The sequence below is a fragment of the Triturus cristatus genome, chromosome 3_2 (assembly GCF_964204655.1).
Source record: "Triturus cristatus chromosome 3_2, aTriCri1.1, whole genome shotgun sequence".
NCBI lineage: Eukaryota > Metazoa > Chordata > Amphibia > Caudata > Salamandridae > Triturus > Triturus cristatus.
In genome coordinates, this window is record NC_140584.1 from 301428716 (window position 1) to 301572894 (window position 144179).

At 46.2% G+C, this 144179-nt stretch overlaps 1 protein-coding gene and 1 pseudogene across 1 annotated transcript; one reads left to right on the plus strand and one right to left on the minus strand.

The window, feature by feature from the left end:
* Window positions 1-25012: 25012 nt before the first annotated feature.
* On the minus strand, window positions 25013-94541 carry TMEM222 (transmembrane protein 222). The gene is made up of 6 exons (XM_085647692.1): window positions 94173-94541; window positions 61637-61721; window positions 36270-36301; window positions 35574-35670; window positions 26247-26377; window positions 25013-25807 (listed from the first exon to the last, which is right to left on the minus strand). The coding sequence occupies exons 1-6, from the start codon at window positions 94313-94315 to the stop codon at window positions 25720-25722; spliced, it is 576 nt and encodes a 191-aa protein (XP_085503818.1). The 5' UTR covers window positions 94316-94541; the 3' UTR covers window positions 25013-25719.
* Window positions 94542-104141: 9600 nt separating this feature from the next.
* On the plus strand, window positions 104142-104345 carry LOC146857212 (small integral membrane protein 20 pseudogene; annotated as a pseudogene).
* Window positions 104346-144179: the final 39834 nt, after the last annotated feature.

The following is a 144179-nucleotide window of genomic DNA, read 5'->3' on the forward strand; positions in this document are numbered from 1 at the left end:
GCGTGCTGCTGCCTGGGCATCCGTCAAGATCTCTTTAAAACCAACCCTATCCTCCTCAGATAGTTTTGGTGCCAGTTTCTAAGCAGAGTCCATGAACGCATGAACATAGCGTCCCAAAAAGCAAGTGGCATTTGTTGATTTTAGTGCCATGCTGGCCGATGAAAAGACCTTTTTGGCCGACTGGTCTAACTTTTTAGCCTCTCTGTCCCCTGGAACCTGAGGAAAAGCACCCTTGGATTTTCCTGAACAATCCGCCTGAATCACCAGGCTCTCAGGCAAGGGATGTGATGTCAAGAACTCAGGGTCCCCTGGAGCTGCCCTATACCTGCTAGCAACCGTCTTAGAGACTGAGGGAGCAGAAAAAGGCTTACGCCACACCTCCAACACAGGGTCAATAATGGCCTCATTAAAAGGCAACAACGGCTCCGAAACTGCAGTAGGAGAATGCAACACTTCAGTCAAAATGTTTGATTTGAACTCAGTAGTTGGCAACTGGAGATCCAGCAGTTCTGCAGCCTTCCTGATGACTGCATGATATGGAGCCACATCCTTCGAGGGTTCATCGGATGGTGGAGTAATTTCCCACTCAGGAGACAAATCCAGTCCACTAGCCTCTTTAAGCTCCTCAAACACCTCGTCAGACTCCACCAGCTCTCCTTCTTCTGCTTCTTCCAGAAGGTACCTTCTCTCATCAACCACTCTCTGAGCCTCCCTTCTGGACCGAATCCGTACAAGCGGCGTCGGCAGCACCGTGTTCGAATCCGACGGCGCAGAACGTGGATCCGCAGGAGCAGCCGGCATCGCACGAGGTCGAGCCGGAGCCAGTGAAGAAGGAAGCGGCGTCGACGTCCTCGGCGCCGGTAGATGCCAAGACGGCGTCGCCGGAAAAAGTGGCATGAAAGGGGCCTGCGGATAGACTTGCGGCACCCCCAAATTGAATGCCATTGGACCCATCGGACCCGCAGGTGCACTAGTGGTGTACATGGCTCTCAAAAACACCCCGTACATAGCATTTAAGTAATGCGAGGGGTCCTGACCTGGTCCAGGGAACGCAGGGTACTGGTCAGGCATCACCAGACTCGGGCCAACCGGCGCCGACGGTGGAATAAGCGGCGTCGCAGGCTGACCCGGTACTTGAAGTTCCCCAACCCGGGCCGGAGACGGAGCTGAAACCGGCATCGGAGATGGAACCGGAGCCGGAGAAGTAGCCGGAGCCGGTGAAGCCACTGGAGAAGAAGGACCAGGAGGCGAATTCGGAACGGGTGAAGGAGACACAGAGTCCTTTCGGCAACGAGTTGGTGACTTCGACTTCGGAGCCGAACTCTTGTCAGAGTGATGTCGAGAAGAATGCCTCCTCTTCTTCTTGTGCTTCTTGGATCGTGAAGCATGCCCCGAAGTCGACTTCGACGCCGACCTCGATCGTGACCTCTACTTCCTTCTTCCTCTCTTCTCCTTTTTCATCCTAGCGATGAAGAGTTTCGCCTCCATTTCTTTTAAAGCCTTGGAGCTCATCTTGTGACAGCAAGAACAACCATCCACATCGTGGTCAGATGACAAGCACCACACACAGTCGTCATGTGGATCCGTGATCGACATGTGTTTGCCACATTCACAACAGGGCTTGAAGCCCGACTTCTTTGTCGACATCTTTCTCGAAAGAGAAACAGAGAAACCCAGAAAAACACACAACGTAACAGTAAAGCTACCAACAGCGATTCCCGAAATCCGTTGGCGTCGACAGCGCGGAAAAAAGGGAACTGACGTCATCACGCCGACGAGGTCTTCTTATGGAGCCGGTGACGTCAGCGGAGTCGCGAGCGGAGCCGTGTCTCTGTGAAGTCGTCTTTGACCTCATCGGCGTGGACTGCTACAAAAGTTTTCGAATGTTGCTGGCACAGGGGATATTCACAAGGTGAGGAATCCACTGGCAGATGTATCCATCAGAATGCAGACGCAGCACTGAAAAATAAGTTACATACACTGAGAATACTGACTTTACAAGAAAAGGTGGTAGAATTCTGGTTGATATTCCTGCGGTCACTAACAGTGGCATTAGCAAAAATAAATTTTTTCCAACACGCTTCTATGTTTTTCAGAGCTGCAGGACTGTTTTCAGAGGAGAGGTGTGTGCCAGAATAGCTAAACGTCTACGGAGACCAGTGTTGTGTGTGTGTGGGTGAGTGAGTGAGTGGTCAGGAGAGCGAGCCTTGCTGTACTACAAAGGAAAATGGAGATGGGTGGAATGCACCTCCTATAAATGGAGAGCTATTATACAGCATCCTAACAGCAATATATTGTGTCAAGCAGCATGGAAAAAGGAAACTGTACAACTTGCTCTTGGGTATATTGTAGAAGAATGACTTGCATTGATGTCTGATTGATGCCAAAACAGTGGATGAAAGCACAATCGTACAAGCTAAATTTGCTAGAAACACTAGAAACAAAGATGCAACCAAATATGGATTACAAATCCATACAGACTGAAGCGTCTAAAAGGGAACTTAATGAGTTACAAAAGGCACTGGTAGATATGAACTTCACGCCGAAAGGGGGGGCAAGGGGGTTGTTAGTCCTCAGAGTCGAAATACTCACATTTGGGGAGATGACATGGAGCTCTAAAGACTCACTTATACTTAAAGTTGTGAAAAACTGGTGAAACACGTGCATTTCCCAGGAGAACCCATAATTATTCTAACATACTGAAGCCGAAATTACTAAAAAGTGGATTATACAGATGTATCGTGCTATTAAGGATAATGTACTAAGCACACAGCAATATGTGAAAGCGAAATGGGAGAGTGACTGTGATGAAATGAAAGATTGGAGCACTGCAAATAGAGGTTTCTAGTAACACCAATTTTAAATTGAGGCAACTCAATATTTTACAAAGGACATACACTACCCTAATGCCGATAACAATTAGATGATACCAACAGGATGAGTGTCCTACATTTCTGCCACATTTTGAGGGATTGCAATAACATTCCTACACTGTAAAAAGATTTATGTTAGAGGTGGGAGACACTATCAGCAGTAAAAAAAACAAAAAACAATGCACACTTAACCCCTTCAGTGCCCATGACGAGATGGTCTCGTCATGGGCCGCGGTTGCGCTGTGCCCATGACGAGACCATCTCGTCATGAACCCCGCCCGCTAATAGAAAGCCCGGCACAGGGCGGGGAAAGGGCGGGGCACGCAAGAGGTTAAATAGTTTGTGTGAGATCTGAAAGTTTTTAAAATTGAAAACAAATGGTTAGCAGGGCAACTACATTGGCCACTGTACTGGTGTAAAACTGGGATTAAATAACAAGTTACTTACCTTCGGTAATGCCTTATCTGGTAAAGACTATCTAGCCACAGACCTTTCAACGCCAGAAGCACAGAGCCACAAAGTATACTGATAAACTGGTATGCACCACTAGGTGCCTCATAAGGATGACCCTATGTAAAAATCTGTTTGCAGAGCGGGGAGGACTGGTAAGGAATCTGTGGCTACATAAGAGTTTCTACGAGATAAAGGGTTACTGAAGGCAAGTAACTTGTTCATCTGATAGAGACTTCTAGCCACAGATTCTTTACCTTAGAATACTCAAGCAATACCTATCCAGAGGTGAGATTGCAAACAGATTAGACCAAAATGTCCTGCAGGACCAAACGGGCATAATGCCTGTCACGACAGACCTGACCATCCAGGGAGTAGTGCTTGTTGAACGTGTACAAATACACCCACGTTACGGCCTGATAGATGTCCAGGACTGCACTCGGTCAGCTAATGCAGTGGTTGCAACCTTAACTCTGGAGCATACAAAAGCCTCCTCCTACTGCTATGACCTAAAAATAAAATTAAAAAATCATTCTCTATTCTATCCCTTCACTATCCTTTTCAATCAAAATACCAGACTAACATGTTCCCTTCTCAAATTCCATATTCCACTAAACTAACTCACCATTAATCCTTTTTGGGTTCCAGAGTAGCGTGCTACTCACCAATAAAACATTTCAACACCCCATCAGGGTTACAAGCGCTATATAAATGCAAACCTTTTTTTCCCTTTTCTACCCCTCCCCAACCCTTCTCAATCCAAATAACTGACTAACATATCCACCACTCAAATTAATTTCATGTTTCACCATACTAATTCAACACTAATCCTTATGGGCTCCAGAGTAGTGTGCTACTCGCCAAAAAAGTGCTTCAAAACCCCATCAGGGGTAGCAAGCGCTATATAAATACAAACTTTTTTCCCTCTTCTATCCTGCTACCTATCCTTATCTATCCAACTAACATATCCACCACTCAAATTACTTCATATTTCCCTATACTCATTTTCAACACTAATCCTTTATGGGTTCTGGAGTAGCGTGCTACTTGCCAGAAAAGCGCTTCAACACCCATCAGGGGTAACAGGTGCTATATGAATGCACACCTTTCTTCCCCTTCTATCCCTCTGCTATCCTTCTCACTCCAAATAACTGACTAATATTAACCACTCAAATTACTTTCATATTTCACCATACTAATTCACCACTAATCCTTTATGGGTTTCCGGGGTAGCGTGCTTCAACACCCCATCAGGGGTAACAAGCGCTATATGAATACAAACCTTTTTTCCTCTTCTATCCTTCTGCTATCCTTCCGAATCCAAATAAGTGACTAACCTATCCACCACTTAAAATTTACTTGCAAGTTTCACTATACTAATTCAACACTAATCCTCTATGGGTCCCGGAGTAGTGTGCTACTCGCCGAAAAAAGCAATTCAACGCCTAGTCAGGGGTAGTAAGCGCTATACAAATTCAATTACAATACAATACAATGAGCACGCAAACCCTCTGGGTTATTTTTATCTACATGGAAAGGTGTCACTAAGTTCGGGCGGACGGACGCACGGATCTTAGAAACAATGTGTTTGGATAGAATGTCATGTAGGGAGGGTTCACAGAGAGTGCTTGCAGTCTGCTGGCCACCAGAGAATCGTTTTTATGGTCAGTAACCGGAGTGGACAATTTTGTATTAGCTTGAAGGGCACACACATGAGAATCGTTGAGACCAGATTGAGGTACCATGGGGGCATTAGAGGAAAAGGTGTCGTAGTCCCTTGAGGAAACAAGTCACAACAGGTGACTTGAATAAAGAAGGTTGGCCCGGCAAACACAAGAAAGAAGATATGGCTGGCAACTAACCCTTAAAAGTGCCCAGGAGCGGACCCCTACTGGGCCAAAGAAAGAACAAATAAACTTGGGATAAGTGTGCAGAAAGAGAAACAATATTCTTGGATGTACATCATGTCACAAATTTGCAAACGGCAGTCGTATACCGTATTGCTGGAGGACACCTGGCTGTCAAAATAATATCACAGATTTCAGGGGGAAGGTCGAAAGCGGTCACCTACTGCCACTCGATCTCGATGCATTAAGGTGGAGGCTGCGCATGTTTTGTTGCAAGAGCCCGCCCAGCTGCTAGGAGAGAAGAGCCTCCCGAAGGGCAGCTTGAACAAAGGCCTGATGGTCATTCTCATAAGTTCTGTATACCAAACTCTCCATTCCCAATCCAGAGCCATAAGAATGACTAGGGCCTGGCCGTTCCAGATCTTCTTGAGAACGTGGTATCGGTGGAAAGACGTACAGGAGGCCTGAGCGCCACTCAAGACAAAAAGTGTCCCAGATTGAGATCCGCCTTGGAAACTCCAGTACACAAAACTGCCGACATTGCGTGTACTCGGGGATGGCGAACAGATCTAACCAATGTTCTCCCCAGTCCGTGCACCACTTCCGGATGGAGACGGTATTTGTGATCCGCTAGACATCAATGGCTGAGTTTGTCTGTTTTGACGTTCACAAATCCCGCCAGATGTTGAACCACCAGGGAAATTCCTAGACATGTCCAGAGACGCAGGGCCTCTTGACACAGAGTCCACGACCCAACCCGGCCCTGTTAGTTGCAGAACTACATGGTGGTGTTTTCCGTGAACACCTAAAATAGCCTTCTCTTGATCAAAGGAAGAAAGGCTTTTAATGGTAGTCCGATCGCCCGCAGCTCCAGTTGGTTGATATGAATCTGGGACTGCGCCAGAGACCAGAGTCCTCTCATCGCAACCTCTCCCAGATGGCCGCTCACATCCTGTGAGCAACGCATCTGGGACTACAGTCATCTCTGGGTGTAGAAGGGAAAGGGGTCTGCCACTGACCCAATCACGGCTCGTCAGCCACCGCTGCAGGTCTTTTGCAGTTCCCTCTGGGATCTGGACCATGTCGGAGAGATTCCCCTGATGCTGTGCCGACTGGGACTTCAGGTTCCACTGTAGAGCTAGCATATGCCGATGAGCATGTATTGCCCGCAGGATGCAGGAGGCCATGAGGCCAAACTGCCTCAGAGTCAATCTCACAGAAATTCAGAATTTAGGCCAAACCATCAGAATCATAGCCTGACTTGACTCTCTATTCAGGAGGATAAGCCTCAAACTGTACTGTGTCCAGAACAGCTCAGATGAAAGGAAGTGTCCGAGAGTGAGTCAGGTGTGAGTTTGGCATGTTGATAATTAACTCTAGTGAGTGCAGAAGGTCTTCCATAGCCATCCTTTTTTGGGTGCTAGGAAAGAGCAGGAATAGCAACCACGACCCAATTCTGATGCCAGCACCTTTTTAATGGCTCTTTTGGTCAAAACAGAGAAGGTGGCTTGAGTGGGGGGCTCCAGAAAGAGGAAAGAGTAGTATCTCTGGATGATTTGCAGAACACACTTGCCTGATGGTATGGACTGCCAGTGGGGCAAGTGATGTGAATCCTGCCTCCCCCACTGGATGCCCCTGGTGGTATGAGAGCAAACTAAAGGGGACTTGGTGGGCGACAGCCGGGAGGGGGAAGGCGGTTGACTTGTCTAACCTCTGGCAGTTGCTCCCACGTGCTTTGTGGGAACTGCGTTCATGGCCAGAAAAAGCCTTGGTGGCTGGGCAGGAAAGGACACGGTTGGTAGCTCATACTGTAGCCAATGGGGCAAACTGGGGTTGGTGGAGAGAGGCCCAAAGACCTTAGCTCTTCTGCTTATGGCACTCCAACGTGGAGGCTGCCTTTTCACCAAAGAGGTAAGAGCCATGAAAAGGCATGTCCATGAGGGAAACCTGGACATTCCCTGAAAAGGCAGTGGTTCAGAAGTAGGAGGCGAGACCAAGCCAGTGTCTGGTGGGGTGTCTAACCCACTCACATCTGCCACTTCCTCATACCAGTTTTCCTCTGGATCAACAAGAGGGTGGTGGGATGCATAAGATCACTCCAGATCGTCCCCTTCTCCAGTTCATCAAAAAAAGGCACTGCCTCTGACTCAGAGGTATGGTAAGAGCCAGCACCGATATGGCTCCATATCGAAGTTGAGAATGACAATGAGGGTTGGGGCCACTGGGAACAACGCCACTGGAGGGAGCTCTATGGAAGGTAGCGGTCTAGTGGGCAGAGTCGCTCCAGCTTAATGGGGCCAGACTGGCTCAGAAAGCAAAACCACCGGCAGGAATCTAGTAGGGGCACCTTCGGACCCATGGGGTCTGCAGTTGCTCCGAGGGGTCAGGCTTTCCTTTGAGTTGGGTGGAAGCCGCTCCAGCTCAGGGAGACTCTGGGAGGCGTGGATCAGACCCAGGCACATGCTCTGCGATGGAGTGAGGCCTCGAGTGGTGGTGGTGTTCCTTTGCCTTGCCTGAAGACTTGGAACGGCGCAGTGAAGTCAAAGAACACTTCGACTTCTTATGCTTGTGGGACCTTCCGTGCAACCTGGTTTGAGAGTGTCACAGGGCCATCGGACGTTGGGCAGCGATCAGCTTCACAGATCGTTCCTGCAGCACCTTCAGATTTATAGTGTGGCAGTCCTCGCAGGTCTTGGAGTTGTGATTCTGCCCTAAGCACCACAAACAAACCAGGTTTAGGCCTGTCACAGACATCTGCATGCGACACGCACCACAGGGTTTGAATCCCTCTGTTTTTATGGGACATCCCTAGCACACTAGGAGAAAAATTCTCAAAAAATTTCAAAAAAGAGTCAGCTAAATGTAGACTGGGGGCACCTCTATCCGGATCTGCGTTGACTGCAGCAGAAAGAAAAGAACGGATGTCAGCGTGCTGGGGTGGCGTCTATATAGGCACAGAGCACGTCACTAACAGAACAGACGATGCCGAGACGGACAATGGAACAATATCACCTACGGGCATGCAGAGTTACTGCTCAAGAATTTTGGGATACAGTTTGACAACTAAGGCTAACTCTAAGGTAAGGAATCTCCGGCTAGAAGCCTCTATCAGATTGGATGGGCGCAGATAGCCCCCACTATAATCAAATGTCTGAGGTAGTTTAGTAGAGTGGTCTACAGTGGAGGAATTAAGACTAATATCAGTTTTGTGGCACAGAAAAATGCCAAAAGAGATTATAGTGTGGAAGATATTTTCAAATAATTTACTATTCCACAAGGTGATAGACCACACTCAGGTGAACAAACATACAACAGTCTAACTTTATTGATAATGCTATATCACAATAACTTCTAACACTGACCAATCTGCAGAAAATTTTAAAGGAAGAACTTGTGATGATAATGCTATGGTATGTTATATGAAATTTGTACAGCACAGTATACACCTGCAGGCCTCTTGGACTGAAAACAATATGAAACACAAGCGAGTCCCAGTTACTGTGAAAAAAATGTTTTAGATTTTTCCTGACTACCATATAATAAAGGGAAACTTTCAAATGCAAAGGGATGCTATTCCTAAGTCAAATAGTCAAAAAAAAGCTGCCCACATACGATTTCTTGAACCGAGATACAGTAAGAAGCTTGGCAGCAGAAAGCGTGAGCGAGCCCATAGTCGAAGGCCCTGACCTCAAGAACAGTGGTAAAGGTCCATTTAGATATTTATAAACAATGAGTGAATTATTTTCGGTCAGAAAACACTTGTAGCTTGTGAAGAATGTGCTTCACTGATGAGGAGAGGGTGGCAGAACCAACCTCGTAGCTGCTTGTTGCTGGGTGACTTGTGGCCTATGAATTAGATACATTGAAATTCCAAGACAGAGCCCACAGCGGCTGAAATGGCAGATCATTTACCTTCTTCAGAAAGAAGAGGAAAGAGAAGTCTAAGTTATGATAATGTAAGGCATGTGAGGACACTACTTCTGAAATGTGAGTAGCCATTTTCAGTTTAGGGTCCAATATGACACAGAGACTTTACTACCGATTTCGGGGTGGGGCAGGGACCCAAGGATTCAGGCCAGATGGAAGTGGACCGCGAAGGAGGACAATCGACAACTACAAGGACCTTCATTTTGTCAATATTTATATCAAACAACTAAGGTCCATCTACGTTTAATGTCACGCTGGCATTTTGTCAAGGCCTCCTGTTGGAGATCTGCCTCACTAAGATAAAATAAGCTGCGTATTGTCCGCAAGTGTATGGCAAACAAAGCCACATTTCTTGATTAAATGTACCAGCAGACGTAAATATATGTTAAACAGGAGTGGCAAATGTATGGAGCCTATTGAGACTCCAGTACAGGCTCAAGAAGTGCAGAAACTCAACCGTTAATTAGCACAGTTTTTGGTCTTTTTGCACAGGAAAAAAAGAGGTACCATTAAAGTACTGTTCCTTTGACACTCCATTGTCTTAGCCCAGTTATCAAAATATTATGCTTTACAGTGTCAAAAGGGGCAGACAGTTCTGGTAATATTAGGGAACATGTATAATTATAGTCTGGTGCGATTTTCAAGTTGCCCAATACCGTTAATAAAGCTGACATTGGGCTTCGGTAGTGTCTAAAGAGTAATAACCCTGGGAAGGAGCCCTACGAGGGTCACTAAGTCTAATGAGGAAGAAGTGGGAATTCAATGAATTACAGAGCAGCCCCTTGGTGCTCTGTAATGCATTGCTGAATTACTGAGCGAGTTAGTGGCCTCTTGCCTTGGGCAGATTGTGGACAGATTGGTGAAAAAGCGATAAAGTAGTTAGCAAATAAAAAAATACATTTATAATGAACTAACCACCTCAACCATAAACGCTCATGATTGAGAAACCAGGCGACGTAACCACTCTAACGGAGGAAAAAAGATCTTGAGTGCCATGTAAATGCAATACCAATGCACACCAACCAATTATCAAAGGAAATCGAATGAAAACAAAAACAAACCACACACGGAGCACAAGTCAAAAATAGGCTTTGAATATAAATGTCGTGTTTTGGAGATCTTTCTTAAAAACAGAATAAAACGAGTTTACTGACCAATAATGCATATATCATGATAGGATAGTGCAGCTTCGGGACTTCTTAGAGATACAGTCAGATTTACACTCCGTGTCCATTTTCCTTTTTGCTTAAGAGTAAAAAAAATAAAATCTTTCAAGCAATTTTATTTCTGGTATAATTTACTTTCTGTGTGAGGTGGCTTATTGGCTGCATTACATAATGATAACTAGAAAATGGTGTCTGTTATTGATGCCTTTTCCTTACTTTACCGTACCTTTCATGCTAAAAATATTTTGCAAAAGTGTTTTAAAATGTTGCATGCAGAGAGAATCCCATGACGAAGCATATGCATGTATATTATTGTGTCATGTTCTGGAACATCTCATGTAAGTGGCACTCCTTATGGTTCATCAAGATTAGTGAAGATTTCACCAAGAAGATGTACTGACAATTTTCTTTAACCAGCTCACATTCGTTGTTCAGAGATACGTGTATTTATCACTGGACACCAATCATCACTCGGCGTGAGAATGGGAAATTACAGACCCTCTTTTCCAAATGGCTCCATTCCTTATTTACTACCATTCCTTATTTACTACCAACAATGAATGGGATTTTTCAGATTGCTTTTTTTCTTCTGTAAGGAGGTGGCAAAGAATTAACTAAAGCGTATAAAAAAATGCAACAAATAAAAATGATGTGTCTCCAACCATACTTTTTTGGAAGAACGATTTAAACGTGAATGGAAATCACACAATTTTACACTAACTACAAGTAGCTTCAAGCATCTATAAAATAAACTGAACACATTACCAGGCAGGTCGAAGGGGTCAAAGGCTGGATATTCTGAGAATACTATTGTAGGAATGGAATGTTGGACAATGCATTATTTAAAGCCACTTAAAACTACATGATGCCGCAACTGATTATGCTATGACGTTCTTTTAAATAAAAGTTTTATTGTGCATTAACCAGGTTGTGAAAACTTTGTCAACATAAAACTAGATATTAAAAAAACAATTATTCCATATATAACAAAACCTTTAGGTTTATGAATTACACTCACCAGCATGTCACTGAATATAAAAATATGTAGATGAGTGTCTGCATAAAGGTAAATAAAATAATAATGATTAAATAATTCCCTTTAACCTATGTCTCATCTCTCCACCTCATCCTCAACCTTTCTGACTATGAACTCCCAACCACCTTTTTCAAATTTCCGCCTCCAATTCACCCAACTAACTGGCATGCATGTCCCCTACTCCCAATAATAACTCACAACTTCCCTTTCCTAATCCACGTCCATTTGCTATCCCTATTCAGAACAGTACTAAACGCATGAGAACGCAAGAATAAACTTAGCAAACCTAACACAACTAATCCACAAGGAAGACAAGAACACGGTACTCAATGTCTGTACCTGTAATGTCCAGAATTGTGCCATGTCCGCCACATATTTGTTCAGTCATCAATATAGAAAGTCCGCGCTCTAAGACAGCATTGGAACTGTGTTCCTTTTCCTTTCTTTTTAAGAGTGGATGGTTAATGACATGCAACTCTCTTGGTGGACGGGTATCTATGATTAGTAGGGGACCCTTCACGCTCTATTTCTATGATCAATAAGGTGCTGTTTGTGAGTATTTAGCAAGCTTCTACAGCATCATACGGAACTCAAGCAGCCTGCTCGGCTATGTCCTAGTTGTGACCAATGCCTATTGTTGCCCCAGCATGTACATTTCTGTATCTACAGACTTTTACGTTTCCTTGGAGAAACATTCTCTGAGCCGGAGTCGGTAATGTGATTACCCACGAAGAGACTATACATTTGGGCAATCCTACAGTGGTTCTCGGCCATTTTTCCCTTTTGGACTTAGAAACAGTGACATATTTATTGCTGCCTTTCATGCTGTCCATGGTCACTGTCCAATTGCTTTTTGTGTGGTCTATAGCGAGCAAGTCACACATTTGTATTAAAGTGATTTCTATAGCACGTCTAGCTACGACACTACAAGAAACTTGATGGACAGACAGAAGAAAAGAGAAGTACAAGGGGAGGTGGGGCCCTTTCTTCCTATTATGCGTTTTTATGGTCAGTAGGAGGCTCCTCTAATGCTAAATAAGATAAGTGTGAACATAGCAAACACAACAAGATGATGGACGGAGTGCTGAAATTTTTAAAAACTCGTCCCCAGTCAAGAGATCTGGGTTTAATCAATTGTTTTTTTGCTCACTATGACGCCCCAGTCCTCCCTGGACCGTAAACAAGCATCCTAGGGCAAGATTTGGGGTTTCACCCCTCATTAGCCAAGCTAGCTTGAATCCAGTGGCACAGTGAGCAAGAGACATGGGCTCCCTTGCTCACTTCGTCACTGGATTCAAGGAAGCCTGGCAGATGATGGGTGTTACCCCGAAAACGGTCCCAGGATGCTTTTTTTTCGGTCCAGGGAAGCCCTGGCTTGGCAGTTCAGGCTGGGCTGTTCCCCTGAGGAACAGGGTGGAGACTGATTTGCATATGGCTGGGTCTGAACTGGGGTGGCGAAGTGAGCAAAAGAACGATGATGGATTACACCCAGATCGAATAGTGACTGGGGGTGAGTGTCTGAAAAGTTTCAGTGCTTCATCCATCATCTTATTGTGTTTGCTTTAAGATAAGTGTGAAGCAGTTTTCTTGCTGGTTATGTTTATTAAGAAACTCCTTTTTTGCCTGCAGGTGTTTTATCCGAGGCACGCAGCTCTCGCTCTTGTTTTCTGCCCTTTAGACAAAACATCCTTTTCGTGCACTAAGGCTCCATGGTTAGCAAAAGCTTCCTCCTGCTCTCCATTACTTGTGTTGAAATGTATATGTAATGGGAGTCTAGAAAGCATGTGGGTTAGGAAGAGCCCCCGCCACCCCTCTCGCTTTGCTGCTATACAGGACTCTAATGTCAGTATGAGTTGCCATTTTGACTAGGTCTTTGAATGGTTACACACTGTACTAAACATGCATTTTTCAGTACGTTTAATAAAAAGGCATTGAACGCTGTATCCTTTGGGTTTTATTGCGGGACTAACACTGCATTCACTGGATTTTGGTCGGCAGTTCATCTCTGCAGTGAAAGACCTCACTCTTGCAAACTGCCTTCAGGAAAAGCATACCCTCTTGTGGTCCGAGTGAGTAGGTCAGTTGAAGGACCCTTGCTTTCCAATGGGTGGGTTTATGGTCAGAGAGATGGCAATTCGTGTCCATTTGTATCAGTAGATAAACTCTGGTCCTTTGGGTGTCCATAGTCATTCAGAAGGCCACGCTAGTGATCTGTGTATGTGGTCAGTAAAAGGATCTTTTATCAGCGTTCCCCAAACTGTGGGTCGCGAGCCGATTTGTGGTGCATCGAGAAAAGTCCAAGCAATAAATAAAGATGCTTTCAAATTCTGTATTTATCTGGTCACATTTACCATGCTTTAAAGACAGGGGTTAAATGTCAGGATATGTCTTCTGACAAGTTAGCGCGTATTCTTTTAACATGGAATTGGAGTTTGGTATGAGGACTTTTTAAAGTGAACTATATGACGAACTTGCTGAATGGAGTACAAGGTATGTGAAAGGAAAGGCTGTAGGATGTCGTTTATTTTGGTTTAGCAACACACAGCGAACTGTAAATACCTGTAAATGAACTGTATGCATTCAGCATTTAAAAAGCAAAAATTCAGCACCTTTTTTGTAATTCTGAAGTGTGCTGGAAACCGAGATGTTAATAGGATCAAAACAATTCAAGCCACTTCACTTGGTGATGCACAAATGATAAATAGTCAAAGAAATCAGATTCCCACACAATATAATTTGAGAGCTATGTAGTTTTATCATTAAAACTGTATGTCTGTGAAAAGGTAGGGGTCATTTCAATGGAAAATGTGATGTCTGTAAACGACAATGTGCTCCCACACTGTTACATTAAAACAAATCGCCTGCTCCCTGCCCCCATGGCAGTAGCACTGCTCTTTACGTCTACAGTTCTGTGGCTGGTGAGAGGAGCCCTTCTTGATGCATAGCAATAATATACATTTATATAACAGTTAACAACACCGCAGGTATTGCAGTTTCTTAGTACTGTAAATAATTAGGGATACTACTACCCTCAAGTTAATGGCACTCAATTTTTAAACATCATAAGGAATGAAATGCTATCTAGCCACTACCAGTATCGAGTTTGCGACTTATATTTTATGTTTCGCCTAGACAGTGCATGCACTGTCTCTGTGAGACATTTTGTTTACATATAGTGGGCTTACAGCCTGCTCATAGCTTACCATTTGCTAGCTTCAGCGTCGCTCTCATTTCCTTCATTCCCATATTTCTTGGCATATCTGTGTTATTTCCTCTTCTTGTGTTTGGCCCTCCACTGGAGCAAGTATTTCTGTCCTTCTTTTGCTTCTATTTTTGGACCTACTTTTTTTTTTTGGGGGGGGGGGGGGGGGGAAATCAAGCACTCCATATGAGTGCTTGTGCTTTCAGTCTGTCTACCATATACCCGCTCATCTTGTATTCCCTCCTAACCTTTCCCCCTTTGATTTGACTTTTTGTGCCTCCCACCCCCTACCCACCAACGTAAGCAAATCAGCCCAATGACAGCGACTAGGTAGGTCATTGTGGCACAGAATACGCACAATATGCATATCGTTGTTCTGTAAAGTGTGACTGTGATTCTCCGTGCCTTCCAAATAAAGAACGTCACAACATTATTTCATGCCCCCTAATATAATTTGCTGAGTTAAACATTGCTTCTGCTGCATCCTTCTACTTTGTCCAAAATACAGTGCAAACCAGTGCAGTACCTCTGTGAAACATTAACAAAATCCATGAGAGTGGCTTCTTCTCAGAGATTAAGGACCTCATTGAACTTGCACTTAGGCTCTGACGTAGGCCACTGCATCCTACGCCCCTTTCCTCTACACCACTCCACTCTGCGGCACTCAATTCTAACAATGCACTCTACTCTGCACCACTCCACTCTATGCCACTGCATTCTACTCCAGACTGTGCCCCTGCAATCTACGCCACTCTACTCGGCACAACTCTACAGCCATTCTACACCACTACACTCTATGCCACTCTACTCTGTACAATTGTACGCCACTGAACTCACATCACTGCACTCTACTCTATGCCACTGCAATCTAATCGGCTCCACTGTACGTCACTCCACTCTGTGCCACTCCACTGTGCCAATCTACCTCACTCCACACAATGCCATTCTATGCCAATCCAAGCTACTGTACTCCACCCTAAGCAACTCTACTCCACTCTACACCAGGCCATTCCAATCTGCTCCACTATGTCACTCCACACAACTCCAATCTACCCCCACTCCACCCAACTCAACTGCAGTCCACTCTATGCCACTCCACTCTACGCTACTCCACTGCACGTCATTCTATGCCACTTAACTCTACACCACTGTGCTCAACCCCACTTTATTCCACTGCCCGCTACTCTACTCTCCACTCTACTTTGCTGTGCAACATGGCTAAAAGGCACTGACAAAGCTGATAGCTCTTGCATTGACTAAACCTAGTGGGTTTGCCAACACTTGTTAAAGACTGGAAGTATACACGTCATGGACACATACAGCTCGCACTGCAATGCAGCATCGGCTGACAGTTGCAAGAATCTGCATACAGCTGCTTGACAGAGAACAAATGTGAATGCAGCAGCTTGACAATGAAGTTCCTGCTTCTCTCAGGCTCCTCCTGATCATTAACAAAATGGTAAGTCTTTAGAGTCAAGGGTTACATGCAAAAGTAGGAGATAAGAAGAAATGGTGGGCAGCAAAAATACAGAATGCTAAGCAGCCATTCAAATATATGAGGGGGACAGCCCCCACTAAGCTCCCTATTAGGTAGGGTCTCTATGTTCAAAATACGTGGAGAAACAGGCAGAAGGTAATGCTATTGAGATTTTAAGCCTTCATTGTCTAGACCTATGAAATGGAATAGGTGAAAGCAGAGCCCTACTGTCTGCTCAAGGAGTGGGTAGGTGGAAAGGGGACAAATGGAACAAGAAGGAATAAGCACCATCTGGTTTGTAACCTTGACACGGTCACTCACCTCCCTGCCACCCTTTCCTTACCAGAGTACCTTAATCCTCTGTCACAACCAGATCTGGGCAGCACCTAGGTCTGCCAGAGTTCCTGCGGAGATCTGGGGAGCTGTCCACAGTGGTCTCTAACTGGACAGCAGGAGGTAGTTGTATGGAGGCGTTGTACTTGCACAATGGGGCTCGAGTTATGTAGACTGTCATGCAGAACATGAAAATAACAAACATTGGATATTATCTTGTAAGTGCTTTTAAAGCAGGGGTCTCCAACCTTTTGCGTAGTGAGAGATACTTCTGGTCAGTGAAAATCGTCATGAGCTACTAAACCCCAAGCAACTCAAACATTTTTCCGAGAGACCCCCCCACTCCCAATTTCATTGATTTTAAGCCTAATTTCTTCAGAGCCCATCCTGTGGTTTGAACAAAATACTAAACAGTTGAGTGTCAGATCAAGTGGTCGTGATAGGAACATTCACCTTGTTTCAATAACCTTCAAATAATCTGCGACGGCGCTGATATTTGTAGACCTCCGGACTAATCGCCAGCCTGACAATGTTCCAAAAAACGATCCACATCTTCCACTGCTCTAAATATATGCATCTTGTTGTTCCACATGACTTTCAGAAACGCCGGAAATTTTAACTGAACCGTAGCTCCCAATTTTCTCAAGGCTTCAATCCTTTTGCCTAACTCCCATTGTCTATTCGTAGTTACCACCGAAAGATCTGACCTGACTTCAATCCTAGCTTCACCGACAGTTATAAGACCCTTCTTTAGCGCGGTTGCCAACATTTTTTCTTTTAGCCCATACGTTAGAAAATTAACCAAGATCTTCCTAGGTTTCAAACGAGACGGGTTCAATCTAAAAGGGTCACGATGTATCCTCTGTATATCTTGCGAGATTTCATCCTCCGTTTCCTGCAATTGCAGCTCCGTTTTTAATAAGTGGACAATAAAGCCCTTTAGATCATCCCCTTCCTTTCCTTCTGGAAGCCTCAAAATGTTTACATTATTTCTCCGCTGCATGTTTTCCAACCTTTCTAGGCGCTCCTCGTAGGCTTTTTCTCTAATTTTAACCTGCGCCAGTTCCTCGCAATTTTCATCAAGTCTACCATGCATCACCATTACCTCCTTTTCAAGAGAAACTGTACGGAGATTCAAATCGTCAAATTTGGCTTCCAACAGACCGACTGCCTCCCTAATTCCATCCTGTTTTGCCTTGGACTCTTCAAAACCCTTATGCATATCTAGATCAAGCTTCTTTAATAAAGCAATTACAACCGTGTCTGTATGGGCCTCAGCCAGCATGCCATCAGATTTCAAAGTATTGTCCTGTAATCCACATTTATCCACCACAACCGGGGGGTCAGACTGTCCCAAACTCTCAACTGGGGCATCCAAATTACCTACTAGTCCCGTAGCCTGATTTTCCGTTTCCATCTCTAAAAGTTTATACCGATTAGGAGACAGATATTCGGCCCAATCCTCTGAACTACTTTTGGATTCCACTAGGTCAATTTCACCCCTGAATTTTCAAGTGGCGGCAGAATCCACCAAGCTCCTACCCCCAGAAAGTACAAGTGTTTTAGGAACCGGCTTAAAATATGTATTCAGGGAAGGGTTGAAGGTGATTTTCTTTCCTAGCGTCCCTAATTTATGAGATTGCCTGATATGTTTCTTAGCTGTGCTGGAAATTTTACTAGCTAACTGTGTAACCCCGCCTTCCCCTACCTCTTCCTTACCTACACTCCTAAGCGCTTAACTTTTTTTTATTTTCTGGGAAGCTTTCGTTTTCAATTTGGGGCGAGTGCCTATCTCCCTACCCTCAGTTTCTAAACTACTAGTGAGAGACTTGGAAGTCTTCGCTGTTTGTATATCGCCATTGCCATTGCAAACAGTAATCGGGGGAGAAAACCAAGCTTGCTCACTAGCAGCTCCCCTTCCGTGTGCCCCTCCCGCAGAAAACTGAATTCTGGAAACCGCCCGCCTCCCTCTACCTCGCTCGATCACAGCGCGGCTCCAGCGCCCGGTCGCTGTTCCAGCTAGTCCGTTACCGCTTGCTACAGTACTCGATTCCCCCGTCGAGCTCTCAGGGAGAGGGAGAGGCTTCTCAACGAGCCCCGCCTCAGCTACCTCCGGGGCCGGCTCCTCAGGTGAGATTTGCTCGACAACAGCGTTCGCCATACAGCGATGTTTTTTTAGCTTTGGCTAAATTATTAGTTGTTGCAGAAAGTATATTCGGATACTGAAAAAAAAAAAAACGCTGGAAGGCACTACAATTAAATCACCGCCGTTCACGGTTCACTCGCTCGTTCCGCACGCCACTCTCCGCACTCCCGACCAGTCTCCCTAGCTGGCCGCCATGTTTCCCCTACCTTTCCGCACGCCACTCTCCGCACTCCCGACCAGTCTCTCTAGCAGGCCTAGGTTGGGCCTAAGGATATTAGTTGGGTTTTCCCGGGTGGGGGGTCTGGGGTTGGGGGGCAGGAAGCTGGGAGGGTTAGGGTTGGGGTTAGGGGTAGCGGGGGGTTGGGAGAGGGCATTAAAAATTAAAATAGTTCTCATGTGCTGCGTACGCATTCGGGTGGTGCTGGTGGTGATAGCAAACACGGGTGAAAATAACTATGGGTAGGACAGATCAAATTAATTGGATGTCATGGAATGTAAACGGCCTAAGGGTTAGATCCAGGAGAGATAGGATTTTGAGTTATTTGAAAGATTCCCCAGCAAATATTATTATTCTCCAAGAGTCTCACTTAACTGAGGGTGAGAGTAAAAAATGTATTGGTGCACTTCGGTGGTTAGATTATGTGTTTTACATGCCACAGACATTTGTAACAAGAGGTATCTTATTGTTGGTTAGGAAGGGACTAGATTGCCAAATTGAAGATAGGAAAGCAGACATCAAGGGTAGGTGGCTTATAGTAAATATTAGGATTGCTGGCCTATTATACCATGTAATTGGGTATTATGGCCCAAATCAAGATGATGTTAGCCCATTAGATGAGTTAGCTACAGAGATGCTGAGTTTTACGGGTTTTGTAGTTTTTGCTGGAGATTTTAACACAGTATTAGATTCTAAGTTGGATCGATCGGAGAGTAGTAGAGCCCTTGTAAATAGTAAAATGGCAACTAAATTAAGAGGTTTGATGGAGCAATTTGGTTTGTGTGACGTATGGCGATTGAGGGCAGGTCAGAATGCTGGGTATACTTTTTTTAATAAAAAATATCGCCATAAATCTAGAATTGATTACTTCTTAATTGATGTAAGATTATTGGGGAAAGTAAAAAAAAGTATGCATGTGGGGGCGCATCTATCCGACCATTCGGCAGTTATTTTGGAGCTTGTGATTGGAACTTGCGATTTTGAGTCTGTATGGAGGTTGGATCGTACAGTGTTATATGATCAGGAAGCCATACAGTCTCTTCAGCAGGAACTTGACACGTTTATAGAACAAAATTTGGGCACGACAAGTCTGGATATTGTATGGGAAACAACTAAAGCTTTTTTGCGAGGCAGATTAGGTGCTATTGGGGCTAGCAGAAGAAGAAAATATTTTTCTGAGGTTGAAAATTTGGAAATGGCAATGCTGATTGGTCCTCTCCCGATGTCGTCATCCGAGCCGCACCTCCATCCTCAGCGATCCAGTCCACGTTAAAGGGGCCGTCAGTGCCCTGCAGGGGAGGTGTAAAAGTCCCGTCAGTTGTGTCCTGTACGTGGGTCTCCTCAGGTCCCTCGACCAGGCGACAGGCAATTAGGCAGGGTGAAGAAGCTATTGTAAACTGTGAAACTGCACAAAAGGATGAGATCATTCAAAACTTGGTGGATTTGAAAGAGAAATTAATTTCCGTTTTTAATAGGCGGGTAAAAGAGAAATGGGAGGCTAGCAGATTAGCTCATTTTGAATACGGGGAGGGTACTAGTAAATTACTAGCCTGGAAAGCTAGGATTGACAGGGTTAGAAATATAATTAAAGAAGTCAAAGTAGAACGATCAGGCCTTATAGTCACGGATACTAAGGATATTGTGGATGCCTTTTTTAATTACTTTGCAGAGGTATATAGGGAAGATCTGATCCCTGATATGAAGTTGATAGAAGACTGGTTAATTGCTCTAAAACTCTTGTCTGATGACTTACAAAATATGCTGGATCAAGAGATTGTTCAGGGGGAATTAGATTTGGTTCTCAAACAAGCTAAAAAGGGTAAGGCACCTGGCCCAGATGGTCTACCCGTGGAGGTGTACAAGATTCTATCTGGTAGTTTGTCACCATTATTATTAAAAGTATTTAATGGGGTTCTCTCAGGCAATGTAAAGCTTCCCGCTTCCTGGAATCAGGCCAATATAATTGTTATCTCCAAACCTGGGAAATCGCCAAGATACATGGATTCATACAGACCAATTTCACTTCTGAATAGTGATTATAAATTATATGCGAAGATTTTGGCAGACAGGTTGGCCAGGGTTATTCCCGGAATAGTCCATGAAGATCAAAAGGGGTTTATCAAGGGCAGATATCTTAAAGAATTAACATTTTCTTTAATAACAAGCATTGACATTGCTACTGATAAGAAGCTCCCCTTGGCGATTATTGCTCTAGATGCCGCTAAGGCTTTTGATCGTGTTAATTGGATTTATTTGAAGGCTGTGATTAGCCATCTTCGACTGGGGAAAAACTTTGGCCAATCTTTAATATCTCTCTATCAAGCTCCTACCTCAAGAGTGCTAGTTAATGGGGTCTTAACTAAAAGTATAAAGGTAATGAGGGGTACGAGGCAGGGCTGTCCTCTATCCCCTCTTTTGTTTGATTTATATATTGAACCTTTAGCTTGTAGAATTAGGGAGCTAGATAACATCCCCCCCTTTAGATTTCAGGGTTGGAGCAGAAAGATTGGCCTCTATGCTGACGATATAGTTATTTTAACATCAGATTTGAATCAAGCTTTGATTGCAATAGGAACAATTACGAACAACTTTGGATTAGTTTCAGGATATTGCTTGAATGCAGATAAAACGGAAATTATGACTTGGAATCAAGCAACTGAGAATGTAATTTCAAAAAGACAGATTAGATATCTCGGGGTACAAATAACTCAGGACATCATACAAATTGCTACAACCAACCTGGCTAAAACCAGGAAGGATATTTCTAGTTTAATGAAGGGCTGGAGTCATCTTCCTCTTACTATTTTTGGTCGAGTTAACTTGATTAAGATGATTGTGTTGCCAAAGTTAACTTTTTTGTTCGACTCTATCCCTCTCATGTTTGAGAAAAAGGCGTTGGCTAAGCTGCAAAGTGAGATAGGGTCCTTTATATGGTCTTCTAAGGGGTCTAGACTATCATGGAAAAAGATAAGGAGGAAACATATTAAGGGAGGTCTGGCAGCCCCGGATTTTCAAATATACTCCTGGGCTTTTTTGCTTAAAAATTTTAGAATTCTCTTGGGGAGTCCAGGGAAATCAGCGACTGGGGAACTACTATCTATTTTGTTAAATATTGAAGGGGTCAAACATGTCGGGTTTATGTACAAATTTTCAGACCCAAAATTTTTCAAAAAAGTAAGATTGAAGATCTTAAGAGACCTGGCTATGCTCTGGTATCGGGTCAGAAGGACTACAAAAATTCCTTACTTTAGTGCAAACGCACCAATTTGGGAAACACCGGGCGCCCCAAGCTGGAGAGAGGACTCATTGGCAAAGTCTTTAAAGGCAGAAGGTCCCCAGAAATGGGGGGAATTATTCATGAATGGCATCCTGTTACCATGGTCTGAATGTAATCAATGTTGGGGTTCAAAGTTCTCCAAATTTAAATATTATCAGATTCAAAGCTGGGCTGTGGGGAAAAACCATCTTATTGGTTGCTATAACGAGTTTGAGGAAAAACTAGCTTTGGAAGTTTGTTTTAAAAAAGAGGTGGCAACGTGGTACTGGGCTATCATCGAGTTGGAAGATGGCCCGTTTCGACTTCCGGAAATTCTTTGGGGAGAGAGCTTGCCGAGGATCGCGACAGAAGATCAATGGCAAGTAACTATGTTGATGCTTTACAAGTTGGTGAAACCAGCAAACCTAAGAAGAAATCACCTGTTCACTCTCCACAGGGCATATTGGACTCCAAAGCGGCTGGCAAAATTTAAAGATGGTGGTAATGTAAGATGCCTTAAATGTAACAGCTTAAATGAGGACGACATACACATGTTTGTAACGTGTCCGGCGATCAAGATCTATTGGGACGCTGTAAGCAACTGTCTGTCAGTTATTCTAAAACAGAAGATTGAGGTAAGCTCTGAAAGTATTATTACAGGTAGACTGGATCTACAAGGTAAGGGCTTAGATGACAGAACCAAATTGGTGTTTTATGCTATACTGTAGGCCCGCAGGGAAATTTGTAAATTATGGGTCTCTCCCGATCCCCCTACTGATTTGATGTGGATTAGAGCTATGAGAGCTACTGGTAAACTCGACATGACAGTACCCCTGAAAAAGAAGCATAGATTTTGGTTGTTATTTTATGAATATTATGGGTGAGGGGATGGATTAGGACTTCGAAGAATTTGGTTTTATGTTGGAAAATGTGGTCCTATGATTAAGTCGCTGGTAATCTCTTGGGGCTGTTGCTTTGGAGAGTTTAGGTGAAAGGGTCATATCTTTTCCCTTCTGCTTTCTAGCGAGCAATGTTTCCTCAGATATGAGATGATTTACACCCTAGGGCGCTTTAAGGAAAGAATGGGTGGATGCGGCACATGAGGACAAAAAAAAAAAAATACTAAACAGTTCCCGTCTAGATTGGTCCAGTGGGGCCTTCTAAGGTCTAGCAAGGGAATGTGCTCCCTCAGTAGAGTGGTCTGGTGGACAGGTCATGAAGGCTGAACCCGGTTCCCCAGTTCCAAATTCGACAGCTCTGGCCATAGTGCCACATCCTCTCCCCCACTGAACACCATACTTCCCCACTGAGAGAAACTCGCACTGCCTTCAGCTATAACCGAATTGTGCCAGCTATAAACACTTGGATGTGGCTCAATTCAAATTATGCACTTGATAAGAGTAATATGCTGCCTAAAACTCACTATTCAGAAATCACCGAGTGGTTTTACCTGCAAAGTTAAGGACATGACTAGAGGGCCCTGAAGGGAACTGTTTCAATGTCCATTGCTTATATCCTATCCTTACCAGAGGCGCAACTAGAGCCAAATTACGGGGGGGGGGGGGGGGGGGGGGCGGGGGGTGGGTTGACTGAATGTTTTAAGCCATAGGCAGAGTGGAACTGCAGGGGCTCTTAGAAGGGGTGAAACAACAGCGAGGCCTCATTAACATGCAAATGGTCTTTTAAAGACCTGTGAAGTGCTCGGGTGCGGCTGTGTGTGCGCCGGGAAGCTGTCTCATCCCGGGCGCCACACACGAAGGGGGGGGGGGGGGGGGGGGGGGAGGGGGGGTCTGAAGCCCTTTGAGTCCAATGGGTGTTGCGCGCCTGATCCTTACAAAACGTAAGCAGTATGGTTTAAAGACCACATCCATAAACACAGACCCATGGTACACATTGTGTTTTCCAATCCACCCATCAACCAGGTATTGCAGTACCTCCAGGAATGGTACACGTTCCCACCTGGGGACAACAATGCTGTTCAAAGACGAGAAAACAAAAGTAGCGCTTCACTGGCAAACTCTGTAAAGTGATGCTGATGTATTTGGATGTAAATAAAACCAATCTGGCCACTTTGCAACCCCTCTGTCTTGCTTTATTTTGTTGTGTATTTATTTTTCATATTTAAAACCTTCTATTTCCCTCCATCCCGCTGCACTTTGGAATAGAAAAATGTCAGAAAAAGGGCATTTTTCGCAAGAGTGTTTTTCTTTTTTGGATCCATTGCACAGGGCAGCAACTAAATGAAAGAAGGAAAGAGAGGTTGTGAACAGTTTCTTCAAGTCACGGTTGTCAGTAAGTGAGACGCAAGACAGAAAGAGGGAATAATAGGAAGAGAGGGGGGGGGGGGGGACAGCTGCCAGCACAAAAAAGAAGAGGACATTGCCCGAGTCCTATTCCTTCTCTGCCCGTCCCCGAACGTCCATGAAAGCAAGCCGAGCCTTATCTGAATGCCTTTGTCCGCCCCCAAAATTGTGCCGCCTGGGGTGGACCGCCCCCACCGCTCCACCCTAGCTACGCCACTGAATATCGGCCCAGCCCCAGTCAGTGCCTGAAAGGACTTTTTAATTTTAAACGTTGCCTGCCACTGCACTTTTTCACTGAAGGCAGATCTAAAGTGCAGTGGCAGACAACGCTAAAATCAAAAGGCCTTGCAAGCACTGAGTGCTTTTACCCCTCTTACGTCAGAGCTGCTCCGGGAGGCCCAAGTGAAGTCAGTGGAGTGGAAGATGATAGGAAGCGTGGTGCCAGCCTGGAAAAGGCATGTGGCGCGTTAGTAGGAGGAAAAACGTCACAGTCTTCAGCCCGACCCGCCCCAGCTAAGCTCACTACAGCCAATCAGAGCAGCTGGTTTGTGTGAAGGCAGGCAAGGGCTGTTTAGTTGTGGAAAAGGGCTGAAAGTTGTGAAAGAAAATGACGGGATACAAAATTAAATAGCAGCGCGAGGTACTCTCAGAGGGTCGGCGAGCTACTGGTAGCTCGCGATCGACCTGTTGAGAGACCCCTGTTTTAAAGATTTCAAAAAGAAAACTGGCAATAGGTTACTTTTAAGCTGTAAAACATATGGGCCAAACCTAAACAAGAATTACAATTTCAGTTGAGTCCTTTATTAGTGACCTCCTGTCTGTAAATTACATAGCAAAATAAAAAAAACTTGATGTGAAGTTAAATATTTCATTAGTCTCGTGCTGTCTGTTGACACAAGAAGTATCTAAAAGTTGAGGGCTGTCAACCACTCTGAAATCAGACTGGGCTGGCTGCATCCAAAAATCAACAAACATGAACTGGCAGCATTCAGACTCTAAATGACATCAACGGAGATCAGCAGCACCGAAAAAGGAACAGGACTAGCAGTACACAACACCTGAAGTACTGTCAGCACCCTAAAACATAACCAAAGTTCAATCGGACTAGCAGCACCCAGAAACCAGACTGGACTGACAGTACCCCAAACCGGACTGGCAAAATCACGCTTGATTACTAGAAATACACATAGAAGACACTTTGTGATGGCACTCAATGTTCTGAGAGGTGCTTCTTGGCCGTGCACCCAAGCCTCATGTTCCCTGCACCAGGATTGCTGGGTCCCGCATGGCGCTCTGTAATGACCAGTGAGGGGCCTGGATGGAAAAGCAGAGTCGATATTCCAGCCTGTGCGCAGGGAGATGAAAATGCAGAGCACGTACACAGGAGAAGCACAATATACATATGGAAGCGGTCCTTCTCGGTCTCAGCCATGTGCCCACAGGCTGTTTCAATCAGCTGCACTAGTAGGAACAAGTGCCTGTGCCATCACCGAAGATGAAGGGCCAGCCAAACCGTGATTCCGATGCCCAACACCAGGAGAAACGGAAGCCACGTCTTGAGGAAACCACCAAAGCTGAGGGAGAAACAGACAAGAGCTTCAGAAATTTTGGGGAAAACTACAACTGCAAAGCCACCCATAATTTCCCACTGCTCATCTCCACCTCAAGACCAATGGTTCTCGGGGCAGAGCACAGGAGACAGAACTAACTTCTACTGTAAGTCTCGAGCATGACAAGCCTTTTAGAATCACCATGTGCAAGCATATCATTTGACATTGGGAATCCTAAAGAAGCGGATTCTTAAATAGATTGTCAATGTCAGCAGATTGGCTATGCCGGGACAGCTGAGCAATTAATGCATGGTTTTGGGGCCAAAGCTCCCTCCTGCTGGAGCTGCAAGAAAGGGAAGACCGTTTTCATGTGAAAATGTTCTCCCTATAACTGGGGATGTCAGGGTCCTATTAAGGATTGGAATGTGGGACTTATAGCCAAATCCCAGTATGCACATCATACCTGATATACTTGCCGTGGAGAAGCATCAAGAAGCAAAGCTTTATCATATTCCAGGAGGAGCTGCCATTGTATTTCATAAGGTTCAGTGCCATGGCTACGTGAGAGTGGCAGTTGTCACAGCAAAGGTTGTGCTAGCCAGAGAGGGGAGAAAAAGTACAAATTACTCAAGAATTTGTCCCTTACTCTGCAATCCCCAAGCCCTCCTTTCCTCAAAGTTCACGGGGTATCTTGCTCAAGACCGAAGAACAGAATCAGTTCAGTTCATTTTGCTTTATTTCGATAACTGGTATCATAAAAGCATCAAGAAGCATTTTAACAACAAGTTACAAAAGTACAAAATGACAAGCGATACAGAGATAGACCGGAAAATGTGCACGGCCAGAGCGTAAAAGTACAGTGTTGCACCGCAAAAGATAAAACAGTTGTCAGAGACTACACAATAAAATATAATAAACATTCATTAGTAGAACTGTAGATAAATACAATACTAACAGTTAAAGAGTACAATCATAACAGTCCTATCTAATAAGGACATCACAAAAAAGCAGTGTGTGGAGACCGCCGTGCGAACCGAACAAATGAACAAGTTTGGGCCCTCTTTCGGGGAGGCAGGTGAGCTAATATAAAGTGCAAATGCATAAGGTGAAGCTTTAATAGTGGATTGAACATTCATCTTGAGCTAGAATGGTTTCTCCACAGCTCCTTAGATATGATGTTAGACCACCCCACGCAAGGTTTTTTGCCTAACTATTCAGGCGTGGCTGAGGAACTTAGCCACACCACATGCAAAGAGGGCTCTTGCATCAGACTTCAGAATGCGCAGAGCAACCTGGTGGTCGGTCGTGCCCAGTTGTCGGCAGATTGGTTTAAGCCATTTAGACCTTGCTTTTTTATACGCCGGATAAACAAACAGAACATGGGCAACACACTCCAGCAGGACACTGCAGCAGGGGCAATCTTCTGTTGTCTGTTTGGAAGGGTGCCACTTTGTAGTCAATGCGCAAACAGGAAGCGTACCTAACCTAAAATGAATATACAGCATCCTGTCTCTTGGTACCTGAATTATATCTAGATATGGCTCAAGGACTCTGCTTGTGGCAATAGAATTCTTCAGTTAGTCTGCCCACATTTGGATCTCTAACCATTCCCAGTACGATCGTTTCAGCTCCACTTTGCTAGGGGGATTTTGCCTATCCCAGGATTCTTTGAAACCCAGAGCTATCAATTTTTTCCTGACGCTTGATATCCATCTGATTATGTGGCTAAAGTCTAAGCTTATCACCTCAGTTAGTGCTTTGGCGTATTTGGAAAGTTCAGGGGTCCGCCTTATACGGGCCCAAAAAAGCAGTGGGCGCAACTTAGCAATATCTCTGTACGACCGCCTGCCCATGTCGAGCAATAAGGGTGTTAAAGGGACATTACGGGGCAGCATCACCAAATCCCTCAGAAACTTATGCTCAGATCTACAGATGTCATCCACATTATCAAACCCCCTAACTCGGCTCCTTAAAGGGCTGAGCTAACTGCTTAGCGTCAAACCGTGAGGCCTGGGCCAACTGGCCTACTTTGTGAGGAACGATTTTCTTTACCTAGTACCCCGACCACACGTTTATGGCTCATGAGCATCTTAGCTAAATGGGGCCTCTATGACATTTTATCGGAGAGTCGGATACCAAGGTAGTCAAAAGGTACTGACTCTCCAGAGGAGTCCCATCCGACGTAAGGTTGTTTCTAAATGGTTTGTGGGGGCTGAAAATGTCATGAACTTGTTTTTTGAGGTATTGATGACCAGCCCCCGAAAGTCACAAAATTATTGGAATCTATTCAGCAGTCTTAGTAACCCTTTTGAAGTTTTAGACACCAGCAGGGTGTCATCAGCAAACAGGAGAGTTGGTACCTTGTCACCCACCAGGGTTGGAGCGTCAGTTGGATCGTCTTGCAAAAAGCTGACCACCCCGTTCACATATAAGGAGAACAGGGTGGGTGCCATAACACAGCCCGGGCAGACTCCCCTGTTGACGGGGATCTGCTCTGTCAGCTGGCCTTGTGTCCCCATCTCACCTGTGCATAATTGCCCTCATGGAGCTGGACCAGCAGGTTAAGGATTAAGGGAGGGTCGCCCATATCTCCAAGTATCTGCCACAGCTTATTCCTGCGTACCAGGTCAAAGGCGGTCTTTGAATCGATAAATGCAAGATAAAGACTGCCCTTGCCGATTACCACGACTTTCCAATATATGAGAAGCAGCCTAAATACCTGGTCGACCGTTCCAGTGCTGGCCCTGAAGCCCGCTTGATATTGGGAAAGGACATCTTCGTCCTCTGCAGCAAGAATCTACCAAAAACCTTCTGCATTGCATCTATCAGACTGATTGGTCTGTAGTTTGAGGGGTCTTCTCTGGCACCCTTTTTGTAGATCGGGACCACCTCTGCGCCCTTCCAAGACTCTGGTACTGGGCAGCCACTGGCAATGGCATTGATAAGTATAAGAATATAACGTGCCCAATTTGTAGTGACTGCGGGAAATAAATCTCCAGGTAGACCGTCCGTCCAGCTGCTTTGGCAGGTACTATCTTCCTTAGCGCGGCTTCAATTTCAGCCAAAGAAAAAAGTTCACTAACATTGCCAATATCAGAGGAGTCTAAGGGGTCACATAGCCCCTCCAGATGTGTGGGCTCTGGTGCAGACTAAAGCTTCCCAAAATGATCATGCCAGTCCTGGCTTGAGATGTGATTGGGGAGTGAGCAAGAATCCTTCTTCCTGCCCAGGGTGACTAGGGTCCAGAATAGATTAGTGTCCTTAGCTAGGCTAGCATCCTTCAGTTCATGCCAGTGAGATTCATCCCACTTAATCTCTGCCTGGTGCAAAGCTGCTCTGAAATCCTTCCTAGCAGTCTTGATCACCGGGCAGTTCTTGTTTGGAATTGCTACAGCTAGGAACTGTCTTTTATGCCTACAGTCTTTCGTGTACCACGAGTGTGGCCCTTTAAGAGGCACTCTCGACTTGCTGCTCTTACCGGATGCTAGAAAATATGCACTCAGTTGTTCCATTGTGCGTGAGTGGATAATGGGGACGTCTAACAGCCCCCCTGAATCGTTGGCTGCAGCCTGATGCTCTGATGTGTTCGGGGTCAGGACTTACAGAATGCCAGCTATTTTTGATTTTTGCAATGAGACCTTACACCATTTAAAAAATATTTTACAGTTTGAAGGAACAACCTCTCTAGTAGAGGTTAGCGTTCAAGTGCTCTCGTGATGGCAAGGGACAGCCCACGGAGACTTCATATTAGCACAAAGAGGGTTGTGATCACTGTCGATGGTAGTACCCGCAAACATGTCGATCATATCTCCTCAGAGCCTTACATCTAGTAAGATGTGGTCAATGCGTGACGGGCAACTAACTCTTTTGTAGGTGTTTGCCCCCTGGCTATCTGATGGAGTTCTACCGTTAGTTGCCCTCAGACCAAACTCTGTAGTAAGTGCATTAAGTTGGATTGCTAGCTGTGTCCATCTTTTAACAGGGGGTAAATTTAGGGGGGGGGGGGAGGGGGAGAACAGCCCATTTCCTGTCGTCATCCTTGATCCCCAGCATATCCTCTGTGTCCAGGGGCTCAAAAGTGCAGCTGAAATCTCCTGCAACCACGACTCTAGAGTCAGGCGGGCAGCTAGCTAGCAATTTCTTCCAGAGTTGTGACAATGGGTGAAGGTCTGCCACCTTTGGTGTCCCTTATGTAGACATTGAACAAATCAAGAGTACACCCCCCCCCCCGATGGTCAGCCTCAAAATATCGGGGATTGAACTTGTTTGTAAGGTAGTTCGACAGCCCAGGGCAATATTCACCTAGAAGATCAGACCCCCTGATGGGCGCCCTCTCCCCATAGTGATTGCTGATGAATAGAAACAAGTGTAGCCTGATTTATACAATGGAACCACACTCCAGGTCTCCTGAAAGATGCAAATATCAAAACCCTCAATCAGTTCGTTCTAGTGGGGAATGACAGTTTGCTGCTTAGCCCTGCCACATTCCAAGAGATTATCTTCAGCTGATGGTATGAGGCTGAGTCAGGTACATTGTTTCTACTTGGAGTGTGTCGGCTAAGCGAGGCTGGGGCATAGGGCAATATCTGCGGGTCTACGGGTGTGAGGAATTTCGCATCCTGGGCCCTCTGAATATCAGTAGGGGGACTACTTTGACCCTTCGATCCCCCCCCCCCCCCCCCCCCCCCCCAAGCTGTCTGCCAGTGGCTCAGGGTCAGTGCGAGGGACCGAGATGCTATGGGAGTCATGCTTGATATTTAGAGGGATGAAATATGGTTACTGGTGCGGTTGACACATGCCCTGTAGTCAGTCAATGGCTTCCAGAGAGGTCCCTCCCACTGAGGTGGTGGATAATTGCATGGCGGGTGACCTACTCCCAGTAACAGGCGGAAACCAACTGAACTGTATAGATGAAGTGGCCGAGGGGCAGGTGCGATACTCCAGGTCAAGACGGTTTTCAGCCAGATCAGCCCTGGTCATAGTGAGCTCGATACAGTCCAATGATTGAGCGAGGGACGTACATCTCCGGGCCCTAGTGATGTCATCGCGTATCACTGAGCGGCAGCCCCTGATATGACGGATCCAGTGAGAGGCTTTATTGGTTAGGGAATCTTCATTTTAAAGCATGGGGCAGGAGGGGGGATAACTGGATGGTTCTGCTTCTGTTGGGTTTTCTCAAGGGGGCGCTGTGCCAGTGATGGGATGAAAGGTCTGACGTGGTTTATGGAGACCTGGGAATCAGCTAAGCTACAAAGATCTTTATGGGTACTGGTTTTAAGATTATTTGAATAATTGATCTTAAGGTTGATGGAGTATGCTTATCGGTTAGTATATTAGAAGGGGGCAAGAGGGACCCACAGCCTATTATACCCCTGTCCTTAGTTGTCGACACGCATGCCGTATGAGGTTGTGGACAAAAGTTCTAACAAAGGGTTTGCACGCTGCCGACATGGAGGGTCCTTTTGAAGTATGGATTTGACCAGAGTAGTGAGTTCTTCAATCATGGACCTCATGGTTCCTATCTCGGACCTGAACATATTAATAAGCTGGGGTGTCTCCTGTGATGCGGAGTTGTGCTCTTCATTAGGCCCGGTTGTGGGCATACAGGGTAACTGGGGCGTGTCTTCCCTTTGGTTATCAGGCAAGTCCGCCAGTGGTGACAACCGGTTTGCACAGGGGATAGGAGGGCCGGACTGGCACTCATCAGTGCAAGTAGGGGAGGTTAGGGAATGGGTGTCCCTCACCTGTACTGCCAATGGCTCTAAAGATGTATCTTTACTAAGTGTAGAGGCCCCCTTTTGGGGGGGCTTATGGAACATTGCTGGAATGGTGGTTGTGCGGGGTGGGCTGATGACTTTAGGAGGGGACTGGCCGTTGGTATGGGGCATTATTGTTTCGGCTTCTAATATGCCTTCGCATTCACAAATGAGGTTATCTATTCTATCCAACACGCAGTTACTGCCTGAGTGTTTGTGTGATTTCCTTGCCTTTTTCCCCTTACCAGCCCCACCATTGGCACCGTTTCCTCCTCCCGTTCCCTCCATAGTTTTCCTTTTACCCATAATTTAGCCTGAGAAAAGTGTTTTTAACTAGAAACTGGCAGTAACCCACAAAGTGGCTAGAGCTCAAGGCGCTGTCAAATGTTGGAGCCACGCTGTCTGTTTGCGAGAATTTTTGCATACATTTTCGTGTCACTATTAATCAGCGTAATAGGTCTGTATGACCCGGGTTCATTTACAGGTTTACCTTTTTTCAATAATACCACGATATTAGCTGAATTCCAGGTTTCGGACGGTACCTCACCGGCTTGGACACTGCAAAAGATCTCGATCATCATAGCCATTAGTTAAGCCCTAAATCTTTTATACAATTCCCCTGGTATAAAGTCCGTCCCTACAGCTTTACCCCATGGCAGGGACTCAATCGCCACTCTCACTTCCTCAAGTTTGATTGGTGACTCTAACATATCTTTCTCCCCAAGGGAGAGCTGTTCCGGCTTTATTTCGTTAAGGTATTCCTCAATCTCGTCCTCTACCCCCCGAATATCCTCTGTATATAATTCTTGATAACATTTCTAAAACGTCGATAAAATAGCTTCAGGGTCGTTAACCGGGCCAGCGTCGGGATCAATAATTTCTGTGATACGAGTTTGGACTTCTTTTTCTCTGGACCGGACTGCAAGCATATGACCCACCCTTTCATTGCTATCATAGAGCCTGCTCTGCCAGGCCATATATCTACCGGCTGATTTCTTAAGTGAAATTTCTGTGATTGCGGACCTGGCAAATAATATCCTTGCTTGAGCAATCCCTGGGTCACCACCCTCAGAGAGAACCTTTATCAGGTGGGCTTCGCCTTTTCTAGTACGTCATACAGTATATTTAACTTATTCCTCTCCTCCTTTTGTGTCTCCCATCCATACTTAGAAGTCTCTCCCCTAATGCCCGCCTTTAGGGTGTCCCAAACAATTTGTATATTAGTACTACCCAGATTTTCGCCAATGAACCTAGGGATCCATCTCTCAATATGTTGTATATAGCCGCAATCACTTAAAGCTCTATTGAATGTCCAACGAGCTACTTGTGGTTTTTTCTGAATATTGATTTCGAGAACCAAAGGATTGTGATCTGACATGACTCAGGGATATTTAGTTATTTTACTACCATGTGCCAGTTCCTGTGATACAAAAAAATAATCTAATCTAACATGAGTTTTAGGAGGGCGGAGAAATACGTATATCCCGGATCATTCTTATCTTGTTTTGCCCAGATATCTAGCAACCCATGCAATACTCTTAGTTGAAGCAGAGATTTAAATACTTTAGGCTTCCGCCCTTGATATATTATCCCAGGATAATTGGAAATCGAACAGCTCATATTTATATTAAAGTCCCCGCAGATAATAAAAGGATGGGGCCACCCCACTAATTCGATATTCAGCCAATCAAACAGTGCTGGATCATCTAACACTGATCCATAGACCGAGCAAAGTGTAACCAAACTATTGCCTACACAACACTGTATAATTACCCATCTTCCTATTTTATCCGCAGTGCACCATGAAAAACTAGCCAGGCCCCTCCGGGCGAATATTGCCACCCCTTTAGTCCTTGTATCCTGCCTAGTCGAAGAAATCAGTTGATACCCATCCAATTCCATGACCTTCCTTCTGCAAGCCTCAATATGCGTTTCTTGAAGGCAAATGATATCCGCCCTCATATGTCCTGCTCTAAATGTGAAGGCAGACAGGGGTTTTGTAAATAAGTGAGAATGATATGGCAATTTAGGCCTGGGACCATCTCAGTGACAAAGCTTAGTTCATTTTGAAATATTTATTATGAATTTTATATATCGCTGGCTAGACCCAGAGGTATCAGAGCGCTTTACATAAGGCAGAGCAAGCTGCAAGTTACGAGTATTAAATAGGTTACATAATGACAAAAGTACAGTCAAGGTGCAGTAAATAAAAGACAGTTGCACGGAAATTAACAAGGTTAGTGGGAAAATCAAAAGGGAGGAGAGAAGGTAGGGGGGACAAAAGTAGTGATATGAGAGAGGGAGAGGGGATAAGAGGGGATGGAAAAACAGCAGACCAAAGAGGGAGAAGCGTTTGAGGATCGTCAGGGGGGGGGGGGGGGGTGGGGACGAGGGGAAAGAGCTAGGAGAGGACATAGGATCGACAAGATGGCGGGTCCGGAGGAATCGGCGAAGATCAGCGGCAAAATGGCAGGCAGGGCAGACGACAAAAAGTCATTAAGTCCAAGGATGTGACCTAGGGCACATGAATTAAAGTGCAAAAGAGAAGTCAAAGGGGGGTACGCGGTTCAAAAGTCAAAGGTAGGGAGAAGAGGCGTGCAGGCTCGGACCTCTGGGGCATCGGTGTAGGCAATCTACCGGTCATGGTCCCGCACCCCCATACCTGGAAAAGGTTTCTTGGGTCTTAGAAGTCGGGGACGAGGCGGAGCATATCCAGGTAGACAGCCAGCATGGGGAGGCAGCGAGGACTGGCAGGCAGGCAGCCGATGGAGACAACGCTGCGCCATGGCTGGCCCCGTTATTCATCAGCGACCACTTATTCTGAGGCAGTGAGCAGAGGGAGAGAACAGCAACAGCAGCGGGATGAGAAAAGTCTTTCCCCGCTGTCCAGCTGAGTAGGTGGCGGCCGCGGTAGAACCCAGGCCGGATTCCTCGATAGCCGAACCAAGTGGCTTCTCTGGGTATCAGCCAAGACGTCTCGATGTCCCGGGAAGAGTGGAAATCACTCCTTAGAGCAATCCAACACCATCCGGAGCCATCCGAAGGAGCCAGAACTGCGCCAAGGCTGGATAATCACCAGGTGGACGGTAAGCTCAGAGTGAGGCGGACGAGTCGGAAAGAGAGGCATCAGTGGTAAGGTAATCCATGCTCCGATGTCCGGCTGGGTAGGAGACGGCCTAGTGAGAAACCCAGGCCAGACTCCCCTATAGCCGAACCAAGCGGCTCCACCGGGCATCGGCCAAGGCTTCTCTGTGTCCGCTGTCCGGATATCGGAGAAAAATCCAGGGAAAAAGGGGTTTTAAGGGGTTTTAGGTCCAGAGCGGCAAACACTGACCGGCAGCTCCCGGCCGGAGCTCCTCACCGGGTGGCCATCTTGGCAATGATATGAAATATCTAGACAGTATATTGCACTTTACAATCTGGTCACCTAAAGTGCTGACAAAAATCCTGTATGATGAAGAGAGACTGAAAGAACTACAGACCACACAGAGGAAACAATGGCAAAGTTAATCACAAGAAGAAAGGCACCCAGGAGAGATCTAGTAATATGTTAGGTGAACAAAGGCCCCAATATACAAATAGCAAAGGAAGACTGAGAATTATTACGATCTCTGAAGGACAGAGCCACAGAGATGCCGAAATAGGAGAAGGTTACAAGGACTCACATAGATAGTAGCACAGGACACACACACACATCATAGAGAAGAAGGTGGTAGCATACTTGCTGGACAGAAGTATAGATACGCAACTGTGTGACAGCTCAGTTAGCCCAAGGACTTAAGGCTAGTGGGTTACAGATGCACAAACACAGAACAGAGAAGAGAGGGTAACACAAACTCGAAATGATAGAGAGTTAAAGGAACAAGAACTCCCCCAGATGGACAGAATGGACACAGCAGAACACAGAAAAGATCAGCCCAAATGTAAGAAGATTTCTGCACACACAGACATTGGATCGGGAATTTTGGTAAAAATCTAGAAATGGATGTGTTTAAGGTTCAAGTACAGACAGTATGACAGGTTAGAGCCCTTACCATCCTGTGCTTGTATTCCTCGGATGCTTCATTGACAGCGGTGTCCCAGGCGTTGGGGCCGCTAGCATACACCTTGTTTGGATCCAGTTTCCAGTACCTTTAAGTGAAATAAAAAAATTGGTTATACAAGATGTAGGCTCACTGTTTGACTGGAAAGCAAAAGAACAGTACAAGATGCAGGAATCGTTCAACTTCTATATTTCTACTGGAGTGCTGCCTAAGTAAGACATACAGACTAAGGGGAAGCACATCCACAAATGGAGGGAACGCGAGAGGCAGAAAGTGAGGGGGGAAAGATCGAGATAGAGGGATAAAAAGAGGTGGACAGATGGAAAAAGAGGAAACTGGAGGGAGCAGGCATGGAGAAGCACACAAAGGCCATGTCTGATAGTGCTAATTAAATAAAGGTCTCTACGAGCAAAGCCTGCTGAACATTGCAGATAGATTACACTGCTGCTCTCAAAAGCCCCAGTTCATCTCAGTTTATCCAGGCCATCTATCCAATCCTTCCTCATTTGGATGCGCAGTTTCTAATGTTCAAGCAGCACAAACCAGTGGATTAGAAGAAGCCAACATTGTTTTCTTCCTAACCAGGGGCAGCAGCACTCATTTCGAACAGATTCCCTCACACAAAAAAGGCCCTCAAGCCCCCTATAAAATAAATTAATAAATGTAAAAAAATAAAAAACAACTTACTTTACTGGTTTTCCAAAAGCCATATTATCTTCCTACAAAATGAAGACTGTGTGTTACTACAAATGAACAATAATAACCGTAGGATCACAGCATTTCCATGAGATAAGCAACTTCTTCAATCAAATGTCATAAATGGGATGGGCATGCCATAGAGTGTGTCCGTCAAGTGTGTCAGCACCCCATTAAGTAGCTCTTGGACTTCACAATCTGTACTTTTTAAGGAAAGTAGTTTAGTTCCTGGCAGACACCTGTTCACTCACTAAAGCTGGCCCTACTCCGGGATTTATACCCAAAGACTTACGGAAGTGGTGGAAGAAGCGGCTACGGTAAAGCCCACCTGAACTGCTCCCCTCAGTGTGTTGGGGAGCATTCCGCTTTTTAAGATTACCCTTTAACAACGTGTCAGGTTTACAACATTATTTACCAACTGATAATTCAAACACCATATTTCACTCTCTAATCCCTTTTTTCCCTGTCACCCAGGAACTCTGTGCCTTGTTACTCAGCTCATGCCCACTGCTATCATCCCTACTATCATAGTCCCCACAGTACTTTGATCGACTGCTGTCGACCCTATCGTGTCCAGATGAGGTCTCCCTCCCCTGCCACCAGCTTCTGCTGTTTCCCATCTCCTTACCACTTTGCTGACTTTTGTAATCCGTATCATAAGTGTCTTGCATTGCCTGTTGTCCGCTCCCCACCACATTTACTTCCAACCCACTCTCCTGTCTCTGCTTCTTCCAACACTTATCCCTGGCTTCGACTCCTAGTTGCCTGTCACAGTCTTAGAAAACTCCTATTCACATCTCATCTATGTACTGTCTTAGACTCATCCTCCCATGAAGTTCCTGCCTCCACTAGGTCTCCTCTTCCATCTCTCCTGTGCCTGCTTTTTCTTGCCTCTCTGAACCCACCTTCTGCTGCCTCACCTCTCCTGATGCCACGCCATCTCACTGTGTCGCTGTCTCCGCTTTCCTGCTTCACATCTTGTTCTCACTCTTTCCCCCACATTTTGACTTTGTCCTCTGCTGTCCTCACCAACCACCATCTCCCCCTTCCATGCTTATAGCCTCTCCTGTTCCCATACTTCCTCTATTGTCCCACTTCAAACCACTACTGTTTTTGCCTCAGCCACTGATTCATTTGTTAAAGAATAAGTCCCGGGGAGCAAGGTTTTGGCCAGAAGCCTTAAGCTGGCACTATCAAATGTAAATGATCACGGCTACATAGTCTAGATTCCACCTCAAGCCTCTTTTAAATACCACCAGACACACACTGCAACGGTATCTCACTCTTTCACATTGTTTTTAATTCCTGCTTTTTAGTGCTTTGTCCATTCCTCATCTTTGCCCCTTTTATGCTTTTCTCTCTCTTGCTCTGGATCAAAGTTTGAGGAGGAAAAATAAGTACCATTCTCAGATTTTGAGAAGCAAATAAACAGGACAGGCCAGACATAAAAGTAGGACTGAAGCCTTTAATCTTACCTCTGTGTCTGGCGTGTATATGTATGTATATAAACATATACCAGCCAGACACAGAGGTAAGATTAAAGGCTTCAACCTTTAACTACGTTTTCCCCCCATACACACACATATATATATATATATATATATATATATACATATATATGTACACATACATATATATATACACACACACACACATATATGAAAAAACAAGATTAAAAAGTAGTTAAAGTTACGAAAATTGTATTTTTTTATACAAACTAAATGCACACCAGACAAAACAAATTCTAAAGTTGGAGTTATACCTTAAATTTATATTTTACACACCACCTTTAGATGATTATAACTTTATTTCTTCCTTCAAAACAAAGCAAACTTGAAGTACACAAACATTAGAACTTGTACAGTTACAGTTATACCTTAAATTAAAATGTAACCACAACCTTCACGTTATTTTAATTAGCACACCGTCATACACAATGTACTCACAAGCCACACAACTATAACTTGTTGTTAAAATGGGATTTTTAGTAGGCTAGGGCGTGGGCCAAAGCCAGGCAAAAATCGCCACTCTAGTCAGGATAAGGGAGTCCAAAATAACTCCTGCTCACCCCCTTGGTAGCTTGGCACGGGCAGCCAGGCTTATCTTAGAGGCAGTGTGTAAAGCATTTGCACATAACCGACAGTAATACAGTGTACGCACTACAAAAGGACACCACACCAGTTTAGAAAAATAACCAATATTTTTATATAATTAAAACAAGACCAAAAACGATAAAAATCCACAATACTATACTTAGACGTTCACAGTTCAAAACTAGGTTGATTGAAAGGAGTTCCTTCTGTGGATAGCTCCGTCCGGGCTTCCACGGCGTTGTGGACACACAAATCCAAAAACAGTTCTGGCTGGCCGCGGGGTCGCGGGCCAGCTACGGTGTCGGGAAGACCCGCAAACAGTATCTTTCAGAGATGCAGAGCGATGGGGCCCTTGAAGTCACTCGCGTTGCAGATCGAGCTTCTTTCTGATGGGATCAGAAGCCCTGGCGCCAATAGGCGTCGGGTGCTGCGGTGCGAAGGGCAGCGGTGCGGCGTGCGGTGCCCCCAGGTCGCGTTGCGAGCAGCGGCTCAGTGGCAGCGTCAGATCGCGTCGTCGGTGAGACCAGGGTCACGGTGTGAGATGGAGGCGGAGCGCGGCACGGTGCTAGCAGGTCACGGTGCAAGCAGCGTCGTTGCTGAAGCGATGTCGTCGGCTGACGAGCAGCAGTCGTTGGCACCGGCGTCGGTGAGCCAAGGCTGCGGTGTGGAATGAGGGCGTTGCGTTGTTTAACTTACAAGCGGTGCCCCCGAACCACGGTGCAAGCAGCAGCATCGATCTTGGCGGGAAGTGGCGGCGTCAGGAAGGCCACGGCGTCATTGTGTTGAGAGGCGGTGCAGAGTGCGGTGCGAGCAGCGGCTCGGTGATGGCCTCAGCGTAGTCATCGGTGAGACCTGGGTGGCGGTGCCCTCTGCGGTGCCTTCAGGACACGGGGTTGGCAGGGTCGTCGTAGGCGTCGTCGAGGTGGTGGTCTTCGGGTTGCAGTACGAAACACACAGTCCCAGGAGCTGCGGGTCGAAGAACCTGGAGTCTTTGATGTTCCTGAGACTCTGTGAACAGGGGGCAAGCTCTACTTCGAGCCCTTGGAGAGTCTCACCAATTTGGTTGCAGAAAGTCCAGTCCAGGCCTTTCACTGTCCAAGACAGAAGCAGCCACTGCAGGTCGGCACAGCAAGGCACGCAGCAAAGCAGTCATTCCTTCTTGCAGCTTCTCTGGCCCTTCTTCCTGGCAGTCTTCTTGATCCACATGAGTTCTAAAGGTCAGGGGTCTGGGCCCCAGTATTTGTACACAAAAATCCTTTGATCTTCGAGGCAGAGGGTGTCTGTGCCCGGCCAGAACCAGTTCGGCCTTCTCTGGTGTGAATTCCTGGCAGGAGGTGGAGACTGCTTTGTCAGAGGCAGACCAGGCCCTTTGAGGTGCAAGGAAATCTCCTTTGTCTTCCCCCATCGCAGCCCAGGTATATTTAGCCCCTTCCTGACCTACCTAGATTATCAGGAGCCACCCTGCTTCCTAGCCATCTGTCGTCCAAAACACAGACAGGCAATCCACATTCCAGCAGAGGCACAATGGATGACCGAGCAAAATAATACCCACTTTCTAAAAGTGGCCTTTGTGAACTCGGAATGAAAAGGGCACCCCCGCTAAAGGCTGCGTCTTTAGACGCTGAGTTCAGGCATACCAATCTTCATTCACTTATACCTTTTTCGGGCTACGTGCGTGGGTGGCACAATCCGTGCTATAGGCCCACGAGTAGCGGTTGACTCACAAGCCCTGGCACCCGCAGTGCCCTTTACTGGGGACTGACAAGTAAATCAAACATCCAATCATAACACAATTCACCACAGGAGCACCAGCACATTACCACTGATCAGCAGTGCGAACAGCGCGCAGAAACGTTACACCAGCAAAAACAGACTCAAAACCGGGAGGGCAGAAAGTAAAAACTCAGGGGAAACACGCCAAGTCTAACACTTGTTAGAACGTTGAGTGGCGTACAGTGAAGTTTCAGATTGGAATAGTGTAGAGTGTAGTGTTGTTGAGTGGAATAGCCTACAGAAGAATAGCATAGAGGGGAGTGGTGTGCAGTAGTCTGCAGAGTTGTAAAATGGAGTGGCCTAGAGTGTAATAGCGTAGAGTGGACTGGCATAGAGTGGCGTAAAGGGGTGTGCGGTATAGTGGAGTGACGTAGAGTGTAATAGCGTAGAGTGGACTGGCATAGAGTGAAGTGCATTGAGCGGAGTGTGGTAATTGAAACAGACATAGCGTGAGTGTGTGTGAACGGATGTAGATTTAATGTGGTAGAAATATAGATTATAAGGTGTAAATGGTAATTTTTGTTAGCAGGTGTAAATAGATTCAGTAGTATTAAAGTTATAAGTGCTAAGCCATTTAAATATAGTGCCGCAGTATAGCGCTGTACATACCGATGGAAAGGCAGTATGTGATTGGCTAATGTCGGTCTTTAGAAAACGTAAAAAGCAGACATGTAGTTTTCAGCACACTTTCCCTTCGTTCAGGGTGAGGGCCTTAGATTTAGGTAAATCGTAGGTATTATTGTTGTTCCCCATCTACAACCACTTTATTATAGTGGTAAAACGTAAAGAAACGCATTAATATTTTTCAATATATTTTTACAGCATTTTACAGAAAACCGTGCCTTTTTCAAAAACAAAAAAATCAAGTAGCACAGTCATTTCTAAGTATTACCGCGGGGTACTATGTACATGTATGTTTGCAAAGAATTAAATACATAAACAAATTAAATACACTGTACTACACTACATTTGCAAAGTATAGTGTAGTAAAGTGTATTTAAAATTTTTCAACATATGCATTTTTATTTTTTTAAAGTACCGTGGTAATTCCTAGGAAGTTTTGCGGAACTCCTCAATTTAAAAAAATATATATATATTCTGAATATACAGAACCTTGTAAATAATTTTCCATACCTTTCACCACTTTAATAAAGTAATAGATTGGGGAACATTTTAAACCTAATACTTACCTATATCTAAGGTCATATCCCAGAACACGGTCAAAGTGTGCTTCAACAACATGGCTACCACTCTGTAATATACATATATAAAGACAAATATCTATATTCTTGTAAATGTGTGCATAATTACCCAGTGGCAGCCACCACGGGGTAGTTATGGTTAGGACCACATTTCCACAGGAAATCGAGTTTTTGGTTTGTTAATAACTTAAGCACTGTTTGACAAATATTTATGAAACTTTCCAAAAAAACTCCCATCCATGGACAGGGTCACAAAATGCATTTTCCCCATGCAATACAAAAAAGCTGAATGGAATGATATCAAATTTGGCAGAAAGCTAGATCTTGGTGTAAATCAGAGTAGCAGTTTTTGAGAAATTACAGTTCAAATTCTATCTATATATCATGCCAAGAAGGATCTGCAGAGCCAACAGATCTAAAAAGATTACATCTCAGTCCCTGTAGTCAAAAAAGTAATCTAAACAAGCACTAGCATAGCCAATAGGTCTCGCCTTTGGGAGTTTATAAGTATTTAGCCATCCAGCATATTATTTAGGGTGCTACATCTACTGTTCTTTAAAACGTGGAAGCTTTGACATTAATAGGCATATTAAAGCACTGCATTGAGAAGTTCTTTAATACGCCATAATGTTTTAGTGAAATAAATAATTTGGCCGATAACACAATTTCAGAGAGGAAGGCAGAATGCATCCGTGTTTTCTGGTTTCACTTTGTACAAATCAGCCAATAAATGGGCATCAATGCGTCTTTCCTTGCGCTGAGGTTTTTTCGTAGGGCACTTTTCAAAAAACAGCGAATACTCGACCGGAAGGTTATTGGAGCACTTTACATGAACAACAGTTACTTTATACAAGGTCACATGCAACCAATGCAGACCATGGTGTGCTATGGGAGCACTGACTCTGGTCTGTGCTGTTGCATATCAGTGCCTGCTGTTGTGGAGCATGTTTTGTGCTGCACTGGTCATGATGCCAGTGGTGTAGCAAGTGCACATTGAGTTCTAAAGAAAGCAATGAAAATGGGACCGTATGGTCTTGTTTTGAGCACACACAAAAAATAACCACGGAGTATGGTGTAGCGGGTCCCCCAAACGTCTGAGCCTGGAGCCGCTACAACTGCTGCACTTTAGTGTGTGTTATGGTGGAAGGACACCGGCCAAGGTGTTGGAGGGCTGACTGTCGCAGACGCACAGAGCGTTTGCTGGCTGATGTAATGTAAAAAAAAGATGTTTCCAATGTTAGCACTTACAACTGCCATACAGGCAAGTTGGATGTCTCTAACACAAAGCAATTTCTGGAATGTATTCATCTACATAGGCTTTGCTTGTTCTCCCATTCACTCTTTACAGTGTTGGCAATGGCATTTAAGAAAATGATTTTTTTTCTTTCGTTGCTGCCACTCACCATGACCAATCATTTGCCACTAATAGCCTGTTATAGAGCTTCTGTTTTAACTGTCCCTGATTTCACAACACCAGCATATCTTATTCCGGCAACGTTTCAATGCTTTGATGAAGAGATGCCAACTAAACAAGCCGCACATACAGCGTTGTTTTAACAGCACAATCAATTTACAATCAATCCAAAATACTTTAGAGAATCAAGTCCATTAAAGTGCCAAGTGCCATAAAAAGATTAAAAGAAGAAGCAGTACGTAATTTTAGCCATGTTATGTTAAAAATAAATTGGCGAAAAAATGATGTTTTAGAGCGCGATTTGATTAAAAAACCTGCAACGCCTCTTGCGGTAAACACAACATGATAGTCAATGCGCTTTTCTAATTACAGCCATATAATTTAAGCAAATCATTAATAAACAGAATACAATCTTTAGGAATCAAAACATATAAACGAGCCAATTATTTCTATTTTCTCTGCATGTTTTTGTGTTAGCAGTGCCGTTGATAAAAACCTGTGGTCTGAATAAAAAAAAGTTATCTTTAATAGACTTCTTTGCTGCATAATGTGTAACCGTAGCTCTAAAAGCTCTCCCTGAGACGCTGCAGCCTTTATAATGATTTTTTTCCCTTAATGATTTGTCTGCTATGTCCAAAAATGTTATACGTTTGGAAACCGCCTGCGTGAGCATTGATCAAGAGATAATTAACAGCCGCTGGAAGTGTCCGTAACTCCTCTTTAATCAGTAGATGCCGGAGAAATCTTCTGCGATCCTCGAGGAGAGTAGGACAGATACAGAGCAGGTGCGAGAAAGATTCCTGAAACAGGCCACATAGTCTGCATGTTTTAGTGTCAGGTTTACATGCCCATGGGGGTTGCAAGTCTAATGATGAAAAACAGCCCATCCAGAGATGGTAGAATTTCACTTTCTAATATGGTGAAAACAGTTCCATTATGTATTGTTGGTGCCCTCTACTGGCACAGCTGGTGAGAACTAAAACAGTATGCTCTCTTTTGGCGAAAGCCTGGTGATCTGATGCAAAAGATTTAATTTTTACCTTTCTATTCAAGGCTGCTTTGAACTGTGGATGCTGTAGTTTTAAGTTTCAAAGATCTGCCGCACCCATTCGCTCCAGTGCATCAGAAAGGGCGAAGGCCTAAACGTTTGACTGACATGAGCTATTGGCGAACGAAACTTGCAGCCAAATGAGATTTTTCAGCGATCCTGGCTCTGCTACTCATGCTGGCTGCATGTACTTTAAGATACAAGCCTTCCGAGTAATTAGTAGGTCACTTCATGCAAATACTATCCTAATCTGGGCTGGAGAAGTGTTATGCTGTAATTTGAATCGTGATCTAAATACTGTACTCTGTGAGCTGTTCAGGAAGGCCCCCAATTCCTCTGGGAAAGCCTCTGTCCTGTATGCCAGCATCGGAATGAATTTGTCAGTAACTACTTTGAGCATCGATTCAAAGGAGAACTGTTTTGTGCTTGTAAAAATCTTACGAAAGGCGAATTGTAATGAAGCCAATTCAGGTTTTAATGAATTTAGGTGTAGTAAGTGACCTCCCTTGTCATCTAGCCAGCATCCAAAATATTTCTATTTATTCAAGATAATCGGACGATTATTGTAAAGGTGCCAATGGCTTTGGTTTATCTTTTTCCACCCAAATATCAGGATTTCTTTTTCATAATTGTCATATCTTTTGCACAGCAGTGATTATATAAACATCTAACAGTCTTTGGAGCTTCATCGGAGTTTGACCTAAAAGAATGACATTGTCCGCATAAATGAGAGGTGATAGGATGATTGGCTAATCTTGGTGCACGACTGACCTGGTACCCGCATTAAACCGTATAATCACTAATGTACAAATTAATAACAGCTGGTGCTAATACGCACCCCTGCTCAACATCTTGTCCGATCCTTATTTGATCAGAAACAGCTGTGCAAGATCCCAGTTTTACTCTGTCCCATGTATTAGAATAGAGCAGCAGAATGCCTCGTAGTAGTGGTTCTGGGATTTTCCAGGCTATGTGTTTGGACCACAGAAGTTGTAAATTAGATTGGTTGAAAGCCTTGCTATAGTCTATAAAACAACAATAGAGCTGTTCCTTCTTCTTAATTTGTTTTGCTGCAAGCCTCCTCACGGCCACAAGTTTGTCAATGGTGCCAGAGAGTGTTCTAAAACCAGTTTGGTTGAACGGCAGCATGTTGTTTGTAGCTGCCCATTCTTTCAAATCCTCCAACAGGAGTGACACAAAGTATTTTGCTTCAACATCCAGCAGTGAGATGTGTCAGTAGCTATTGGGAAGCGAGACAGGACCTTTTTAGGTCTCGCCTGAGCCAGCGCATGTGCTGCCCTGTGAGACATTTAGTAGGTGGGTTTTCAAAGTGCTACCCCACGCTTTGTCTGGCCTAGCGCTTGCGATCACGTGAGCGTGGACACGTGCAGCCGCCATCTGTCTTTCACGGGTCATTAAGTGCATCGCGATCACTTTCACAGCGCAGAGGCGCCATCTGGCTTTCCTCTTGCTCTCCCTGTGCGCGCGCGCACACCACTTGCGTGTTTTTTTGTACAACCACACAGTAAATCCCATAAAAAACACAAGACGTGGATACCTCTTCTAGGAACGGATACAAACTAACTCCATGTTTGTACCACAGAAATGAAACGTTTCCAAAGGAGATGGTCGCTGCTGTCCAATCCAACCAACTGGGGAAAGTCTCTGTTTGGAGGATCAAAAGCCCTTCCAAAAAATTCCAAAATGAAATATCGACCTTTAACCTCTTGGGCGTCCTTTATTTTCGGGGACCCAGGTATGGGCACGGGTTGCTTATCTCAGTGCTAGTCTCCTCCTCTCCCACCTTCTCGCATCTCTCTCTGACAAACACACACATGCAGTTCGGAGGGTTCAGGTTGCAAACTGCTGCAAGTCGGATCAGGTTGGTTTCGCAACGCACGTTAAAAAAGCCCACTTTCCGTCCCCTACTCTTTTCCCCCTCCCTCACTTTTAGTTTCCTATAGTTCAAGCGACACACACAAAGCGGCAGCAGTCCCTGCTGCTGCAGCCTCCACACCACCATCAACGCTCCGACTTGAAAAATCTTTTGGCACCATATTAATGACGTACTTACAATTTCCTCATTTCTATCTGTGTCAAAAGGGAAAGACGGGCTGCTTTAAATAATGAAACTGCGTTACTCCCCTCCGCGCATGAATTTCGATGCCGATTTAGAATTCGTCGTAAAGGATGGAGGCAGACGTTTTACCAATGGCGCTGGAGAGAAGTGAAAGCTCTTTCGAGCGGGCTAGAAAACTTATGTTTAAGAAAGGCAGAGGCTTTTACCGGTCTTGAAATTGCATAGAATGGCTCCCAATTCTCAAGTACGTTTTTGTATCTGAAGACATTTCAGATTATCGTATCCTTTAAGAAATACAAACTTGCTGTATTTCTGCTGTACTACGAGCGTGTGCATTTGTATCATTCCATACATAAGCGGGGGTTCAGCAATTACTTTGCCACTTGCAAAGGGACTTGTGGTCTCGTGTCAAGGATCTGGTGCCCAGCAGCACGAGCGCAGGTGGTTTACTAGTTTCCGGATTAAATGCGTTATCGATTTCAAATCAACTTCCCGCATGTAATAAAACAGCTGCCAGCGTTACGTGTGTGTTCTGTGGGCGTGGTGGTTACTCTTGCCTTTCCCATCACGCGTGGTCTCTCTCTTTAACAGGTTACTTTGGACTGTATCTGCTCATTCCTACCCCCTAAAAGGACAAGCATTGGCATAGCCAATAGGTCTCACCTTTGGGATCTTATAAGTTTTTAGCCATGCAACAGTTGATGTTGTTGCACCAAGGATATTGTGCTGCATAACTAAATACTTATAAGGTCCCAAAAGCAAGACCTATTGGCTATGCCAATGCTTGTTTATAAATGGGATGTAAGATTGAACCTTGTCAGGAAGTTGGAATACATTCACTGATTATCCAGAGCTCTGGACCAATAATTGATGAAATATTTGTAAACCGATGCTGGGATGCCGTTGGGACCAGGGGCAGTGTCAGCTCTGTTTTTCCACATTAATGTTGCTATTCTCATAGCACTGAACTCTATTGCATATTGGATATGTTTTGCATCCATTGCCAAAGTTTTCTGTTGTGTGATCTTTTGTTTGCTAAGGGCTAAGTGTTGGTTGGGCATTTTAGTTGTGGCTTTGTACAGTGTGTAGAATAGATCGGGGGTCCATTGTCAACATCTGCAAAGTTAGCATGAGCTTCACTGCCATGAGGCTGCTTTTGCACACACCACCACATGCGTTTATTTTGCAAGACTTTATTTGTGCTCTTTTCACATGAGAACTGTCTGCTTTTTGTGTTCTCTGCTGAGCTCTGAGGTTTAGGTGCACACAATGTACAAGGTCAATCAACAATGCCCCTTGTTAATCTGTTCTGGTCAGTCCCTCGCACCTAGACAGAACATGACACACACAGCTGCACTACTGGAACTCGTATGCTTTAATTTTGCAAGCTAAGCATGTTGTTCAGACACTTGGAGAGACACCTTTCCAGAGAGAAGAGCTGTGCTTGTCCTGAGATGTAAACCTTTCATCTAGGCCTTGAGGTATGGGGTCTGCTGACTAACCCCAGAGGTCTTCTTTTTTTATAATAAACTATATCTTACCACGGGGAGGATGGTTAGGTATTGTACCCCTTTTCCACTGTCTTTATAAAATGATATCCGCGTTTATATTCTATGGAATTGTGACAATGCTGGCTATATTGTGTTTATGCATTTTGCTGCTAGTAATGGCACGTGTACTGTCCCATAGAGCGCGTTAGTTAAAATAAACATTTTAAACTATACCGCGTCTCTGATTACTCTCATTGTGGACAAGTATGAGTGAGTGCGCGAAAGAGTGTCTGGCTCCTGCGATTCCCTAGAGCAGAGCTTTCCAAACTCTGTGTTGCGACACGGTACTGTGTAGCCTGCTAATGGTGGGTGTGTCGCGGCATGATGCGACATTTGTACGCCAGACATATGTGGAGAGAGGAGACTTGTATAGGAGCGTGTAAGCGCCGTGTGCGCACAGCACATGCGCAACTTGGGACGAGGAGGAAACAGCAGGCTTGGAGAATAATCCATCGGCCACGGCGTAAGAAGGCCTTGACATTCTTGACCTTTTCACAAGTAGGGTGATCGAATAAAGTCGTGAATAGGAACTCCTGCCAAGATGCAGACAGTTGGAGCTGGTAAATTCTAGGGTAGCTGAAGGACTGATGTGTTTCAGTTCGAGCTCTAACCACCTGACCTTGGAACCTCCCAGAATTCCTCTTTCTGTTTTGCATAATTTATGCACCATTCTAGGTTTCTGAGTAGCCGGGTTTTAACATGTGAATATGTTTAGAGCCGTTGGCTATTTTACTTGGTCTCTAGCAGCGTTGTAAAGGCGGGGTCCGCGCAGGTGACATTTACGGTCTGTCCTCAGTGGCTCTGTTGGGCTCTGAGCAGAAAGGGTGAAACGAGAATCAGTTGGTGATTGGGCTTTTAGCAATCTCTGGCGCCCAGGACATCATCCAGATGGGGACAGAAAAACGTCAATTATTTTTCGATTAAGTCGGAAAAATAATGGGATTTTTGGAACACCATTTATGGAAGTTTCGTACCCTTTGTTCAGAATTTGAAAGTCGACACAATTTAGATTGCAGCAAAAGTCGCGCTTGTCAAGTCTTCCCATTCACACTGTGTAGAAATCCCCCTCGCGTGGGCCACACCAAATGAATCACCGACATGAAGTAGACTACAGACATGGGATGGGCGATACGGTCAGTCACTCGGGGCATCACTGTGCGCTGCAAAGATCTTAATGTTTTCACATCATTTTGCCAATCATGTTTTGGCTGCCTTCGGTGCGGTCCAGCAGGGCTGGCTGTCCGTTTCAGCCTTCTCTGCAGCCAATATTACTGTTAGAGCCATTGAATTGGACAAGAAAGTACTGCAATACCCTGCGTATAATTAACTTTTCAGCTCACCTAGATACAATTATTCCTAATTTCCGCAATGTCAGTATGTAGATTGTAGCTGATAAAGACATATGGCTATGTTTACTTGTTTTATTTGCTGGAGTTCTTAAAGAAGTGACGTAACGTATCGTACATTAAACTGCTTAAAACACGCTTCTCATTGTGCAAATGGTTATAATTTGGAATATTTATATGTTTCCCTTCTCTTCATTCCTTCATTTTGCTCTTAACGTGATCTTAACGTGAAATAAAACCCAATCCAAGATTTGTTATTTTTAAGAGGAGGTCTTTCTTCAAATTCATAGTGGTCTGGCCCCAGCTATATCCCTTCTTCCAATGCAGACATTCAGAAAATGCCACTATTATAACTCGTTTTCCATTTCAGACATTTACTGTTAGGATTTGGGAAGTTGATGCACAAACCTTTGTGATCTTTTTGACCCCGGCTCATGACTTGCTCCGTATTTTTTTGGGGTGGAGTTTTATATAGCGCAAACTAGACCTGAAGGTATCAGAGCGCTTTGTTCCAATGCACGTAAATGGTGCTCATGTAGTCAGCTATGCTTAATACAAGTTTCCAGACGTTTCTTTGAACTGAGGCTGCAAGAGACCTGTTTGCTTCCTTAAATTTAGGAACAAGAGGGATGTAATGTGCCTGGATTACATTACATGCCCAAAGAGAAAATTACATCACAGAATAAGACTTTTTATTGGAAAGAAGCGCTATGACTTATGAAGAATGTGGTATTCTACGGTACAGAATGCTGTTTAGGCGTGTTCAGTTACTCTGTCACTCACTGGACATTGTTACAGGTTTCCCATAAGAGACTGGTCCATGCTTAATCAGGAAAATTCATAGCACTTTGTCCTGCTTCACTGACAAATCTCACTACTAGGAACTTGGGGTGAAGTCAGGTTTTCAGGACATTCTTGGTGCAGTGTCGTTCTGTGACTGAAAACATCATTTAGAATTACAGCAAGTTTGACTTGCACTTCCATACTTCCAAAACATTGGTAAGTATATTGCCTGTATTTTACAGCACTTAGAAACGGCCACATGCAAAATGTAGTGCTATATTTAAGACGTAAATTCTCTTTTTCTTTCCAGTCTGCCCAATTTTTCATTTTTGAATTCTTCTATTTTTGCACAACATTGCCTTCAAGGTCATGAAGATATTCCACACCACCAACATTTGCTGTTGGTGGGTTCTTCAGTAGCTTGCAATGCATAATAAAGGCAGAAAGATGGAATTAAAATGTTTGCATTTGCTATTGTTGGCAAAGAGGAGAGTCGCATTTACCTGGGTGGGCCTAGTCTCGATGTTTGGGAGAGGGATGTGTGTGAGTAGGTAGGTAGACAGTGGCGTAAGAAGTACACCTCCGTAAAATGTAGACATGATGATAAAGTGGAAGATGATCTGCAGGTTTGGGGGGGTGCTGTCTTTGTTAGAACAGATTCACAATTGCTTTATTAACCTTCCTGCTTTCTCAAATTTACTCGAAAATGCACCATTTGCCCACTATTTTTTCAAATATTTCTCGAGGGGAGAACCCCCCCCCCCCCCTTGAACTCCCCATTAGGTGGTTCAAATTTGCGCGCACATTACAGTGTCAATAAAGCAGGAATGTATAAAAAGTGTGTCACCAACATGAAAAGTTTGGAAAGCAGTGCCCTAGAGAAAGTGACATGTTCAGGGATGTCTATTCATTGGTAGCTTTGCTGTTGGTCGGAGAACGAATGAGACACTAGAGCTAGTCGGTTTGGGATTTTGGGTACTAATGTGGTAGGTTGGTACACCCCTATTCACGGAGGTCCTGTTTTCCTGTGCATTGTTCTGTATATGTGCAGAATCCCTGCAACAAGTGGCAAGATATTTTGTCCAGTTCTCTGCAGTGGCATGGTTTTCATTTGTCGTAGTTGGGCATGAGCCTCTATTCAAACGATTGATTATCCAGAAACATTTTGAGTTTTGGTTTTGACATGCCAAGAAGAATTCAGTCTGGAGTGAGTCCTCATATTTTTGTTTAGCTTGCTAGATTTGTTTTTTGTACTGGCTGCGCAGTTTCGTCTTCGACGTGCAGGGTGGAATTTGATCATGATCTAAGTGATTGCACCTTTTTGCTCAATATCCTTTTGAGCATCCTTAGGTTTTTTGTAAACCATGGTTTAGTAGCCATAAACTTTATGGATAAGGTGCCTTGTTGGCGACTCACCAGGGCAGAGAGTAGCTTTTTTGCTAGGAGTTCCTAGTCACTAATTGTATAGATTGAGGGCCTGCCCAGGTTAGGTGATTGTGCTTTCCAATTACTATACTTTATGCAAACGTCCGTGCTCCATTTGACCAGTCTTCACTTATGTTGCGAGTCTTTTGAGCCAATAAATATTAGGGTGGTATGGGCATTGATGGAGGTTGTTATGGATCAAACCTGAGGCATGTGGACACTTTCACAGCACGGATGGATGGAGTATGTAATGATGGTTTTAAAAAGGCGACGGAGCAGAATGTATAATCTAGCACTGCGGATATTTTTGTTTTGACAGCACAATAAATAACTCGTTCAAGATTATGAAAAGCCAAATTGTTTATAGAAGCAATACTAAAAGCTTATTGTAGTAGTCATGCTATTTCTGGTGCATCTATGACTGGCAATCGGTGACTGGCATGAGGCAAAACAAAATTGTATGCATTTTTCATTTGAAATGCAACTAACTGATTTGTAAAATCAGTAACACTGTCCCTAAATTCCAAAACTGGGCCGTTTGCATTTCATGGGTAAAATGCTTTCTAATGATTAGTTTAACCAGTGATTGCAACTAAATGCCGGCGAGCAGCTCCTACACTGGTGCCCTGTACTTTGTTGGAGCTCTCTGTTGAAGTAGTTAGAGCAGATATAAAGCCCAGTGTGGGGGTGATTGTCTGGTCAGGCCTCCAGCAGCAGCTTCGTCATTAACAGGAAAGGGAGCTGGTAAAGGTACAGCATACCACTTACAGCACTGCACCCAGCCAACTACTGATCAGAGAGAGTACCTGCCACCACAGCCAATCGCCATCGATAAACCTGCTCCCGAAAGATGAAAGAACAATGAAAAACTCAAGGTTTCCAGTGCTTAAAGGGAAACGAGAGCGGCTGCGGGCAAGCAGAAGACGTCGTGGGACCATTCAATGCTAATAAAAGAGTGCCCGAACAAACGATAAATAAATTCAAGTGTAAGAGCACTTGAAAACACACACAACGGCGGGACAAAAGCAGCGTTCAACCATTAAAAAGAAAGGACTACAGAAAGGCACATGAAGGATCAAATAGAAAGTGGTGGGCGTGGTCCAAGCCCACAGAGGGATTACAGCATGGGAGCTGCCTCTAGGCTTGACTTAAAAAACATATGGGAGGCAGGGTGGGGATACCCTACTCTCCTGGGCAACGGATATGAGGTACAGATAAAAAAAAGTGGGGGGCAGCTCCCATCATTTTCAAATATAAGCCCACCAGGGTGGGCCAGGACCTAGGAGAATCAGTGCAATTAGTTATTTTTGGGAGGGTCCGTGCAACCTCCTCCTCAAGCCTCAGCAAGGTCCCAGGGAACCCATCCCCCAGGGTGAGTAGTTTATGTGTGTGTGGGTGGGGGGGGTGGGATGGTCCACCTCCCGAGCCGTAGACCAGCCCTGAAGCCCGATCAAAACACTATCCAAGGGAATCTCATCCCCCAGGATATTGCTGTTCCTGTGTAGAAGAAAGCGGGTACGCAATACAAATTTAATTCGCTGCCTGCAGTCTCCTGGGTAGGGAACACAACTTTGCTCCCACCCAGTGAGAACACGGAAAAAAAGCTGCTTCTGCTGGGGCAGGAGCAAAGGAATGAAGCGTTATCCTTTGTTTTTAGGTCGAGTACCGTCCGGTCTGCCGAAGGCAGAACCGGAAGTCGGAGATTTAATGTTTCTGAGAGTGGCTCTTTAGCCCGCCTCTCTTTTTGCCTCTCCTCCATTGGCTGGCTTCCTAAACAGAGGCCAGCCATTGGAGGAGAGAGCCGTCCCTCCAAATAGGCTCCGTCTTTTTCAGATTCGGGGGCGTGTTCCGTGCTGTTCTTTCCACTTTTTAGCCACGCCCTTTTTCGAACAGCAGGAACACGCCCCCGAATCCGAAAAAATTTCGAAGCTTCCATCTGCCATTTTTTTGCTGTCGTCTGCCCGTGAGGATCCATCCATCCGGCGCCGTGTTGTTGTGCTGGTGTCTGTCTCTGAGTGTATCTGACTGTACAAGCTTGACTTTCTGTTAGTCTCCGTGTACGTGCGCACGTGCCTCTGTGCACGTCCGTCTTTCCGCCAGTGCTTCGGTGTGAGAACGTTTGCCTGCCTATATGAATATATACCTATATGAATTTTTATTTTGAGGTCCAGCTTTCGAAAAAACTAGGCCTGTGATCTCAATGGTTGCCAAGGGAACCGAGTTCGGTTGAGAGTGCGCTCCGCTGCTCCCCCCTTATTCCTTACAGATGGGAAGAGGGAGGTAGGGGTGAGTGTGCACAGAATCCTGGGAACTTTCATTCTTGCCTGTTCATTCTTTTCTTGCAGTGTAGCCAGATGTTGTCGCTTCGCAGACTGTGCACGTTTTAGGAGCTGGGTGGAGTGGGAGGGAGGGAGCCCCGCAGGACCGAGCCTCCGTCCCCACTGCCACTGCAGCTGCTGTTATGACTCGGTCCAGGGTCTTGGCTCGCAGACGCCTCTTCCCCTCACAAAAGGAAGGAAGCTAATGAGTTGTGCGCCGAGCATTGAGAGCCGAAGAATGGAGAGGCCTGGGGGCACGTTTCCGTACAGCTAAAGTTACAGAAAGCTGTTCTGCGGAGCAGCGAGTCCAGGCCCGGGACACTCACATACTCGGGTCTGTACTTGCAAGCCATGGGGTGTCTCTACTCCGTGCCTCCAGAGGAGCCGGCGGCAGGCAGGTCAGTCGAAAGTTTACACTCGAGTAAAGCGCTGGGACTCGTAGGCGCACTTTGGGAGTTCTCGGCTGCTCCGCACTCAAGTTCTCAGCGGCGTGGGAGGGGGTGAAACTTCTCGTCTCATTTACTTGCCAGCCACGCACCGTCTTAGCTTAGCCTTGGCTCTAGGCCCAGAGGGAGGGTGACTGGGCTGCATTCTTTGGGTTTTTAATGTTCCTTCTCCAAGTCTTAAATGTTGCAGTGTGTTCTTTCTATCCGACTTCTTGGTGCAAGGGGCGGCTTGCTTCTTCCTCTGTATGTGTGTCCGATCGGACTGCCAGAGTGCTGTTTGGGTTATTACCGGTTTAATCACTGTTTTCAAATGTGAGGCAGAGGCAGCAACCCCTTGTTGAGCTGCACTTTTCTTGGATCCTGTTCTCCCAGTAGCAGCATCTCTGGAGGAGTCCTGTGGAAACTGATGCTTCTTTTTAAGCGCGCCTGCCACATGTCCGCAAATGAAGATTTCTCTGTGCAATGGACGCTGGGTGCTATTTTTGGCATTTAGTGCCTTAAGGCAATTACCTTAATTCTTCCCAGGTAACCTCTAGGATCAATTAGACATCACGACTGGCCCGACCCAATGGCACACTTGACAGTCACACTCACACAGTCTACTTACAGGGCACGCTGCCGCCAGCATGTGCTTATCCCAGCTTCAGTCTGGCCTACCACACGGTACACCACTCCATAAGCCTGACAACTACGATGGGCATATGTGATGGTTGCATTGCCCAATCTAGCAGTAAGGCGACTCCTGTGGCACACTTGCTTAAAGAGTCTGTCGGGCAGACCCTATACCAGGCTCAATCACAGCAGTGCCTTCCACAATCGGCTTCTCCTGCAGGGTTGATATATCCTTCCCTTGCTCACAGGCAGGATATCATGTCACCCAGGCAGGACAGTCCAATAATTCATCCTTCAGATTGGACTCCAAGTGATATTTCCTCCCCTCTGAAGGGTTGGCTGTCAGTGCAACGCTTCACTTCTTAGTAGACCCCGAGTACTTTGCAGAGTACCCCATCTCTGTAGAGGCAACCACAGCAATGAACAACAATGAGTTGTGCTCCCATCTTTTTTCTGATTTCGCAGATGGGGATGTGTATTCTAGGTCTGATTCCTTGGAAGCAGTTTGGGTCTGTTCCCCTTTCATGTGTCTCCTTCGAGGCCTGACCTTTGTCTGCAATGATGCGCTGCCCAGCAGGACTGTCGCCACTCTGGGGCGCCTTCACTCTGCGCCTCTCTGCTCTACAACATTCTACGACACTCCAGGCCACTCTGACTCCTCCAAGCCACTCTGACTCCTTCAGGTCACCCCTTTGACTCTTCCAGGCCAGTCTGACTCCTCCAGACCCCTCTGTACCCCCAGGCCACTCTACTTTATTCCAGTATTTGACACTCCACTCCTCATCTCATCTTTCCACGTCTTTCCACTCCATTCTACAGCTCTGCACTCTATGGCTTTCCACTCCACTCTGACTCTTAACTCCACTCTGTGATACTTTACCACGCTCTACGCCCCTCCACTCTATGCCATTTTATGCCACTTCATTCTTTTGCAATGTCATAAGGCTTATACTGAGCGTTTGTTGGTCAACTTAAACTTCACGAGACTTAGTCTTCGCACACCCTCAGGATATGCTAGCTCACAGTGCACCATCTGTACCTTAAAACCTGATCAGGTAACAAACGGATTGTTCATGCTCAGTTGATGACAATCCTGACTCCCTAAGGAATCGTGGTAACAGATCTAGAACCTTTTCGTTTGGCTACTTATGCATACCCAAAGAAATGCACAGTCTGCAGTTTCAATATTCATTGAAGCATTGTGATTCTTGACTTATGTTTCTGAGAGTGGCTCTTTAGCCCGCCTCTCTTTTTGGCTCTCCTCCATTGGCTGGCTTCCTAAACGGAGGCCAGCCATTGGAGGAGAGAGCCGTCCCTCCAAATAGGCTCGGTCTTTTTCAGATTCGGGGCGTGTTCCGTGCAGTTCTTTCCACTTTTTAGCCACGCCCTTTTTCGAACAGCAGGAACACGCCCCCGAATCCGAAAAAATTTCGAAGCTCCCATCCGCCATTTTTTTGCTGTCGTCTGCCTGTGAGGATCCATCCGTCCGGCGCCGTGTTGTTGTGCTGGTGTCTGTCTCTGAGTGTATCTGACTGTACAAGCTTGACTTTCTGTTAGCCTCCGTGTACGTGCGCACGTGCCTCTGTGCACGTCCGTCTTTCCGCCAGTGCTTCGGTGAGAGAACGTTTGCCTGCCCCTGTGTTTTTTTTGTCACTGGAGTCCTTGTTTGGCTTATCTTTATCACAGAGGGGCACGAACCATATGTTAAGCAGCAAGCCCCCACCACAAAAGGAGCCCTCTCGCCTGAACCTCGAGCCCACGCCCCCATCTGCTCGAGACAAAAAGCACCGCGGGACGAGATTCAGCAACAGCGGGCCCTGTCGGGGCGGTGCCGCTTCAGCCGTTCGCACCGGATACTATAGGAACGTGACAAGCAGGGGATGAAATGATTGAGCCTACCTCGCCGTTAACCGGGCTAACAAGGCCACCGGCGCAGCATTCTTTCGGGGGGTTTTGTCTCTACGAAACCAGAGTAGCCACAGTTGTGTTGGCTAAATATTTCGGGCCAGGAATCACTAACGTGGAGCGCGAGCGTCACCTGCTGGCCACAAGTCGAGCATGGCACTGAGCTGGAAGCTGAGCGGGAATGTTGCATTTCGCCTTTTTCAGGGTCGCCACAACAAAGATAGCTTTCTCCACCGCCAGCCGCGGGCATAGTTCGAACAAGGCATTCAGCACCCGGGCGAGATTGAGGGGCGAGACGTGCGAAGAGGGCGTTGTTAGCCAATCGCCCAGGGAGGAGTACACACACTCTAATGCAGGCTTTTCCAACGAGTAAGCTATGTGAGCCACTGGTAGTTCTCCAGCTACCTGTAAGTAGCTCGCCTGTGTGCAGCCCAGCCTACTACATTTGAAGCTTTTTAGGTCGAGGGACCATCCGGTCTGCATCCCTCTCCCTCACTACCTCACTCTCTCACTACCTCACTCTCTCACTACCTCACTCTCTATCTCACTACCTCACTCTCCCTCACTACCTCACTCTCTATTTCAATACCTCACTCTCTCTCTCTATCTCACTACCTCACTCTCTCTGCTAATGCAATAGGTATCACATATGCAAAAAAAAAAGCTAATGCCAATAGAAATGACAATGCCATTTATTTAGGGATACAAAAATAATAAAAAAATAATGAGCAATACCAATAGCTCTACCTATAATATTGCCGAGACCATTGCATTGTAAATGCTTGTTTTAAGTTAATGTTCAGCTGGCCTCCTTTGCTGCCCGAAGGAAACTTACACATTTTTTCAGGGTATAGAGGTGCTTTGGGAAAGGAGAGCATAGTTGCAATTCTGCTTTGCAGAATGAGTTGACCTTTGTCCCAAAAACCGTGGCTTGAATTTAAAATTAAGAACGGTGTTGGGATGGTGAGACACTCCTCCCAAAACCTGGAATGTCTGGAAATCCAGGACGTCTGGTCACTTAAAAATGGGGAACAACCTTTACAACGCAACTTTTACAACGCACTACCATTACAACGAAACTGTTACAACGCAAATGCATTGACAACGCATGCCATTACAACGCAAGTCTTTACATCGACTTGGACGCGCGGGACGTGGCGGGCTCTGGCCTGCTCTCGTCTACCCAGCACTGTTGCCATGCTTACATACTCCAGGGAGCGCTTGTACTCCATCGGCAAGGTGAACGGTCATTGCACTCTACAGCCCGTTCATCCATTATGCGGCCCCTACCGCTGTCCCTGTAATGGTTTGGCGCTTGACCCTCCGCAGCTTCTATCCCGGCTTTGTCCCTCTGCCGTTCGGCACAACAGGGGGCTACCGCCCTCACTGCGGATTTTGAATCTTAATGTCAGGTCGATCCTTAAACATCAACAGAATGTGTACGGCCTGATTGAAAATGAAGCCCCGGATATTTTAACCTTAACCGAAACATGGCTTCAGGAAGCCGACACTGCCATTCCCAATCTTGTTTGCCCTCCCGGCTACTCTATGTATATTGCGAATAGGCTATCTAGAGGCGGGGGTATAGCTCTGATAGTGAGAGCTAGTTTTTCCTGTGTGTGGACCATTCTTAAGATCGCTGGCTGTGAAAGTGCCTCTTTTAAAGTCTCTGTCAGCCCAGAATTTACACTCTCTGGGATGGTGGTGTATCGTCCGCCGGGCAGTGATGTGGCGTTCAGGAATGTTTTCTCGGACACTGTCGCCACCTTGGTCACTGACTGTGCTAATTTTTCCATCCTGGGCGATTTAAATTTGCATTTCGATGCTCCATCCTGTCTGACAGCACGTAGTATTCTTATGGACTTAGAGGCCTTTCAACTTTTTCAGCTGGTCTCCCAGCCTACTCATTCCGGGGGACATATACTTGACCCTTTTTTTACCAACTTGACCGAGGCTAAAGTCACGTCGGTGGCTCCTGTAGAGTGGTCTGACCATTCTTTGGTATCCATCTATTGCCCTATGACTACCAACATTTCCACCTCTTCAGCCAAGCGGGTACCCAGGAGACCCTGGAGTAAACTCAGGCTGGATGACTTTTACCATCTTCTGTCAGTGGAACCTCTGGGCCCATTTAACAACGTAGAGGAGGGGTATGATCTCTTCTGCTCTTGGCTCATTAGGGCTCTGGATGCTTTGATACCTGTTGTAACAACGAAGATCAACCCTCGAGTGTCAAGCCCCTGGTATGACGACGCTTTGCGCGCTCTGAAGGGAGCCTGTAGACGGGCGGAGAGGGCCTGGCGGAAGACATATGGGGCTGAGTTAAAAGCTACATATGTCGCGTCCGTCAAGCTCTACCACCGGGCCATCTGTCGTGCCCGAGCGGCATTTTATGCCGAGGAATTCCGGAATAGCACTAACCCGTCGAAGGCCATCTTCAAGGCGGTGAAAGATCTTATGTCTAAGCGGTCTATCTCTACGGCTGAGAGTTCTGTCACACACTGTGAATCCCTCGCTTCCTATTTCTTGGGAAAAGTCCAGTCTATATATCGGACTTTCCCGAGCACTGGTATAGCGATGGGTAGCCCTAAGGAGACACCTCACCAGCCCGCTCTGCTCTCATTTCCCCCCCTCACCTTGGAAGGGTTTGACAAACTTGCTACGCAAGTTAAATCTGGGTCCCCATCCGATCCAGTGAGGCCTGCCCTCTTTCGAGACCAGACCTTTGTGGGGCGCGTGGCTATACGCTCTCTTGTCAATCTCTCCTTAGAGACTGGGGTCGGTCCCATCAGCTGGAAGCAGGCGGTGGTGTCTCCGATCATTAAAAAACCATCTCTTGACCCGTCTAAGCCGGAAAGCTACCGTCCCATCTCGCTGCTGCCCTGGCCAGCTAAGTTGACAGAGGCCCATGTCAATCTGGCCCTGTCTGAATACTTAGCCCGGTCCAATGCCCTCGATCCCACACAGAATGGCTTCCGTGCTGGCCACAGCACGGAGACTGCCCTTCTGGTGATGGTGGAACATCTCCGTGCAAGGTTGGATGCTGGTCAGACGGCGGCGCTGATTTTGTTAGATCTCAGCGCCGCCTTCGATACTGTATCGCACAGCATCCTCCTTAGGCGGCTCGAGGAGATTGGTATCGGCGGCCAGGCGCTGCAATGGTTCCGCTCCTTCCTAGACAACCGCTCCTTCTGTGTTGCCATCCCTCCCTTCAAGTCCAGGTTCCAGCCTCTGGCCATGGGGGTTCCGCAGGGATCCTCGCTGAGTCCCACGCTGTTCAATCTCTACGTGAGACCGCTGGCTGATGTCGCAAGGCAGTGGGGCCTAACCATGGTCTCATATGCCGACGACACACAGCTGGCGGTTACTCTCAGCGGGGATGCGGAACAGGATGCCCCCAGGTTTCAGTCCGGACTGAAGGCGGTGGCCAGCTGGTTGACAGGTAACTGTCTCCAGCTTAATGCCACAAAAACAGAGGTTATGGTTGTCGGGAAGGGAGTGGAGCTCTGGGGCGATCAGTGGTGGCCTTCGGAGTTGGGCCCCACTCCGACCTTAGTGTCGGAGGTGAAGAACCTTGGGGTCTGGTTAGACGCTGGTCTTACATTTATAGGGCACACCAAAAAAATCGCAGCCTGTTGCTTCGGTCTCCTAAGAGGGTTAAGGCCGGTGCTTAAGTTCTTCGACGCCCCTACCAGACAGCTTGTGGTCCAGGCAACCATCATCTCCCGTCTGGACTACGCCAGCTCTTTGCTGGCGGGGGCTAACCAGGCTGAGTTAACCCGTCTGCAGCGGGTGCAGAACGCCGCGGCGAGAGCCATTGTTGGACTTCCTAAGTTCTGCCCGGTGTCTCATGTCATCCGCTCCCTGCACTGGCTCCCGGTGAGGAAGCGTATTCTCTTCAAGGTCTTGTGTCTGACCTTCAAAATCCTTAGAGGCATAGGCCCTGAGATCCTGGCCAACTCCATTTCTTTCTATGTCCCTACCCGCAATCTTCGATCTCTAGGTCAGGCCCTTGCTGTTGTCCCCAGATTTAGGCTCAGCAGGATGGGGGGCCGGTCCTTCAGGGTGAGAGCCGCGTCAATCTGGAACACCCTCCCAGTTGAAATTCGGCTGATAGAGGACTTGCTGTCGTTTCGTAGAGCCATAAAAACCTTCCTATTTTAGCTTCCCTGTTTTAGTACTTTTCTGTAGCATTATCTCCATGTTGTGTTATGACTGCTCCGTGTCTCTGCGCCGGGATGCTCCTTCGCTGGAGTCGCTGTGCGCATAATAAATTGTTATAACATAACATAACATAACTTGCACTAGATGGCGTGCTAACATTAAAAATAGTGTAGTTTACTATCCAAACACCTTCCCTACTGTTACGTGGACTGGAGTTAGAATAGTAAATTACACTTTAATGTTAGCACGCCATCTAGTGCAAGTCGATGTAAAGACTTGCGTTGTAAAGACTTGCGTTGTCACTGTATTTGCGTTGTAAAAATTTTGTTGTAACAGCATGCGTTGTAAAAGCATGCGTTGTAACATCATACATCCCTTAAAAATAAGTTACTGTCCCCAAAACTAGCGCAGGTGAGCCTCACCTGCAACCACTAGCCCAAATTAAGCACTGGCCTCATCCCACTCACTGTTGCTCCATTGTCTATCTCATCTGTACCTTCATTCACTTTCCTTTTCCCCTTTCCCGGTTGGCTCCCCACTGGCAGTTCACACCCCTGCCTCTCCCGCTCTACTGTCCCCATACAAATCACACCAGTTTCCACCTCATCACCGGTTTCTCACTACATCTCCATTCTCTTCCTAGTCTTTACCCTCTTCTAAGAAAGCCTTGCTCTGGCTCCCTTCTCATATAGCCCTGCGTCTCCTGGCTACACCTTATCCTCATCTGCCTTCACCTCTCTACTCACTCACCCGTCACTTCACCTCCTCAGTCACCAATGCCCTGCTGTCTCATTTATTGTCCCTACTGTTTCACTATTGATGTTCCTGCATCCCCAATTGCTTTTCTCGACACTCTCTTGACCCTGCCTTCATTTCTCCCATCCATCCTTGCACATGCTCCGGCTTCCCTTGTCCTCACAGCTGTTCCACCACACTACTCTCCTGTATGTAACACCCCCTCGTCCATTACCACATTTCCCCTGTCTTGTACCCCAGACTTTGCCCCTTCTGTCCACTGCCTTTCCCCTCTTCTGCTCCTTGCCTTCAATCTACTGATCCACTGCTCTCGCTTTTCCTCTCTAGACCCACCTCCCTTTACCTCTATCTACCAGTAGGCACTTTGAAGCAGCTCTAGGACAGAAAAGGGAGGTTACAGATAACCTAAAAAACATAACATGGTCTCAAACATGAGAACTTACCGACACATAGTAGGGTCCCGCAAAGTCCCGTATTACGCCAGCCGATGTGCAAATGCCCATGTGACCGATGATTGGGAAAAGCCACCTGTTGAGACAGAGGCCAAACAGTCAGAACTCTGAAGTCTCCAGACACGCAGATTTCCATGAACTGAATGCTACAACCTTTGCTTTCATGACAATTAGAGGAGAAAAGACAGCTATGCATTAAGCCTCTGAAAAATTCGAAACAAAACCAAAGTGCATTTAAAAGCTTAGTGCACAGGAAACGTACCTTCCAATATTTTGAGAGAGGTACCGAAAATCACACAAAAATGTCTTGAAAGGAGTCACACGGTTACACTGTTCACAGAAGCCAGAAATGCCAACCTAATTACTGCTTGTTATGTGTGTGAATAAGAATGTTGAAGTCTGTTAAGTGTCACCAATACTGGAACACTATGCCTTCCTAGACGAGTTTACACAACCTCTCTCTTCTACACCCACATGACATTGCTCAGGATTGAAAAACGGACAGTGCAGACTCAACACCTAGCCACGGATCCGAAAACCTATTATGCCACAAGCAGACCCTTCAAGCTCATTTCTTAGCAGGGAAACTGCCAAAGAGTACTGAGTTCTAATCACCCTTGAGCATTCCATCCCAGCTTGTAGGAAGTACTGCAACGTACCGGCCACAGTCCTTGCAATTAGACATCCTCACCCCTACTCCCCACCCCCTAGTTCATCACCAAACTCATCAATTGAAAAAGCTCACAACTTTTCACCAGCACTATTCTAAACACAACCAAGCACAACTTCAAAAGAAAACCAAGTTTGCAAAGTCAATAGGTCTCTTCTTTCAATGGAGTTACCTGACATTTTGCTTTTGCCGGTGGTGTTTCCCCAATGCTGTTCTGCATTGGCAAAAAGAAAACAAAAAGTTTGTTTACAGATATGTACAGCATCGGGAAAAAAAAGAAAACAAGATGATGTACACGCATGCATGCATTGATGCATGCACACGACGTATAGGTCTTGACGTTACAGCATCCTCTGCATGTTGACACATAACGATGCACCCATTTTGCGTTTTAATTTAAATTGGAATTGTAAATTCTAATAATAAAAAGTGTATGGAAAAGCACATTTTCAAAGAAAAAGTGCCCCGTCAGGAAAACAGAACAAGCATTGGCATAGCCAAGAGGTCTCGCCTTTGGGACCTTAGAAGTGTTTAGCCATAGCTATTGGCACATGTGGAGGATGGTTGCACTTGAGGCAAAAGCGTACGTAAAGCATCAGGCATGCTCGTGGCATTGCGCTATATTGATGCATCCCTCGAAGCACTAAGCAGGTACCCTTCACAAGAACAGCAGGGTCTGCGTGAAAAGTAAACAACTGAGGATGCATGTCATGAGGTAATTGAGGGGGTGGGCGTGGACGACCCCAGCACTGCAGGTTGTGCTACACTGACATAGTGAGACTGTCTAATCCTCATTGTCACCGAAATATTTAGTGCCTGAGCGGTTCGTACTTAGTAGCATCTTTTTAGCGCGTTAATGTATCATTCGTTAATGTATCATTTGTGGGAACTTTTAACGGATCCTCAAGCGGACAGTAAACTTGCAGAAACCCACACGCATCCGCCAGTACAGCGTGGTCTGTTGGGAGCCAAATTATTTATGTCACACTTCGTACTACATTTGTCTCTTTATGCGCACTACATATAATACGGGTGACTGTAAGCCAAATCAGTGTATCAACCTTGGAAGGATGGATGACTGGTTTGGCCTTGCCCAGATTTGAACTTGCAGCAGGTGTCAGCTGAGAGCGGTTAACTCGCTGATCCCTCTTGCCTTCTGTATGGTTTAAATAAATGAATTAGAAGCCTTGTCATGGGTAGTAAGCTCTATATAAATGCAAATACACTACAATACAATTAATCGCTCCCTATATGGAAAGCAGTGACTGCACCAGTGAGCCTGGTGTAGTTTTCAGGAGTGGCTGGTGATGGTGCACATCAGACCGGTGCCAGGGCGGCTATTGAACCCTCCTTTAATGCTCAGGTTTCAACACGGAAGCCGAAGGGGGATGGGTGGGGGGGGTAAACTAACTCGTGGTTACTACTATCAGTAAGATGGCATTAGCCTGTAATTACCTGCGGCTGTTGGAGGGGTTCCCTGCTGGGAGAGGCAGATGTAGCGCTTACAGAAGGCACGCTGGTGACATTGCGCTATATTGATGCATCCCTCGAGGCGCTAAGGAGGTACCCATCCCAAAAGCAGCAGGGTCTGTGTGAAAAGTAAACAATTGAGGTTGGATGTCATGAGGTAATTGAGGGGGTGGGCGTGGACGACCCCAGCACTGCAGGTTGTGCTACACGGACATAGTGAGACTGCCTAATGGCAAGCAACTCCCACGAACAAACAAGCAGGAAGTGGGATAAGGGAGGGAGGGTAGGGCACGTCGCGCGCACTAAGGCGGAGAGAGGCACGCAGGCTGGCAAATGGTGTGCACTTTCGCGGCTGCTTTGATGTTCTCAGTGGCCGCGCGGCTCACTGAGAATACCAAAGCAGCCGCGAAAGTGATCACAAAGTGTGACAGTGCCAGGCTTTATCTTTGTGCAAGAGGCTGCCACCAAGTATTTAGAGGATGTGAACGGGTAAAGGATGCCTGAGGTCGAGGTAGGAATCCCTTGCTTAAGGACTGGTAGAGACGATATCAAAGTGAACGCTCAGAGGGTCTGTGTTCACAGATAATTGAGATGGTGCAGAGGGAATAGGATTTGCCCACACAAGGGACATGGTTTAAGTGGTAGAGCTAACAAGAGAGAAACAGATATTGGGTAAAACGTGGTAGGGAGAGAGACAGAAATGGAAAGAGAGAGGGGAATACCAACAAAGGGAAGAAAGTGACTGTCAGTAAAGTGAAACAAGCAGGAAGTGGGATAAGGGAGGGGGGTAGGGCATGTTGCGCGCACTAAGGCGGAGAGAGGCACGCAGGCTGGCAAATGGTGTGCACTTTCACGGCCGCTTTCATGTTCTCAGTGGCTCCACGGCTCACTGAAAACATCAAAGCTGCCGCGAAAGTGATCAGCAGGCTGACAAATGGTGGGCGCGCCCGGCGCACATGCACTGTAGCTGGAGGCCTGAAAAAGCCACTAGTTAGCACTTCCAAAACCCGCTTACTAAAACTCTCGCCGGAGCAGCGCTAAACGCGCTTGCTCAGGCGAGACCTAAAAAAGAAATGCAAAGGGGAGGAGAAGGCTTTTAGAAGCAGTTGGAGTGATAAAGATGCCGAAAAGTGATACAGGGGTAGTTGGGCATGTGATTGCTGAAATGTTAATAAAAATGTTTTATTTTTAAGTAGAGCTGGGTGGAGGGTTTGGGGAACGCAGAGAGCTTGGGAGCAGGGAAGAGAGGAGAGAGCAGCATACATAGGAGAGAGCAAGGAAACGCATACACTTTCATGATGTGTTGACAACAGGTCTGGGTTATAACAAAGTGTCTGAGTTCACATACATGCACTTCGTTTGTACTCAAACTTCCACTTTTCCATTCATTTATCCTTCCACCAATTTTTGAGTTTAGCTAATTTTTGCATGTACTGACTTACCCATATGAAGTTAAAACATTTTTTTTTAAAAAAGAAATAACAAGCAAACGCAAGATAAATAAAAATAATTAAAATAAAAAAAAATATGTTCCCAACAAAACTTGTGGGCACATGCTTGCAAAAGAAGAAAAAAATATTAACCTCTTCTGTGCCCATGACGAGATTGTGCTCCATGACGAGACTATCTCGTCATGAAACCCACCCGCTAATGAAGCGCCAGGCACAGGAGTTGGAAAAGGCCTGGCACCCAAGGGGTTAAAAATATCTGCCACGTTTAGAAGTAGTGTTCTTGCCATCTTGGAGTGGTAAAAACTATGACACTGTATGCACAATACCATTACAAGATTGCAACTCCGTAAACAACACACTGAGAGGGCCATCTTTAAATGCTAATGTGTATAATATTATCATTGTTGCACTGAAGGAAGATGTCAAACATTATGCTCCCAAACATGGTGGCCATTTTGGAACAGTAAAATAATGATAAGGTGTGGACAATACCATTGCAAGTTAGCCCACTTGTTTAGTAATAGTGGCTGCACAGGATGCAGCAGATGGCAGATAAAACGAGACGCAGGTAACAGTCCAGTATAACTGCCAGGAGGACTGGAAAACAATTAAAAAAGAAAGAGAAGATGGAAAGAAATTAAAGGGTATCTATAAAATAAAAAAGTAGGAAACTCAAGGACTGTCCCACAGGACCAGACACCAAAGTGCACTCATTTTCGGGCAAATGTGAATGTGATCAGGCAAAACACTGTCACACACAGGGAAACAAAGCGAAAGGCAGAAATGGGTTAAACCACTGACCTGAAGTAGAATGTAAATGGAACTCGAACAAACAGAAGAGGGCTAACCCAAGGCCTTCTATGTATATGTATGCATGTAGTGTTTGTGTTTATCATTAAGAGAAGGGCTTGGCAGACAATTGCACCTGCCAGGCCCTCCTAAGAGAGGTTACCTAGGATCAGTCAAAAGGGGTAATTCAATTACCTGCTGCATAATTTTCTAAGAATGCATGTAATAAAATGTCTGTCTACAAGCTTTAACCCCACTGTCATGAAAATCCACATTAAAGGCCTACAGGGCTGCACATTCTTTTCACAATATATTAGACAGGCTTACTGCTCTGGTCGTAAAAATTCATTACAAATTGATCAAGCCTTCAACATATAATATAACTTTCCCAATGAACCAATCAAACCTATAGTCTTTATAATTAGATTGTCACCATACTCAACTCAGTCCTAGTGTTTAGTCCTAGTGTATTCTGAGCTCTCCAATTAGGCAACCATCAGGCATATATCTAAAAGATTACAAATATGTACAAAAATACACTTGCCTAAAAAACATATGAAACTCCTTCAAAAAGGGTTTAACAAGAAGTATCGAAGTTCAAATCTTCCATCTTCATGGTTGCCAGGGAGTGACCAACCAGAAACTCCTTGCCTACTACGGTGGCAATCTATGAGAATCTATGTAGAAAAATAGCCATTGGCTTTAACATTTGCTATTCACTATATATATGTGTCAGACATAGTGCCTTTCAAATACATTTTCATGATAAACATATCAGACCTATGGCATCTGGCATAACTTTTCCCAATGAACCAATCAGGCCTACAACCTTGATCACTGGCTTGTCAGCGTATGCAACTCAGGCCTATTGTAATAAGCACACGTTTTGGAACAAAGCAACCATTGGCATTTAGTCAAATTAGAAATATGTAAAATGTTACAGCTGGTAAAACAATATACAAACCCTCCTAAAATAGCATAACAGGGATTCTCAAGGCACAAACCTACCTCCGAACTATCAGTACCAAAGGTCTGGCCAACAACGGTAACAGCTGAGAGTCTATTAACCCCTTGCTACGCACTCCCTCCCCAGTGCGTCTGTCAGGAGGGCTAAAAAGGATCCTCCGGTGTAAACCACGATAAGTTGTTTTTTTTTTTGTGGCTGGTTGGGGGGGGGGGGGGGGGGGGGGGGACATGGAAATTGCTTCCACATCTCTCTACGCCCCCTCCCGCCCGTCACTTTTTCCCCCATTCGAGAAGAAGAGAGAAGCAGGTAAGCTTAGTCTCCCACTCCAGAGGAGAAATAAAAACACCAATACAGTCTCCCCAGCTTTTAGCGAGTCCTCATTTGAAAGGGGGGAGCCTCCCCTTTCAAACAAGGCCTTCCTGAAAGGTTTCCCTAGGCATGCATCGCGGCCGCACCGTGATTCCACAGCTAGGAATCCGCACTAGCCATCAGGGAAGTGATGTGGGGTGTCGGCTCTCGTGCAAGTGGCCAGCCACCTCCATGTGGGCATATATTTTTTCAAATATACGGAGAGTTTCACTTGGAGCGTGGGGGTGTTGCAATCACGCCTCCGCACGTAATTAAAAATGTTTATAATTAAAAAAAAAAAACACAAGGAAATTGTCAGGGGGTGGTCCTCTTGGTCAAGGGCAGACTCCCTCTGGTGTCTAATTTTTTTTATATAAATGTGTGTTTCTACGGGAGGGCGTAATCGTCCCCCATGTAAACCACACATATAAAAATAAATGTGAAATATATATATATATATATATATATATATATATATATATATATATATATACACACACACACACACAATATTATCCCCCTCGAACGGAAAGAACAGGGGAGCTGTGAAATCGCTTCTGCTTCTGCCCCCGCCCCCCTTCCCCCATAGCGTTGTCAGCCCTTCCCTGTTGCAGGTGTTTGGCTCTCCCACACACATGAGGTAGCATTTTTATCGAGAGACCTGGGGAAACGCTGGGTCATAGGAAATTTGTGCCGGCCCGGTGATCCCACAATGTTACCACAGAAATGTGAGTAAAGTTTTACTTCTGAGCTATATTTGAGGTTTGCAGAGGATTCGGAGTAAGAAAACGTTGGGGAATCCATACAAGCCACACCTCCCTGGACTACCCCGGGTGTCTAGTTTTCACAAATGTGCTAGTTGGGAAGGTTTCCCTAGGTGTCGGCTGAGCTGGGGCCCAAAATCCACAGCTACTCACACTGCAAAAAACCCAAAAATGTGATGTGTCTAAGTTGTGTTTGGTGCCCTTTTGCAGTGCGGGCACTTGGCCTACCCACAAAAGTGAGGCTCCGTTTTTCTCTGGAGACTTGAGGGAATGTTGAGTGGTAGGAAATGTGTGGCTGCCTGCAGATTCTAGGACTTTTCCTCACAGAAATGCAAGGAAAATTAGTTTTTTTAGGCAAAGTTGCTTTGCACAGGATTCCACATAAATCAAAAAGCTGGTGGGAGCCACACAAGTCACTCCACGCTGTACTCCCCCGGGTATCTAGCTTTCAAAGATGGGCTTGCTTGGTGGGTTTCTCTAGGTGTCAGCTGAGCTGGGGCCCAAAATCCACAGCTAGCCACCTTGTAAAAAAAAACATGCATTCTGCTGTGAGAAAAATGATGTCTCCTAGGTCACGTTTGGGGTAAATTGTGTCGCAGGCACAAGGCCCAGCCACACAAGTGAGGTACTATTTTTCTTGGGAGATGTATGGGAATACAGAATAGTAGAACACTTATTATCAATTGAATAACTCTACGTTTTGTTTTTGCTTTTCAAATGCAAGCAAGTTTGTAAAATTTAAGACACTTTACAAAATGCCCTCTGAAACACATGCTAGTATGGGTACCCATAAATTCAGAGATGTACAAACAACTGCTGTATAGTTGGTACACAATGAAAAACCATTGTGCCATGCAGCTCGGTTGTTGGCTGTGTGTACATCTGGCTCTTGGAAATCCTAAAAGCCCTATATATCCCTGCCACCAGAAGCGTCCAGCGGACGCAAGGATATATTGCTTTTTAAAAAATCTACCCTAGTAAGAAGTTACAGGTGAAAACGAAGACACAAATACCTGTTTTTTTCAACTCAATTTAAAAAATGTTTTTATTTCATTTCAACTGTTACTTTTTATAGGAAAACCTTGAAGTATCTACACATACGACCCCTTGCTGAACTCAGAAGTTTGTCTGGTTTTCAAAAATGTATAACCTTCCAGGGTCCACCATGTGTTTCATACCTGTTTCCACCACAAACTCGAAGGAGGTTGAAAGCACAAAAATAGGGAAAATGGACTATCTCCCAGTAAAATGCTAAACCTGTGTTAAAAAAATTGGTTTTCTGAATCAAGTGTGCCTGTTCCTGAAAGTTGGAAAGATGGTGATCTTAGCACTACAAATCAACAGGCACTTTCTTCTGCAGCACTTTTCCCCCCCCAAAAAACTTTTTTTTGCCTTATTTTGGCTAATTTCTCAGTCCCCTCCAGGTGAATCCACAAACCCTGGGTAACTTAAGAATACCCAGGATGTTGGGACAAAAAGAATGCAAATTTGCAGTCGATATTTATGTGGAAAAAAGTTACGGAGCCTAAGTGTGAACTATTCCAAATAGCCAACAAGCATTTGCAATGCAATAGGGCTCTCATTTTCGAAACTTTAGCCTATTGGTATTGTAAACGACAATACCTTTTATTACTGCAGGTTATTTAAACATAAATAAAAGGCATAGTCATTTACAATACCAATAGCTCAATATCTCGCAATTGCGAGACCTATTGCATTGCAAATGCTTGTCCTGAATTTTTACTTTCACAGTGCTGAATTTGCAACGGTGCAAGGTGGTCACCCTAACTGTTCGAAGCCGTCATAACAGCAGGGATGACAACCTAATGCCATGGGTGGCCCTCTGTCGGTCTTCAGTAGAATTTCAGTCTTTAGCCTGCAGGAAATCTCGAATGAGAGCATCTAAATAAGAAGATATGGTTAATTCGGCATACCCATAATGCATGTAGAATGTAAAGGCAGCCCTACGACTCTGATTACATTCTGCTCCTGAAAATGCCTTCAGAACCCCTGAGATGAAAGGGAGCAAGGGTAGTGCCCGGAGCACGGAAGAAAGCGATACCACTGGCCGAGCCATATACATGATTATGTACTAATTTGGCAGTGACCTTCAAAAAAAGTAGTTTTAGTGTTAACTTCGAAAAGTAATGTTTTTGCTGGAATGGTGTTTGAGCCCTAGTCACCAAACTGAAGAACAGCGACCTACATGTGGTAACCTTCTCACAACTAATATTTATATTGAACAATCACGCGAGTTATAGGCTCCATCTCGAAGGATCACCAGTCTTATATTGGCCACTGTCCCAGGCAAATATCTTACTGCCACATGCACTTGCGTTTTGTGGCTACAGCTCACAGCGCGGTTTCCAAGCTAGCGCCGTGCTTTACAAAATGAATCTGACATAAGGACGAGGCACGCTAATCCACGCATGGGATTCATTCATACAGCACGCACTGCATTTTCCCCGAAACATTTCAAGTTTTATCTAACGTCTAAAAATACAAATAAAGAACATTAAGGTGTGCTGTATACAATATGCATACCCCTTAAATGCACGTCTTTACAAGTCAGCAATCAGAGAAAACACACTGCAGCACTACGAGTTTAATCACGCACGTGTCCCCATGAGAGCACATTAGCAAAGCACAGTGCTTCCAGTGTTACTGCTGACAGTCAAAGCTGTGTATACGGATAACAAACGCACCATCAGAATAACGTATCCAATTCTCCTTGCACTCGAAGTGAATCTGAAACCAGAAGAGACCTGCTGGAGTCTCCAATACAAAAAAAACCAGCGTGAGGAGAGACTCCCGCAGCCCCATCAATAGAGAGCTACAGCCGGCCACAAAATACAAAAAGCGATCGCGAAACTGAAAGCGATCGCTTTTGAAAACAAAGCCGCGAGTGGTGCGCGCGCGCCATATGGTTTCAATTATCGCGCCCGTGTCTGGGCACGATAATTGAAACCATATGCGTAATAGACGCCAATAGGCCATGGGCGGAGCAATGCGCCCGCCTTTCGCCTATTGTGTGCTATTTTAAAAATGAACACGCAGGCAAAGGCCAATAGCAGGCCACAAAAGTAAAAACACACGCACGAGCGTGTACAATTCATTTCAGAACCCCAGACAAAAGGACTCTCACCTGCGCGAGCACTGCTGCGCTGTGCAACGCAGGGCGCGAGCCCTAAAAAGGGCTCAGCCTGGGGGGAGGGGGGTCTGGGCAGCAGGGGGAGCCCAACAGCTAAACCCTATCTTTGTTATAACTTTTCATAATAAACAAATCAGTCCTAAGGCAACAGACACAACTTTCTGGCGTGCTCCATTAAGCATAAACTTTCTTAAAAGGCAATCATTAGGCTATCAATCAGCACAATTACAAATATGTAAAAAGTTATAGTTGGCAAAACAATACACAACCTATCAGAATTAGGCCCAACAAGGATTAACACGCTGCAGATCTTCAATTTCAAGTGTTTTTTTCATTGGGGGTTACCAACACCTCAAAACTCTTGCCTATCACAGGCATCTGTTAATATTCCTTGCAACACTATCTCTGCCTACAGCTTTTAACACAGTACAATGAAAATGCACCAATAAAAGCATATTGGCTTTAATAAATGCTTTTCACAACAATAAGATGGTGCCCACTTCCATTATCGTAATGTTTCATTCCAAATAGTTCAGACCTATGGATTCCGACATACATTTGCCCAATCAACTAGTAAGGCCTTTATCACTGTCTCGTTGCCTTAATCAAATCAGGCCTATACATTTTTTTTCAAGCTTTGCAAAGGCAATCTTCAGGCATACAGTCAGAAACGTACAAATATACACAAATAAACAGTTGCCAAAACAATACTGAATGCCCTAAGAGAGTTAACAAGGATTATGAAAGGCTAAATCTTCTACTCACTGGGTTGGTCAGTGGGGGAAACACGAGGGAAACACCGACATCAAAACAGATTTCATGTAACGCAAGCCAGTCTACATCTTTAACACAGTCTACTAACAATTCACTCTTATGGCATATTGGCTTTATTATTTGCTTTCTACAGTAAATAAGCCAGGCTGTAACTTTTCATAATAAACATATCAGGCTTACAACTTTGATCGCTGGCTCGTCACCATACCCAACTCAGTTGTGCTGTACTGCGGAAAAGTAATACACAAGTCAAACAATGCAATACAAGCACTCATTTTCAGCATAAGCACACAATGACTGCTCAATTAAAATATACACTTTAGGAAATCAGCATTTGGGTGGTGCCATGGGTCCTCTCTTAATTGTGCTTCTTAAAGATATTTTTCTGTTGTCACTTGAGGTTGCCGACAGCTGCACTGTCAATCCAGTCCTAAAAGGTAGATTCCTGCTGTGAAACCGTTAAAGGATACAGTCACCCAAGCAAACGACCGTAAATAAGCTATACTCCAGCAGAGGGACAAGAACAGAAAGGAAAGCTATTGAAATCAATGCAAGGAAATTAGCATAAGGAACCCAACCAATGGATCGACCCAAAGTATTGGTACTTTCCACAGCAGTTTTTCTAGAATAGACATCTGCAAGACCTATAAAAAAGGTTTACTACTGAAGCAAGCCAATAAAGAGGTATTCATAGTTTCAGCCAAAGAATTGGGGGGGTATTCACATAATAACAACCAGCTTACATCTCTTAGTGTCACTGGAGAAAATATATAGAAGAGGAATGTTAGTTTGTGAGCTAAAATGAAGACTTCCTTTGACTTTACATGTCATCTCAGCGAGCACAAACAACTAAGCAGTTAGAAAAATATACCCTGGTGGATCAGAAATGCTCCAACAGTGTTTATTTAATGTTGTGGAGCCAAGGTTTTCCTGCAGAAGGTCAGGATACCAAGCTCCAGTCATGGGCTATCATTTAACTATCCCCTGCACTTTGGGGTACTGATGTACCAAATCGCAAAGGTCTGTAAAAGGGAAGCAGAAACAGATAGAGTTCCACCAGCACTTATGCAGCAAGCAAAAATGTACTTCAAACTTAATAGGCGTTAAATATGGAGTTCTGCTACTAAAATGTGTGTTCCACCAAAAAAAAAAACTTAGCCAAACGATATCAAAATGTGAGTTGCAAAACAGTCAATCTACCTAGGATTAGACATTTTTCCAACACTTTAAACAAAACACGACATCAAACAATTTTTAATAACCATTATACCAATAGCAAGAAATAGCATGTGTACTTCCAGCAATGTGACAGTGTAGGGGGCAAGCAAGGAAAGTCTCAGTGCGGATGACCAGTCAGCAGTCCCTGTTTAGACGGTAATTACTCTATAAATGTGCTTGTTAGGCAGAACAATTTCCACAATTGTAAAAGGAAAGTCTAAGACTGGAGAACTGCCTCTTTGGTAACCTAGCAAGCAGGGGAAAGGCTGCCATTAGTGAACTGGTGGACAGCCCCAGGCACCACAATGTGCACGTGAGATGCAAATGGAAACTAGGGATCAACGACCTGCATATCTTAAATCCAGAGCTATGTGGCATAAAGAGAGTGCATAATATTTGGGAGCAAGCTATTTCTCAACAGCAAAACGTCTATCAAAAGCCAAAGTACTGCTGGGGCTTGAGATTGACCATGAGGAGAGGAGGGCCTGGAGAGTACAGTCCCTCCAGGAAGAGAAAAGGTTAGACGCAGAAATGAATGAACCATAGGCATGTGGGGCCTGGAAAGGGAGACGCAGATGAGTTCATCCTCTTACTTTCCTCCTATGGGGCCGGATTTGAGAGAGCTGACCCCTGCTGCGACGTTTTCAAAATTAGGATTTGGAGCGGTCCATACGTTTTTAAATGTATATAGTATGATATGCTGCATGTAAAGTTTGGCGTGGATGATGCTGGGTGCCCAACCAATTAAGGGTTTGCTTTTCTCACCCATGTGACCTGAATGAACCTAGGATCTTTCTCCAGCCTTCTCTCCAGCTGCACTATTCTTACAAGTGCCTCTAAGTGGTTGTGCCCTGTGACTCTTGGGGGACTATCAATAATACTTTGCCATGGCGTAACCTTGTCTCCATGTGATGTTGCCTCTGCCACTATAGGGTGGGATGCTTACAGTACTCACTCTTGACAAACACACCAAAATCTGCATTTGTGAGACCATCTCCTCCTCCTCTCTCCAAACATGCACGTCCTGTAACACATTACCGAACAGAATGAAGATCTCAAAAGCCACTTAGAATTCAGAAAAGCAATGCAGGGTTAATTGTTCCAAACTCCAGGACTGCACCGACTCTCGGACTTCTAGTGATACTCGCTTGCATGCACCGCCTGCAAAACAATCCCTTATTCTTCTATTGCATCACACTTATGTGTACGTTCGCCAAGTCTGCACAACAAAGCCAGGCATCACAGCTTTACTCAAAGATGAGTCTGCAAACACCCATATTATATCATGTATAACGCTCACATTAGCTACATAATTGACAAACTAAAAGGATTTGGGCTTCATCTAGTGGTAGGAAAGCAGTATAAAATGCTACAAAATTATACAATGCCCTTAAGCATGCTGCTACCAGGATAAGAGTTCCTCACGCTAGAAAAAGACTGGCTCAACGTAGAGCTAAAAATTATTCCTTAAAAAGCAAGATGTACATTTTTGGGGAGAAAGATTACTTTCTTGACGAATATTGACAGAGATTATTTCAAAGCTTTGGGACCAAATCCCAGTGCAAACAGGAGAAATCAAGGCACAATATGATGTGAGCAAAGCCATAAAAAACGCACAAACATTGAGCAACTCCCAAGAAACGATTAACTCTTGCTATTGAGTTTGAAGTCCACCCTCTTAACTGATAGTCACTGGCCTTCTCTCCATATTAAAGAGACACAGGAGCGCCATTTAAGACCCAAGGTGCATTTGGAATGCTGGGAGAACGGAAGCCAAGTATTTAGGACATAGCAAGATAAAAGGCATTTCTAGGGTCCAGCTCATAAGTATGGCGTTTCTCCGGTCTCCATGTAATCTCAGAATATTGTCATAATAGAAGGAGAAAGTAATGCAACTTTATTGGCTTGAAAAGAAAGTAACGCTTGCCAGTATTTCAATGCATTAATTTTATAAGCTTTTCTGGTAACAGTCGCTGCCCTGTATATCAGTGTAGGAATTAAATATTAGGTATGCATAAGTTACAAGGTGCGATCCCGTCTGACTGTCAAGAGTTGGATAAAGGGGGTTGATCCGTGACCTTCTTGAAATAAGGGAAACTCTTTTCACAGACCGTACTGTTTGCCTCAAAAGAAAGAAAGTTTTGAGAAGGACAACTCCTAATAATTGCTGATAAATACCACGGACTACAAAAGTTACAAAGGCATAACATTTATTCAGCGTGTGAAGCCTTAAGGCCGGATAAGGGGGTGCAGCCAAGTCTTCAGGCTTGTAAATGCAGGACTGAAGATGCAAATTAGAAGCTTGTTAAGCTATGGAAAAAGAACAATTGAATAGCAGAATGCTGACCAATGTCAAACATTTACCCCAGTACAGAGATCTGGCCCTAAATCCATCTTTTTTTGCTCTCCATGCCATGCCATTCCATTTTAAATCCAGCCATATGAAAATCAGTCTTGACTCTGCTCCCCATGGGAACAGTCCAGTCCGAACTGCCAGGCCTTCCCTGGACTGGAAACAAGCATCCTGGGACTGGTTTCAGTGCATCACCCCTCATCAGCCAGACTAGCTCGACTCCAGTGGCATGGACAGAACAGGACCCACGTCTGGGCATACCCGTCCCACTCGGAGTGACAAATGCAAAAAGAAGAATTGATGGGCAGAATGCTGAACATTGTCAAACATTCACCCCAGTACAGAGATCTGGGCCTAAATATGTGTGTCTTTTGCTTTCTCGCCCTGAGTGCGCAACACAAGTGCATTTTGAAAGCTCTAACCCAGCTGTCCATACAACAGCTAGGTCAAAGTAAGAGCAGGGCTCTAGTGTCCCTAGAAGCGGCGAATGAGGCCGCTCCCTCCAATCAGGGCTCTGCTCGCTCAGCGTGAGAGCAGCGCCAGAATTGGAGCCTGCACTGCAGCATGCTTTTGCAGCTCAGAAGTGGTCCAGAGCTGAAGTCGGAAGACGTCAGTTCAGTCCTGCGTCAGTTAAGGTAGGTTTTTGTATTTTATTTTTTAAAATGTTTACTCGCTTGCCCGCCCCCCACTCCCTGTTAATTAGGAGGCGGACACAGTGTTTTAAAAAAAGTGGGCGCCTTAAGACAGCGTCCACTTTGCAGGTGTTCGTGCAGTGGGGGAGGGAGGGGAGAACGGAGAGTATTTACAAGTTATAGTGCGACACCCATTAAGCGGGCGCTGCAGTGAGTTACTAAAACACGGCAGAGCGGCAAAGAGTTTGCAACCTGCGCATACCCGCGCAGCCGCTATGGTTACTTCTTAAATAAAAGGAAAGCATTTGTAAAAAAGAAAAGTTGTGCGGTCAGCCACAAAGAAAACAAGAAATGCTATTTCAAAGTCTATTAGAAAGCTGCCGACATTACTGAAGACTAGGTCCAAACTGGGGTGGCGTAGTGGGCAAAAGAACGATGGATTTAACCCAGATCTTTTGACTGGGGGAGAATGTTTGCATTGTCAGCATTCCGTCCATCATTTGTTTGCTGTGACATTACTGAAGCTTGCATCCCGTGAGTCTCATTTCTGAAGCTGGCGTCCTGTGAGTGCTGTGTACATTAATTAAGTAAATAGTTCTAGGAACTGCTAATGAAAGCTCATGAGTTAGTACTCATGTAAAAGGGCCAGTCCTCATGGGAGGAATCAACAGAAGATAGGGAGGTATTAAGGAGGAACTGATAAACCTATTAATAAATCCGACGCCAACATTTACAAAGGACAATGACGCAAGCCATTGAAAAATATCGGCGGAGAGTGGGTGGGGCTTCAATTCCATACCTGAATACAGCAGGTCTCAAAGAGACAGCGTAAGCGCTGCCTAGGCGACACCTAAAAATAAAGCACTGCCCCAGTAAATGCAAGTGCCAGCGTGTCAGTACCATCATCAGAGTACATCCTATAGCACCTGAGGCTTTGTGCAACAACCCAAAGGTGGCACACTAAAAAGACAGGACCCTGACAAACATGAATGGAGCTCAGGTTTATAAACATGGGCTAGCCTTCGGAGGCCCAGGATCTGTGCAGGAAATCGTGCAAAGGTCTATAATAAACCTCTCATGCACAGTCTCTGATGAAAAACTTGATCGGGAGATATGTCTATGCCACAAAGTGCTGCTAAATGTACGGTGCAAGACAGTCTGAAGCACAGGACTAGCAGGAGCATATACTCTTAATTCTTTATGGTTTACTGAACACTCATTTTGGAATGTAAAAGATAGATACAGATCGATGCACAAGAACTTCATACCTGGTTGAGTCAATCAAAAGGATCTGCAAATTCATCGTAAAAAAACGAAAGGCTGTGGATAAATCCGGGTGCAATGGACCAAAAATGCCCATTCAGCAAATATGGGAGCAGTGAAGCGTGTACATACAGTAGGACAAAGCGCTCAAGGTTTCAAAACTGAAAGCTTGTACAGTTAAAGAATGCAAGGGTACCAAGTATTAGATATATTTTGATAGTGCTTGGACATACAAGCATTGACAAAGCATGGATGTGCTTCATTGGGTGGAATTAAAGTTGCAGTGTATTAAAATGTAGATTACAGAAGCCACCAAACCCTCATGCTGAATGTGGTCAGCAACAAAAACACAGGCCTGACAAAAGCGGGTTACTGTCAAAGACTGGCTTGAGATGGGAGAGGGACAGGGCAAAGTACGAAAGGATAGTGTAAATAGCAAAATACACAAACCATGTAATTTTTTCCAACAGAATAATTTATATATGTATTAAAAACAAATAATTTGATGAGCAGAGAGGCACCCACGCCTACAAATCCCTCAACAACACCGGTCCCATTCACTACCATTCCTGAACTTGATATGTGTACTCTTGTTTGTAAGATGGCATGTACTGCAATTTCCGCATGGGTGATGTCCCTGTACAGGGGATAGTGTGCATTCAGGTACGGTCCTCTGTATTCGCCTTGGTCTTGTCCAGACGAGCATGTCTCTCAAATTTTTACCCCTCCTGGGCGCGAACATTGGTTTTGCGATGTTAAGATCGCAACTGTTCAGGAGGCGCCAGTGTTTATTCACTATTTTTGTGATCTGATTGGAGTGAGTGTTATACGTGGTAACACATATAGGCCTTTCCTCCGTTGATGTTTCCACTCTATCTTCCAAAAGGGCTTCCCTATTGTTATTTTTTGCCCTCTTCATTGCTTTGTCAACTATTTTTCCAGGGTAGTTGCGTTGTATTAACTTACTACGTAAATCAGTGGCCTGTTGCTTGAAATCTCGTAGTTCGGTACTGAGACACGTCACGCAAGTTGATTAATGATAAAAGCAGACTATTTTATCACTTTTTTTCAGGTCACTGAATGCTCACGATGGAATATACATCTAGCAGAGGACATATGTCTTTATTCTTTCCCCATTTATGTGTTTCTTTCAAGGTATATTGGCCGTGAAGACCCATTGAGGCACTATATACATAACACTTATAAGATAATTTTTTTCTTTTACACGACAATTCTTTCACGTTATTACACAGCACTGTGAGTTTAGGGAGGGATCCTTATGGTCCTGAAGAAGAAGCTTGGGGAGCTTCGAAACATGTCGGCAGACATAGGAGGCACAGCTCATTGAGGCATATATACCTCCTCCCCCCACTTTTTATTAATACCAGCTCATAGGTATATTAAAGTCTTCTAGACCGACGAGCCAGGTATTTTTTATTTCACTTTCTCCATTCACCCCTGACCCTTCCTCTCACACCCTACAATACACATAGTTGTCTCATAATAACAGTGCTCCCACGTACACGTAGGTCGTAGCACGCCCCGTCCCGTAGAGGGGCGGGAAGACCCCTATGATGAAGCATGACACCAAGGGCCCTTTTGGTGTGTGAGGGGTATTTTAACAACTAGTGTGTATTCTCCACCATTGTGGGGATATACACTTTGTCTGGGGAAATTCTGACATACATATACATCTGAGGGTGGATCACTATGTTTATTGATTGAATCTTGGGAGGACGTATCCACCTCCACCACTCGGGTTGAGTGGTACCTCTCTACTCCCCGCTTTGTTTTCTTTATTTTTGAGTTCCTTAAATGATCAGGCATTTGGTTCCAAGGACGAGAAGTTGCATAAGAAAAGCTTCTACCTCCCAGGAAGCTTTGTAAATAGTTGGTACCCACATTTTATTAGCAGATGCTGAACACAAATGTATGTTTGGGATGTACCATCTGACTTTGTCTCTGAAAAGGGAGGGGCCCGCTTGAAATAGGGATTTATTCGCTATGCAAAGTGCCTTAAATGCAATTCTTTTTTTGTTGGGCAGCCAGTGTATTTTGCCTGGCTTTGGAAACAGGTTTGAACTTTTTGATCTTTTTTAGTACCCAGATTGCTGCATTCTGCAGCCTTGAGTCAATTCAAAACATTCTGTTGAGCTCCCACATAACGAGCGTTAGAGTAGTCTAATTTTGAAAGCACAAGGGAGGTGACCACGACCTTCTGCAAGTCTGAGGGAAGAAATTGAAGACTTTTCTTCAGCACTTTTAAAGTGTAGAAGTAGGAAGAGGCCAGGAAGCAGGTTTGATACCTAAAGGAAAGCTTGGAATCAAAAAGAATTCCAAGATTCCTTGCTTTTTCCACTGGAGTAGGAAAAGGGCCAAGCGCTGGTGGCCATCATGAGCTGCTCCAAAATGAAGTATCCTTTCCAAAGAGAAGAACCTCAGTTTTTTGGGAATTCAGTTTTAGGCACTGGGAAGAAGTCAGGCTGAAAACTGCCAGCATGCAATTCCTGGAGCGTGTGGCCACCTAGTCAACGTCATTATTTATGGGGACAACAATTTGAGTGTCATCGGCATAGGATATAGTAACAAAGCCAAATTATTTTTTAATTCTCACAAGAGGGACCACATATATGTTAAACAAACAGGGTAGGGCTCAAGGATGAGCCCCGAGGAACACCGCAGGGCAGCGTCAAATGCTTTGAGCAAAAGTCGCCTAGGTTTACTGCTTTCTCCCTGTCATCTAGGAAGGAGCATAAAAGTTGCCGAGCAGATCCTTGAATGCCTATCTCACTCACTCGTTGTTTCAGGATTGTATGGCTTACCGTGTCAAAAGCTACAGATAGGTCTAGGAGGGCAACAGCAACCATATCACCTCGATCTAAGAAAGGCCAAACCTCTTCAGTCACTGAAATCAATGCAGTTCCAGTACTGTGTGCTTTCCTAAAGCCAAATTGATAAATGTCGAGAATGATGTTTTCCTCCAAAAAGACAGTGAGAGTGGTATTCATCCACGCTCTGCAATGGAAGCACTGACTGACGTACCATTAATGAGAATCTAAAATAAGCATGTTGCTTCGGATTCATTCTGTATAAGCACTTGAAACCACATATTGAATGGAACTGATATACTGTACAACTACACTCTGTATGGTTGTCCAACGAAAGGTAATACCACTTGCAACTTGCAAAATCCAAACAGTTGCAAAGGCAACTTAGGGCCTAACACAGGCCACCTTAATCTTGGCGAATGCCAAAACAGGGACATCAGCACCCTGGCGAGAAAGCAGCTCACACAAAACATTTAGAATCTAAACACTGAACATATTTCTCTATTAACCACAAAGAGCCACGCATCCAATAAACCAAGAGACTATCAAATCATGGCTCCTTCAGTTCCATTGATGGCCATCCCAGACTTGTATGAAAGGCCGACTTGATAAAGAATGTGCTACGATGCTATAACAATGGTGGTTAGAACTGTAAAAATGTGAACAACATATTGCATTGTAAGAAATTGGATTATTTGTAATGGGTGACTACTCACCTCAAGGATTAATTACAACCCTTGACATGGTGAACCCTCAAAGTCACTAGAGTAACCTGAGCTCAACCTCCTGGTAGCTACGGCACAGAGCAGACAGGCTTTACTTAGGGCACCGTGCAACATATTTATGCAGTACTAAAACAGTAATAAAGTCAAAATCCAAAGCAATAAACATCCCAAATAGAACTAGAAAAATAGAAATATATTTAATAAACAAAATAACACCAAAATGACAAAAACCAAATAGGGGAACAAGAGATATGATTTTATAAAGATTTAGGTAGGAATAACACAAAGAAGCACAAAGTCAGGTCACAGACAGCAGGTCAAACCCTTTTCGGTTCTTCCTCATTTATGGCAGTTTTCTGGAGAGGATGCCTGGAAGTGCCGCCAGGGATGTGGAATTCCTATTGCTAGAAGCCCGGGACATATTGTTTGTGGTCAAGGGCAACAAGTTTTCATGTGTATTCTGTCCTTGGGACAAGTAGGCCCAACCCCTTACAGCACAAACCTGTTGGCTGCCAGTTTACAGTACCATATTATGGAATAGGGAAGGGCATTGTCTACAGTTAAGGTAATATGTGTGTCCATGTGTTAATGCTGTTCTAACTTGTATTTATGGTTCATTAATGCAAAGCATTATTAGGGTGAGCATTAAAAGTAAATGCTGTGAGCTCGGCCTTCACTACTGACGGCGGTTCCAGTATAAATGTGTACACAGGTTTCCAAAGTTTAGTAATATGAGGCTATGTATATTGCTCTCAGAATGCTCTGTTTATATGCAAATATTTGCAGAAGCTTGAAAGCAAGAGTGATGGTTCTTTGCTTTCAAAATACAATGTTCACAAAAAAATGCAAGTAGGAAAGAAACATTTTGCAAAACTACTGTAAGATTTTAGGTACCATATCTTTGCAGCATCATTTAGTAACATGTTGATGTATGCTTGTATTGCCCCAAAATATTCATAATGGAAAATCAATGTAACCAGTTGAAATATGATTATGGGAAACAAAAATTAACAAGCATTGGCAAAGCCAGTAAGTTTGAAATTTGTGGTCAGCCTTTTGGTTTTGTCAATGCGTGACTTGTTTAGGTATGGTTTTTGTAAAACCTTATCGGTGTGGGAGCTGCTGGGCCCTCACCATTCTAACAAGCATTGGCAAAAGCAAAAATAGTTTTTGGTCTATAAAAAAAAAAAAACACATTGCCACAGCACTTCCAGGCACTGAACAAAACTACTTTGTGTGCTAATATGCTCCTTGTAAAAGAGCAGAATACTGTGACTCATGGTGGAGGAAGAGCTAGAGAGAATTTTATTAAACAAAAAGGTCAGGGTTAACGCAAGGCCTTATTAAAGGCCCAATTAAAGAGTCTCAAAAGTGCATCCATTGTATATATCCTTGCATTAAGTGCATACATACAGTTTCTGTGAATTCACAAGAATTTACAGAAGTAGGCCAAGAAATAGTACTCCTAAAAAATATTTGTGAACTGCATTTTAGCATGAGCAAATGTTCATGTGCAGATTTGCTCATGCGAAAATCTGAATGTTTCAAGTACACTTTTCCTCCAACCACTTTTTTCCTAACTCTGGTAAAGGATTTACGTCTACCAATGTCAGGAGTAAATTTCCAACCTTTTTCAGTATGGGAAACTATTAGAAAAAAGTTGGTGAAAACCCTTAAAACATGCAAGTTAGTAGGTTTGCACAGACTCAAAAGGGCATTCCAACCCTTGAACTATTGCTTACCACTACCTTCAGCCCCAGTATGTAGACCTACAGAAACGTAGCAACATAAGGGAATTGCTAGTATTCAAACCCTACTATGGTACGAGCCCTGGCATAATTAGAGATGGAACATCAGAACTCTTCTATAATGAGATTGCTGCCATAATTTGTCACCGCAGTACATGGCACAAAAGTGACACGAAGTGGATTTTGTTACAGGACAAGTAGATTTATGAAGCAACCTGCCCCATGGACAAGTAGATATTTTATTAAATTCCACACCCCTGGCCGCATTTATGCCTGGCACAAGCTAAAAGGTGAGATTGACTCGTGGGCACACCCTAACAAATCGGGTAAAAGTTCCCAGTACCAACCCTACCCCGATTGGGCAATTCCAAGATGGTGAAAGTCTTCAGCCACACTAACCTTGGGCTCTGAGGGCTAGGGTTGTGTGTGGTAAGTGAACCATGAGAATCCTAGTGCCCTCGGACATCTAACATTAAATTTCAGTTTGAAGCAGCCTCTATACATACAACAAACCCAGAAACAGAACTCTGATATGACAAAAGCAGGGTTTCCTGCAATGATAGAGTGGATACACAAGCATTGTTTTGGCATCCTGTTCTCCAACTTTCACGTGTGCCCAAAGTGTTATGTATGAACCCAGCTGACTTGACACTGCAGTGTCAAAACGTATGCTCACAGGCACCCCCGCCACTTCTGTGGAGGTCAAAGGAGTCAACTCTATCCATTAACGTTTCTGATTTTCCTGGCAATCTTATTTGCTTACTCTTTATTCTGTGGCTTCTTTTCCTCTTCTGGTGTTTGTATCTCACCTGAAGTGTAGCTCATTTACCATCTCTGTGATTAATTGACCTGTATCTTTACACTGCTTATATTCAGGTAACTACTTTTTTATTTTGCTAGGATGCTTGCTACCGCTTTTACAGGAACGCTGCAGCCCACAGATCACTGTTATTTTAAAATGTGATCTAAAAGTAAATCTGGTGTTACTAACTACCAACACTGACTGTGATACACCTCAAAATATCATCTGGATCAGAGCTTAAAGTGAAGCAGTCATGTCCTCAACTTCGGGCCCTATATCAGGGGATTGGATTTTCTGTGCTCATTTGATAAAACTCCAATGCTATCATTATAATTCTTACTTCTGGAACTGACAAATCTTACTACTCTAGAGCCGTCCATGGAATCTTCACCAGGGTTGGGTTCCCTAAGGAGGTCATCTCAGATAAAAGCACAAATTTCATGTCTCTTATCTGAAAGTCATGTGGGATGAGTGTGGAGTGTCCTATAAGTTCACCACCTCTACCATCCTGAAGGAAAGGGTATAGTTGAAAGATTCAACAAAACCATGAAAGGCATGATCTAGTGTTGCCAGAGAATCTCAGGAGGAAATGGGATGTTCTTCTCCTCTGCCTGCTGTTCGCAAACAGAGAGTTCCCCAAAAAGGAGTTGGCTTTAGTCCCTTTGAGCTACTGTTTGGACACCCTGTAAGAGGTCCACTAAGCTTGACAGAGAGGGTTGGAAGAGACCCCTCATTTAACCTAAGCAGAACATAGTGGACTATGTGCTTGGCCTACACTCCAGGATAGCGGAGCACATGAAGAAAGTGAATAAGAATTTGGAGGCCAGCCAGGAGATTGTGAAGCACTGGTATGACCGTACAAGCCAGACCTGTTGGCGTGGGTTTTGAAGGGTGTGACACCCAGGGCACTGTGGGACAAGTGTACTAGGCCATACCCCATCATAGACAACAACCATTGGCAAAGCCAACAGGTCTCACCTATGCAAGAGCTATTGACTTTGCCAATGTGTTTTAACCATGTTGTACACAGTGTGGCTATTGTTCAGCATGGCAAAATGTTAACTGCTTAGAGGACAGTGGCAATCAGTGTTGCAGAGTGGAATAGCGATGAGAGGAGTAGAGTGGTGAAGTGTGTCATGTATTGGAGTGGCATAGAGTGGAGTCGCGTAGAGTGGCATACAGTGGAGTGGACTGGTGTAGAGTGCTTTGGCGCAGTGTTGCAGAGTATAGTGGCATAGAGTGCAGTGACTTAGAATTCATCAGCATGTAATGCAGCACCACAGAATACAGTGGCATACAGAGTGGCATAGAAGAGTGCAGTGGCATAGAGTGCAATGAGTTAGAATTAATCCGCATGTAATGCAGCACCGCAGAATACATTGGCATAGAGAGTGGCATAGAAGAGTGCAGTGGCATAGAGTGCAGTGGTGCAGAAAGCTGTGGTAGAGTGGTGCAAAGTACAGTGACACAGAGTATAGTGGTATAGATTGGTGCAGAATAGAGCTTAGTGATGTAGAGAGCAATACCATAGAGTGCATTGACAGAGTGGTGTGTTGCAGATTGCAGTGACGTGGAATGGAGCGAAGCGCAGCAGGGTGAAGTAGAGTGCATTGGCATTGAATGCACCGTTGCTGAGTAAAGTGGCACACAGTTCAGTGGCATGGAGTGTGGTGTTACAGAGTAGAGTTTCTGAGTGCAATGCTATAGAGTGGCAAAGAGGGCATTGATGTAGAATGCATTAGCTTAGAGTACCATGGCGTAGAGTGGTGCAGAGTAGAGTGCAGTAGCATAGAGTGCAGAGTAGAATGCAGTTGTCCCGTGTAGAGTGCAGTGGCATAGAATGGCATAAAGAGCCATACAGTGGCTTGGACTGGTGTAGAGTGCATTGGTGTAAAGTGTTGCAGAGTATAGTGGCGTAGAGTTTAGCAACATAGAACTCAGCAGCATACAATGCAGCGTAGTAGAATGCAGTGGCATAGATTAGAATGGCACATAATAGAGTGGAATGGTATAGAGCACAGTGGTGCAGAGTGGCAGAGAATGCAGAGAATGCAGAGGCATAGAGTGGTGCAGAGAATACATTGGCGTAGAGTGGTGCAGAGTGGGGTAGTCTGCATTGGTGTAGAGTGGAGTGGCATAGAGAGCAGTGATGTAGAGTGGGGCAGAGTGCATTGGCATAGAGTGCAGAGGTGTAGAGTGGAATGGTGTGGCGTGGAGTGGCAGAGAATGCAGTGGCATAGAGTGGTGCAGAGCATACAGTAGTGTAGTCTGCAGTGGCGTAGAATGCAGTGACGCAGGGTGGGGTAGGGTGCATTGGCATAGAATGCCGTGTTGCAGAGTAGTGGTGTAGAGTTCAGTGTTGGAGAGTAGAGTGTAGTTATGGTGCCATGGTGTAGAGTGGAGTAAAGTGCATTGGTGTAGAATGCACTGGCATGGAGTAGTCTGGCGTAGAGGAGAGTGGTGCGGAGTAGAGAGGCGTGGCGTAGAGTCAAGTGGACTGGTGAAGAGTGCATTGGCATAGTGTGTTGCAGAGTATAGTGGCATAAAGTGCAGCGGCGTAAAATGAAGTGGCACAAAGTGGTGCATAGTAGAGTGCAATGGCATAGACTGCAGTGGTGCAAAGGGGAGTGGTTCAGAGTAGAGGGGCAGTGAATGCAGTGGCATAGAGTGGAGTGATGCAGAGTGCAGTGGCATACAGTGCAGTGACGTAGATGTAGTAATGAAGTCTGTGGCCGAGATGTAGTTTCAAGCAGATTTATTAAGTTGTAGTTACATGTTGTAAAGATGATGTAGAACAGCCCCACCAGGAGCAGCCTTCTTGCAGCTAAGCCTATCTTCAACTGTCCATACTCACACCAGGCACCCGAGCATTCCACTCATGTCCATCACACCAACATTCCACACAGAACACTCAAACTGGCTGAGCAGCTTGGAATCAGGTAACATAAGAACAGTATTAACACAACAGCAAGAAGATACCACATATCTTCTCCCCTTAAATTTGAAAATTAAATAAACCATACCAAATGGAAACAACTATGCACAACAATGTACAAGTGAAGGAAATAGTCCAGAACCCAGGGATGCAGGGTAAAACACTACATCACGAAAGGGAACGAAGACTAAACAAAGGAGGAAAGAAAAATGAATAGATACACACACAAAATAACACTCATCCTCCCCCTTTAATATTAAAACAATTAAAAATAATTCAAGAACATCAAGCTCCCAAGAATAAAGTGAGATACCACCACATGAAAAGACATGTGAAACAAACTTGTGAAAGATGCAAAAGAAGCATCCTGTGAAGAGAAACACAGGAGTAAGACCCCCAGAACTATCACTATGGGTGAACTGAACCCCATGTATAGACTCCTCATGTAAGGAACAACAACAAAAACTGGGAAGAAGAGACAAAGTCCCAACTTGCCACCCCTCATGTAAGGGACAAGACATGCAAACATGGGACTGTGACCCAAAATGCAAACAGTGTAGATATTAAGTCACTCCTCCTGTAAGGGTAAAATGACTTATAATAACTCCCTCATGAAAGGGTTATTTAATTTTAACGTCAAACTGAGTAAATGGGAAAGACCGCAATAAAACCACCCCTCACGTAAGGGTTCTGTGACTTACTGGGTAAAAATGGGACTACCACCCATTACCTGTGTAAAAGGAAGTGACACCCCTTAAGCACCCCCTCCTGTGAGGGTCCTGTGACTGACAACGTGGAAATGGGACTAAAACCCATTCCCATCCCTCAAGAAAGTGATACAGACATACAAAAACTGGCCAAATCCACCTAAAACGATGCATCCAAAGAGTGTGGTGCTTCAAACCATGTGAAATGAGCGACGACCACCACCCATATAACAATAAGATCACCCTCCTGTAAGGGTCAGTGCGAACACACAACGTAAGAAAAAGAAGCAGACAATACCCACAACAAACCCATATAGGATATGCAATATGCTATGTAGCTATGTATTGCCAGAACAAATACCTAATGTAAAGATAACATCCATACAGACATTATAAACAAGAAGCAAAAATACAATGTAGAACATGGCCAAAGGAAAACACAATGACCATAAACAACAAAACCTCTCTCAGGTGAGCGACCTCTCACCCGAGAAATGTTACTGTGGCTACACCCTTACCTTGAGTACCCCAGATACAGAATAATTCTCTCAAGTTTTGTTACCACACAGGTCTGTACCAAAAACCTTACTTCATGGCATGACTTCAGAACTTGAGAGCTGCAGACGTGAAAGTTACTGAAAAGCAGCTATACATCAGATTGGATTAGCTGTCAACACCACTGAATCATGTACATTTCCGTGATACTCAGGAGTTTAACTCTGTACCCTCGTGAGTAGTTTAGATCCGGCATGTAGGCACGATCAAGTAGCACCAAGTGAAATGGACACACCAACCTGTGTTGTGACCGCCACGGTAGAAGTCTTGGCACAACTGTGTGTCCTCATGAAAACAATTTAAAATTATATGGACCATCACATGGATTACCAAAAGCGAAGAACTCCAGGCTACAGGGCTGAAAATCGTGGGCAAAAATACATATGACGGCTTGCATGCATCTTAACAAACAAAGATGGCAGCATGCATGCGTGACAGGCGCCGGCTGGCTGAGGGATGGATCACGCTGCAATGCGTCCCACAGCAGCTAATGCTTAGAACAAGACATCACTGAAGATCGCAGATAAGGACAGCGCAACACCTTAGATAAGGTGATATGCACGCGCTGTTAGAAATGTAAACTGCAACGTAACTGTTTAACCGGTCTCACTGCAGGCAATTAGTCATCATTAATAAGAATAAATATTGAGATAAACTCACCACAAAGAGTGTCATTGACAGCACAAATCACCCCTTCCATCCGCCGGTACAGAGGCCAAAATGACCAACGTACTCGTGTGCGATCAATAGCTTTCACGCACAGAATGCAGATGGCAAAAAATATATATATATGTAACACACATGATGCGCTGCAGGCAGAGTCCAAACCGTCAGTGGCTGCGATACTCAACCCAGGGCTAAAAGAACATTGAACTTGTACATGCGAGATTTTGCAGCTATAGCCAATCCTGACCTCACCAATGGATGACTTTGAAATATGGAAAGTCCTTAAATTACATTTCCACCCATTTCTGTTGACAGCAACTTGGATCTGAGTTCCACTTTAATGTTGAATGTACCATAGATGAGAGTGTACCTGACATCAGAATGGTGAATGTGCTTAGGATCACACAAGTTGTCCCTGGAGATACAGAAGATGTTGATGAGCACGGCACGCCTAGGATGGGGCTTTCCGGTGTGAAAGACATTGGTTGGGCTGCGAGGCGTAATGCTCCTGTTTCTCCAGTTTATCTTGTCTCTTGTGAACACTTATTCTTTCCTGTGAACACTTCCTCCTGGAAATGTACATTGTGCTGTGCCTCTGGTCTCTTATGAACCACTTCTTCCTGGAAATGTGCATTGTGCTGTCAGCGACTGTCATTTCTGTAGGTTCTATTCACTCTTAAAGACTTCTTTGGCATGTCATCTGTATATTTCATAGGACCACGTGTAGAGCATGAGTTTGTGTCCAGATCTTCGCCAAAAATGTGTGATGCAGAGTGCAGTGGCGTAGTATGCATTGGCATAGAGTGCAGTAGTGCAGAGCAGAGTCAGACAGACCCCCCCCCCCACACGATTTTGCAGCTTTGGGTGGCAAATTTTTCAATAAAATAAAAAGAACCATTTGCGACCGAAACCCTTAACATTCACTGTATTTTTGCAGTGGGCAAAAAATGTGCCTGCCACAAAAATACTGAAGTTCTGTGTTCTGCCACTGCAGGAGACTGTGCTATATCACAGTCTTTAACATTGCAGAGTCTCCATCAGAACACTGCCTGGAATCGGAGGGTGCCTGATGCCAAAGAGAGTAGAATACAATCAGACACCTTCTCTTTTTGGCATCAGACAACCTGTGTGTGCAGAACAGCAGGGGCAGGTGGGCAGGGTGCGAGCAGCGGGGGTATTAAAAAAAAAAAAGACATGGGGGAGCTTCGGGATTAATAGTAAACAAGGGGGGGCAGGGGAGAGGAGTGCAGTGGGGGGCAAGAGAGCCGTTCAAGGGCCTGCAGAGTCTGCAGGGGGCATACAAACAGGTGAGGCCGCAGCAGGCTAATCGCACCGGAGGGGGCTCTCTGCATTTCAAAGGCAGGCTACAGAGGAATTTAACACCTCTACTGCCTGCTGCTCACCTTTCCTCTACTGGCTCAGCTGCAGCAAAGATCCAGTGAAGAGAGGGTGAACGGAAAAGTTTTTTTTTTTCATTTTACGAGAACTTTTGTAAAAAATCACTGTATTTTTACAAAAGTGCTGATTTCGCACTTTTTTTGAAAATCGCTAAATCCTCGGGGGTCTGGTCAGAGTGCAGTGGTGTAGAGTGGCCTAAAGTGCATTGGCCTAGAGAGCAGTTGTGCAGAGTAGAGTGAAGCGGCATGGAGTGCAGTGGAGTGGCAAAAATGTGCTTCATTTGTGCTTTCCTAATTCTGATGTATTCTGAAATACTTGCATTGTTCATTTAAATGTTGTTGTGTACTAGAAAAAAACACATGTTCCTACCCTCAGTATCCAGTAAGATTGTCAAAAAAAAACTATCACTCTGAAGTCGAAGAAAGAAAGGTAAACACCAGTCTCCCTTGGAAGATAAGAGCCAGACATTTGACTTATGAAGTAGTGTTGAAAGGCTTTGCTGATTGGGAGAGGATCTCAAGCTGGACAGCCTCAAACAAAATAAAGCCAGCAAATAAAAAGCGAGAACATGCGAGTTACAAACCACAAAGCCAATGATAAGCAGCAGGCGGAATTAATTCCCAGGGAAGCTTTCTGAATGTCCCTAAGATGTCTTTAGCAAACCAGACAGCTGTTCTTTTTTGTAGGTTTCAACATAAAAAGGGGGAAGTAAGCTACTACGTGGACTTGGGTACCCCCAGGATTCCTTACAGGGTTATCAATGAGAACGGCTCAAGTTGCACCACAACAGGTCAGACCTTAATACATTGATGTGACAGATGGTGGAGAGGAAGATGAGCGCGAACCTCTCCCGGACCTCTTACGCTCTAATGCCCAGGATGGAAGTGTGGAAGGAGTAATACTCCCCTCCACCCTAACAGGACAGCAATGAAGGGACTGCCCACACTAACTGAGGCAGTTTGCTGGACTGTTCTCTTGACCCCAGGTCTGTCAACATGGTGTACCCATGAAGTGGACACCGGAGACAGCTTACCTGTCAACAGCAAGATATACAGGTAGGTCAAAGCCAGCATCAAAGCAAGGTTGTTAAGATGCTGGAATTAGGGGTAATTGAGCCCTCCAGTAGTCCATGGGCCAGCCAGTGGTAATGGTGCCCTAGCCCAATCCCAAAGGTGGAAAACTGGAGATGAGGTTGTGTGTGGACCACAGGGACCTCAATGCAGTCACTAAGACTGATGCCTACCCCATACTAAGAGCTGATTAGCTCATTTATAAGTTGGGGGCAGCCAAATATCTGAGTAAATTTGACCTGACATCAGGTTATTGGTACATAGCCCTCATATCAGGAGCCAAGGAGAGGTCTTCTTTTTCTACACCTGAAGCCACTTTCAGTTTAAAGTGATGCCCTTAGGGCTGCAAAAATACACCTGCCACCTTCCAGAGGTTGGTGGACACAGTACTTTCAGTCCAGTAGAGTTTCAGTGCAGACCCCTCAATAGACCATGATGCAAGTAGCTAAAAAAAAGTATAGGTACTTACATGGGATCCCAGTGTACTGAAGCATATCTTTGTATGTCACATGTGTGTGCTTGCTTTATTTACTTTCGTGTGTGCCACAAAAGAATGTATAAAGATTTGTTTTATATTTTTTTAGCTGCTAAAATGATTTAGTTTGAACAAACCATATATCAAGACATATGAAGAAATCAAGCAGAATATACCCTGTTGATGTATTGCCTGATAATTTTAAGATGATCACATTAATTATATGTTTGTGACTTCTAATATTTTTAGATATCTAATTTAGATGTCTGTGTTTCATAGAGGTAGACCTTCTCTGTTTGAATTTATATTTATAGCATAAGAACATTATCCTGACCCTCATTTATTCCAAGGGTAGGAGAAAAATCTCATAATCCTGACGAAAGCCCCAGACTAATTAGGCTACTCGGCAGGGCAGAAACATGTTGGTGGAAAATGTAGGCTTGCAAGGATCATAAAAATCTGGAGCCATACCCCTCGATTACCTTACGGTAATCTACTTTTATTCATATCCAAGGTACCACATAAATAAAGGGATACCTGATGGTATACCTTGAGGTTTTTTTAGTTAGTAACTGGACCACTGTTATCCAGAATAGAAAAATATGTAAGAACTCCAGCGGGATAGTCCAACCCAAGGTTGAGTCCGCTCTGGTGGTATCATCCTACCAGGGTGGGACGAGGTGCTCTATGATTAAGCATGCCACATTACGTGAGTCAACCCACCTCGTCCAATTCTTGGATTGACCTTCCTCAATTGGAGACTACAAAACTTTACATGGGTTTGTGTACAATAAAACATTGAACTCACTTTCCTACACCTGGGATTCCTTCTATCCTAAGGTCTCTGAGATATAGCCACCACATCTAATTTTTGTGTTATAAAGGGAACCTGGTAACCCATTGGCTGCCAGCCGCATCCTGCCCTGAGGCCGGTTTCTGAGCATAAGTAGGGCACCCCGAACTCAATGGGACTGAAAGAAGGAATGAAGAAGGACTGCCCTGCTGCACTGTTGAACCAGCAAGGAGAGCCACAGCTACTCACGGTTGGGCTGAAGCTTTGACAAACGAACCCCAAGGATCCTAAAGGGGTTGGTTAAGTGCATTACATTGTGAAGTTGCACAACCACACCATACAATACAACCCATTTCCTCACATACAGTATTTCATCTTCAAGAAATAAATTCAGCACATGTTCAGTCAATTGAGAAACCAAATCTCTTTAATTTATTTACAACCACTACTGACTAAATGTACTACAAAACATACAGTTCTTTCAATCCCCTATAGTACAAACTCCTCACAAATCCAGGTAACAACACCTTCATACCACGTAGCACTCCTGTTTCTCCAGTGTCAACATTCCTTAATATAACTAGTGCTTTATAACAGGTATACTGTCTTCAACACTATACCTCTCTGGGACCGAAATCTCTGCATTTGTCTAAAATGTGAAAGCTTCTCAGAGATACCCCCCATTTTGAGACACCTTTTTACCAAGAGAGCACTCGCATTTCATTTTCATGCATCAGTAAATTTGAGACCTGCCACCATATCACACAATATTGACTCTTCGCACGATCACCCTGTGAGGAAAACGGTGAGCATTGGGTAAGCTGGAAGCCCCATACACAGGGTGAGATGCCAGCTCGTCTCTGGAGGCTTTGCACTGTAAATATCCATTACGTTTTACAACCTCTCGGAGACATGAGCCTGGCCCCCTCTGCAAAACATGTTCCTCTCAAGACCCTTCAGCTTCTCTCACACTGGAAGCTCGCAGGCCTGGGATCATCCAATCCAAATGTTCAGCCCTGCTAAGCTTCTCAACAAAATACAGGACTAGCTGCTAAAATCCAGAATGTCTCTCAGCATTTTGGGACTTTTTGTCATTTTTTTTTTTTTTTTAACTGGACTACAGGTATCAGAATGCAAAGAGTACACCTGTACTTGAGCTGTTAGTCACGCATGGAAGCAGGTACGAAGTTTTCTGTACGTTGTGGAACTTGGTTTGTATAAACTTTTTAGGCATTAATAATTACTCGCAAACGTTAAACTGCATGCTATGAAGTTAAATATATAAAACAAATAAATTAACACCGAGTTATACCAACTCTAGCAATACATTCTGACGAGTCACAAATTAATCTGACCTACTTTCAGTCCAAGTTCATTAGCTCCCTAAGCACTATTGTATTCTGATGTTGGCCCAGGTATGTGTAATTTGGAAGGTATGGGTCAAACTTTGTGAGATAGTTGGTGCTCCAATACATATACTCAAAGAAAGACATGCATTTGATAATTTGTTTACAATTACACAATCTACACATCTGCAAGATGTGTGAAAAGCAGTCATCCACCAATGTACTACAGAATGCAAAGAAACGCCTGGAATGGGTGTGCTACTCACAGATGGACCTGGGAAAAGCTATAGCTCTGGGTCTTCTCTGTAAAGGGCACATAACTTCCGTGTGAGAACCCCGTGTGCCTCCTCTGCTAGTCACATTTCCCAGGCCTTTAAAGTCCCCGTGTCTCACCTGAGAATCCTTCTCATGTGGCAAGACGTCCATAACCCTCCCCAAGAGCATCTAAATAACTTCCTTCCACATTAAGGTGATTTAAGATGTGCATGTCATCACTCGGTACTCCCTGCCTCAAAGGTGGTCTCACTCACACCCTTGCCCATTAAATGACAGATAACCGCGCAATATTCTATACCCCGGCCCCCTCTAATACCACACCCTCCCAGGCGTCCTCCACCACACGCGCTCACGTCAGAAGTGGGATGGGCGTCCACACTATGCAGTGCGGGTATCGTCCACGCGCGGGGTCGGGAGCGGCGCTGAGCTGCTTCATCTTCGGATCTTCCACTTCCGCCATGGCGGCCAGCAGCAGCTCGGCTTCCGACATCGTCATTGCGTTACTTCCTGGTGACGGGCGTCTAGCAGCAGCCGCTTAGCATGTCACTTCCTGGAGACCGAGTCAGACGTTCAGTCGGTACCGCCCCAAAACCGGTGTTCTGTACACCTTCTAAGTGAAATGCCATGTAATGACAGTACAATATTACTGAATGCATGGCAATGCAGAGTGATGTATTGCAACCGCGGGAGAGCAGACCATTTTTTGGACTGCGCTTTAGTCCAGAAACCAACGAGTTTCGTCTGCCTGTCGTTAATACCCATTAATCATTTAGGGAAAGGATTTCTTGTTGGAGGAGGTGCCGAACCCTTGGTTATTTACCTGTCTGCTAGGTAAACAATACATTTCTGCTGCTATTTACATGGCCGCTGGGTAAATAGCCGAGATTATGTGCTATTTGGCCGGCGACCGTGTAAATAGGTAGCAACGTTTATTAGTTAGGTGGCCACGGACTAAACAGCAGAGATGATGTACTCTTTGGCCTGTGGCCATGCCAATAGCAAAGAAACTTCACTTTTTACCTGGCAGCTGTTGCAAAGATCACCTACTATTAAGGCCAGGCGCGCAACACCCACTGGACTGAAAGGGCTTTGTGTGCCCAGTAAATCTCAGGGAATAATGCTGGTAACATAGCTGTGGAGGTTAACACCTTTGCTGGAGTGATCTGTTTGCTAGTCCCACGCATGAATCAAAGTAGCATTGAAGGTGAATGTGTCTTCTGCAAAGCACATCTTAAAACATGCAGATGTCAGATTTTTATTTTATGTAGATAGGTAAGTGGGTTACTGTTTTTAACACAGAGATACTTTTGTTATTGCAGTTCATAAATTGTAATCCTTCTAACATAGCACAGCGAGTTACAAAGGACATGTGACTCCTACACCTTGTAACCCTCACTGTTTTAACTAACACATCTTGTGCATTGAGATTACACATTTACATGATTTATTGTCAATGTATAGTGTGTATATTACATAAAGCACTCTGACACCTTGCATTGGAATGAATATTCTATAGCACGCATCATTTAAATGTACCTGTGAAGCGATAACAAGGTGTTTGTCTTTGTTTCCCCTTCACGGTGTTTACATCTAAGTGTGCGGCTGCGGACTGCACCCGGCTACAATCATATTGGAACAAAAAGAGGCCTGATGGCCCCTTAACTTTGGCCTTTATCGTTGGCCCAGCTGCAGGTGAAAATAAAAAAAAGTCCCTTCCCTGTCTGTCATTGCTGCTGGGAATGGAAATCAGACAACGTGCAGGCGCTGTTGAAGGTGTCCCGGTGTCTGAAATTGACACCGGGACAAGTTCAGCATATTTCAGTGGGGCCCAGCTTCTTAGCAGGGTGGACGGTATCTACCCTGTGAACATAACGGGTAGACGCCGTCTACCCGCGTGTAGCCCCGACTTGTGCCCTGATAGTAATCATTTACTATTTGGCAAGCAACCATGTAAACAATGGAGAGGCTTCTCTATTTATCTGGCTGCCAACTAAAATATTGGCGATCATGAACTATTTCACCAACAGCCATGCAAACAGCTAAAAAAAAATCACCATTTAGCAGGCGTCCGACTAAACAGCAAAGATTATGTACTATTTCCCTACATTCATGCAAATAGCGAAGAAACGTAACTATATGCCCAGTTGGCGTCTAAATAGCAACAATTATGTAGTGGCTATTTAGTCGGTGTTAGAAATGAGTGTCTCTAGTTGGCAGTGGCTTGCACCATGTCCAAGAAGAGAACCTTCCTTCTAGTCAGGGTAAGGGGTTTACACAGCTAAGATAACCCCTGCTCACCCCCTTGGTAGCTTCACACGAGCAGTCAGGATTATCTCAGAGGTAATGTGTAAAGCATTTGTACATACACACAGTAACAACACTACAAATAGACACCACACCAGTTTACAAAAAAAATAACAAATCTTTATCCAAAGAAAACAAGACAAAAACAACAAAAATCCAACATAGATAAGCAAAGATATCCCTTTTAAAAGGTTTAAAATAGTTCTGCCATAGAAAACTATTGATGCATCACTTTTAGCAGAAAGTATCTGGGATGCGTCAAAATCTAAGACCAAACCAGGCGCAGGAGAGGCACTGGAAAGGCAAAGGAATGCGTTGGTTCCTTACTCGCAGGGAAGGTGATGTGTCAGTTCCTTATTGCTAGGCTGGGGAGGTGATGCGTTGGTTAGTTACTGCGAGGGGAGGTGATGTGTCGTTTCTCCAGACACGCGGCCTTGGTTCCTTACTGAAGCCCAGATGAGCCTTACCTGGCGCACAGGAGCGTGGCATGGAAAATCTGGATGCATTCGGGTTGTTGTGGCATTGGCGAAACAGACGCTGCACCGATTTTCAGTCGTGAGCAGGTAATGCTTCGAATCTTCAGCCGCACAGCAGGGCCTGCGTGAGAGTCAAGGCGGGTGTCTCGGATGTTGGAGATACAGTGCTCGGGATTCAGGCTGCGGCGATTTTCGGGCAGCACGGCAGGCACTGCGTTGATTCTTCGGCCACACCACAGCGTGGCAATGCATTGTTTTTTCAACTGCACGGTAAGCTTGTGGCAGGAAAAACAAGTGCTGAAGACCGGTGCGTGGATTTTCTTCCTTTCTTGCAGCAGAAGCCACCTCCTAGGGCCTGGAACTGGAATTGGCACCACTTGGCAGGTAAGAACTCTCAGCAGAGGAATTCAGGGGCTGCAGATTACGTCTTTGATGGTCCTGAGACTTCTTAACAGGTCGCAAGCACAAACAAGCCCTTGGAGAACCTTGGCAAGCAGGATTATGAAAACAAAGTCCAGTCCTTTCACTCTCCAAGACAAAAGCAGCAGACCAGCACAACACAGCAACAAGCTGAGTGGTAGTTCTCCTCCTACAGCTTCTCCAGCTTTTCTTCTTGGCAAAATGTCCTCCTAGTCCAGAAATGTTCTAAAAATGTGGGGTCACAGGGCCAATATTATACCCCTTTCTGCCTTTGAAGTAGGCCTACTTCAAAGGATATTTAAAACAAAAGGATCCACCTCAAAGAGGTTCAAAGGAAAGTGTTCCCAGACTTGGTAGGGCACACACAGTGTTTGCTTAAATACCCCTCACACACCAAAAGGGCCCTTGGTGTCATGCTTCATCATGTTCAGGAAAAAATTGGGGAAGGGAAAACAAACATGTAACACACAAACAATAAACAGAAAACACACTCTATGTTATCGGTACGGAATATCTGTGGAGCAAAAAAGTTAAGGGTTCAATCGTGAATACATACTAAAACTGGTAGGAGTCAGTGCTCCATGAACCTTGTTTAAGGGTGGGAAGGATTTACCACTGTGATCTGTTTTCGAAAGAAATGCAGGAGTAATGATATTTCTTTCATGCGGAAAAACGAGGAGAAAAGACATGAATCTTTAGGAAAATAGTATTTGTCAAAGATTCACAGTTAAGCTGCGTGTGTCTGACTCCTTCATCAGCTATGCCGTACTCACTTAATGGTTATCAGGTCCTCGCCTCGACTCGCGCCATCCCACGGCTCCATGGTTTGAAGGAGAGTGCGAGCTAGGTCGTATTTATGGTGGCGATGATTGTTAATTAGTTGCTAATCAGCCTCACCTGTTGCGAGATTAAAGACCGGGAGAGTAACCCTGGAGCGCTAGTGCGCTTGTGACTAATCTAAACGGAAGCATGAAAGGAGTATCATTTCTCCTGCATTTCTTTCGAAAACAGATCATAGTGGCAAATCCTTCCCACCCGTAAACAATGCTCATGCAGCACTGACTCCTACCAGTTCTAGTATGTATTCACGATTGAACCCTTAACTTTTTTGCTCCACAGATATTCCTTACCGATAACATAGAGAGTGTGTTTTCTGTTTATTGTTTGTGTGTTACATGTTTGTTTTCCCTTCCCCAATTTTTTCCTGAACAGGTCACAGTACTTGTATTGAACTTTAAAACTAACTTTAAGGAACACTGCAGTCACGTTTTTATCACCTTTATTTGAACAGGTGATCTGTGTTTGCGCATTGGGAGGCGCACATGTGAAATTATCTGTGCTCTCTTTTTCAGGCTAACTTTCAGAAATACTGACTGGGCTTACTTATTAACAATATCGACTGTGGACTGTATTTAATATACATTTCTCCACTTTTTTGTACATAGCACTTTTTATTCTGCACCATTTGATAGCAACATAGTGAGCACTGAAGGGATCATCTTTAGTCCTGATGAAGAAGCCTTGATGCTTCAAAACATGTTGACTTGACCAGGAGTATCCGCACAATAATACGCAGGAAATCTCCGTAATACCATTTTAACAGTACCAGCCTATGACCTAGTAAACTTCTTAAGTCTACACGGCCAGGTACTTTTTAACCCTCTCACCTCATTCACCCCTGACCCTTCCTCACACTACTCATACATCACACATAGCACTACAATAACAGTGCTCCAGCGTAGTCGCTAGTCGTAGCACGCTCCGTCCCGCAGCGGGGCGGGAAGACCCCTATGATGAAGCATGACATCTAGGGCCGTTTTGGTGTGTGAGGGGTATTTAAGCAAACACTGTGTGTGCCCTACCAAGTCTGGGAACACTTTCCTTTGAACCTCTTTGAGGTGGATCCTTTTGTATTGATTAAATCTAGTTTAGGAGGGCGTATCCACCCCCAGTGCCTCTTCACTCCCTAATCCTGTTTTTCGGAGCTACTTCAAAGGATAGTCTTTGTAGTGCACAGATCCTGCCTTGCCCTGACCTGGTTCCAAACACACTACAGGGGGTGGAGACAGCTTTGAGTGAGGACAGGCACAGCTCTGTTCAGGTGTCAGTGACAACTCCTCTATCTCAGGAAGGCCCACAAGCATGGTGATGGACAATCAGAATATGCAGGGCACACCTCAGCTCCTTTGTGTGACTGTCTACAGTGAATGCACAAACAGCCCAACTGTCAGTCTAAACCAGATGTGGATTCCACAGGCAAGCAGAGGCACAGAATGGTAAAGCAGGAAAATGCCAGTTTTCTAAAAGTGGCATTTTCAAACACACAATTTAAAAACCACCCTCACAGAAAGATCTGTTTTGAAATTCTGAGTTCAGGAAACCCAAACTTCCCATCTCTGGTTCTTCCCAATTGAAAGTTACTCTTGTAAGGTGTTTCAAGGCAGCTCCAACGATAACCTAGGGGAGAGATAGCCCTGGCAATAGTGAAAAACATAATAAGCACTATTTCGCTATCAGGATATGTAAAACACACCAGCACGTGTCCTACATTTCACATACACTGTGTCCTGCCCATGGGGCTACCGTGGGCCTACCTTAGGGGTGCCTGAAATGTAGAAAAAGGGAAGGTTTGGGCCTGGAAAGTGGGTGCATTGCCAGGTCGAAATGAAAGTTTAAAACTGCACTACCAGACACTGCAGTGGCAGGCCTGAGACATGTTTGGAGCGCTACTCATGTGGGTGGCACAATCCGTGCTGTAGGCCCATACTAACTTACAGGCCCTGGGTACACACAGTGCACTTTACTAGGGACATACCATTAAATCAAACATGCCAATCATGGATAACCAATCATAATCGCAATTTACAAAGGGAGCACTTGCAATTTAGCACTGATCAGCAGCGGTAATGTGCCCAGAGTTAAAAAACCAGCAAAAATGAAGTGCAGCAGTTCAAAAACCAGCAAAAATGAAGTCCAGCATACAGTCAAAAATATAGGAGGCAGAAGCAACAAGACAGGGGAAACTACACCAAGGATGCCAGGTCTAACAGTCAGCCACCAGGTAAACCGAGAATTTTCTCTGCTATTTACTTGGCTGTTGGCTAAATAGTATAAATTATTTTCTGTTTCACTGGCGTTCTTGAAAATAGCAGAGAAACTTCACTATTTACCAGGCAGCTGGCTAAATAATAGAGATTCTGCACTGTGTGCCTGGCTGCTGTGCAAACAGCAGAAAAACCTCAATATTCTCCCTGCCACTGGCTAAATAGTAGAGATTCTGCACTGTTTCACCAGTAGCCGTGAAAACAGAGAAACTTCACTGTTTACCTGGCGATTGGCTAAATAGCAGAGGGTATGTACTTTTTGGCCAGCAGTTAAGCAAACACCAAAGAAACTTCACTCATTACCCGGCTGCTGGCAAACAGCAGACATTTATAATTTGGCCAGCAGTCATGTAAATAAACTGAATTATTTTCCTGGCTGCTGGTTAAATAGCAGCAATTATATACTATTTCACCGGTTGGCTGGCAAATAGCAAAAAAAAATAATTATTATTATTCGGCTGCTGGCTAACTAGCAGAAATGATGTACTGTTTTGCCGATGGCCTTGCAAATTGAAAATAAATTTCATTATTCATCTGGTGGCTTGCTAAATATCAAACAGTGTGCACGATGTGGCCAGTAGCCATGCAAATAATGGAGCAACTTCTTTGTATACCTGTCTGGTGGCTAAACAGGTTACATTTTGAGTTGTTATGCCTTTTACCAGGTAGAACTGCTATCAAGGAGTGAATATACTTGCCATCCATCTCCTTATAAAAGTTAGGGTCCTGATGTGTTATTATTTCATTCATTGATAGCATTCATTCTTCAAGGGTAAGCACTTTTGTGGTCGCAACCCCTGTGATTTTGCTAAACGAGGCACTTTGTGCTAAAACTGGTTTAGATGCAACTTACAGAAAGGCCAAGTTGAAATTTTAATTACGCCGGAGTAATCATAGTAATTATGGTAATTTCACATAATTCTTGTGATACCAAAATTTCTGCAATTATTCCCACTCACATAATTGAGTAAAATCCTACCGCAGGAGCATGGAGACAAAATTAGCAATATGCTTGTTTTGTTGCACATAGCGCTATTTTCTTAGTAGAAAATGCATTCTCTGGTCCATTTTGGATGTGAGGATACTTTTTGCTCTAAGAAAATAGAGCTAAATGCTGGGTCCTTCCCCACATCTAATTTTGCTGTAATCCCACGTAATTACACTGAAGCAAATTACACAAGATACACACAGACTTACTTACTTATAAGTCTAAAGGTCCCAAATGTTTGAATTTTCCAGGTATTTTGACAGATATGGCACAGAATGCCACTCCATTGCACCATGGGCCAAAACACAGAGATTTGGAGGACGTTTATGGAGCTCTATCGTGCTCCACAGCGATACTCGACTCTTTCAAGTTTCCTGCACAGGTTGCTAATGATAAAGATGATTAGAACCTTTAAAGACTCGTTTTTGCCATTTAATTTTCTACAGCTATGTACTTGGTCTTTCTCACAAAGTCAAGGGAATGTACCCGCAACAGATATAGGATTACCAAAGGGCTCCATGTTATCAGAACACCTATTTCTCTGCAGCAAATCAGTGCGTTCTCGCTGTATTAGTTAGTGATCAATTCAATTAAACAAATCAGACTAAAACCTCTGAAAACAATGATTTGTAAAACCAAAGGCCAGAAATGGACATGTTGTATCCCAGTGACATAGTGCCATCTGATATTTAGGTTGAGCTTATCAGAATCGAAACAATTGCATAGGACCCCTTATGAAAACACCAACACAGTATAATTGAGAGGCTTCATTCAAATCTCATGACAGAAGTAAGAAATCTTATGGGCCTCATTTAGAGTTTGGGGGCTGAAATTATCTCCGTCAAGATGGTGGAAGACAGTACCATCACAATCCTGAGGGACTTACTGGTGGCAACTTTAGAGTTGTCTGCCTGCCCTGTGGTGAACTTTCCAATTTGACAGGAGCTGCGGTCATGGTGGTTCCTGTCTATGCAGTAAAAGTTTGAAGGACAATACCGTAAGACATGATGGCCAGCTGGCAACCTTTTGAAAGCTTTTTGTTTTTCAAAAACAAACTCTCAAAGCGTGAGTTTGTTTTAGGAAAAACAAACATTAATGGCCCCCACAACCTGAGAGTTTTCTCATGGGGTGTCAACATCATTATTTTTTTTACTCTCCTTACAGCCAGGTTCTGCCCGAAATAAGGTGGACGATGTAAAGTTCATCCTCCTCCGACCCCTAATCTTTCAGGCAGCCAAAGGAAGTATTCCATTGAGGAGCCACAGGCAAAGGAAAATTCCCAGAGATATTTTATTCATTGGCTTTACTGCACATATTCTAAGAATAAGACACTGAATAAAATAGACATTTTGTTTCCTCCATTCTTGTGCCTTATGAATCAATCATTTCATAGTTCCACTATTATAATCATTTTGCAGACCGAGGATGTGGATCCACTGCTGAGGTTGCAGAACTGATTTGGGGGTCAGATTCCCTTTCAAATGTCAAAGGGCATCCCTGCTTAGAAATGTTTTCATCTACACTAAGAGAATTCTCTGACCTGCACCTCACTCCTAACATATACCTTATGTCATCACCCAGAAAGAAGTAATCAGCAGCCCTTTGCTAACAAGGACCTCACAGAATTTCTGCGGGTAGCCGTTTATCCATCCTTCCTCACTTCAATGACTGGGTCTCAAACCTCCAGCAACAGGGATTCAGTCAATACACTTCCACTGTCTAGAATAGCTGTGCCTACTATTCATCGTGTCATGTAAAATGCGCCCCACTAGTCCATGCACTTAGACTTTCACTTTATTACTACTACAAACTTGCTACATGTCTACCACACACTCATACACATATGGAATGTTAACTCAAAGGACTGGGGTTTATATAGACTACTCTACTGGTCTTGACACTCCCTGCCTCTTTGATGGCCTTCCAAACACCTCTGCCACATATGTATCCCTACCACCCTTCAATTAACCCTTAGAGTTTAACAGACCATTTTTCTGGTGCTGGAGCTATCATTGCTGGTTTTGGTTCCAAGTGCTATGACAGATGGCAATTAGAGCCTGTTGTTACTCAGATTCCCTCGTTAGACCATCTGAGATTATTTGTCCATCTCACAGCATCTTCTGTTCATCTGAGCTTCCTTATGATCCTGAGCTCCCTTTTGCAGATTGATATAGCCCTTTGAACCCCTTTTGTAGGAACCACGGAGAAAGGATAACGTGCAGAAAAAGGTTTATTTGTAGGAGAACAGGCAGGTACAACATCACACCAGCTCCACTCTCTGTAACTGCCCATGACCCCCAACATTCCGGAACCAGTGGCATCCAGTCACCTAGGAACCAGTGACCAGGATACCACTTCTTCCCTCTTAATCTTACAATAAATCATACAAAAATACATTATTAAGCATTAACACATGTTTAACATGGAAAGAGAGGTCCCTGTCCAAGAAACAATGACAAATAAAATATAATAATAAAGAAACATAAGCAATGTGAAGTACTACAGTAATAAGTGTCACCCCCTCTCCTCCAACAACAAAACAGGAACTACATGACAAAATACTGAAACTTCCTAGGGAGGACAATTTGTCTACCTTTAGAGGAGTAGTGGCAAAACCACTAATGGGACTCTCCACATCACCCACAGGCAAGAGTTGCTCGGAATGGGGTGCTAAAGGTGGAGAACAAGAAGCAACACCACCCGTACAGGAGTTAGAAACATCATCCCACATCGAATTTGTGTATAAATTGCAGTCCTTCATGAACACTCCCCCAATTCAAAACTCTGTTGCATCTGGCCATTCTACCGAAATGGCAAACTTTTCCATTGCTCAATTTTGCAGATTTAGAATACACTTCAGTCACCTTCAAGGGATTGGAGAACTTGCTTCCTCCTTTCTTTGCGTCCTAACTTCACTGTTGCCTTTCTGTGCGTATGGTGTCTTTTCACTTTGTCTACTTCCCAGTTGCGGTTTGACCTTCCAGCTTCCAGCTTCCCTGCACTTTTGTAAGCTATTGTGCAAGGTCTAGAAATACAAAAATGGCTCTCATCTTTGGCGGATTTATCACAGCTTTGACTGCAGCCTTCTACCCCATATACTTTCACCCTTTGATGCACATAGAACAACATAAGAAGGAACAGGGAGTAAATCGAGCAGAGATTATTCAAGAAAATGTCCAACCACCAGGCTTGAAAGTGTGGTCAGATCCATTTAACAGGAAATTAAAATCTTGACAAGTCATCTTCCAGAGGACTGTTCCATTATATGATGAAGATAAAGTTGCACTGAAGAATATGTATTTTAATAAATAATTGAAATTTTCAGGAGAAATCAGAAACCCAAGCTCAATAAATATTTGTGGTTGTTTGTGGACGCTTAAAAAAAAAAGAAAAACATTTTTGGTGCCATGTTTCTGATCATAATGAAGTTACAACCCTCTTGCATCTTCCTTAGATTCGCTCTTACTACAGCAGGTGACCACTTACTACAAATTTTCCTTTAACTCCAGGCAACATTATCTATTGTGAAGGGCTCCCTACCCCTTAAAATTCTGAAAGGACTATAGCAAGTCCCCGTGGGGGGTAATTCTGAAAGCCCAAATAGTTTTAAAACGTTCCTTCATCCAATCCTTGCCAGCACCAATGGAAGCTTGAATGCTGCCCAAAATCACTCTGTTGAATCGCTCCACAATTCCATTGCCAGCCGGATGATATATAGCTGTCTTTTTCCCAGTAATGAAGCAAAACCAAAGGGGATGATGGACGGAGTGTTGAACATTGCAAGCACTCACCCTCAGTCAACTGATCTGGGTTTAATCCATCATCATTCTTTAGCTCACTCCGCCACCCCAGTTCAGACATGGCCATATGCAAATCAGTCTGACCCTGTGCCTCATGGGAACAGTCCAGCCCGAACTGCCAAGCCAGGTCCTCCCTGGACTGGAAACAAGCATCCTAGGACTGGTTTCGGGGTTTCACCCCTCTTCAGCCAGGATAGCTTGATTCTAGTGGCATGGAGAGCACGGGACCCATGTCTGGGCATACCCGTCCCACTTGGGGTGACAAAAAATGCAAAAACAACAGTTGATGGACAGAATGCAGAACAATGTCATACATTCACCCCAGTACAGAGATCTGGGCCTAAATCCATAGTTTGTTTGCTCACCATGCCATTACAGGTTGAACTCAGACATATGCAAATCAGTCTTGACCGTGTGCCTCATGGCTTTAGCCCGGTTTTTCTGCGCAAAGTCAATCTCCTTTACGCCCTCCCTGTGGCTCACCTCCGGATCAATGGTCAGATATCAGAACCCATTTGCGTCTCGAGAGGTACTAGGCAGGGGTGCCCACTCTCGCCTATGCTTTTTGCTGTGGCCATGGAGCCCCTTGCAGCCAGGCTCAGGCAGCATCACACACAGAGGGGCCTGGGCTTTGCAGCCCGTGCCTTGGTCGTCTCCATATACGCAGATGATGTCACGCTCTACGTCCGCCACCCTCAAGAGAACCTCGGCCCCATGGTCTGTGAGGTGGTGCGATTCGGGGGCTTATCCGGCATCCAGGTAAACTGGAGCAAGTCTATTCTTATTCCCTTGACGGACGCCACTATTCCCTTCACCCTGGACTACCCTTTGGTGTGGGCATCAGGGCCCACCAGATATCTGGGCATTTGGCTCAGCATCGATGTGGATGAACTTTGCAAAGCCAATTTTGGTCGGGCGGTTGATTGGCTGGAGACCAAGATTCCCCTATGGCGGCGCCTACCTCTATCCCTGGCGGGGCGTATTGCCATCGCTAAGATGGTAGTACTCCCGAAATGTTTATATTTGTTTCTGAATGTGCCTGTTCCTCTCACAGCTCACTTTTTCCGTACCCTCCATTCCCTTATCATCTCCCTTGTCTGGGCAGGGCGTCAGCCCCGAATCGCGTATGACATCCTCACACTTCCCTTCGCGTGCAGTGGGATGGGTGCCATGGATTTTAAATGATATGCCCTCAGTGCCCAGGCCAGCTTCCTTCCCTTCTGGTTGCATCGAACACCATTCCAGCCTCACGTGGTGGTTGAGGCCGACCTGGCGGCTCCCTTGCCCCTTCAGACTGCAATCTTTGCCCCTGCCAAGCCTCCACATGGGAAAATCAACACGGTGGAGACCCTGCGCTGGGCTTGGGATGGTCTTAGGAAATATGCAGGCTCGAGCTTGCTCTCTGCCTGCGCCATGCCTGTCGCATACCACCCGGCTTTCTCCTCACTGCACACGGCAGGAATGGCGAAACGTGCGTCTGGCATGGATCTGGCCACCTTGTCTGACCTCTACCCTAATGGCAATTTCTTTTCGCTACAGGACGAATCTGGCCCAATGAACACACTGCTCTATTATCAACTTATAGCATGTTGTCGGGATTTGCATCCTACGTTCCCACAGCCCCCCTCTTCGTTGGCTGCCCTTGACCTGACATACACCTCTTCCTCTCCTCGCAGACTGGTTTCTAGGCTCTATGCCACCACGCTAGCGGGATCCTCAATATCTGCTTGGAGCAAGGACTTATGCATCAATCTCTCTCAAGAGGACTGGCTGCACTGTTGTAAGCAGACCAAATGCCTGATTACCGCCTGCGCCTCATACATTTTAAATATTTACACCGGCTGTACCGCTCCCCCGCTCAGTTATTTAGAATGGGTCTCGTCTCTAGCGACAGATGTCTCCGGTGCTCGTCCCCTGTGGCGGACTTCTCTCATCTTGCTTGACTGTGCCCTTTGGTCTCTACATACTGGCGCGAAGTGTGCACTATTATTATAGAGATAACCTCCTTCCCTGTCCTGCCAGACCCACTGGCCTGCCTACTCGGCTTGGTGAGGCAATGCCTTGACGCCTCCTGCCGATTCACGGCTATGCTGCTCGTTCTCGCGCACTGTAGAGTTGCTATACATTGGGGCTGGAGGCCCGCACCCAAGGCGAGTGCCTGGCTCGAGGTTGCTGCGCGGTGTCAGACGCTTCTATCGGAGTTCTGGGAATTAACGCTGGTAACTGGTCGGCCGCGCGATATCTGGGGCCCTCTTGTTTCGTATCTCCTCTCCCGGAATGCCTCCCCCTCTGCGGCCTCTCCCGCACACCCCGCCGGCACTCTGCCCGCTGCGGCCGTCAGCGTTGGTCCATAGGAATCCTCCTCTCCCCCCCTGCTCACCGCTGTCCATTCGCGCCCCCCCTGCCTATACTCCTTGTAGCCTTCTAAAAGAGCCACCACGGCCCATAGTGCGGGGTTGATCTGGTGAAGCACAGCAAATAACGTACGAAAGTTATGTGACGTGGCGCGCCCAGGAATGAAGCCGGACTGATCCGGACGAGCAATCATGGGCATGAGGGGCAAAAGGCGGAAGGGCAAAAGCTTGGCGAAGATCTTATTGTTAGTGTTGATGAGTGATAGGGGGCGGTAGGGGTCCAGAAGTTCAGGGGATTTGTCTGGCTTCAAGAGCAGTGTCAACAGGGCCTCGCGAAGGGAAGGGGGAAATGGCCTGACTCGAAGGAGTCATTATACATAGCAGCGAGATGTGGGATAAGGATGGACGCAAATGCTTTATAGAAAGAAGCGGGCAGACTGCCGGAGCCAGGGTCCCTATCCCCCGGGCAGACCATTGATGGCAGCTAGGATCTCTTCCTTAGAAAAGGGATCATCAGGATATTCCCGATGGCCATTACTCAGCCAGAGGAGCTCAAGAGTATCGAAGTATTGGTCCAGGAGGTCACTCGATGGTATAGCTCGGCGGTGTAAAGTTGAGTGTAAAAAGCGGTGACCCGTGAAATTACCTTGGTGGAAGAGGTAGCGCGTTCCGGACCACCGTCTTGCAGTGCTGTGATGTAGGAGGCAGCGTGAAGCCGTCGCAGAAGATTGGCCAAGGTCTTACCGGGGCAGTCACCCTCGTCGTAACGGCGCGCCCTCGCCTCCCTGCCCAGAAAGGAGAGCTCCCTATCGGCCTCTTGCTCAAATTCAGAGAGTTTATCTCGGAGCTGTGCAAGGGTGTCAGGATGGGGGCTGAAAGAGTGCAAAGAGTCGAGGGCCTTAATTTCTCCCTCTAGGGGCTCAAGAGTGCCGCTGATAGAGCGCAAGACACCCAACTGTTTGGAGATACATTCACCCTGAACCACCACCTTGAAAGCCTCCCAGAGTGTGGAGGGGGAATCCACTGAGCCGCCATTAAGTTCAAAATAGTTCTCAATTACAGTTAGAATCTCGGCGCAGAACACCGAATCGCAGAGTGCGTTGGGGGGCAGACGGCAAGCAAACATACGCCTAGGGGCATGCGGGGGGAGCAAACTGAGGCTCCCGGGTGCTTGGTCCAAAAGAGTGCACGCCATGTGCTTGACCGAGGTGACCCAGGCATACGCGTCGCGAGTAGTAATCCAAAGATCCAAGCGGGACGAGCAGCCTGAAGTGCCCGTAACGCAGGTGCCCTCACGCACATCCGGATGGGTATGACGCCATGCATCCAACAGGGAGTTATCTGCCAGGATGGAGCGCAAGAGGCAGGAAGAGCGTGGGTGCAAAGCGCGGGGTCCAGAGCGATCCAGGGTGGCTGAGGGTGTGATGTTGAAATGGCCCCCCCACAGCAATGCAGCAGGGCCCAGGGAGGATATGTGTTGCCACACCCTCGCAGGGGAAGTCAGGGTCATCGGAGTTAGAGCTGTAAATCGCTGCAAGAATCAGAGGCTGGGTTAAGAGGGTGCCAAGCAGGATGACTAAGCACCCCTCAGGATCGGCAATGACCTCAGTGGTGCGCCAGGGAAGCCCTCTACGTGAAAGGATGGACACCTTGCGGGAGCAGCTGGATTAGGAGGATGAGTGGATTTCGTCCCAGTGCCGAGATTGAAGCCTGGAGGCAGTGGCGGGGAGCATGTGCGTTTCCTGCAGAAAACAGATGTCAACTTCGTGGCGAATGAGGTATGCATGTACAAGGCGGGGCTTCCGATGGTCATTTAAGCCGCGGACATTCCAAGTCCAGAGTGTGGTGGCTGTCATGAAGCTGTGCCAAGAAGGTGAGTGCCGGATGGGGCCGGGTGCGAAAGGGGAAACTGAGAAGTGAAAGAAGCGATCTGCAGTACAGAAGGCAGTATATCACCTGCATCTCAGAACACAACAATCCCTCAACCCACCACCCACTCCAACCCCCCAATCAGGTTGAGCATCCAACCCCACCCCACCCGGGAAACCCCAACTTGGAGAGGGAAAAGAGAGGTTAGAAAGGGGAATCATCCCAAGGGGGCATGGTTCTGCCTGGCATACACCCCCACCACTAGGACAGGGTGGCCAAGCCACAGTAACAGTCGGACAACATATTATCAAAGCAAGGGGAGGTACCAAGGCATCCCCGCACCCAAGGGGATACCGCAGCAGAGCAGTTAGTAAGTCAGGCATCAAGTGCCTGGGGCCTCCAGCTACAATACAAAGGAGGAACAAAGCGGAACGGATACCAATTATACCATGGGCGACCCAATGCAAAACATTAACCAGTCCACCCTGAGTCGTAGAAACAACGATGGAGAGGAACAACAGATACGGCAATGTAAATACAATGCTGTCATGCGGCAACCAGGGAAAGCATCAAGGCAAACGTGTTGAATATCAGGACCAGGGTGATAGCAGCCCGTACTAGTCATTATCACTTGTGCTGCCTCCGTCTACTTGCTGGGAGCTGGGCTGGGACAGGCACTGCTGCTTATCTAGTTTTTTCGCAAAGGCCAGGGCAGCTTTCGGCTCGTTGAAGATGTGCGTTTGGGAGCCGTGCTTGGCCGGTAGGCCAGAGAGTAGGAGACATCATGTTTCTGGAGCAACCTCTTAGCCGGGAGAAATTCGCGCCTGGCGGCCTGAACCGCCCGCGTAAAGTCAGGATAGAATGCGAGTGAGTTCCCCTGGTGGCGCACCTCACCCCTCTCTCGGGCAGAGCGAAGGACCGCATCGCTGTTGCGATAATTCAGCAGGTTGGTGATAATAGGACGGGCAGGCGCGCCCGGGAAGGCTGCGGTCCCAGAGAGCAGTGGGCCCTCTGAACGATGAAGACCGGGGACAGGATTTCGTCAAAGAGGTTGCGCAGAAGCTGTTCCAAAGAGTCTTCCATTTTAGTGATATTTGAAGATTCGGGCACGCCCGTAATGCGGAGATTGTTCCTACGGGAACGCGCCTCCAAATCCTCGTTTTTGCTCTTGATTAGCTCCAGTACTTTATCCATTTGAAGCAGCTTTTGGCGGTCTCCAGTCAAGGTGTCCTGAACATCTGAAACTCTGGCCTCAACATGTGCAATTTGTGAATCATGGGAGTCCACCCTGGCCTTCACGGTGTCCAGACGGGCAGATAACTTATCTAACTGAGTTGCAATGCCTGAGACGGTAGCCTTGACATCCAGCATTATCACCTTCAGATCGTCGATCCGCGCCGCATCCACCTCGGTCTGAGTGGCGAGTACACCTGTCTCCAGGGACGCCCCCTTCTGTCGGGTCTATCTACGCTGGTCAAACGCCAGCTTGGGTTGTTTGGGGTCCGGCTTCCCCATAATCAGGCCGCCAGCGCTGGGCAGGTCCGCCACCAGTTGCCCGAAAGTCCAGGAGAGGGGGGGAGCTGACCACGAAGGCAGCAGCTGCCGAGGGGCGCCAGGCGGTAGAGGAGGTGGCGGCAGCAGAGAGTCACTGGTGCGGCGCAACAGATGGGGAATAGAGGCTTCTGGAAGGGCAGTGAGGCCCCGCAGGCCGGCGAAGAAGAGGCCTATCTCAGTTGAACAATCACAGGCTGGACAGTGAGACCTCCGGTGCACCCAGGGGAGACAGGGCTGCGAAGCGCTGCATGCAGGCACCCCCAAGGCAGCAGGGCCGGCAGGGAGGAGAGAGGTGCAGTCCCCAATGTCAACAGAGTGGACCGCCAAAGGGGATCAGCACGCAGGACAGCAGAACCGGAGCAGTGGGCTGATGCGGCGTTATAGATGAAGTCAGCAGTTCAGGATGGGGCCGTGAACAAGGTGGGCCCACAGCAGTGAGCGATGCAGCCAAGGCTCGCCTCAGCGCCGAAGAGATGGGAGGCAGACAACGGCCGGGAGCAGGTAGCGGCTGGAAGCAGATAGCAGTGGGGAGACGCAGGGTGCTCACCGCCCACGTCGCGGAGCCCGGGGCCTGTCATTGAGGGCCGCAAGACAAATGGAGCGTGAGGGGGTGCTTACCAACAGAGCATGCAGCCTCGGCCTCGCATTGCGACACGCGAGCCTCCACCCAGCCGCAAACTGCCTCACACACAGCGCTATCTCACCGTGGTCACAGGTGGCAGCAGGGTCGATAAGGATCCAGCGCCGACGACCTCAGGCTCCGTCACGGCTCAGCAGGCGGCGATTATGCCCCACAGCGGCTCAGCTCCACCCACAACAGCGCGCCGCCGATTAAGCCAGGCAGCCGCGCATAGGGTCAGGACACACCAGACAGTTTCCCGACGCCGCAGGGAGGGAGAGCGCCCACAGAGGGATCAATCTATGCCCCGCAGTGCAGGGAGCCAGGAGCGCTGTGTGTGGAGTGTCGAATCCACGCAGGTCCGCAGGATATTGGCGGATGGAAGGCTTGGCTGACAGAGCCCACTTAGAGTGCGGCCATCTTGCAGCCAGCTAAGCCACGCCCCCCCACCCATATCATTTCTTTGTGTCAGCACAGCACCTAAAACTTTACCACTTGCATCAGTGATTATGATGCTGTGAGCTAGTGGATTGAATCCCTGCAAAAGAAAGGCGCAGCACAGTTCATTTTTAATAACATCAAAATCTTTTTGCAATTCTGAATTCCACTTAAATTCTTGTCTCACTTTCAGTAATTCTCTCAGAATGAGGCGTGGCTTGAGGCGTCAAGATGGCGGTCGCACTCTAAGAGTGCTCTCGGACCCCTCCGTCATCACATTTAATCTAGCGCTAATCGGCCCTCATCTGGACCCCCTACCTGTCTGCAGTGTCTCTCTGGCCCGGGGTGTCCGTCCTCCGGCGTTTTCTGAGCGGACTGGTGGTGCTGGTGGCTTCATCTGGCCTGGGGCCTGTTGCGGCCTGCGGATCCCTGCCGGCGCGGCCTCTGACGTTCTGGCTGCGGCGCCTGAGGAGCAGCGGTGCAGCTGGGGGCCGGGTGAGGCCTGTAGTCTCTGGCGGGCCAGCATATCGGCTGGCGCGGAGGCGGCGTGGTGTCGGCAGCTGCCAGGCAAGTGCGCATCGGTGCGGCGGCATCTGTGACGAGGTGAGCCGGGGTGGGGCATCGGCTGCGGCAGGGCGTGAGTACGAGCTGCCGCCACCCCCGTTCCCATTGTGCCTTTGTGAGACTCTTGGTGGGCCTGTCCGAGGTCCGTGTTGCAGAGGTGTGGTGGGTAGCAGCACCGGGGGGGCCCGCACAGTGCCCACGGCCCCCTGCTGAGGGGAGGTTTGTGGCTTCGGTGTGGCCCGGCAGGCTCTGGCTCGGCCAGCATATCGGCTGGTGTGGGGGTGACGTGCAGTAGAGCGGCGAGAGCGCGCCGGCATCCTCAAAGGCGTGCGGGGGGAGTCGGCTGCCGATTCGGGCAGCGGCGTGGGCATAAGCAACAGCTCTGTGCGCCACCCCCCACGCCCTCCAGCATACTCTAGGGCGTCTTGGGGCTCGTGGTCCGTCGTGACCTACTAGTGTGAACAGGCGCGGCCCTCGTTGACCAGACTGATGGGCCCTTGACTGGGGGTGCGGAGGCTCATAGAAGGCAACGGCCTGTGGGGAGTCTGTGCGACGCCTGTTGTTCCCGGCCCGGGAAGGGCCTATAAACCGGTGTGGAGAGCTAGCCAGGTGGTGCAGCTGACCCTTTGTGGGGGTCCCAGCTGCGCTGACGTGGCGGTTAGGGTGCTGGGGGGCCTCGGGTGGCACGGAGGACCCTAGGTGGTGGGACCGGCTGTCAACCGGGCAGCAGCGTGGGCCAGGGCTCTTGCCCCCTTCCCCCCCGCTCCCATCGTTGGTGCTGGGCTGGGTCCTCTACCCGCCTGTTAGCTGTGAAGGCCGGCCGTTAGCATTGACTGAGGTGACCTCGGTAGCGCAGCCTGGTGGTGCTGGGTCGGGGCCCCCCCATCCTCTTGCCGGTTCTCTGCTTGTTTTGGACTTGAGTGGGGTCCTCTCCTCTCTCAGCTGTGGAGCAAGTGGTTCCTTGTCGTCTGGCCGGTGGTTGGTGGAGTGGTTGGGGCCTGGGTCCATCCGTGAGCGGGATCGGCCACCTCACCCTGGAGGCAGGGCCCGTACAGCAGTTGGCCACTCGAGCGGACTCCCATCTCCTCAGTGACATGGTGTCCTCCCTTGACCATGGGGAGGGATAGGGGGCCCAAGCCTGCCCCAACGCAGACTAAAATGGATAGGTTCACCACCACTGAGCAGGATCCGTCCCGGGGGGTTTGGGGGGGACCGCCCCCACCCCCGGAGAAAGACCTGGACACCATCCTTCAGGCCATCAAGGCCTCACAGGCTTCTGTGGAGGGGAAAATTGGGGAAATCAAAGTGGATGTATCCCTCCTTCGACAGGAACTTCGCAACGCCACCGCACGGCTGTCCGAAGCCGAATCGCACATATCCACGGCCGAGGACGACATAGCACAGCTTAAGGAGCCGGTGGCCCAACTTCGCACTCGGACCGGGGTAGCTCCACAGGCGGGCTGAGGACACGGGAAACCGGGCTCGTCGGAATAATCTCCGCTTGGTGGGGTTTCCCGAGGGGGCGGAGGCAGGGCAAGCCGCTGCCTTTGTTGAGAACTGGTTCAAGGCGTGGATGCCGGGAGGGACCCTCTCGACTTGGTTCATAGTCGAGAGGGTGCATAGGTCCCTGGCACACAGGCCCCCTCCCGGGGTCGCTCCCCGACCTATTATCCTCAAGGTTCTCAACTTTAAGGACAGTGACGCCATTTTGCGGGAGGCTCGGGTGGCTGGCTCCTCAAGTTTCAAAACCATGTCATCATGATATTCCCGGACTACACCAGGGAGGTTCAGGACCTCAGGCGGTCGTATGTGGACGTTAAGAAGAAGTTGCGATCCTTGGGCCTCCAATATCAACTTCAGTTCCCGGCACGCCTTCGAGTCATCTTCCAGGGCGCGACTCATTTCTTTGACTCGCCACAGGCGGCCTGGTCATGGCTGACTGAAGAGCGCCCGCTACGCCAACAGCGCACCTCCTCCGGGGAGCGCGGGGAGTTGCGGCTCAAAGAGCGTTCGTGTAGGGGGCGCCAATCAGGGTCTTCTGCGCTCCGGTCCTCGAGTGCGGTGGTTCTGGACGCTAAGGGATCCTCCAGCCGGTCGGGCTCTCTGTCCCACACCAGACATAGCTCCTGCGAGCCCTCGCCGGGCGGGTCTCCACTGATGGCCCAGGCAGACTCAGAACTTTCCCGTACACCTACTCTTAATGGCGCCACTGTTTGCATTTAACGTCTCTCCAGCGAGAGGGGGGTAGCAGTCACTAGACCCCTGGGGTGTCCTTGTGGGTGTCTACACTTTTAACGCTGATGTACTGATTATCTGTTCTTCAGGAGGGGTCCACCACGCAACCTATACGAACGTTCTAGTTTGGGTTTTTTGTTCTAAAGGAGTCAACAGATGCTTCCGTTCCTGAAGTGTAGGGTGGGGGGGCAGGGGGCGGGTCTGGTTGGGAGGGTTTCTTTGTTTGTTGTGGGGAGTCCGTAATGTGCACTCCCAGGGTTTCATATTGTTTTCTGTTGTTTTACTGCACCACCCCTCATTCGATGTTTGGTCTCCTTGGCACATGCGTCCACTGCTCAGGGTCCGTCCCACGAGCGTGCCTTCATGCCTGCTCCTGGCCTTGCTCCCTCCACTGGCTCTCCAAGGCCCTGCGAGCTTTTGTAGCGGTCTTCAGCCTCCATGAGTGATATACCTTCCCCGCACGCAGCCCTTCATATCTTATCCTGGAACGTTAATGGTCTCTCAGACCGTCATAAGCGAGCGGCCGTATTGCGTTACGCACAGCGCCTCAACATAGATGCGCTTCTGCTTCAAGAAACCCACCTTATGGGTAATCATTGCCCCTTTCTTGCGCGTTACGGTTATGACAGGGTGTGGCACTCGGGCTTTGCTCGCGGCTCGCGCGGCGTGGCCATACTACTGAAGCGCACCCTTCCCTTTGTGCTGACGCAAGTCATTCAAGACCCACAAGGCACGTTTGTGATTGTATGCGGTACTCACGGGGCACCCCCCTTAACCTTGTTTCCCTGTACTCACCCCCCTCGATGCTTGCCGCGACTCTAGCACAATCCTCCACCCTGCTACCCACCCTCCCCCTGGGGCCCATAGTCATTGGGGGGGATTTTAACGCGGTTTCCTCCCCGCTTGTCAACACGACGGGGACTCCGTCCATTTCCAGGATGGCCCAGGCGAGACAACTCACGAGTTGGGCTGAAGCCCACGGCCTCTGCGACGCATGGCCGATCTGGCATCCGCGCGCTAAGCAGTTTACGCACACTTCGGCTGCTCATCACACGAAAGCGCGCATTGACTCAATCTTTATACCGTCCACGGATTGCTCCAAGATCCAAGATATACGCATACTTCCGAGAGGTATCTCTGACCACTCCCCGGTGCTCCTCCATACAGGGACTCCTCCCCCCCACTCCCACCCCGTGTGGTGGCTAAACGCATGGTTTCTACAAGACAAGGACTTCCAAAAGGCGGTGGGAGTGGAGCTGCAGGACTACTTCGCTATTAATGAGGGTTCTGTTTCATCCCCAGGTACTTTGTGGGAGGGGGGAAGGCCACTATTCGGGGCTTCGCCAAGGGTCATGTCCAGCGGCAGCGTCGGGCGAAATTGTTGCAGATCACTTCACTGGAGGCACAGGCTCTGCGCCTTGAGTGCTGCCCCTCCACGGTGGGTGATGCGACTCTGGAGCAGCGCCTCGTGAGTGTTCGAAGCAAAATCAAACATCTCTTGCTAGAAGCAGCCAAGCTTCTGTGAAGATCGTCTGTGGCCAGGGTATACGGATGGGGCGACAAAAACTGCACAATCCTACATAGGCTTGCCACGTACCCCAGAGAGAACCATATTATTCCTGAGGTATTGGATCAAGGGGGGGCGCTGCAGCAGTCCCCGGTAGGTTTGGCCAGTGCGTTCGCCGCCTTCTACCGCCAGCTCTACGCCAAACGGATCCCAAGTCTGACGCTGCGTGAGCTGAAAGGCCAGACGGATGCCATCCTCCCTCAGCTAGATTCTAATGCCCAAGCGGATCTTGACCGCTCTATCTCGCATGACGAGATTAGATTAGCAAGGCCATCACGTCCACATCATCGGGCAAGACCCCCGGCCCTGATGGCCTCCCCCAGGAATACTATGCAGCCTACCGTGAGGTCCTTGTGCCCCGCCTCGCCGACCTGTACGCCGAGGCCCTAGAGAGAGGTTCCTTCCCACCCGAAACTGATATGGCCACTATTGTGGTCCTCCCAAAGTCCCAACCACCATCTCCCCACTGCTCTGATTACCGTCCCATTTCCCTTATTAATACGGACGTCAAAGTGTATGCGGCTGAAGCCCTATCTCACCGCGCTGGTGCATCCGGACCAGTGTGGTTTTATGCCCCAATGCGGCACCCAACACTGCCTTCGATGCCTGCACCTGGCCCTGGCCCACCGACAAGTCCTTTCTCCTTATTTAGCACTCCTTCTCATTGACTTTGAGAAGGCGTTTGATTCTGTAGATTGGACGTACCTAGATGACTTGTTTGAAGCGATGGGCTTCAGCCCGCGCTTCCGTCAGCTGGTTGGGGTACTGTATACACGGCCTCGGGCATGAGTCCTGGTTAATGGGGTTCTCTCCGACGCCTTCCCCATCCAACGGGGAACAAGGCAGGGATGCCCCCTCTCGCCCCTCCTCTTCGCATTGGCGATGGAGCCCCTAGCGGCCCAGATTCGGTCTGAAAGAATTGTTCGGGGTGGGAGTGGCCCAACTCTGAGGTAGATAAGATTGCTCTTTATGCAGACGACGTCTTGCATTTCTTATCCGACCCGGCGCAGTCGGGTCCCCGTTGTCTCCAGATCCTGCATTCCTTTGGGCAAACCTCTGGCCTCCACATGAACGCCAACAAGTCGATTCTAGTCCCACTCCATCTCTCTAGGGAATGCTTTGACTGGCAGTCTAGGATACCGCTTCGGCGTCAGTCCTTCAAATACCTTGGGATATGGGTCACGCTCCTCCCAGAATTGGGATGGTCTCTCAATGTCACCCCGCTTGTGAAAAAGGCTAAGGCAGATCTGCACAAATGGCAGACACTGCCGCTGAACCCATTGGGGAGTGTCGCCTTGTTTAAAATGCTGATTCTCTCCAGATTTCTTTATGTTCTGCAGAACACCCCCTTTTGCTTTCCGCGGGTGTGGTTTCGGGAGATTGATACTTTGGCTGCTAAATTCCTGTGGGGGGGAGAGAGGGCCCGGATGGCATTGCGTACTTGTCAGATTCCAACATTTGATGGGGGCATGGGAATGACGCATCTATGTCTCTATTACCTGGCAACTCGGCTGTTGTGTATTCATGACTGGTTCAATGGGGGGTGGTCAGACCCTGCGTATAGGCAAGAGCTGAGTGAACTCGGCCTGCCTCGAATTCAGTTCCTCATGTACGGTGAACCCCTCCTGTCCGCCTTGCCTGACATCACGCGCTCCGTGCTTCTGGCTTGGCGGGCTGCTTTAAGGCATACTAAGTGAACGCGCAGACTCACTCAGCACACGCCTCTATGGCACGGAACTTGGCTCAGGGAGGTCAGTGGACTGCAGGGGTTCCGTCAATCGGATCTCATCGGGATTTCCCAGCTGGGGGATGTGTGGGCGAACGGCCATGTGCGATCCTTTAAAGATCTCCAATCCCAGTATTCCCTCCATTTATCACAATTTTATAAGTACTTACAGTTGCGGCACGCCCTCCACATACATTTGCCAAAGGACACTAGGATCCCTGAGCACAGTCCCCCTGAAGCGCAGACCATGTTGGGCGATCTGGGGAGGGGGAGCATTTCCCGGATCTGCAAGACATTGGTCAACAACACCCATACCCCGCTAGACCGACTTCGGGACCAATGGGAGGAATGGGTGGGCCCCCTGGATGAAGTGGACTGGCGGGACGCACTCATGTCCCCCAGGACAGTCACCGCATCCACCAGGCTCTGCCTGATCCAACTATACTACATACATGCTGTCTATCTAACCCCACAGCATCTGTATCGAGCCGGCCTCTCCCCATTCGCCTCATGCACTCGCTACGGCCAAGACCCGGACGATTTTTTCCACATGGTTTGGGCTTGTCCCCGATTGGCGCAGTTCTGGGGAGAGATTGAAACGGAGCTGTCTGCAGTTCTGGGGTGGGAGGTTCCGCATGATCCACGTCACTCCATCTTAGGGATTACGGGCGGCCTTGATGGGTCCCGGAATGACAAGGTCTTTTACAATACAGCCATGGTCGTGGCCAAACGGGACATAGCCGCTTCATGGAAATGTCCTACACCTCCCAGCTTGGCCAGATTGAGGAAGGGGGTGGATTGGTGTGTGGCACAAGAAAAACCCTTGTACAAGGCACGGGGGTGTCCTAAGAAATATCAGAGGGTGTGGGGCAAATGGTTGGGTGCTGTGGACTAGATTGTTCCATGTGTATATCATGCTGTTCACCGCGGGGGCGGATTTGAGCGCAATGTAAGTGCTCTTCTCGATGTAATGTGTCACTATCAGTATTCTGCAATGTTGATGCTTTGGTGGTTGCATTCTCTTGAAACAATAAAAAATGTGTTTATCAATGAAAATTCTCTCAGAATATGAGTTTTTGAAGAGAATTTTTAACAAATTTAGAGTGAAACTCTGCCAACCTGTTCATCAGCCTCTGAAATACTGAGGCGGCTGACACAAGGCCAAAGGGCATGCGTACGAATCTATAGCAGCCAAAAGGGGTGTAACGAAACCTGGTGATAGGCCGAGGTCAAATCTATGGTAGAGAACTACTGTACACCTTGGGACTGTGCTAACAAATCATCGATCCTTGGAAGTGGAAATTTGTTAACAATCATATTTTTGTTGAGGTCTCTCAGGTCAATGCATAGACGAAGACGCCCATCAGGTTTTCGCGCAACGACCAATGGGGCCAACCACTCTGCACTATCTAAAGGCTCAATTATACCATTTTCTTCCAAAGAGTCAAGCTCAGCCATAACTCCCTTGCTTACCCCTAAGGGAATATTCCTGGCTTTGTGGCAAACCGGAACAGCTCCTTCCCTGAGTATGATTTTGTGCACAAAGCTGTTCAACTTGCCCACAGCACCGGAGAATACCCCAGGAAATTTCTTTTTTAAAGAATCTACTAAGGCCTGGTTTTGATCATGAAGTAGCAAAACCTGGTCATTCTTGTTAGGATCGAGTATGATACCAAGAGCCCCTTGGTCCCTCCATCCCAAAACTGAGGGACTCTTTTCAGCCACAGACAGCTTTCCCAAGGCAGTTCTGTTCTTAAACTCAATTGTAACTTCTGCAAACCCCACCATGGGAATTTCTTCTCCCGTGAAAGTGATTGGATGTACATCAGTGGGTTTTAACTCTTTTTTCAGAATATTAACTAACTTCTCTTCCCATATTTTCCTTTGAATGATGGTGTACGGGGACCTAGAGTCTGCAACTATTTGAATTTGTACTCCATCAATAGTTATATCACAACGTGGTTTCTTTTGTGAATTTGTACCTACCCCTAAAACAATATCATCGAAACATGTTTCATCCTCAATGCATAATACACAATCCTCACTTAAGGAATTTGCTTCTTCATTTTCATCTACACAATTTTCACACACACACACATTACATGTTTTCGACCTGTTCTGTCTAGCCTTCTTCTGCACTTTTGCGAAATGGCCAGTTATTCCGCAAAACGTGCATTTAGACTTCTGTGCTGGACAACACTTGTCCCTCGCAAAATGGCCTTTGTTGCCACATCTAAAACAGGTGGGAACTGTATCATTTTGGACTCTATCATTTTGAACTACTTTGCTTTTGTCCAACTCCTTAAAATTTGTTTTTTCTAACTTTATGCTCTCCCATTTATGAACACTGGAGATTTTCCCAACTACTTCCCCTTCTTTCTTAAGGGCTGCTTTGGCACACCTTCTGGACATCTCTGCTTTTTTTTATTAGAGCAGTTACCTTAGCTAAGGGTCCCTCACCACACGCCCATAGCTTCTCTTGAATAACCGAACTACACGAATGAATAACTAATTGGTCTCTAAAAAAGTCATCGTGTAGTGATCCAAATTTGCATGTAATGGCTAGCTTCTTCAGAGCGGCTACGTAATCTTCTACTCTTTCAGTGCTTGCTTGCTTCCTTTGGAAAAATTTATATCTGTCTATACCCACGCACACCATGGGGTGATAACGCGTATCTAAGTCTTCCAAAGCTTCTAAGAAAACATTGGTGCTGCTAGCTCTAACTTTTTTCTCCATCTGATAATAAACATGTAACCCTTCTGGTCCCAAACTGTGTAAAAGTAGTTTTTTGAGAATTCATCTTCACTTTCCTCTTCCAATGCAGAAATGTAATTTAAGAAATAATCCTTCCATTCTGGCCACTTTAAAATAGGTTCTCCTGGAAGAGCCAGAAAGGGAACAGGAGGAGTAAGTCCACCATTTTGTGAACTCATCTTAAAATTTGCGACAACTTCTCAATAGGTTCTTTTCAAAATGCACTTACTTGCTTTCAACGAGGAGAATTGCTGGGTGTGATTTAAGTATCAGTACTAATGCACAAGTAGTGAGAGCGCTGTTCCTTTGGTGTGCGCATCACCATGACTCTTGCGACGTGACCTTTGATTTGCACACGGTTGAGCGCTGTTCTTATGGTGTGCGCATCACCCTGAGTCTTGAATTCACGCAGACTATGTTGCAGTGAGTGCGATATTTCTCACTGTGTTTTCCTGTATGGAAGACTTTTCCAGAATGGCGGCACATCAAGTATGTGCGTGATGACGTCGGTTCAAGGTTCACAGCAGACTACAGCAGTCATGCGCAAGTATGCGAGTCTCTGTCTTGATTAGTGCAGGCTGTCTCGATGACTCCGTACCTTACATTTCTTTAACTTTGGCCTATTTGCTGGTCCGGAACTTCATACCAATGTTCATGCGGACGCTGCTTAGCAGGTACATTGAGTTCTCTCCTTTTTTTAGTTTTTTTTTCCAGAACGAGAACAAATATGTTCCCTCTGCCAGTTCTCTCTTGAAGATGGAAGACACTTCACTGGGTTAGCAGCAGTGGTAGGTCATACCTCGCTCGTCGCCAATTTGTAGGAAGCACGGAGGCAGGGTAAGGTGCAGAAAAGCTTTATTTGTAGGAGAGTAGGCAGGTACAACATCACACCAGCTCCACTCTCTGTAACTGCCCATGAACCCCAACATTCTGGAACCAGTGGCAAACAGTCACCTAGGAACCTGAAGCTATCATTGCAGGTTTTGGTTCCAAGTGCTATGACAGATGGCAATTAGCTATAAATAACAAGATTGGGGAGTGTAGAGGTAACGCCCTACACGGGCATAGGAGGTGGATACGTCTTCCACATAGAATCAGTTACAAAACAAAAGAATCCACCTCTGGGGGGGCGGGGGGGAACCTGGGGTCAGATATCATGGGTAGTGGAAGGTGTGTATCCTACAGTGGTTGGACGCCCACTGTGTTAGTTTAAATACCCCTCACACACCAAAATGGCCCTTGGTGTCATGCTTCATCATAGGGGTCTTCCCGCCCCGCTGCGGGACGGGGCGTGCTATGACCTGCGACTACGCGGGAGCACTGATGATGTAGTGCTATGTGTGATGCAAGAGGGAGGGTCTGGGGTGCATGTAGGTGGGTGTATTACAAAAGGACCTGGCCTCGTTAGACATAGAAACTTTAATAGGTCATGGGAGGCTGGTGCTATTAAAAAGGTGGTGCGGAGATGTCCTGCGTAATGTGCGGATACTCCTAATGAGTCAGCATGTTTCGATGCAGCAAGGCATCTTCGTCAGGACAAGAAAAAGATCCCTCCTATATTACTTGTGTACTCTAATTAGAGACTATTAATGCACCTAAAAATACAGTCCATAAAGTATTTATATACAATACCTAATGGTATGCCTTAATCAGTGTCTGAAAGAAAGAAAAAGGAAAAATGATAACTGAGTGTCCCAGGAAACATAACATGCAGTACCTGCAAAAGTAAGCAGTTCGCCACATTGTGACATTAAGTGATGTCTAACCATAAGTCTTAAACGCAAAAAGAGGTGTAGTGACCTGTAGGGAAAAAGGAGACCGTACAAGACACACACACAAAAAACGGAAAACACACACTCTATCGATTGGTGAGCAACTCTATGCCAAATAGGAAAAAGGGGAAAAGATTGCGTAAGTCTGATACATTCTTATATATATAAGAAAGCAATGCCTCATGAACCTCAAGAACGGGTGGATAGGGTGAGGTTACTCGGTACTAGCGGGGGGAAAAGAAAAAGAGTCCTTTACCTTACGGTAATACTGGAAGCGAAAGAAGAGTTTGGTCCCTGAGACGGCTATGCCGTACTTACGTGCCCTTTGAAAGTCCCTTGCTCAATGTGAGTCCATCCCGCGGTTCCGCTGTACTGCGGGGGAGTGCTGAAGGCACTCTATTTATGCAGGCAGTAATTGGTGAGAACCGGAGATCGTGTTCGTCAACTAGGGTACGCCGTAGAGGTACTTTCGGGTGCGTGCTACCACTGAGACTAGAGCGCTGACCTCGGTTGGTTGCGGGTTAGCGGAAGGTAGTATTCGAAAAGCATGTGCTAGCGGGATAATCTATGTTTCAAAAACATCGTGACTAGGAGATGGACAGTGATCTCTCCGATACAGCATCCAATGATTCCTATTCGAGTAGAGGGAGCAACCCGAGGAACCAAAGAGGAAGAGCACAACAACAAAGACCCTACAAACAAAGAGGAAGAGTATGGGGAGGCTACCATGGACCACCAATCTACACTCAGTACCCTTTTGGCCCGCCACCGATGGGAGGACCTTTCCAACATTGGAACCCCGTTCCACAGGATTACAACTATTATGGACCACCTCCTTTTTTAGGAATACGCCAAGGACAACCACGATGAAGAAATCGGAGGGGCAACCAGGTCCATTGGAACAACGATCCAGAGGAGCTGACGAGGGTATCCACGAGGAGCATGACAGCAGCGTCAAACCAACCATCAACCAGCAGAAAGGACAATTAGTGGTCAACCTCACAGGATTGACCCTTACCAAACCCCAAAAGGAAGCACTGGAAAAGGGCCTGGGGTTTGTACCAACCAACAGAGTGGATAAATTCAAACTCTGTTTAGAAATAAAAGAGTTCATAGGCAAACTAAAGCTAAGGACTTTCTTTTCAGACAAAGAGACGGTCAACAACCAGATATCTGACACCGGACTACGACCCAAATCCACTTTCACTCCATTGGATTCCACAATACCAATCGAATTACTAGCTTTTGAAAAAGCAGTAATGGAAGATCTAAACAGTACACTCAAAAAAGACAACACAACTTTCCAAAACATCACGCGACTAGAAAAGGAAGCTCTGCAGCAACTGGCCAACAATACCGACATCACCATTAAACCTGCCGACAAAGGTGGAGCAACCGTAATTCAAACATCTGACAGCTAGGACACAGAATATAGGAGACTTTTGGGAGACCAAAGAAACTACGAGATCCTCCTCGATGATCCAACAGAGGCAATCCGGATACGTATCATGGGGATGGTGGAAGAAGCCACAGCACATGACTGGATATCCAAAAAGGAGGCAGATTTTCTTATCCAAAAGTCGCCTAGAACACCCTATTTTTACACCATCCCCAAAATTCATAAAAATCTGGAGCATCCCCCGGGACGCCCAATCATATCAGGGATTGGCTCAATACTTGAGCCACTTTCTAAATTCGCCGACGCTTTCCTCCGGCCATTGGTTCAGAATACCGACACCTATCTTAAAGATACCAAGGCAGTCCTGCAACTTCTTGAAAACCTCACGTTTGATCCTGAACAACATCTCCTACTTGGATTAGATCTTGAAAGCTTATATACTAGCTTGCCACATGATGAGACCCTGGATATTATAGAAGAAGTACTTTTCTCCACCACCTGGAACTATCACACACCTAGGAATATGGTCATGGAGTGCATCACACTGGCCCTCAAGAAAAACCTCTTCCTGTACCAAGGTGTGCATTATTTACAGAAACACGGTACCAGCATGGGGAGCACCTTTGCGCCGAGCCTAGGGGGTCTCTACGTACACCACCTTGAATCACAAAAGATACTACATCAGCACAATCCATTCTATAACAACATCATTTTATGGAAGCGTTACTTTGACGACGTTCTAGTCATTTGGAAGGGTGACTCTGAATCGGTTACGACATTTATGACTTGGCTGAATCAACAGAACACCTTTTTGAAGTTCACCCACACATCATCCAACAGAAACCTGGTGTTTCTTGACCTGAACATCTACCCAGATGAAGGTAGATTAAAAACAAGCACACATTTTAAACCTACGGCGAAGAATTGTTTATTACTGTATGATAGTTTCCACCCCAGACACCTTCGGGACAACCTCCCGTATGGTCAATTCCTCCGCCTACGAAGGAATTGCTCTGAACTAACAGACTTCAAAATACAAGCCAAGGATCTGGAGAAAAAACTACTGGAATGCAACTACCCAGAACCCATTCTGAAGAGAGGATTAAAATGGGCTAGAAACAATAACAGAGACTCTCTTTTAGAAGATCACACGTCACAAGATCAAGACACCAGACCAATCTGTGTGACCACTTTCAACACTCACTCCAACCAAGTGTCTAAGATAATAAATAAGAACTGGAAGAACCTCAACTGCGGGGGCCTCAACTTCCCTAAACCAATGTTCTCCCACAAAAGGGGTAGAAACCTGAGGGACATTCTGGTCCACACTAGACCGCGCACACTACCAGCAAGAAACCCCACCATCAGTACTCTACCACCTATCCAAGGGCACCATCCATGTGGCCTCTGTAGTACGTGCTATCAAACCAAGAAAAGCACGCACATCACCTTCCTCAACGGCACGACCTGGGAGTAAAGGAAGTTTACCAATTGCAACAGCAGGAACGTGATATATCTGATCACGTGTCCATGCAGAATGGAATACGTCGGAATGACCACGAGACAGGTTACACTCCTTTTCATCCACCCACCTTTAGACCCCTTTGCTAAGTTTCAGTCCCTCTGCCCTCAGATACACCCTCAGACTACTGTGGCACCACAACAAAACAGTGTCTGCTATCACTCAGAGGTCAAAGTGTAACAGGCCTGGCTTTTTATTCCCCTTGCATGGTCTAATTTTTCAGCAAATATTACCAGCTCTTTACGTGGGCTAAAACTGGTTGAGGTTTCTGGGAGTTGACAGCCTAAAAATGCATGAATAAGAGGCGTTCACAAAAGGGACATCCTAATGCATGTGGCGTAGAATCACATAGGTGTCCTCCTGCTCCCAGATTTAATCCTGCTCCTCTAGTTCCTTTTGTGCCTTCTAATGTTGGCCCTCTTACTCCTCCTGGTCCTGTTCCAAGTACTCCTTTTTTGAGTTGTTTTGGTAATCCTGATCCTCATCTTGGCCTTGGTTCAAGTAGTTCTTGTCACCGTGATACTGGTTTCCTGAATATGGCACTCCTCAGCCTCCATAACCTGGTACTGATGATCCTCACCCTGATCCCTCTGGCCTGCTGTGTCCTTTTCCACCTAACCCTGTTCTCCTGGTTCTCATAGATCTGTCACTCCTAGACTTCCTTGTGTAGAACTTCCTGGCTGTGTACTTCCTGGTCTGTCCAGTCATCATTCCCATGTAGTCCGTCACCTAGCCCTTTGGATCATGGTTCTCCTGTTTCACTGGCTCCGGGTCCTGGGCTTTTCACCCCCTCACCCAAACTCTCATCCATCAGTCCTCCTGGTCCTGCTCCTCTTGTTTATTTAGTGCCCTGGTTTGCTGGTTCTAATCACTTTGCTTGTGGTTCATGTAGTCCTGACCTCAGTTCTGATATTCATTTGTGTGCCTCTAATGCATTGGGTATTCAGGTGCTGATGGCACTGTCCTTGGTTTTCCTAGCCTCCTAGTCCACTGGTTCTCTTGTCCCTTTCTTGTCCTACTAGTCCTCCTGGTTTGCTTGTTCTACCTGGTTGGTATAGTCCTCCATCATGGTCCTCCTAGTAATGCCCCCCCTGGGCCTGGTATTCCTCATACCATGGTCCTCCTAGTAATGGTCCCCTTGGTCTGGTATTCCTCATCTTCTGGCACGGGTTCTAATAGTTTGCATGTTGTGGGCCACCCTGATCAATGTAGTCCTTGTCACCCTAGTTTAGGATCCCCCTGAGTCTGATCCTCATTTACCTTATGATCCTGGTGCCACAGGGCCAAAACTTCTTGGTCCTTTACAACCCTCCTGGTCATTCTAATCTAGATTCTCCAGGTTCTGCTAGACCTGGTTCTTTCTGTTCATAATCTTCCCAATCCTGGTCCATCACTTCTGGCGCCTTTGTCTTCCTTGATCTGATATCTGTGGCCCTGGCAATCCTGCCTCTGGTCCTTCTTTTCATTGGTCTCCTGATACTGGTCCTCTTTGGTCTTTCTCTGTGGGTCTGCTACTGCTGGCCCTGGTCATCCTTGTCCCTCTGACCCTCCTAATCCTCCTCGTTGTTATGGTCCAGGGCCTTCTGTTCCTTCAGGCCATTGTCCACTGGGTTCACATACCCATTCCACATCCTCCTGGCCCTCCTCACACTAGCCCTGGTACCCCAGTACTGTTTTCCCAAACCTGTTCCTTACTATTTGTTTCTGGTCCCCGCTGGCATTGGTAAACCTGGCCCTTACAGATTATGTATCCTAGGGTCTGGTTCTTCTTGCCCTGTCCTCGTGGATCTGTTCATCCTAGCCCTTCTGGTGGTCCACCTCCTGGCCCTTATTCTCATACTTATCATCCTCCTGGTCCTACTCCTTCTCTCCCCCCACAATGACTTTAGTCAGGAACAGCCTCCAAGGCTGGCTGTCATTCAGATTATTATCTCTTTTTATTTTGGCTTCCAAATTTCTTTTGCTGAGATACCACTGTCAAGGACAGAAACGAGGGCTCAGTATTGACAGGACCTTGCCCGCTTAAAATACTCTTTAGCATATTAAAAATCAAAACTACCATTCCCGAGATACATTGTGCAGGTGAGTAAAATGTCAGTGTGGTTAAAGAGCCCACTCATGACATGGAACCAATAAGCATCTATGTCCCAAACCCACTCTGCTGGGTGAATAGTATGAAAAGGTGTTTTTTTTTTTTACCGGCAGTAGAGTGAAGTCCTCCTGTGAATTACCCAGGTGCATCAGTTATTCCTGCTTTCACTTCCCCATTTTACAGAAGCCCCATTACTGTGTCTCACTCAATTTACCTCCTGCAAGTGTCCCAAATCACTGTGTCCCCAGCACCACTACTGTACATGTCCCTCTATCTGGGGCCCAAATACCACCTATCTGCCTATATTCCCTGTTTGCTGGTGTTGGTCAACTGCTACTGGGTTGCCAAGTCTGAAATATTAAGCAAGCATAACCCTACTTGAAAGGAAGCCTAAAACTAGCAAAGGCCTTCCATAAGGAGCCAAAAAAGCACACAGCCCTCACAAATCATCAAAAGGGAATCATGAACAATAAAAGAAGACAATGTATTCTTATGAGTAAATATTTGTAGCATCCTTTAAAACCATACTCATTATTCTTTTCAGACTGCCAAATACTCCTAGTCTGCAACGCAAAATATGTGTGCCATATCCTGAAGCAGAAGTTTGATTCTTACATTTCTTATTTGAATATTAAAATAACAAATGTTTCATTCAAAATTGTTGTGCCTCTTTTTTGTATCTGTAAACAACTTAGATTAATTCATGCACTTAGCTTTGTACAAACTATTGCACATTTGTATACGCACTTACTTTCAAATGCTTCGCACATGCTGCATCCCCATTAAAAGATGGCTACCACCCTCCTATTGCCTGGAGTCCCTTTTGTTCTTCAAGGCCAGCTAAATAAAGACCTCCCTCACACTATTTATCCAACCACCAGTTGAATTGTACATCATCTCCACTACTATTAAGCCTGTGACCAGCTAAACAGCAGGGATTAGGTACTATTTGACTGACGCACCTCCATGTGGGAATGTGTACACTTTCCTTTATATCTATGTCTTAAAGAGGAAACACTGTGCAAGCGAGACTGGGCTGCTGAACGACGTTTATTAAGAAGAAAGGAGGAGGACAGCCATCTTCAACTTCAACTACTGTCTCTACAAGCGTCGCCCACCCAAGTCCCTCACAGACTCTGACCACAGATTCAAGAACACTGACCAGAAAATGACCAGCACAAAAGAACATCAAGGGTAGAATAAAAGGAAACCAGAAAGGATATAACACTATGACCTCTGGCTTTAAATCACCTAAATCTGCTTTGTACCTACTGACGCCATTGTTATTTATGTTGATTTAGTGTCTGACTGTAGGGAGGCACTTCCTCTCACTCACGAATTAGATTTGATTTTGTCCCATTACTTAAAGAGTGAGATAGTAACAAATTGTTACACTTTGATCACTTTGAGATATGTGCATCAATATGCCCATTTGCAGTGAATCCCTAAAGTGCAGCAAACGTTAGCCTGAATTACTTGAGAAATTCACTTTTGTGAACTTTTGGCATTCACATGACATTGTATTCTCAATTATTCTTGCATATTAGGTATCACTTTATTGCCAACATATGTCAGGTCCTGGTTTTCCGCGCTCAAGAACAACACCCGACATGGCATGGTACGCATAACAGAGTAGCGTTAGCAAAACTTTATCTCCCATTGACCAAGGCAGATTAGCCGTCCCCATCATGGAGCACTATTATTTGGCATTGCAACTACAGTGGGTGGCTCGTTGAATCGGTGCCCAGCAGTTGGCGGACACTGCCATGCAGCAAACTGACCACACGCAGCCCCAAATCACGGCCCTGTCCGACTGCGGTAGGAAGGGTGCAGTTCTGGCTCAACTCTTGGCATCGGTCGCCTACAGATGTCTTCGCCGGAGCCTAAAGCTCACGAAAGATACTATGCCGTATGCTCCCTTCCTGCCTATACTTGACACGCCAACTCACTGTCGTGCGGCCTCAACAGCGGAGCTTGCTGCATGGGATGGGGCGGGGTTGCAGACCCTGGGAGACCTGTATCAGGACCAGCAGCGGGTGCCATTCCGCACACTGGCTGAGGACAGTGGCCTGCCACAAGGTCAATTCCTTTTATATGCCACGCTGACGCAGGCACTGTGTGTTTTGTGGGAGATATGCCTCCTGAGCTCATGATGCATCTCACTATTCAGTATCTTCATGAACTGGGCACAGGCCGGCATCTCACTAAGTGGTTCGCTGAGGCCCTACGAGCACACTCAGCACGGCCACTGTCGTCCCTTAGACAGCGCTGGGATGCAGACTTACAGAGGTAATGCACCGACTGCGAATGGTCGCCAATATTAGTGGGGCCCACACATATTCCTAGGAATGCCGGTTCCATGTAATACAATTCTACATCCTTCAGAGGGCATATATGACACCAGCCAAGGTCAATAGGTACTTCACTTCAATCGGGCAGATGCCATGTGCCGTAGATGCAGATTGCAGGATGCAGATCTTTTGCACATGCTATGCACGCAATGCAGCGCTTACCTTCTATTGGAGAGCAGTCACAACACATCTGGCCAAGTGCACAGGTCGCACGGTAACATGCTCCTGGGATACCTGACTTCTAGGCCTGTATCGGAGAACCAAAAAACAGAAAGTAACATCTCTATTTTTAGACCTCGGGGTCATTGTAGCCAAGCGCTTAATCACTAGGCGCTGGAAGTCACCGGAGCCGCCGAACGCACAAGCCTGGCTGTAGTTGGTGACCTGCCGGGCGCAGGCAGAGAGCGTGGCACTGCACCGAGAGGACGCAGTGGGTCTGCGGGCGCTTCCGCTGGCAGCAGCCTGGGATGCGAAACTGCTGGATCTCCGGAGCGCAGGGCAGGATGATCTGGAGGTACCCAGGACCCCCACATGATACTCCTGATTAGCAGGAACGACTGGTGCGCGCAGAACAAGTGGGCCGCCGTTGAGAATCATGCAATGCATGGAGCTGTGCTGCCCCGCTCGCTATGCACCTCAAGTACATATCCAGGTCACGTTATTCGGATGCGGATGGAATTACAGACCCTAAGCAGATGGATAGGAAGCACATACACTTGTAGAGCACATCGCGGGGGAGACGTCAAGGAACCAGGCCGGGTAGGGGCCAACCATGCGTCAAGTGAAGCAACACAAAATAATTTCCTAGTTCTTACATCCCCCGTTTGCTAGAGCATTTACACACACGATACATATTATGTGACGCATGCACAAGTAAGACATGCATGCCTTTGATATGCAGATTACCAATGTTATATGTTTAACTATGCAATATGTGCATGCATGTGACTGAAGTAGAAATTTGTGAAATTGTATCAAAAATGTTAAACCTTAATAAAACAGAATTAAACAAAAAAGAATTAGGTATCATTGCATTTGGGTCATCAACTGGAAGTATGCACGTTTTAATATAACATTTTGTGTTCTGACCTCACTCTTTAAACCTACCTACTACACATACAATTTAGAGTAGGGACAGTGTTGTAGTTTCTTGGTCCTAAAGAAGGCCACTGACCGTATTAGCTTGAGAGCTAGCTGAAACATGTTGACTGTGAAATGTAGGACAACAATTATTCCTAAACATCTCTATTTTGTTTTTAGTGTTATCAGTGGCAATATCAATAAAAACTATTTGGTGATCCACTAGATAATCTTAACAGAATGAATCCCAAGCCCGCCTTTCGTGTAGATTCCTCATCTATAAGGGCTCCCTATTAGGTGAGCAATTCAGTCAGACAATTTGTCCTGAATAAGGAGAGGGTACTATGATGAAGTACACTACCATTGGTGGGTGAGGGTCTTACGACTAATAGGGAAAATATATAGTGAGGTAGTTCAAATTTTGGTTCGCAATAACTGATGTCTTCCTGCATGTCATAATCTGGAGAATGCATTAGCGAACCCCTCTTTTCTCCTCACTCCCTCTCCATTGTTAGCTCATTACAGTGCCCAGCCCTGCTGGTGCTGCACCTGGCCCAAGGAGAAAGAGGTGTGCTATTCAGCTCAAGCACCACTCACTTACTCTCTGCATGAAGAGGCTGGAGCCATGGTGCTGTCCTCCTTCTGAACGGATATTTAAGATGGTGCTGGTGAAAAGAATGCAGTTTAGGTGCTGGAAACTCCATCCTAGCTCTACATTCTGTATAGGTGGTCACAGCAGGGCACCAGAGTAAAGAAAAGTTGCCTAGCCCCAATGTTTTCACTGCTAGCACAGTAATCTGCCTCCAGCACTGGTGATGATGCTACTGATGCCGTTTGTCTATATCAGTTCCCGTATTCCCAGTATCGCTCTTCATGCAGGTATATCAGACCATGCTTTTCCAGCGGGTTTATCCCCAGTCTTTGCTTTTTTTGGCCTCCTGTTTGGACCCTGTTTTGGTTGGTTTTATGACTCTGGGCACGTTACCAGTGCTAAAGTGCATGTGCTCTCCCTGTAAATTGTATTTATGGATTGGTGTTTCCATGATTGGCTTGTTTGACTTACTGCTTAGTCCCTAGTACAGTGCACTGTGTGTGCCCAGGGTGTGTAAATCAAATGCTGCTATTGGGCCTGCAGCACTGATTGTGTCACCCACACAAGCAACCTTGCAAAAGGTTCTCAGACCTGCCACTGCAGTGTCTGCACACAGTCTGGTACTGCCATGTCCACCTGGCAAGTGCACCCACTTGCCAGGCCTTAACCTTCCCTTTTCTTACATGTGAGTCACCCCTAAGGTAGGCCCAAGCTACCCCTGTGGGCAGGGTGCAGTGTATGTGAAAGGTAGGACATGTCCCGATGTGTGTGGCTTGTCCTGATATTGAAATAATGCCAATTTAGTTTTTCACTATTGAAACACTATCTGTCTCTTAGGATAGAATGGGAGTTTTTTTGTAAGGGGTAGTAGACAGACATCTTGTTTGAAGGATGTGGATTGACATGAAGAATATACTAGAATTGATATATCAAAGCACTGTGTGACTTTAGAGGCAGAAACAGAGTGGCCCGGGTCTTGGATGGGGTCTATGTATACCCTGCCACCATATAACACGATAATAGACAAAACTATTGTGCCTAAACCTGGTAGCAGCGAAAGAATTCTAAGCATTGGTACTAAGGGCAAGGTTGCTGCTACCTCTCCGTCGGTGGAGAATATAAGCATTTAAGCCACCCATACTGATCGTGTATTCATGCGACCCGGTGTAGTGTAGTTCCAATTTCCCTTATAGGCTCTGCACATTGGAATAATATACACTATAGTTTTTCCATAGGACTAAGGTCAGTCACTAGAAACTTCTCAAATAAACAAGAAGGGATTTGTTTCTGACAACCGCATAAACATGACAACTTTGTTTCCCTTTGAATCGGAACACGCCTCAGAATCGTGGAAACAATAGATACCAGTTTCACTCAGTCAATCCTGCATGCTTAATTTCTCCAGAGTTACACAGAAATAGATAGACGAGCGTTTCAATAAAAGGATTTATTGAACAGTCTTGTTTCTCGTGTAAGAGACATGAGCTGTTACAATCATTAGACAGTAAGCAAGATATAATACGCACAGCGTAAGCAGTAAGAAGAAATAATACTGCAATAGCATTGTCTTTTAGCTATGACATATATTCATATATACATTCAAAAATAACACAGGCTAATAAGTGAATATTCGTCTGATGCTTCTTAATAGTTCTACCCCAGTGTACCTAACCTAAGGGTAGTGCGAGGTAAAAGTAGGTGCTGTTTTCTATAGTATGGTATATACTAAGTTTGTATGCCAAGAGTCCCTCTAGGTTCTAGTCAGCTCCATACCTTTAGAATGAGAGAGGTGGGAATCTCTTTCCGAGTCTCAAACTCTAACACCCCGCGAAGAGAGAGAGTCAGAACACTGGAAGCCGGATTCTCTGCGAGCAGGGATGACAGCATCTGGTCAGTGCGTCAGGCCGGGAGATGGTCTCTTCCGAACTTGGGCGAACTGTGCAGTCAAGTCGTGCGGTGCTTAGGAATGCTAGCATTGACGTAAAGTCGGGCAGAGGAGGACGTCATGGATGAACCCCTAAGGAATAGTAGTTCATGCATAATAGATGAGTTCTTGGAGAAATCAATATTCCTAGCTAGGGAAAGTCCCGACGGCTTTAGGGTCTGGTTTCTAAGAACTCAAAGTGACATGGGATGGACGGATGTAGGTGACCATGCCTGTATTTGGATTGCATGGCTAATGCCTAAATAAGGACTGGGATTCTATGCCTAAATAAGGGCAATGCGAATTGTGCCTATATAAGGACATGATTCAGGGAAACCTATGTACGGGCATCTAAATCGAAACACAACACCCACTCCATTGACGAATGATCGATAATGCTAAATGCTAAACATGCTAAATACATAAAATTGAGTATCACATGTTTACTAAAAACATTTGTAAAAGCATATTTAAAATGAGTTCATATTAAAACTTTCAGCTAAACATGGAATGCAAAAGTGCTGTACATATATTTACAGTGGATGCTAAATGAATGAACATACATATATACATATAATGAAATGGTTCATAATTACAGAAGAAAAAGTTCAAAGCCATTTCATGTCATGGTACATAAATGCGAAGAAAGGTGACAATGTGTCCCTGGAAGTGTTTCAAAGATGTCTGTTCTCTATTAATAGTTCTACTGTAAGCAGAGTTTTTAGCCATGAAAGAAAAAAGTCAATATTCACAAAAGTGATCGTAGCCAAATTGTGTCTTTTGTGTTGAAAAAAATGAAGGCCAAATTCATAGATTGTATGGTACACTGTGAGCCAAATCAAAAGTTATTTGAAGATGCTGGAGAAAACATGAAATACTCTAATCCTGTAGACAAAAGTGGTCTACCGTTGTCGGTGATAGGTCGATTACCTCATTTAAAAGACTAACTGCACATAGATGTGATGCATCGCCAGTAGCAGTGTTCGTTGCCCATGTTACCTGTGTGCCTGTTGATCCATCTCGTACCTCAGCAGTAGCATGTTGCGTCTGTGAGATCTCAATGAATGCCGTCATCAGGATCGGTAGCCTCTGGGGACAACACAGAGCATGGGCGGTTATCGGGTCCAGCAGAGTATCGATATCCGTTGGCATGACTGATGAGAGTGTTAGACAGATGTCTAGCACGTATTCTTCACCGCAAAGCAGGCAGCGTAGAACAGGTAAGATGCAATCTTGCCAGATTGGTCTGAACAACAGAAACCATGTGGTATTTAGTTCTCGTAGAAGAGGTAAACCCAATAGTTGTACCTTGCGCTCACGACACTTCCTTTCCAGGAGAGCATTCTCCAAGCCGCAGGGAGTGACGCTGGTGGATTGGCTTGCCATAGCGCAGCAGTAGGAATAAAAATAGGATTCCTGCAACGATTTCTAGAATTAGCTGTAGACCACCAAACACCGAGTGCATGAAGTTCGGAATGATTCCGAGGACTGCCTGAAAAGGTGTTAACAGTCCTGAACATACTGTCTTAAATACATGCACAATACCGCTCGTATCAGACATGTTTACGATACGTCCCAACATTTCTGTGAAATGTGTAGGGCAATTTGTCCTTAACAGAGCCTGTATCTCAGCCGATGTCCTTGCGACATGTAGATCATAGGTTTCTTTGGCTGAGGTCAAAGGCACGGTTTGTTGTAAAAGAATGTCTTTCTTTCTGCTAAAAGTATCAATTCGTATAGAAGAGATGTTCAGTGAAGGCCATAAAGGCGACTCCCTGACTGTGTCTATTTGGGGGAACGGCCAACAGCAAGTGACCCTGGAAGTAACCGTTACTAGATATGGGATACCTGGCAACATGCCACAACAGCTCTGATCATTCAACATGAGGTAACTCCCATTTGAAAGTTGTCCAAACGCTGGATAAATCACAGCGGCCGGTGAACCTTGCAGGTGGCAGGATACATTTGCAGTGGAACCTCTACAGGCCCCGTGTAAACTAATATCCCAACATATGAGTGAACCGCTCAGTGCATTTTCACAGTGTGTACCGCTAATAAACACTTCACGCCCCCCACTCCAACATCTGTGTGTGTAAGGTAAATCCCAGGATGTCCTGATGTATTCTTTACCCAACCTTTCATATTTGCCTACTGGCATGTGTTTAAGGCAATACTGAAAATGTAAAGTTGTAACAGGCAGAGTTATTTTGCCATGTATGATCCATTCTCTAGCTGGTTTTTCTGCTACCGTAAATAGCAATTTTTCCAGTTTTTCAATGCTCAGCACTGTATACTTTGCTCCCCTTTGTGCCAGTTCGATCTGTTTATCAGTGAGATTGTAATCCGAAAACAGAGAAGACGTGTTGATGAAACGCCAAGGCACATAGCCTGCACGCAAGTTTTGTAGCGTCCAGCCTAATAACAGAGTAGAACGTAATTGAGACTGGCCTTGATGCAGCAGGACCAAATCTTCTTCCACAATGTCTATAGCAGAGGATACAATGTTGCCCAATGAATATATCCTGGATGACAGAGTCTTTAACCCATTGTCGACCACAGCGAGAGATTTCTCTAAATGAATACGAGACATTTCTCGTATTCTTTCTGTAGCGTCTGCTTGGGTAGCCTTCCATATTTCATTATAAGCAGCATAGATGCCGACGTATATGAATCTTCTTGGACCTAGCAAGAACTGCGTCTTCTTTAAGTAAACATAAGTGTTGTTTCACATCCTCTAGTGTAGATGTCAGTAGCCAATCAAAGCATAATTTTCCTACACTGTATGTTGTTACTGCCCCTGGATGCTGTCTTTGAACATAGGGTGGGTCTGGCCGATTGATTGTTAGACCTTGTATCTTGTTCAGGAAGGTTTCTTGACAGATGTTTGTGTCTGTGGGCCAGAGCAACCATTTTTTCCATTCAGAAACTGATCTGTTGTTTTGTAAAATAGTATGTACATTAACCACCCCCTGTGTAGTGCTATTACTTGCAGGTGTAGGTATGGACGGTGTGTTCATGTCTTTGATCTTGGCTAACCCAAGGCAAGACGTTTGTTGGACAGTGTCGTTCAAAAACATTATCTGCTGTGGGATGATGCAGGCTCTAAACAAAGCTTCTATCCCCTGTACTTGCCAATCTTTTGTACCCCAGACAGATTTTGTGTCAATTGTGTCTTTCCAAAAGTCGAAACCCTGTCTAGTTTTCGCTCCTGTTTTGTTCACATTTTTAAAGTAAAACGTTTCTGGATTGGATGTATTGTACCCTGAAAAATATGGAAACTTCATTGCAAATGTTTTTGGAGCTACCCCTTGGTGGTGTAGGATAATGTTCCCATTGGTTATACATAAATACATTTCTAGGTGTTGCAGATTTATGCAAGAAGTGATGACCATAGTGGTTGTAACAAAAAAGCTGTTCATAGTCTGTTGAACCCTCTAAGTATTCATGGTTATAGAATGCAGCAGACCTTTCTAGATCAGACATCATGTTATTAACAGTCTCAAATTCCCAATCATCGGAATAGGTACTGGAGGTAATAAAGTCACTTAATGAAATTTTAAATAAGTGTGGAATCTTCAAAAGTTCTGACGGACCGAATATATCATAATCCATTTTGTCCCAAACTATACCATCTTGATAGGAACGGCTGTGATGTTCACTGCTGACAAGTCTCTTGCTTCACGATGGGATGATTTGTGTGGTTTCAAAAGTAAGTTCACATTTTTACTTCCTGTGTCCAAATGAATATATCTTCCATTTATCAGCATGCTCAGAGTCATTACTAAAGCTATCCAAAGCAGAAAGAAACATATTCCAGAAATAATCCATAGTTCAATCCATGGTGAAACCATATAAGTCTTTTTCACGTGATGAAAGAAGTCTTGTACTTGTTCTTTGAAAGTTCTTTTGGCTGGCGTTGTTTCAGGTTCGCTTGGATCTTCAGAAAACGTATCAAAGTTAATGAAATAGCCAGAGGCAGTTCTGTCAATGGTTGAAATTTCATCAGTATTTGTTGAAATTGCTGGAACCAGTGGATCACTTGTTACGTTAGTGTAGACAGGTGTATCAGGACGAACTGTTATTTGGGTTTCAAGAGGAATGAGTTCCATAGCATTGTTGCTTAGTCCTTCATGTCTTACTGTTGGATTCTCAATGGTAATGAGTCTTTCAGTTTGAACGTCTTGGATAGTAGCTAGAGGAGCATGTCTGCTACTTTGGTCGGAGTCCACATGGCCTACTGCTTAGTATCGGCAACATAGTGTAGTTTGATGAGGTCGATGGACACAAATCTTTTCTCCTTTTTTCCAGCAAGGGGTGGCAGAAGTACTGTTCTTGATCTGTGGATTTCCTAGGACAGGTACCGGTTGTCTGTAAGAACGCCCAAATTCCTTCTTGTCCACGATCTTCTCTCTGACTAGATCCCCGAGCTTTGGGATCCAGACAGGCCTTGCTGAGACGGCTGGATTTTCCACAGTGGTGGTTGGCTTCAGGAACACATTGCTTTGTTTCGATCTTAGTTCATTTAAGTCCTGTAAAACAGCCAAACGATCTTTGATATCAAATGGTCTATTTTCCACCACTGTGCCTTTGTATTCGAGATCAGGAACCCAGATTCTTGTCCCAAATAGGACCTCATATGGAGTGACCCCTCCTAGAGAACTTCTTGGCAAATTGTTTAATGAGCGTTGGACCCCATAAAGATGTTTAACCCACCCATCACCCGAACCTAATACCCTAGCTGTTATAGACCGCTTTATGTCCCGGTTTTTCCTTTCCACAACCGAATTTCCCTCAGGATGAAATGGAGAGGAGTACCGCAATGCAACTCCCAAACTGGCCATGGCTTATTTGTAAGCCCGAGAGCTAAACGCAGGGCCCTGGTCAGAATGTAGTGTGCCTATTGCGTATGTGCCGATAAAGATGGGCAAATCTTTTATAACAGTTCGAGCATCAGCCGAACGCTGAGGCCATATCCATAGGAACCTTGACTTAGTGTTTGTGGGATTGCATTCGTCCACGAGGACGCCTGCACGTAGATAGTTTAATGCTGTCTAACAATGGTGTCTGTACTGGGCATGCTACTTCGCAGCCTGGTGTCTGGTGGCGTTCTGCACTGCGATCTCTATTGCAGTCTATGCAGTTATTGATGAAGATGTGAATCAGAGTATTCATTCCTGGTCACCAGTACATCTCTTTTAATGTTAAAATTGCTTTAGAGATCCCCTGATGTGACAGACCCGCTCCCAGATGTGCTTCATAAACCAAAGCTGCTCTACGTTCCATGTTTGGAACTACCCTATCCCCCACTCCAGGGATTCGAGCAAACGGAACGTTGTTCGCATCAATTATATAGGAGTATTTGAGTGGACATTTTTTAGGTAACGCTGCACCACTGCCTTTGCTTGAAGCATTGACAGCCAACAATATCTCACTGTCTATTTTCATTTTTGAACGAGTGATTGAAGCTATGGAAGCCGTTTGCACAGCCCCCTTTGCGGCTTCGTCAGCCAATGAATTTCCTGCAACGTGAACGCCATCTTGTAGATGACTCAGCGTGTGTATCACGTGAGTGTTTTGTAGTCCGTCTCGCAACTGAACTACTTGTTCCCAAAGCATTTTATGCTTTATTGTGCCACCTTTTGCATCTTTGAAACCATTTTGAAGCCAATTCTGTAAATATTCATTATATGATTGAACACTGTAAAAAGAATCGCACACTATAAGTGTGGGAAATTCGCGATCCGTATTTTCAAGTGCCAATTTGAATGCTTGTAGTTCAGCTCGCTGAGCTGTACAATCTTCTAGAAATTGCGTTTTAGTGAACATCGGTCAGAATTTACCGTTGCGCATACGACCTTTAACGATCGCGCATGCTGCACTGTAAGCTTGTTTACTCCCCGTAGCAGGTTGTGCTGATCCGTCAGTATAAATTATAAATTCATACTGGTCAAGAGGGAGAATCTCAATAGGCAGAGGACATTCGTGTTCGTATTGCAGGAATGCTTGTGTTTTTAAATTAGGATCAAAAACATATTCAACATCTGTTGCAGCAAGAGAATTAACCCATTGTATCCATCTTGGATGTAAAGCTTTTGCATTCGGAATGCTCGCTTTTGTTACTGCCTCTAAGGCTGGTACTGGAGTCACGACAATAATGCGTTTCCCCTGAGCTAGAGCTCTCTCTATTGCTACAGCGGTTTGAACTGCTGTCAGAATTGTTCTGTAGAAGTGAAGCGCATTTCTGCTTGTGTATACAAATGTGATTTTTCACCTTCATTAAAAGTTAAGTAGGTGAATCCGCAAGGACCCGAAATTATTCGGATCACTAAATTGCGTGTATTTACGCGTGTTTGTAAGTGATTTGTTGCTAACATGTAAGCTTGTAGTGAACGCAGGATTTTTGTGTGTTCCTGTGTCCAATCTTTATTTTTGAAATCAGGTTTGATTAATTCGTAGAGAGGTTTAACCCTTTCTGCGTAATTTAGAATATAAGTTCTTCCAAAATTTAGGAAACCTAGAATCGACTGTAAATTTTTCAGCGTTTTTGGAGGTTGGAGCAGCGCACACTTTTCTGAAAAGTTAGCTGCCAGGCTTTTGCCTTCACTTGAAAGCTCATATCCTAGGAAAAGGACATTTAGATGAGCAATTCTAGATTTTTTTAAAGTTGAATTTATAGCCCTCTGAGGCAAAGCCCAGTTTAATGGTGTTCACCCTGTTCAAGTGCCTATCCAGGTCATCGTCTGTCAGATAGATATCATCGACATATGACAATGCCTCGTCATCATAAATTTGTAGTAATTCTGTTACTCTTGCTGAGAATAATCCCGGGCTGTTCTTGAACCCTTGTGGGAGTCGACAGAAGTGACGCTGGGTCCCCATTATTGAGAAAGCTGTCAAGCACCTACTTTCAGGTACTATGTTTTGACAAAAGAAACCATTTGAAATATCCAATGTGGTTTTTATATTTTTTACGCACAATGTTATTCATTAATGCTGTACTGTGCGCATTTTGCACAGCAAAAGTTTTAGAACAGGGGAGGAGCTTAGCGCGTGATCAAGATGGCCGCGTGAGCCTAGAGCTCCCGAGACCCTCGCTCCCTCCGGCATCTATCCTGTCTATTATCCTGTACTTGCTGCCCGGACTATTGGAGAGGATCTGCTGCTGAGGCGGGAACCGTTGTCCGGGTCGAAATCGCCCACCGGAGACCGAAGTTATACTGCCTGGAAGTTTGGGGCCTAATCCCCGCACGGTGCCCGGGACTTGCGTTGGCACAGTGCCCGTGCCCTAATTGAACAACAGCGGCCTGGTAGGGGAGGAGTCGTCGGAGGTGGAGGGGATTTCACTTTCACTTTTGATTTCGCCTTCCAGTCTCCAGGGCGCCCGGGACGGGGCGTGCGCGGCGCCAGCCACTGGTTGCATGCCCATATACCCTGTACGGGCCAGGAGATTGTCTACACGGCGGATTGAGATGTCGACCAGGTCGGACGCCGAAAAACAGAAGCCCAAGAACACCAGGCGGGGCACCTCCACCCAGACTAATACCATGGACCGCTATGCCCATCAGAGGGGGTCCCCGGGCGAATCAGGCCCGACGTCGGAAGCCTCGAAGGACGCGGCGTCCCCCTCCACAGAATTAACCCTGCAGGACATCATGGGGGCCATCGAAGGGATGAAGTCCTCGATTGGGCAGCAATTTGAGACCCTGGCACAAAAAGTAGATGCCATATCGATAGATGTCAACCTGGTTCGGGCCGACCTCGGCAAAACTAATGAGCGGGTTCAGTCCTTGGACCTCAAGACTGCCGGCCTCCTGGGCGATGTCTCCGGCCTCCAGCAGGAAGTCCGTACTCTCCGGGCAGCAAATGATCACTTCGCCCGCCGGTTGGAAGACTTCGAAGGCCGTGCTAGGCGCAACAACGTGCGCATCATTGGGGTCCCGGAAAATTCGGAGGAGCAGTCGGTGGACCTGTTCGTGGAGGACCTGGTGGTGAACCATCTGGCACCCAAAGGCCTTAGCAAGTTCTTTACCGTCGAACGGGCCCATAGAGTTCCTGGCGGGAGGCCCAAGGTGGGGGCCCCACCAAGGCCGATTGTCGCCCGGATCTTTAATTTCAGGGATCGAGATGCCATACTACAAGCATCGCGGATGGCCGGCCCGCTGCCATTCCAGAACACTACTGTAAGCTTTTATCCGGACTTCACTCAGATGGTGCAAAAGCAGCGGCAAGGCTTCATGGCGGTCAAGAGAAGACTGCGTGAGATGGGACTAAAATATGCCATGCTCTTTCCTGCAAGGTTGCGGGTGGTGTTCGAAGAGCGAACTTTCTTTTTTGAGGCACCCGACATGGTCGGAGACTGGTTGGACACTCTGCCCCAAGGGCGGCCTGGCGTGGAACGCTCTGGTGGCGCAGATGGTGTCGGAGACGAACATTGAACCAGGACTTAAGTACCACGACTCCGATCCCTCCGGGAGGTTGATAGTCCGGGGGGTGGCGGGGGCAGTAGGGGAGCTTTTCCTCCTCTGGGGTTCTTTCCGTAGACTAGTTTTATAAGGGGCGACAGGCACACTGCAAGTTGGGGGGCACTTTAGAGCTTACGCAGGGGTGCAGGGTGGGGGGTGGGTGGGGTTTGTTGTTGGGGTTGTTGTTGTTTTTGGTTCTGCAAGGCGTCATGATGCAAGCTCCTGTGGTTCGGGTCGGGTTCCACGTGGGTGGTGGTGGTCTCCTTACATGCTGGGATGGGGGTAGGGGCCTCAAAATACTCAGTTGGAATGTGAATGGCCTGGGGGATCGTATTAAGCGTGGGATTGTACTGCAATTTCTGAAGAGATGTGCCCCTGATATTGTCCTCTTGCAAGAGACGCACTTGATTGGCAACACGTGCCATGCACTCAATCGTAAAGGCTATAAGTTTGTTGCGCATTCCGGGTTCACCTCGGGTTCCAGAGGGGCGGGAATACTAGTCAGGTCCTCTCTCCCATTTGAGGTTGACTCTACTACTGTAGACGATAGGGGGCGCTTCGCGGCAGTAGCGGGACGGTGGGAGGGCAGGACGCTGGTCCTGGTGTCGGTTTATGTCCCCCCTGCATTGCAGCCCACTACCCTAGCGGACTTAGAGAGGACATTACTGGATCTCCCAGAGGGCGTGCTGGTGGTGGGTGGTGACTTTAATGCGGTCGGCTCAGGCCTGCTTGACAGGCACCCGCAGAGGATTTTGGGGGGGGCTCAGAAGTGGCTTCCTGATTTCATAGATACCCTAGGGCTGGTTGATTGTTGGAGAATGTTGCATCCCACACAACGGCAGTACACTTTCCACTCTGGTGCGCATGGCAGTCTCTCCAGAATTGATTATGTCCTTACTCTGGCTGCACACGCTTCCAGTGTCTCTGAGGCCAGGCACATGGCACGAGGTATTTCTGACCATTCTCCGGTGTGGATCTGTATGGATGTTGCCAGAGGAGTGGGTGGTAGGGTGGCCCCAATTAACCCGTGGCATCTTAGAGACCCTGTGACTCGTAGTGAGGTACTTAAGGCGATCGACCGTTATTTTCAAGAAAACCTCGGTTCGGTCACGTCGGCGGTGTCCTTGTGGGAAGCATTCAAAACCGTGATTCGGGGTGAGGCCCTCTCCTTGATTACAGCGGCCAAGCGTCGGAGGGACGCGGAGGTCGCCCAGCTTGAGGCGGAGATCGCAGACCTAGGGCTGGCCCTGGAGGGTGAGGTCACGGAGGAGGCGCTGCACGAATTGAGCCTTAAGCAATCGGAGTACAGGGCCCTCGTGACTGACGCAGCCAAGGCTCTGAGTAGGGAACAGCGGGGCCGTCTGTACGACGTCGGGGACAAGGCCGGGAAATTGATCGCGTGGCTGGACAAGAAGGAGAGGGTCAATCGAGTGGTGCCGGACCTAGTGACCGAGGCTGGCGTCCTGGTCACGGAGCCGGAGGACATAGTCCAGTGCTTTGCGGATTACTTCCGCACGGTCTATACATCCGTGTCGGATAGGCCTGTGGAGGACTCATGTGCACTCCTGCGCGATCTCGCCCTGCCTTGCCTCTCCGACGTGGACAGGGACGACCTTGATGGCGACATCACGGTTGATGAGATTGCGGGGGCGATCCGTTCTTTGCGTCCGGGCAAGGCCTCGGGTCCGAATGGTCTGCCCATTGAGCTCTACAAACTCCAGCCGGACAAGATCGCTCCGCACCTACGAGCCATGTTTGTGGAGGCGCGGGCGACGGGTTCCCTCCCGCTCGACCAGCGCCTGGCAACGATCGTGGTCATCCATAAAGATGGCAAGCCTAGAGACAGGTGCAGTTCATACCGGCCGATCTCGCTCCTTAACGCTGAGCCGAAGATCCTTGCTAAAATCCTCGCAAACCGGCTAGTCAGGGTGGTCGGTGACCTGATCCACCCCGACCAATCTGGATTCATCCCACATCGAAATACTGCGTTGAATCTTAGGCGCATTCATGGTGTGATCGCAAGGGTCGGGACTATGCGGGAACCGGCCGTGGTGGCGGCGCTCGACGCAACGATGGCATTCGACACGGTTGAGTGGGCATATTTGTGGGCCGCGCTCGCGAAGTTCGGCTTCGGGCCCGGATTTGTGGGCTGGGTGAGGCTCTTATACGAAGGACCTCTCGCCAAAGTTGCGGTTAACGGGAGGGCCTCCAATCCCTTCGACTTGGGAAGGGGTACCAGGCAGGGTTGTCCCCTCTCGCCGCTGTTGTTCGCTCTCGCCCTTGAGCCGCTCGCGGCATGGATACGGTGGCACCCAGACGTGAGGGGGATTCGCTGGTCCCCCGACCACGAGGACCGCATTTCCCTCTATGCCGACGACATTCTGCTCTATCTT

What these genes read in the sequence shown, in the direction of transcription:
- TMEM222 (XM_085647692.1), bottom strand. Translation starts at nt 94,315, where the DNA reads ATGACGATGTCGGAAGCCGAGCTGCTGCTGGCCGCCATGGCGGAAGTG. An exon ending in CGGGACCCTACTATGTGTCG is followed by an intron (nt 36,302 to 61,636) that starts GTAAGTTCTCAT and finishes TTCATTTTGTAG; the next exon opens with GAAGATAATATGGCTTTTGG. An exon ending in AGGAATACAAGCACAGGATG is followed by an intron (nt 26,378 to 35,573) that starts GTAAGGGCTCTA and finishes CTCTCTGGCTAG; the next exon opens with CACAACCTTTGCTGTGACAA.